Source organism: Salmo trutta, chromosome 17, assembly GCF_901001165.1.
Source record: "Salmo trutta chromosome 17, fSalTru1.1, whole genome shotgun sequence".
In the NCBI taxonomy this organism is placed as follows: Eukaryota; Metazoa; Chordata; class Actinopteri; order Salmoniformes; family Salmonidae; genus Salmo; species Salmo trutta.
Window position 1 is genome coordinate 16,792,446 of NC_042973.1, and position 112,433 is coordinate 16,904,878.

Sequence of the window (112,433 nt, forward strand, 5' to 3'; positions counted from 1 at the left end):
ATCTCCTCCTCATGCACTTCACAAGATTTGCCAGTTCTTGCTGTGAGATGTTACCCCACTCCTCCACCAAGGCACCTGCAAGTTCCCGGACATTTCTGGGGGGAATGGCCCTAGCCCTCACCCTCCAATCCAACAGGTCCCAGACGTGCTCAATGGGATTGAGATCTGGGCTCTTCGCTGGCCGTGGCAGAACACTGACATTCCTGTCTTGCAGGAAATCACGCACAGAACGAGCAGTATGGCTGGTGGCATTGTCATGCTGGAGGGTCATGTCAGGATGAGCCTGCAGGAAGGGTACCACATGAGGAAGGAGGATGTCTTCCTTGTAACGCACAGCGTTGAGATTGCCTGCAATGACAACAAGCTCAGTCTGATGATGCTGTGACACACCGCCCCAGACCATGACGGACCCTCCACCTCCAAATCGATCCCGCTCCAGAGTACAGGCCTCAGTGTAACGCTCCTTCCTTCGACGATAAACGCGAATCCAACCATCACCCCTGGTGAGACAAAACCACGACTCGTCAGTGAAGAGCACTTTTTGCTCTTCACTTCACCGGTCCAGCGACGGTGGGTTTGTGCACATAGGCGACGTTGTTGCCAGTGATGTCTGGTGAGGACCTGCTTTACAACAGGCCTACAAACCCTCAGTCCAGCCTCTCTCAGCCTATTGTGGACAGTCTGAGCACTGATGGAGGGATTGTGCGTTCCTGGTGTAACTCGGGCAGTTGTTGTTGCCATCCTGTACCTGTCCCGCAGGTGTGATGTTCGGATGTACCGATCCTGTTCAGGTGTTGTTACACATGGTCTGCCACTGTGAGAACGATCAGCTGTCCATCCTGTCTCCCTGTAGCGCTGTCTTAGGCGTCTCACAGTACGGACATTGGAATTTATTGCCCTGGCCACATCATGCCTCCTTGCAGCATGCCTAAGGCACGTTCACGCAGATGAGCAAGGACCCTGGGCATCTTTCTTTTGGTGTTTTTCAGAGTCAGTAGAAAGGCCTCTTTAGTGTCCTAAGTTTTAATAACTGTGACATGAATTGCCTACCATCTGTAAGCTGTTAGTGGCTTAACTACCGTTCCACATGTGCATGTTCATTAATTAATTGTTTATGGTACATTGAACAAGCATGGGAAACAGTGTTTGAACCCGTTACAATGAAGATCTGTGAAGTAATTTGGATTTTTACGAATTATCTTTGAAAGACAGGGTCCTGAAAAAGGGCAGTTTTTTTGTTGTTGCTGAATTTAGTTCCTTCAGATTACACAGATCCACAAATAATTTAAAAACAAATCCTATTTTGATAAACTCCCATATCTACTGGGTGAAATACCACAGTGGGCCACCACAGCAGCAAGATTTGTGACCTGTTGCCACAAGAAAAGGGCAACCAGTGAAGAACAAACACAATTGTAAATACAACCCATAGTTATGTTAATTTATTTTCCCTTTTGTACTTTGACCATTTGCACACCGGTACAACACTGTATGTATACATAATATGACATCTGTTATGTCTTTATTATCTTGGAACTTCTGTGAGTGTAATGTTAACTGTTCATTTTTATTGTTTATTTTTCACTTTTGTATATTATCTACTTCACTTGCTTTGGCAATGTTAACATATGTTTCCCATGCCAATAAAGCCGACTGGAATTGAATTGAATTGAGAGAGAGAGAGAGATGACATGACATAATTACATCTCCTCCTCCTTCCTTGGCTTTCAGCACAGTCAGACATTAAAACCTCTTTTTGATACCTTCTTAATGGTGATGTTTGTATTCATGTATTAAGGAATGACAAGTGGTTTGTTTGATGATGGATATACACTTTTAAATCAGATTATTTGGTTTATTTTCATGTTTTGCTATAAATCAGATATATATGAGGATTAGTGTGGTGGGCCACAAGACAGAGGAGAATGCTACAGTGATGTATAGGATATTGAAAGAAACTTGGTATTTTATAGTCTACAGAATATATAATTAATTATTCTAGCATTCTCTTGAGTGCCTTTTTTTGCTGACTTGCACATCAAGGATATGCCTTCACCCCCCTGTGTAGGCTATTGTCCTCCTTGGGACATGTTGTCTATTATAATGAATGAGTTAGATGTAGGCTACAAGTCAAGGGCTAATCATACAACAATAGCATTACTGCCAGTCAAAAAGATCCTAAAAAGTCAAACATTTCTTAGCACATACTTCACCTGTCAGAAACAATCTCTGTCACTTGCAGAAGCAGACGTTGACGATCCTCCCCCGTTACTCTTTCTGGGTTTAACATCGGTCTACACTGACCCCTGTCGTTGAATTCATCAACTGCACAGCCTACCCTGAAATTCATGAAGCTGTCTCTGAGAGTCCCTGTAGGACCCTCAACGGCAGAGAATATTGTCGTTAAATAAATCAATGAATGACAGAATTATTTTATAATAAATAATATACATTACAGTTCTGAAACATTTTACAATAATGTGTACATGCCAATCAAAATGTAAGCTCGTGCGTGCTTACTTTAGGTGGCCAAGCTTTTTGCCATATTAAAATTAAGTTGTGTCGGTTGCTGCTGCGCTCTGTGCATAGACTAGAATCGTTCCAGAAACTGCCCAGATTACAATTGTCTCTTGTTTAGACCTCAATACTAAGGTCAATATGTTTGAGGAGGCTAGTGAGGTGTTCGATAACATGTTTAAGTCCTCTTTCCCCTTGACTTTCATTGTGTTTATCCCTGCGGTGCTGATTCTCGTCTCACCCCTTCCAACCGAAGCGGCACATGAATTCACCGTGTACCGCATGCAGCAGTATGACCTGCAGGGACAACCGTACGGTGAGCATTTAAAATAGCTAGCTAACTATGTATGTTGTGCAAGTATTACATTGTAATGCTGTCCTGTGGTTAGCGATCCTGATATAAGGTATATATTTCGTTAAGTAAACGCTGTCTGTCACTGCAAAATTCTAGCTAGCCAACGTTAGCGTGCTAGCCAGGGACTGTTGGCTATCTAAAAAGCTAGCTATAACGGCTGTTAGCTAGCTAAGTTAGCTGTCATCCCATGTCCTCCTTCATTCATGCGGCAGAGCACTCTCTCTCATTCCTCCTATTCATATGTATATCCACTGGACTAGTTAGTGTTATGGTTGTTATTCACTGGCAATACCACGTTATCTTAACTAATCTTAACTACCAAACGTTACCATTTCAATGATAAGTTGTCCTAAAAGCTAACGCGAGCAGCTACAAACCCTCAGAGCCCTAGGGAGTGCCACTCACCACAACCATAAACACGCGACCCCCATCAGGTTATAACCATGTCGTATTTAGTTCAAACCATAGAATTTGAATACGATGTGCTGTGTGATAGCTAACGTTAGTAGACTACAGCATTGCATCAAGCATGTCAGCTAGCTAGTCATTGAAGGTGTTTCCATTTATCTCTCCCCGACTGATCTGATCCCACTTGTGATTCCAGGTACCAGGAATGCCATATTGAACACAGAGGCCCGCACAGTGGAGGCGGAGGTGCTAAGCCGCCGCTGTGTCATCATGCGGCTGGTGGACTTCTCCTATGAGAGGTATCAGAAAGCCCTACGCCAGTCCGCTGGGGCTGTGGTCATAATTCTCCCCAAGAATATGTCCACCATGCCACAGGACATAGTACAGGTAATAAGCATTATAATGCCATATGAGTGGGTTTATAACTGTACAGCAAACAACCCTGGAAGTCAAATCAAGAGGCAAGGCCCTGTGTTTCCTTGAAAGCCAGAGCTGTTTGTGTCCATGTAAAGTATGTTTATGTTACACTTAGAGAAAACGGCGGTCACAACACGCTCTCCTTATCAGTTGTGACCCACTCAAAGAAAAACTTGAAAAACCAGACTTGCTGGAGTGAAGTAGGTGAAAGATGAAAATGTTATGCTGTTTCACGTTCACATTCTGATGGTGTAATAGTCTTGTGAATGATAACCAGTCATTCAGTATTCCTCCACATTGTAGCAGTTCATGGAGCTGGAGCCAGAGATGCTGGCCACAGAGACCATCGTTCCAGTGTACTTTGCCCTGGAGGATGATGAGCTGCTCTCCATCTACACACAGACCCTCACCACCTCCTCCTCCCAGGGGTCCTCCTCTGCAGCCGAAGGTACAGGAGATTTTTTACATTTAATTTGTATAAAGCAGGGTTATTCAACTTAAAGCCCACGGGCCAGATCCGGCCCATTTGTCAATTTAGAATGTCCTTTTGATAAATTCTGAACATTAAAAAAAATAATTATTTAAAAAAAATCCCTGCAAAAATCCGATATTTAGTGCCAAAAGGAGCCCTCGTTCAATATTCTCCAATGGGAGAATCTGTTTTCCTGTCGTCCCGCCCATTAAGTGCTGTCAATCAATATCATCCAACACCAGTTACAGCCAATCAGAGCTGCTAAGAGGGGTACAGGGTGTTTTTGCCCACCTATCAGCTCTTTCACCGTAGATGACATCACTACACTGCCTGATACAGCAGAGCGTGCTTTGCGGTGAGTTAAAAAAATACCATGGACTCGCTTCTGGCTATCATAAACTTTATCCGATTGACATACAACCTGCAACATGGCTTGTTTCGTAGGCTGCTGAGCATCATCTACCACAATGATTTTCGGTGGCTAAGCAAGGGTAATAATGCTCTCGAGAGAGCAGCATAGGGAGGAAATAGTTGCTTTTCTCCACGATTGCCAACACATATCTAGCGAAAATGCTTGATAAGGAGTTTGTATCAGATGTTTGTTTTTCAATCAATTGAATGGACTTAATTTGGGACTACAGGGGATGGATAAAGCAGTTGTTGACATGATTATAAAATATTTTCAAAATAAATGTATTTTCTCCTCTGATTTGAGCCCAAACCAAACGCTCCATCTGTCAACACTGTGCAACTATATTCAATAATCATCAGTACAGATCACTCCCACGATCACTCTACCAAGTTTTTAGATAAACTGAAATCTAACAGAGGTAGTGCAATTTGTTATAGGGACCCGTTCTCTACTAATGCTGGGGGAGCGAGATAATTCTCTGCAAAAACTAGTCAAGTGAGATATACCATGTATAAAAGGTTTCTTATGTGTAAATGAAAACAAAAGATGAGGCTATGTAAAACGGACAGAAAAGTAAAAATGTATGTGATGCAGGTCAACTGTTAAGTACAAATATGTTCCATTATAACATAAATAAATACTTTTGCTAATCTTAAACCACTTAACATATACTTTTAGTGACATTTCATTTTAATAAAAGGGCTTCATTGGATTAATTGTGTTTGCATATATTTTTTTTTTTATACCTGTTTTAGGAAGAGTAATCCCATGTAAAAAATGTATTTTTCACATCTGGCCCCCATAAGAATACAGTGAGGGAAAAAAGTATTTGATCCCCTGCTGATTTTGTACGTTTGCCACTGACAAAGAAATTATCAGTCTATAATTTTAATGGTAGGTTTATTTGAACAGTGAGAGACAGAATAACAACAAAAAATCCAGAAAAACGCATGTCAAAAATGTTATAAATTGATTTGCATTTTAATAAGGGAAATAAGTATTTGACCCCTCTGCAAAACATGACTTAGTACTTGGTGGCAAAACCCTTGTTGGCAATCACAGAGGTCAGACGTTTCTTGTAGTTGGCCACCAGGTTTGCACACATCTCAGGAGGGATTTTGTCCCACTCCTCTTTGCAGATCTTCTCCTAGTCATTAAGGTTTCGAGGCTGAAGTTTGGCAACTCGAACCTTCAGCTCCCTCCACATATTTTCTATGGGGTTAAGGTCTGGAGACTGGCTAGGTCACTCCAGGACCTTAATGTGCTTCTTCTTGAGCCACTCCTTTGTTGCCTTGGCCGTGTGTTTTGGGTCATTGTCATGCTGGAATACCCATCCACGACCCATTTTCAATGCCCTGTCTGAGAGAAGGAGGTTATCACCCAAGATCTGACGGTACATGGCCCCGTCCATCGTCCCTTTGATGCGGGGAAGTTGTCTTGTCCCCTTAGCAGAAAATCACCCCTTAGCATAATGTTTCCACCTCCATGTTTGACGGTGGAGATGGTGTTCTTGGGGTCATAGGCAGCATTCCTCCTCCTCCAAACACGGCGAGTTGAGTTGATGCCAAAGAGCTCCATTTTGGTCTCATCTGACCACAACACTTTCACCCAGTTGTCCTCTGAATCATTCAGATGTTCATTGGCAAACTTCAGACGGGCATGTATATGTGCTTTCTTGAGCAGGGGGACCTTGTGGGCGCTGCAGGATTTCAGTCCTCCACGGCGTAGTGTTACCAATTGTTTTCTTGGTGACTATGGTCCCAGCTGCCTTGATCATTGACAAGATCCTCCAGTCTAGTTTTGGGCTGATTCCTCACCGTTCTCATGATCATTGCAACTCCACGAGGTGAGATCTTGCATGGAGCCCCAGGCTGAGGGAGATTGACAGTTCTTTTGTGCTTCTTCCATTTGCGAATAATCGCAGCAACTGTTGTCACCTTCTCACCAAGCTGCTTGGCGATGGTCTTTTAGCCCATTCCAGCCTTGTGTAGGTCTACAATCTTGTCCCTGACATCCTTGGAGAGCTCTTTGGTCTTGGCCATGGTGGAGAGTTTGGAATCTGATTGATTGCTTCTGTGGACAGGTGTCTTTTATACAGGTAACAAGCTGAGATTAGGAGCACTCCCTTTAAGAGTGTGCTCCTAATCTCAGCTCGTTACCTGTATAAAAGACACCTGGGAGCCAGAAATCTTTCTGATTGAGAGGGGGTCAAATACTTATTTCCCTCATTAAAATGCAAATCAGTTTATAACATTTTTGACATGTGTTTTTCTGAATTTTTTTTTTGTTGTTCTGTCTCTCACTGTTCAAAACCTACCATTAAAATGATAGATTGATCATTTCTTTGTCAGTGGGCAAATGTACAAAATCAGCAGGGGATCAAATACTTTTTTCCCTCACTGTATAGTTGAATAGCCCTGGTGTAAACCATGTTAAATATAATTATTTCTAGTGAATTTCTTTTTAGAGCTCTAATGCATTTTCTCTTCTGTCTTTTCAGTGCTGATACACACAGCCACGGCCAATGGCTTTCAGATGGTGACGAGTGGGGCTCAGAGCAAGGCAGTGAGTGACTGGGCCATCACCAGTCTAGAGGTAAGAATCCTTATGGTTAAACCACTGTTCTGTAGCCGTTTAATGATTATGTAGCAAGTTTCTGTTAATTGGTGACATTTTAAAATATAGACGGGTTAAATAAAATTGTATTTGTCTCATGCTCCGTAAACAACAAGTGTAGACTAACAGTGAAATGCTTACTTACGGGTCAATACAGAATGACTTGTATACATCTCTTAATAAAATAGTGACACAAGGAATAAATACACAGTGAATAACGAGTAAAAGTAGCATGGCTTATATACAGGGAGTACCAGTACTGAGTCTGTACAGGGGTACGAGGTAATTGAGGTAGCTATGTACTTATAAGTAGGGGTAAAGTGACTAGGCTACAGGATAGATAATATGACAGTAGCAGCAGCGTATGTGGTGACTGTGAAAGTTTGTGTGGAGTCAGTATGCATGTGTGGGCGTGTTATGTGTGTGTGTGTATGTAGTGTGTGTGGGTAGAGTCCAGTGTGTGCATATTCAGTCCAGGAGAGTTGGTGCAAAAAAAGGCTAAATGCAGGTAGTTCGGGTAGCCATTTGATTAGTTATTTAGCAGTCTTATGGCTTGGGGATAGAACCTGTTCAGGGTCCTGTTGGTTCTAGACTTGGTCCACTGGTACCGCTTGCCGTGCGGTAGCAGAGAGAACAGTTTATGGCTTGGGTGGCTGGAGGATTGACATTTTTTGTGGCCTTCTTCTAACACTGCTTGGAATAGAGATCCTGGATGGCAGGGCGCTCGGCCCCAGTGTTGTACATCACCCTCTGTAGCGCCTTGCAGTCGGGTGCCTTGCAGTTGCTGTACCAAGCGGTCATTTAGCTGTAGGAATTTTTGAGGATCTGAGGCCCCATGCCATATCTTTTTAGCCTCCTGAGGGGAAGAGGCGTTGTCGTGCAATCTTCACAACTCCTGATCTGGACACCGAGGAACTCGAAGCTCTCGACCCGCTCAACTACAGCCCCATCGATGTGGATGGGGGTGTGCTCGCTCCCTCCGTTTCCTGTAGTCCACGATCAGCTCCTTTGACTTTCTGACGTTGAGGGAGAGATTGTTGTCTTGGCACCACACTGCCAGGTCTCTGACCTCCTCCCTATAAGGCTGCCTTGTCGTCGGTGATCAGTCTTACCACCGTTGTGTCATCAACAAACTTGATGATGGTGTTGGAGTCGTGCGTGGCCACGAAGTCGTGGGTGATCAGGGAGTACAGGAGTGTGGAGTGCAATAGAGATTGCGTCATCTGTGGATCTTTTGGGGCGGTATGCAAATTGGAGTGGGTCCAGGGTGCCTGGGATGATGGTTTCAGCTCGATTGAGGTTCTTGATACCATGTCTTGTTTTGAGGTGTTTTGAATGTCACGTCTATGTTAATATGGCAACAATGACCAGACTTTCAAAGCATTTCATGGCTATAGATGTGAGTTCTACAGGGCGATAGTCATTTAGGCAGGTTACCTTGGCGTTCTTGGGTGCAATGACTATGGTGGTCTGCTTGAAACAAGTTGGTATTACAGACCGGGTTAGGGATAGGTTGAAAGATGTCAGTGAAGACACTTTCCAGCTGGTCAGCACATGCTCTGGCTATGTGTCCTGGATTAGTGTCGATGCACTTATTAATGAAGCCGGTAACTGATGTGATGATCTCTTCAGTGTTATTGGATGAATCCCGAAACAAATTCCAGTTTGTGCTAGCGAAACAGTCCTGTACCTTAGCATCTGCTTTATCGAACCACTTCCTGTTTGAGTTTTTGTTTGTAACCAGGGGGATAAAGTTTTGGTCTAATTTGCCTTGTATGCGTTTCTGTGTATGGAGTAAAGGAGATCTAGAATTTTGTCGCCTCCTAGTTTTTTCAGTTTCGGCATTAAAATCACAAACCATGAGAAACGCTGGCTCTGGATGTGCATTTTTGTTGTTAGCTTATGGCCCTATACAGTTTGTTGAGTCAGTCTTAGTGCCAGCATCGGTTAGTGATGGTAAATAGACAGCTATGAAAAACTGTAGAGAACACTATTTACCAAGAGTTATCATAGGTTAGCTGACAACTTCACCAAAATGATGCGCACGCTTCAAAAGGGCAGAAGGCTGTGTGGTGTTGTGATTCTAGATGGCCAGATAGCTAGCAACAATGACAAACAGCCCTGTGGTCAATATTAAGTGGCACGCTTCAGCTTGTTTGATCTTGTTCTTGATACCATGTCTTGTTTTGAGGTGTTTTGACTGTCACGTCTATGCTAATATGGCAAAAATTGACCAACTGTAACAATGGATTTGAGAGACAAGTGCTTATTGTGCAACTTTATTTATGTTTTCAATAAACATTGGCAAATAAATATAGAGTACATGTTATGAACAATCTTAGCCAGCCCCATCTGTTTTGCCACATACTTGCTCAAGCATCCAGTTTTGTTGCTAAACAACCAACCTGTCTATTAGGCTACCAGTAGACCAGTACTCTAATTAGCACACTGCCTCACACTTTGGGTGTAAAGGTATTAATAAGCAGATAACTTGTTCGTTTTCTTAACCTTATGTAATTCTCGAGTCTATAGTACATTCAGAAAGTAATCAGACCCCTTGACTTTTTCCACATTTTGTTACGTTACAGCATTATTCTAAAATGTATAACATTTCCTCATCTACACACACTACCCCATTATGACAAAGCAAAAACAGGTTTTTAGAAACTTGCAAATGTATTAAAAATAAAAAACATATCACATTTACATAAGTATTCAGACCCTTTACTAAGTACTGTTAGGTTCTTATTTTTCTGAGTAAAAACTCACGGACACTAGAGAAGCTTAACCAAGTTTAGGTCTCCCCAAAGGGTCGACACAGCTGTATTCAGACAAAAACATGTTCCTGTTCCTGGAAGCACTTTGAATACTCCTCCTTCTCTCCAATCCCTTATTATTCCCTTCAGGGGATCTGATCTGACCTCAACCCCTCCTTCACCTAATCCATAGATGTCCTCCCGTATCACCTATCGTACTCCCATGACTCCCAGCACATTCCACAGTCACTCTTTCTACAGAGAACCATTACCTTCTGATATATAACCCAGTCTATCTCACTCCTTTATATACTGCTTCGGATTTATCATGTCTTTAGTTTCTCAATGTTCAAGGTTTACCCTAAATCCAACAGTACTTTGTTGAAGCACTTTTGGCAGCGATTACAGTCTCAAGTCTTCTTGGGTATGACGCTACAAGCTTGGCACACCTGTATTTGGGGAGTTTCTCCCATTCTTCTCAGCAGATCCTCTCAGCTCTCGGGTTGGATGGGGAGCGTCGCTGCACAGCTTTTTTCAGGTCTCTCCAGAGAGATTCGATCGGGTTCAAGTCCGGACTCTGGCTGGGCCACTCAAGGACATTCAGAGACTTGTCCCGAAGCCACTCCTGTGTTGTCTTGGTCATTGTCCTGTTGGAAGGTGAACCTTTGCCCCAGTCTGAGGTCCTGAGCACTCTGGAGCAGGTTTTCATCAAAGATCTCTCTGTACTTTGCTCCGTTCATCTTCCCTCGAGCCTGACTAGTCTCCCAGTTCCTGCTGCTGAAAAACATCCCCACAGCATGATGCTGCCACCACCATGCTTCACCGTAGGGATGGTGCCAGGTTTCCTCCAGATGTGACACTTGGCATTCAGGCCAATGAGTTCAATCTTGGTTTCATCAGACCAGAGAATGTTTCTCATGGTCTGAGAGTCATGGTCTGCCTTTTACTGAGGAGGGGCTTCTGTCTGGCCACTCTAACATAAAGGCCTGATTTGGTGGAGTGCTGGAGAGATGGTTGTCCTTCTGGAAGGTTCTCCCATCTCCACAGAGGAACTCTGGAGCTCTGTCAGAGTGACCATCGGTTTCTCGGTCACCTCCCTGACCAAGACCCTTCTGCCCCGATTGCTCAGTTTGGCCGGGTGGCCATCTCTAGAAAGAATCTTGGTGGTTCCAAACTTCTTCCATTTAGGAATGATGGAGGCCACTGTGTTCTTGGGGACCTTCAATGCTGCAGAAATGTTTTGGTATCCTTACCCAGATCTGTGCTTTGACACAATCCTGTCTCGGAGCACTACGGACATTTCCTTGGACCTCACGGCTTGGTTTTTGCTCTGACATGCACTGTCAACTGTGGGATCTTATATAGACAGGTGTGTGCCTTTCCATATCATATCAAATCAATTGAATCAACCACAGGTGGACTCCAATCAAGTAGTAGAAACATCTCAAGGAAGATCAATGGAAACAGGATGCACCTGATCTCAATTTCGGGTCTCATAGCAAAGAGTCTGAATAGTTATGTAAATTAGGTATTTTTGTTTTTAATACATTGCAAGCATTTCTAAAAATCTATTCACTTTGACAATATTGGGTATTGTGTGTAGATTTTAGTTTTTTTTACATTTATTTAATCAATTTTAGAATAAGGCTGTAACGTAATAACATGTGGAAAAGGGGAAGGGGTCTGAATACTTTCTGAATGCACTGTATGATATTTTATAGATAGAAAGTGTTTGTGTGTGCATGTATGTTTTTAACTAAGCTAGGTGTCAAACCCAGGGGAATAATGGGCTTAGCCATGCAGTAGAGTATCAGGGGACTCCTGACTCTGAGATGGATCAAGTGTTCAGCTCTACATAATGCACACCAGGGTTGGGCTCAATTCTAAATTAAGACAGTCCATTCAGGAAGTAAACTAAAGTTGCAATTCAATAAAAAATTACATTTTATTTTTCATGTCTTCTCAATAAACTGAAAAGTAGAATACATTTATTTGAAAAGTTTTTATATTTCTGAATGTTAAATTCAAATCACTTCCTGAATGCGTTAAATTCAAATTAAGCCCAACCTTAATGCATACGGCCACTACCAGTCAATGGCCTTGTTTCACATACAGTACCAGTCAAACGTTTGGACACACCTACTCATTAAAAAAAAATCTTTATTTTTTTTATATTTTCTACATTGTAGAAACAATGAAACTATGAAATAACACATGGAATCATGTACTATGCCAAGGGTGTGCAAAGCTGTCATCAATGCAAAGGGTGGCTATGTTGAATAAATCTAAAATATATTTTGGTTACTACATGATTTCATGTGTTATTTCATAGTTTTGATGTCTTCACTATTATTCTACAATGTACAAATAAAGGAAAAACCCTTGAATGAGTAGGTTTGTCCAAACTTTTGACTGGGACTGTATAATGGTGTTTAGTTGAAGTCATTGTGAGAGGCCTCCCGTGCCAGACTTCATTGATATGTCTTAAGTTTCAACATACCCTTAGGTACATTCTTTACTTTCATACAAGATGACAGCGAATGTACTAGTGTGTTTTGAGATGTTTTAGGACTGATATATAAAATGTAAATCCCAATGCAATATACTGTTGTCTAATCATTGTAGCCCCATCCTCTCCTAGGGGCGACTGGCTGGAACTGGAGGAGAGGACCTGCCCACCATCGTCCTGGTGGCTCACTATGACTCTTTTGGTGTGGCTCCGGTACGCCCAGCTCTCCCTTCATGCACCTCAATATACTCTTTATTACAGTGCCTTCAGAAAGTATTCATACCCCTGGACTTATTCCAAATTTTGTTAGCCTGAATTCGAAATGGATGTATCTTATTTTCTTCTCACCTATCTATACACAATGCCCTATAATGACAACGTGAACATGGTTTTAGACATTTTTGCAAATGTTTTCAAAATGAAATACAGATATCATATTTACATATGTATTCACACCCCTTAGTCAATACTTTGTAGAATCACCTCTGATTCTTTCTGAATAAGTCTAGAGCTTTCCACACCTTGATTGTGCAACATTTGCCCATTATACTTTTCAAAATTCTTCAAGCTCTGTCAAATTGGTTGTTGATCATTGCTAGACAACATTTTCAGGTCTTCCCATTATATTTCAAGTAGATTTAACTCAAAACTGTAACTCTGCCACTCAGGAACATTCACGGTCTTCTTGGTACCAACTCCAGTATGGATTTGGCCTTGTTTTGGGTTATTGTCCTGCTGAAAGGTGTATTCATCTCCCAGTGTCTGGTGGAAAGCAGATTGAACCTGGGTTTCCTTTAGGATTTTGCCTGTGCTTAGCTCCATTCCATTTCTTTTTTATCCTGGAAAACTTCCCTGTCCTTAGCGATTACAAGCATACCCATAACATGATGCAGCCACCGCTATGCTTGAGAATATGGAGAGTGGTATTCACTAATTTGTTGTATTGGATTTGCCCCAAACAACACTTTGTATTCAGCACAAAAGCCATTTATTTTGCAGTAATACTTTAATGCCTTGTTTCAAACAGGATGCATGTTTTTTTAATTTAAAAAAATTCTGTACAGGCTTCCTTCTTTTCACTCTGTCAATTAGGTTAGTATTGTGGAGTAACTACTATATTGTTGATCCATCCTCAGTTTTCTCCTATCACAGCCATTAAACTCTGTAACTGTTTATAGTCACCATTGGCCTCAAGGTTGGCCATTGGCTATAAGATGGCGCCGAAGAGAATGGCTGACGTTTTACATGCTCCTAACCTACTGTGCTATTTTATTTTTTGCGTTGTTTGTAACTTATTTTTTTAAATCTTATTTTGTACATAATGTTGCTGCTACTGTCTTATGACCGAAAATAACTTCTGGTCATCAGAACAGTGATTACTCACCACGAACTGGAAGAAGCTTTTTCCTTTAATGAGTCCGACCAGAAGGATATATTGCTTTCCCGGGAACAGGCCCAAATCCCCGTCATCTGCGTGAGGAAAAGGGGGCGCAGGTCGGGCTGCCTTCTGAAAATCCTTAGATGAGTGAGTAAACTCCCACTGCCATCCGTTCTACTGGCTAACATGCGATCATTGGAAAATAAAATTGATGACCTACGATTATTCTACCAACGGGACATTAAAAACTGTAATATCTTATATTTCACCGAGTCGTGGCTGAAGGACGACACTGACAATATAGAGCTGGCGGGATTTTCCATGCACCGGCAGAACAGAGAAGCTACGTCTGGTGAGACGAGGGGTGTGGGGGGGGTGTCTATTTGTCAATAACAGCTGGTGCGCAATGTCTAATAGTAAAGAAGTTTCGAGGTATTGCTCCCCTGAGGTAGAGTACCTTATAATAAGCTGTAGACCACACTATCTACCAAGAGAGTTCTCATCTTTATTATTCGAGGTCGTCTATTTACCACCACAGACCGATGCTGGCACTAAGACTGCACTCAACCAACTCTATAAGGCCATGAGCAAACAAGATGCTCATCCAGAAATGGCGCTCCTAGTGGCCGGGGACTTCAATGCAGGCAAACTTAAATCAGTTTTACCAAATTTTTACCAGCATGTTAAATGTGCAACCAGAGGGGAAAAAACTCTAGACCACCTTTACTCCACACACAGAGATGCATACAAAGCTCTCCCCAACCCTCCATCTGGCAAATCTGACCATAGTTATATCCTCCTGCTTCTATCCTCCTGATTCCTGCAAAAACTAAAGCAGGAAGTACCAGTGACTCGCTCAATACGGAAGTGGTCAGATGACGCAGATGCTATGCTACAGGACTGTTTTGCTAGCACAGACTGGAATATATTCTGGGATTCATCCAATGGCATTGAGGAGTATACCACCTCAGTCATCGGCTTCATCAATAAGTGCTTTGACGACGTCGTCCCCACAGTGACCGTACGTACATATCCCAACCAGAAGCCATGGATTACAGGCAACATCCGCATCAAGCTAAAGGCTAGAGCTGCCGCTTTCAAGCAGCGGGACACTCATTCGGTTTGCTGACGACACATCAGTGGATGCCTAATCACCGACAACGATGAGACAGCGTATAGTGAGGAGGTCAGAGAACTGGCAGTGTGGTGCCAGGACAACAACCTCTCCCTCAATGTGTGCAAGACAAAGGAGCTGATCGTGGACTACAGGAAAAGGCCCCCAATAACATCGGCGGAGCTGTAGTGGAGTGGGTCGAGAGTTTCAAGTTCCTTGGTGTCCACATCACCAACGAACTATCATGGTCCAAACACACAAAGACAGTCATGAAGAGGGCACAACAAAACCTTTTCTCCCTCAGGAGACTGAAAAGATTTGGCATGGGTCGCCAGATCCTCAAAAAGTTCTACAGCTGCACCATCGAGAGCATCTTGACCAGTTGCATCACCACCTGGTATGGCAATTGCTCAGCATCTGACGCTACAGAGGGTAATGCGTACGGCCCAGTACATCACTGAGCGCAAGCTTCCTGCCATCCAGGACCTATATAATAGGCGGTGTCAGAGGAAAGCCCATAAAATTGTCAGACTCCCCAGTCACCCAAGTCATAGACTGTTTTCTCTGCTACCGCACGGCAAGCGGTGCTGTAGCGCCAAGTCTAGGACCAAAAGGCTCCTTAACAGCTTCTACCCCAAGCCATAAGACTGCTGAACAATTAATCAAATGGCCACCGGACTATTTACATTGACACCCCCCCTCCCTCCCCCTCTATTTGTTTTGTACACTGTTGCTACTCGCTGTTTAATATCTATGCGAAGTCACTTCACCCCTACCTACATGTACAAATTACCTCAACTAACCTTTACCCCCGCACACTGACTCAGTACCGGTACCCCCTATATATAGCCTCGTTATTTTGTTACTTTTTATAATTTTTTTACTTCAGTTTATTTGGTAAATATTTTCTTAACTGCACTGTTGGTTAAGGGCTTGTATGTAAGCATTTCACGGTAAGGTCTACACTTGTTGTATTCGGCGCATGTGACAAATAAAGTTTGATTTGAAGGGGAAATCCCTGAGCGGTTCCCTTTCTCTTCAGCAACTGAGTTAGGAAGGACACCTGTATCTTTGTTGTGACCGGGTTTATTGATACACACTCTAAAGTTTAATTAATAACTTCACCATGCTCAAAGGGATATTCAATGTCTGCTTTGTTTTAAAAAAAAACATTTATCCATCAACCAATAGGGGACCACCTTTGCAAGGCATTGGAAAACTTCCTTAGTCGTGGTGGTTAAATCTGTATTTGAAGTTCGTTTCTTGACTGAGGGACCTTACAATTATCTGTATGTGTGGGGTACAGAGATACAATTGAAATCGGAAGTTCACATACACTTAGGTTGGAGTCATTAAAACTCATTTTTCAATCACTCCACAAATTTCTTGTGAACAAACTATAGTTTTGGCAAGTCGGTTAGGACATCTACTTTGTGCATGACACAAGTAATTTTTACAACAATTGTTTACAGACAGATTATTTAACTTATAATTCACTATCACTATTCCAGTGGGTCAGAAGTTTACATACACTAAGTTGTGCCTTTAAACAGCTTGGAAAAATCCATAAAATGTCATGGCTTTGGAAGCTTCTGATAGGCTAATTGACATAATTTGAGTCAATTGGAGGTGTACCTGTGGATGTATTTCAAGGCCTACCTTCAAACTCAGTGCCTCTTTGCTTGACATCATGGTGAAATCAGCCAAGACCTCAAACAAATTGTAGACCACAAGTCTGGTTCATCCTTGGGAGCAATTTCCAAGCGCCTGAAGATACCACGTTCATCAGTACAAACAATAGTATGCAAGTATAAACACCATGGGACCACGCAGCCGTTTGCAACTGGACATGGGGACAATGATTGTACTTTTTGGCGAAATGTCCTCAGGTCTGATGAAACAAAAATAGAACTGTTTGGCTATAATGACCATCGTTATGTTTGGAGGAAAAAGGGGTAAGCTTGCAAGCCAAAGAACACCATCCCAACCGTGAAGCCCGGGGGTGGCAGCATCATGTTGTGGGGGTGCTTTGCTGCAGGAGGGACTGGTACACTTCACCAAGTAGGTGGCATCATGAGGAAGGAAAATGATGTGCATATATTGAAGCAACATCTCAAGACATCAGTCAGGAAGTTGCAGCTTGGTCGCAAATGGGTCTTCCAAATGAACAATGACCCCAAGCATACTTCCAAAGTTGTGGCAAAATGGCTTAAGGACAACAAAGCCCTGACCTCAATCCTATAGAAAATTTGTTGGCAGAACTGAAAAGGCTTGCAAAGAGGCCTACAAACCTGACTGTTACACCAGCTCTGTCAGGAGGAATGGGCCAAAATTCACCCAACTTATTGTGGGAAGCTTGTGGAAGGCAACACGAAACGTTTTGACATAAGTTAAACAATTTAAAGGCAATGCTACCAAATACTAATTGACTGTATGTAAACTTCTGACCCACTGGGAATGTGATGAAAGAAATAAAAGCTGAAATAAATCAATCTCTCTACTATTATTCTGACATTTCACATTTTTAAAATAAAGTGGTGATCCTAACTGACCTAAGGGAATTTTTACTAGGTTTAAATGTCAGGAATGGTGAAAAAACAAGTTTTAAATGTATTTGGCTAAGGTGTATGTAAACTTCCGACTTCAACTGTAAGTAATCCAAAAATCATGTTCGACACTGTTATTGCACACACACAGTCCATGCAACTTATTATGTGACTTGCTAAGCAAATTTTTCCTCAATTTATTTAGCCTTGCCGTAGCAAAGGGGTTGAATACTTATTGACTCAAGACATCTCTGCTTTTCATTTTTAATGAATTTAACATTTCTAAAAACATCATTCCACTTTGATTATTATGCGGTATTGTGTGTAGGCCAGTAACAAAACATCTCCATGTCGTCTATTTCAAATTCAGGCTGTAACAACAAAATATGGAAAACGTCAAGGGATGCTTCTGAAGGCACTGTATTTATTGATTGATTTATATAGCGGCATTGTGGTGTTAGCAGTTGATGTTACTCTTCAATAATGCAAATCAGGGGGAGAAAAATAGGTTTATTCAAAGAGGACAAATCATAGATGTTATGCTGAGAGGTAGATGTTCATTTTTCCCTGTCTTCAGTGATTTCTTTTCACAGAACAAAGGGACAGGATGTAGTTTTATAACCCAACCCTAGCAGAGTGGTTGACCAATTAGAATTCCTTGCAATAAAACTGGGCCAATAGTCAAATAACAAGTATCCTATTTCAGGCTCAATGTATAGACAAATTCCTCTCATGTCTCTGACCCATTGCTCATTAATTCCCTATTATGGAAAAAACACTATATCCATTGATCGTTAGTACTCTATTGACTTGTAGTCCTCTTGACCTTTTAGTCTTCTGCGTTGTGTATTAATCTTAAAATATTCTTATAGTAGTCCACTAGAAGTGAAGATGCTAAGTAAATGTGTTCTCTGTATGACTGTGGCGTTGTCCTTTCCAGTGGCTGTCCTATGGAGCAGACTCTAACGGCAGTGGGGTGTCTATGCTGCTGGAGTTAGCCAGGCTCTTCTCCAGACTCTACACCTACAAGAGGACACACGCTGGGTGAGCAACCACACATCCCCAGCCCCTCTGAGAAATCAGGCTTCTTACAAAGTTATAACCATCCACGCCTTTCCTTCCGGCATCTAGGCACCCACAGCCGAGGAAAATGTGTAAAACGTACAAATGTAAGAATAAACCTCTTACAATATTCAGAAGATGGAGACCTTGTGTTTTAAAATGCTTTTCAGTAGTACTTGTAATAATAAAGTAGAACGGATGTGGTTCTTAGAAGGTATTTGTCAATTTCTAGAAGTGTACTCTAAACACCCAGGAGTGAGAGCTGTTTGAGATGAGGAACCAGATCTCCAGATGCTGCTGGAAGAGATGGCTGCTGTTTTTACAGGCTCCTAACCAATTGTGCTATTGTCTGTGTGTTTTCGCTTTATTTGTAACTTATTTTGTACATAATGTTTCTGCCATTGTCTCTTATGACCGAAAAGAGCTTCTGGATATCAGGACAGCGATTATTCACCTCGTACTGGACGAAGATTTTTTCTTTAATGAGTTGGACGTGAAGGATTTACTTCAGACACCCGACAAGGCCCAAATCCCCGTCATTCGCATGAAGAAGAGACGGAGATATCGGGGACGTAGGTCGGGGTGCCTTGTAAGGATCCACCGGCGAGTGAGTAATCCGCCTCTACCATCAGTCCTATTAGCCAACGTGCATTCATTGGATAATAAAATGGATGAGCTCCGATCAAGACTATCCTACCAACGGGACATTCAACTGTAATATCTTATGTTTCACTGAGTCAAGGCTGACAGCTGGCTGGGTTTTTGGTGCATCGGCAAGATAAAACTGCTGCCTCCGGTAAGACGGGGTGGCAGTCTGTGTCTATTTGTAAATAACAGCTGGTGCATGAAATCTAATATTAAGGAAATCTTGAGGTTTTGCTCGCCTGAGGTAGAGTATCTCATGATAAGCTGTAGACCACATATTTACCAAGAGTTTATCTATATTTCTTGTAGCTGTCTATTTACCACCACAAACCGATGCTGGCACTAAGACCGCACTCAACGAGCTGTATAAGGCCATAAGCAAATAAGAAAATGCTCATCGAGAAGCGACGCTCCTAGTAGCCGGGGACATTAATGCAGGGAACTTAAATCCGTTTTACCTCATTTCTACCAGCATGTCACATGTGCAAACAGAGGGGGAGAAAAACTCTAGACCACCTTTACTCCACACACAGACGCGTACAAAGCTCGCCCTCCATTTGGCAAATCTGGCCATAACTCTATCCTCCTGATTCCTGCTTACAAGCAAAAACTAAAGCAGAAAGTACCAGTGACTCGCTCAATATGGAAGTGGTCAGATGACGCAAATGCTAAGCTGCAGGACTGTTTTGCTAGCACAGACTGGAAGATGTTCCGGGATTCTTCTGATGGCATTGAGGAGTACACCATATCAGTCACTGGCTTCTTCAATAAGTGCATCAATGACATCATCCCCACAGTGTGACCATAAGTACATACCCCAACCAGAAGACATGGGTTATAGGCAACATCCACACTAAGCTAAAAGGTAGAGCTGCCGCTTTCAAGGAGCGGGACTCAAACCCGGACGCTTATAAGAAGTCACGCAATGCCCTTCGACGAACCATCAAACAGGCAAAGCGTCAATACAGGATTAAGATTGAATCCTAATACACCGGCTCGGATGCTTGTCGGATGTGGCAGGGCTTGCAAACTATTACAGACTACAAAGGGAAGCACTGCCTCGAGCTGCCCAGTGACACGAGCCTACCAGATGGGCTAAAATACTTCTATGCTCGCTTCGAAGGCAACCAACACCGAAGCATGCATGAGAGCATCAGCTGTTCCAGACGACTGTGTGATCACGCTCTCCGTAGCCGACGTGAGTAAGACCTTTAAATAGGTCAACATTCACAAGGCCGCAGGGCCAGACGGATTACCAGGACGTGTACTCCGAGCATGCACTGATCAACTGGCAAGTGTCTTCACTGGCATGTTTAACCTGTCCCTGACCGGGTCTGTAATACCAACATGTTTCAAGCAGACCACCATAGTCCCTGTGCCAAAGAACACCAAGGCAACCAGCCTAAATGACTACCGATCCGTAGCACTCACGTGTGTAGCCATGAAGTGCTTTGAAAGGCTGGTCATGGCTCACATCAACACCATTATCCCAGAAACCCTAGACCCACTCCAATTTGCATACCGTCCCAACAGATCCACAGATGATGCGATCTCAATCGCACGCCACACTGCTCTTTCCCAAATGGAAAAAAGGAACACCTACAATTGAAGTCAGAAGTTTACATACACTTAGGTTGGAGTCATTGAAACTAGTTTTTCAACCACTCCACAAATTTGTGAACAAACTATAGTTTTGGCAAGCTGGTTAGGACATCTCCTTTGTGCATGACACAAGTAATTGTTCCAACAATTGTTTACAGACAGATTATTTCACTTATAATTCACTGTATTACAATTCCAGTGGGTCAGAAGATTACATACACTAAGTTGACTGTGCCTTTAAACAGCTTGGAAAATTCCAGAAAATGTCATGGCTTTGGAAGCTTCTGATAGGCTAATTGACATAATTTGTGTCAATTGGTGGTGTACCTGTGGACACTGCTCAAAAAAATATACACTGCTCAAAAAAATAAAGGGAACACTAAAATAACACATCCTAGATCTGAATGAATGAAATAATCTTATTAAATACTTTTTTCTTTACATAGTTGAATGTGCTGACAACAAAATCACACAAAAATAATCAATGGAAATCCAATTTATCAACCCATGGAGGTCTGGATTTGGAGTCACACTCAAAATTAAAATGGAAAACCACACTACAGGCTGATCCAACTTTGATGTAATGTCCTTAAAACAAGTCAAAATGAGGCTCAGTAGTGTGTGTGGCCTCCACGTGCCTGTATGACCTCCCTACAACGCCTGGGCATGCTCCTGATGAGGTGGCGGATGGTCTCCTGAGGGATCTCCTCCCAGACCTGGACTAAAGCATCCGCCAACTCCTGGACAGTCTGTGGTGCAACGTGGCGTTGGTGGATGGAGCGAGACATGATGTCCCAGATGTGCTCAATTGGATTCAGGTCTGGGGAACGGGCGGGCCAGTCCATAGCATCAATGCCTTCCTCCTGCAGGAACTGCTGACACATTCCAGCCACATGAGGTCTAGCATTGTCTTGCATTAGGAGGAACCCAGGGCCAACGGCACCAGCATATGGTCTCACAAGGGGTCTGAGGATCTCATCTCGGTACCTAATGGCAGCCAGGCTACCTCTGGCTGTGCGGCCCCCCAATGAAATGCCACCCCACACCATGACTGACCCACTGCCAAACCGGTCATGCTGGAGGATGTTGCAGGCAGCAGAACGTTCTCCACGGCGTCTCCAGACTCTGTCACGTCTGTCACATGTGCTCAGTGTGAACCTGCTTTCATCTGTGAAGAGCACAGGGCGCCAGTGGCAAATTTGCCAATCTTGGTGTTCTCTGGCAAATGCCAAACGTCCTGCACGGTGTTGGGCTGTAAGCACAACCCCCACCTGTGGACGTCGGGCCCTCATACCACCCTCATGGAGTCGGTTTCTGACCGTTTGAGCAGACACATGCACATTTGTGGCCTGCTGGAGGTCATTTTGCAGGGCTCTGGCAGTGCTCCTCCTGCTCCTCCTTGCACAAAGGTGGAGGTAGCGGTCCTGCTGCTGGGTTGTTGCCCTCCTACGGCCTCCTCCACATCTCCTGATGTACTGGCCTGTCTCCTGGTAGTGCCTCTATGCTCTGGACACTACGCTGACAGACACAGCAAACCTTCTTGCCACAGCTCGCATTGATGTGCCATCCTGGATGAGCTGCACTACCTGAGCCACTTGTGTGGGTTGTAGACTCCGTCTCATGCTACCACTAGAGTGAAAGCACCGCCAGCATTCAAAAGTGACCAAAACATCAGCCAGGAAGCATAGGAACTGAGAAGTGGTCTGTGGTCACCACCTGCAGAACCACTCCTTTATTGGGGGTGTCTTGCTAATTGCCTATAATTTCTACCTGTTGTCTATTCCATTTGCACAACAGCATGTGAAATTTATTGTCAATCAGTGTTGCTTCCTAAGTGGACAGTTTGATTTCACAGAAGTGTGATTGACTTGGAGTGACATTGTGTTGTTTAAGTGTTCCCTTTATTTTTTTGATCAGTGTATTTCAAGGCCTACCTTCAAACTCAGTGCCTCTTTGCTTGACATCATGATGAAATCAGCCAAGACCTCAGAAACAAATTGTAGACCACAAGTCTGGTTCATTCTTGGGAGCAATTTCCAAGCGCCTGAAGGTACCACGTTCATCAGTACAAACAATAGTACGCAAGTATAAACACCATGGGACCACGCAGCTGTCATACCGCTCAGGAAGGAGACGCGTTCTGTCTCCTAGAGATGAATGTACTTTGGTGCGAAAAGTGCAAATCAATCCCAGAACAACAGCAAAGGACCATGTAAAGATGCTGGAGGTAACAGGTACAAAAGTATCTATATCCACAGTAAAACAAGTCCTATAACGACATAACCTGAAAGGCCGCTCAGCAAGGAAGAAGCCACTGCTCCAAAACCGCCATTAAAAAAAGCCAGACAACGGTTTGCAACTGCACATGGGGACAAAGATCGTACTTCTTGGAGAAATGTCCTCTGGTCTGATGAAACAAAAATAGAACTGTTTGGCCATAATTACCGTTGTTTTGTTTGGAGAATAAAGGGGGAGGCTTGCCAGCCGACGAACACCCTCCCAACAGGGAAGCACGGAGGTGGCAGTATCATGTTGTGGGGGTGCTTTGCTGCAGGAGGGACTGGTGCACTTCACAAAATAGATGGCATCATCAGGAAGGAAAATTATGTGCATATATTGAAGCAACATCTCAAGAAATCAGTCAGGAAGTTAAAGCTTGGTGGCAAATGGGTCTTCCAAATGGACAATGACCCCCAAGCATACTTCCAAAGTTGTGGCAAAATGGCTTAAGGACAACAAAGTCAAGGTATTGGAGGGGCCATCAGAAAGCCCTGACCTCAATCCTATAGAAAATGTGTTGGCAGAACTGAAAAAGCGTGTGTGAGCAAAGAGGCCCACAAACCTGACTCAGTTACACCAGCTTTGTCAGGAGGAATGGGCCAAATTTCACACAACTTATTGTGGGAAGCTTGTGGAAGGCTACCCGTAACGTTTTACCCGAGTTAAACAATTTAAAGGCAATGCTACCAAATACTAATTGAGTGTATGTAAACTTCTGACCCACTGGGAATGTAATGAAAGAAATGAATGCTGAAATAAATCACTGTACTATTATTCTGACATTTCACATTCTTAAAATAAAGTGGTGATCCTAACTGACCTAAGACAGGGAATTTTTTACTAGGATTAAATCTAAGGAATTGTGAAAAACTGAGTTTAAATGTACTTGGCTAAGGTGTATGTAAACTTCCGACTTCAACTGTATGTGTGAATGCTGCTCATTGACTACAGCTCAGCGTTCAACACCATAGTGTCCACGACGCTCATCACTAAGCTAAGGACCCTGGGACTAAACACCTTTCTCTGCAACTGGATCCTGAACTTCCTGACGGGCCGCCCCCAGGTGGTAAGAGTAGGCAACAATACGTCTGCCACGCTGATCCTCAACACTGGGTACCCTGAGGGGTGTGTACTTAGTCCCGTCCTGTACTCCCTGTTCACCCACGACTGCAAAAGTACAGGACTGGTAAAGACAAGTCAGCTACGTGTTGCAGATTTCATGACCTCTGAATTCAGAAACACTATTGCAACTGACTAGCCTTTTCTCCTCTGATATTCTATGTTTCGAATTCCCAACATGCAGCTACCAGCCTGTACAAGTCTGTTGATCTAATGGAGGCCAGTGAACATCTCCATTGATAAGAATGTATTCTCCTGTCATTTCTAACACACCTGCTGTCTTCGTAGATACAACCTCCTGTTTTTTGTCTCTGGAGGAGGGAAATTCAACTACCAAGGCACCAAGAGATGGCTGGAGGACAACCTGGATCATACAGGTACACTAAGCTCAGAAGACTATAGACTCAGTAACTGGACAGGTATTATGACTGCCACAGTGGGACACTGTAGAGAACACCTGTAGAGTACACACTGCAAATGAATGGAAATGAAACGTGATACTGGCAACAATTCTTGTTAAATTGTGGTCCTGCATGCAAAACAATGGGCATACATGAGTCATGGAAATTGATATTGCCGTTTAAACAGTTTCTATTTTCCTCTATCCTTTCCTCCCTCTCTCTCTGCAGACTCCAGTCTGCTTCAGGACAACGTGGCGTTTGTGCTGTGTCTGGACACCCTGGGGAACGGGGACAGTCTGCACCTCCATGTGTCCAAACCCCCTAAAGAAGGCACCACCCAGTACGCCCTGCTCAAAGAGCTGGAGACTGTAAGGACCACCACGGAATACTCACCACACACAGTTTTTTAGTATTGAAGTTCATATGATACACACAGCTGATACAAACTAACATGTATTGACCACATATAACACATTACACTGAAAGATCCCTACTGTTCTCATTAGGTGAAGTTCTGCTGACCTCTAACCTCCTTTGTGTTCTTCCCAGGTGGCATCCAGCCAGTACCCAGAGGTCAAGTTCTCCATGGTGCACAAGAAGATCAACCTGGCAGACGACACGCTGGCGTGGGAGCACGAGCGCTTCGGGATCCGCCGGCTGCCGGCCTTCACCCTGTCCCACCTCAACAGCCACCGTGAGGCGCAGCGCTCCAGCATCATGGACGTGCGGTCAGTGTCCCCCTCTTCTCGCCACGGAGTGGGAGAGCCCCCTGCTGGGTGGGTTTATTACTGCAGTCCGACCAAGCATCCAACCAACCGCAACTGTCTAGCTACGCCCCCCCTCCCCCATTGTGCCCTGCCGATCCCAAACCACACCACAAGCCCCAACCCCTGCCTAGGCCCAGCTCACCTAACACACCTTATTCAAATAATAATCAACTGCTCAATAGGATCAATTGAATCAGGTGTGTAAGTGCTGGGCTAGAACAAAAGCCTGCACACTTTAGCCTGCACACATTGCTGCCCTCCAGGACCGTATTGCCCACACCCCTGCCTTTGGGACTGTAGATGTGGGACTTGTAGAGATCTGATTTCACAGCAAGGTGGAGCTATTACCATGTTGCTTCAATCTGATGAAGGGCTGTTTCTGGCTGGTCTCTGAGATGCTTAACTGACACGAATACTGTGTTAGTTTTACTGTTCGCGGTACCTCCAGGAGGATGGAACATAGCTTGTCAGTCTGGAATAGAAAAGGTTAAGAAACACTGGGCTACTGGGTTGATTTTGGATTGGACACCTTCATCCCGCTGTAGGGCACCGTCTGTCCTCCCAACCTCATCACTGCCTTCATCCCAGCCCAGTGGACTGTCTGTGCTCCCTTTCCATTCTCCTCCATTAGTTGTTTTTCTTAGTTGAGCTGCTCCTGATTGCTGGTTCATTTAACTGTGAATTACTGTTACAGACCATATGTGGATCTGAGAAAGCTCAGCAGGAACACAAAGCTGATTGCAGAGTCACTGGCGAGAGTAATTTACAACCTCACAGAGAAGGTAAACATATGTACAATGTGTCGTCACCATAGGACGTTTCATTATTCAAAGCCATATAATGAAAGTCAATATTTTTCATGTTGCTTTTGATATTTAAGTTGACCTTTTGAACTGTACAGCAGGTTTGACCTCTCTCTCTCTCTCTCTCTCTCTTTCTCTTTCTCTTTCTCTTTCTCTCTCTCTCTCTCTCTCTCTCTCTCTCTCTCGTGTCCAGGGTGCTCCAGGAGACCTGCAGATCTTCACTGAACAAATGGTGAGTGGTTGAATGTGACTGTACCCTGCTGTTTCCTCCCTCTCAGGCTGTCTCTGACTTGACCTTTACCAAGCCTCTTTGAAGGCTGCTCTACACACCAGGACTCTTAGGCTAGTTTGTGTGGTTAGTTTTGTCATAGCATGAACCTTTAAAGTCAGGATCACGATGTGTGTGTCTTAACGAGACAAGTGTGTATCAAGGTGTGTACTATAAGACCACTGATGATGAGTGTGCGTTTGTGTCCATGTGTGTCCAGCAGGTGCAGGAGGAACAGCTGTCGTCAGTGGTGGACTGGCTAACAGCCCAGCCGCGGGCTGCCCAGCTGGTGGACAAAGACAGCAGCGTGGTCAGCACCCTGGAGTACCACCTGGGACACTACCTGAAGGATGTCCGCAGGCACTACGTCAAGGCTGACAAGAGGTGACCAGTCACTGACCACAGTGCTACGGCTAATACAAGGTGTCGCTGGTCCTCTAGACTGGTCACCGTTAGTGGTTCTGCTGTGTTTGCATTGGGAGGAATCACAAAGCCACTAAGACCACTCGTAGTGGTCAGAACTGTGACAGAACCACTCCTTTATTTGTGTTGTAGAAGATGGTTGTATGGATCAAATTGTCTGGGACAGATGGGATTTTAATGAGAATTGTACACTTTCTATTTACTGTTGTTTATTGATCCAATGATCTTATGAAAGTTAATGGATGAAGTTTCAGTGACAGATGTCATCTGTTTTCTCCCCCTCAGAGACCCAGAGTTTGTCTTCTATGATCAGCTCAAACAGACCATGAATGCTTACAGGTAGGTGATAGCTGGCCACTCTATTTAGCCCTCACAGTGCTGGGCTTTAGTGCAATAGAGCGATAGCTTATTGATTTTTCACTTCAAACCTCTTCAGCTTGCTTTTGTCACATTTTGCTTTCCTAACAGGGTGAAACCAGCCATCTTTGACCTGCTTCTGGCGGTCTGCATTGCAGCTTACCTCGGCGTGATATATCTGGCCATTCAGGTATGTATTGATCCAACATCGCCATTCTGATGGGCACTAATGTTATTTTGATGTATGGTCATTTGTTTATTGACCTAGCCTCCCCCTGTAACTCCTACCCAGGTCATTGCTGTAAATCAGATGACTGCTGTCTTCTCAGTCGGCTTACCTTGTTATTTAGGGGTTAATGTTTCTCGCTTTTCTCTCTCTTCAGCACTTTGGAGTTCTCTACAGTGTGGTGCGCAGAATCACAGCGTCCAAGACCAAGCAGCATTAAGCCCCTCCCCTTACTATCCTCCAGACTCCTCCTCACAGCGACAACGAGCTCTAGCCAATAACAAAACGGGGGCGGACCAAGCAGCTCTTATGATATAAAAACATTTTACCACCCAATATATCGCCTTTTTCCCTCTTTGGAAATGAAACATGTTGAATCATTTCTCTCTGCCAAGTTTAGCCATTTAGTCGGTTCCTTTAGTCTTCCTGTCCTCCTGAAAACAGATGTCAAACGTTACCACCTCGTACGCCCAGTCCCACATTAACCCCTATTTCCCCCATGATCTGAGATAATTCGATAGGTGTCAGCAATATGATAATAGCGTCACCTAACTCTGATCGGCTAAGTGCGATTTTCACCAGTTTGCTTACACCCAACCAATCCTCTCCGTTCTACACAAATGCATAAGAAGTAGGGAGGGACTAGGGGTTAATGTGGGATTGGGCATTTCTAAATCCACGGCTCACTCAGTGCCCTATAGTGTGAATTTTGCCAAACATCAGTGGGTCATCTTCTTGGGCAGCTATGGAGTAGCAGCAGTGAGACTTGGTAATATTTGTTTGGATGGTCAATGTATTTGGTCATCATGACTACATTTCTTTTTGTTTTCTCTCTAACCCAAATTAGTTTTCTTGTTTTAAATTAAATGTTGAATAGTGTGTCGATAACATGATTCATGGCCTTGACTGAACTAAATGTATGAATAAGAAGTGTCCCCCATACTTCCTATTGCCATAAGAGTAAGTACGGTTATAGAATGGAAATGTATCATTTTTGGGTTTCACCCCTTTGAGACATTTGTTTACTAGTGTTACTATGTGACAGTTTTGATTTTAAAATGTGAAAAAAGAGGCCCACCCCTCACAAATGTTAATGATGTATGCAGTGTTGGTCTACCAACACGATTCTGCCTCCATCTATCTGGACATGTCTATTGCAACATGGTTAGTTCCACATCGATGTGCAAATCCCCCCTTGCTCTGCTTATCAACAACTAAAGTGTTAAAAGCAAGACGTGTTGGTAGATCGAATTGGACCTTCGAAAGGAGTCTGGTAATGTCAATGTGTTGATCTGTGTCTTCGTCTATATCCCTGACAGTCTTTGATCTTGAGATGAGACAGTGCTGTATTTGGTATAATTACATACTGCATGCCATGTCACTCCTGCAGTCAGTGAGGGCAAATGGACTGGCGAGATTCACCCATCTACACAATGGAAAAAGCTGTGTGGGACATATCTTAGAATTTGTATTTATTGAAGCAGACTATGCTTAACTGTGCACTGAATTGAACTCTCCCATTTCTGAGACTCTTTGTCCAACACCTTTGTTTTACCTTTCTTAACTGTTTTACCTGATCGACAACTTGATTCTTGCAACAATGACATCAAAAATAAATGAATTTGTTGAAACAGGTCAGTTTTTTTTTTCCAAATGAACACATTTTATTTTATGGGAAAACATAATACAATAACACTGGTTGAATGAAATTATTGTTTCAGTACCTGTCATACCCAAGTGGTCAAATTGAAACTTGGGGCTGATGGTAGAGACCTTGCAGTGTCAGTGGTCCAAGAAATATTTACCTAAAACCAATTAACTATTTCATACCTCATTTGATTCTTAACGTCCAGAAATGTGTAAAAAATCCCAAATCTACCTGCATTCCTATTTTCTGACAATCAAAAAAACAGCGATAAATGACAGTGCAATTTGTAAGAAACACCTGTGAGGCATACACCCTTCATATCCATTATAACATCTCTTTCTAGCCACCCAGGTCCAGGCATCTCATCAGAACACTTGTGATAAAGATCAACATTTTTGGCACATTCTTAAAGCATTAATGCAACGCATAGAATCATTATTCTTCCACATTTTCATTCTGCACTGTGGATGGACTTCTATATATTTAATGCTAGTCACAAACTGCCAGAACTGCCTCAAAATACAACTTACTCAAGTGATTAGTCTTTGACACTAATGTAATTTCTTTGGGGGGAAAGGGGAGTATACTGTTTCTTGAACAGAGGGAATTTGCTGTGAGTAATTTCACCTCAAAGCCAATCTGGTTGTTGGTGGTTGTCTGTGGTGGAGAGGACAGACCAGGAGAGAGCTGGACAGAAATGGTGGGAAAGTGCACACACCTTTGTGGACAGTACCATGGTAGATATAAACCATTAACCGACGCATACACAGGAAAAGGGACACACGACTGGATTACAGTGTTTTCAGAAACAGCAGCAATTTAAAAAAATCTATCATGATAATTGCATGTAATATCAAAATCTAGGTAATCCCGGTCACTGGCACTAGTGGTAGCTAGTGCTGGGGACTGGAAGACATCCACAACTATGGACACTTCTACCTGCCGACATCTGTGGCCTGTTCCAGCACAAACATACTGTTCATCAAAACGAAAGAGGTTGAATTTGATCGAAAAGGACAGCACCCCTTATGCCACAGGCACAGCAAAGAAAAAAACTGGAGAGTTGCGGAACACAGGCACACACAACCAGTGGCACATTCAAATGTAAGGACAGAACCATTTGGAGTGTGTGACGGTCTGCTCTAATTACTTTACTTTTTTAAAGTCAGTTCTGCACATTGATAAAAGGTTAAGATTACATAGTTTGTAGTTTTCTTATGACTTCATAGAATCTTCCAAAACCATTGCAATGTCATGCATTCCTGAATACCATATCTGGATGTTTTTCATATTTGATTTGTATCTTCTTTTACACAAGTAAAGGCCATTTGCTTACATTTTTCTGTGAACCTGACAACCACCACCATATTGGTTATGATTCAAATCCATCTCTTTACCAAAATCATAAGGATGATACTCAACCCAGTCAATCAAGTTCAGCTACATCGGCTATCATTAACCAGCTATCGGCTTGTATGCCTTCATTTCAGTGCGACAACAGAAGCTAAAAAAACAGAAAATGTGACAATGCATTTTCCATACAGGAATGCAAACAATATTTCGAATGCCTATCAAACGACAGCAAAAAAAAATGTAATTGGTTCACAAGTCATTCACATTTAAAAGACATCAATACTACACCGATGTGGCTCTTCAAATATTGCAGGTCAGGCTGAAGAAATATATACGTGGTCACTATCGACCTGTGCGATGATAAGAAAATGAATACATGTTTGGAAAACAAAACCAGCACCTTACATGCACCCTCTCACCCACAATGGTGACATGATGCAATAGTTCCCTTTAGTATTTTAGCCTTCACTCCTGAAATAAGAGAGGGTATAAACTTAAAAAAGCCACTAGGCTTTTAGAGGAAGGATCTTTAAAAATGCAGATCCAGTTCTCTCTATATGTCACGCACTGATCTGTTTCACCTGTCCTTGTGCTTGTCGCCACCCTCCTCCAGGTGTCACCCATCTTCCCCACTTATCCCCTGGGTATTTATACTTGTGTTTTCTGTCTGTCTTATTTGTGCAAGCCTACCAGTGGTTTGGGGCTCAGCTCCTGCTGTTTCCAGTCTCTCTTTTCTTGCTCTCCTGGTTTTGACCCCTGGCTCCGAGCCTAACTGCCTGACCACTCTGCCTGCCGTCCTGTACCTTGGCCCCACTACTCTGGATTACCGACCTTCTGTCTGAGCCTGCCTGCCGTCCTATACCTTTGCCCCTACTCTGGATTACCGACCTTCTGTCTGACCCTGCCTGCCATCCTGTACCTTGGCCCCACTACTCTGGATTACCGACTTTCTGTCTGAGCCTGCCTGCCGTCCTATACCTTGGCCCCACTACTCTGGATTATCAACCCCTGCCTGCCTTGACCTGTTGTTTGCCTGCCCCTGTTACACTAAACATTGTTACTTCTACACAGTCTGCACTTGGGTCTTACCTGAAACCTGATACTATACTAGAGAGGACCTTTGACATGGTGACTGTAGTGCTTTAGGGCTCTAATCAATTCGTATTGCGGAAGTTCAGCATTACATTGTGATTAAATTTAAAGGCAAAAAAAAAAGAATTACCTTTACATTTTTATATCGCAATCTGTAACGCTTCAGCGACAGACTGATTAGAGCCCTGTCCTCCAACGTGTGCACGTTATCTTTTATAGGTCTAGACGTCTAAAAATCAATAACTCAACCTTGTCTTATGTTTGTTAGAGCTGACACGACTGCTAAATGCCCCTGTAGACTACACGAGAGGACATTCACATAACTCACACCTTTCTTTTTCTTCAAATCTAATGTTAATATAAGACAAAGGTCACGTGATATAATAACACAATGACAAAACGGAATGAAAAATTATCACTTTTCTAATTTGATGTTTTCTGATTCACTTAGACCTAAATGTAGGTTGCTTGCATTCAGAGTTAAGTGCCAGGAGATGGAGCTAGAGGCCATTATAGATGCTTCTCCTTGGTGATCCCGTTCTGCAAGTGCTTCCTGTGTGAAGGAGAGGAGAGAAGAAAAATGACCAATCGTCAGCCAGAGAAAAGGTGATCAGCTATGCACACATGGTAATATCAAAAATATATCACTGGTGTTCAAGGGCACCAGATAAGGGCAGGGTCAGGCCGTACCGCGTAAGCACACCTCAATAAGCGCAGCTCTTGGTTCCTCTCTATCTTTGCTACACAAGACAAGGCCAACACACACTGAGTGGACTGACAGAGCACAGGTTACTGGGGTTACAAGAGGGGACAGTGAACAAATCCATGTGTGTCACGCTAAAGCAGAGGCACTTCCTCCAGGGGAGAGCTCACTGGAGGTTTAACAGGGTGTGTGGATGGCAATCTTCAGATAGCAATACAACCAGATTGCAATATAATGACATAATGATGGCACCACCACCAGCTCAAAGGAATACTACGCAGAATTCCAAGAAGATTGAGGAGGACAGCTACACCCAAGGATGGAATGGAACAACACTATTCATCAATGTATGGTGGTCTTTCATTTAAAAAGTGGAAGTTTTTCCCGACTGTAGTCCGCCATATTTATCACACCTACTGTATCTGGTTATTTCAGATCTGCACACACTGAAGTGCGTAGGGGTTGTTTGGAAAGCGCACGTTATAGGCATGTGTAACGCCCTGGCCATAGAGAGGGGTTTTTTGTTCTTTATTTTGGTTAGGCCAGGGTGTTACATTGGGTGGGCGTTCTATGTTCTGTTTCTATGTGTTTGTATTTCTTTGTTTTGGGCCGTGTGTGGCTCCCAAATCAGGCACAGCTGAAGTTCGTTGCTGTTGATTGGGAGTCACACATAAGTGCATGTTTTTCCGTTGGGGTTTTGTGGGTAATTGTTTCTGTTTAGTGTGTTTCACCTGACAGGACTGTGTTGTCTGTCAGTTCCTTGTTTTGTTTGAATAGTGTTACGGCAATAATTAAATATGTTGAACACTAACTCCGCTGCATTTTGGTCTTCTTCCGACGACAGCCCTTATAGCATGAGGTTTACGGTGTGATGAATGGTTGTCTACAGCTCTACAGCACTGGTCACCAACCTTTTCTGAGTCAAGATCACTGAGTCAAATTGCAACCCGAGATATACTGCTCAGATTATTTTTTTTATATGTAAACCTATGCAACATTAACCTATTAAAAACAGTATACTGTAACAATGACATTTGTGCAATAAGCTATAGGCCCAATACATTATCAACGCATATTGGTTTTGCTTGAATATCCCTGCCAATGCATTGTTGTTAGAGCCATATTTAAAAAATATTTTTCAAAATTTGAGGTAGGCTATTTTATTAGACATTTTTATTTCACCTTTATTTAACCAGGTAGGCCAGTTGAGATGAAGTTCTCATTTACATCTGCGACCTGGCCAAGATAAAGCAAAGCAGTGCGACACAAACAACAACAGAGTTACACATGGAATAAACAAACGTACAGTCAATAACACAATGGAAAAAATCTGTATACCAGTGTGTGCAAATGAGGTAAGATTAGGGAGGTAAGGCAATAAATAGGCCGTAGTGGTGAAGTAATTACAATTTAGCAATTAAACACTGGAGTGATAGATGTGCAGAAGATGAATGTGCAAGTAGAGATACTGGGGTGCAAATGAGCAATAAATAAATAAATAACAACAATGGGGATAAGGTAGTTGGATGGGCTGTTTACAGATGGGCTATGTACAGGTGCAATGATCTGTGAGCTGCTCTGACAGCTGATGCTTAAAGTTAGTGAGGGAGATATGAGTCTCCAGCTTCAGTGATTTTTGCAATTCGTTCCAGTCATTGGCAGCAGAGAACTGGAAGGAAAGGCGGCAAAAGTAGGAATTGGCTTTGGGAGTGACCAGTAAAATATAACTTCTGGAGTGCGTGCTACGGGTGGGTGCTGCTATGGTGACCAGTGAGCTGAGATAAGGTGGGGTTTTACCTAGCAAAGACTTATAGATGACCTGGAGCCAGTGGGTTTGGTGACAAATATGAAGCGAGGGTCAGCCAACGAGAGCATTAAGGTCGCAGTGGTGGGTAGTATATGGGGCTTTGGTGACAAAACAGATGGCACTGTGATAGACTGCATCCAATTTGCTGAGGAGAGTGTTGGAGGCTATTTTGCAAATGACATTGTCGAAGTCAAGGATCGGTAGGATAGTCAGTTTACGAGGGTATGTTTGGCAGCATGAGTGAAGGAGGCTTTGTTGAGAAATAGGAAGCCGATTATAGATGTAATTTTGGATTGGAGATGCTTAATGTGAGTCTGGAAGGAGAGTTTACAGTCTAACCAGACACCTAGGTATTTGTAGTTGTCCACATATTCTAAGTCAGGACCGTCCAGAGTAGCGATGCTGGACGGGCGGGCAGGTGCGGGCAGCGATCAGTTGAAGAGCATGCATTTAGTTTTACCTGCATTTAAGAGCAGTTGGAGGCCACAGAAGGAGAGTTGTATGGTGTTGAAGTTCATCTGGAGGTTAGTTAACACAGTGTCCAAAGAAGGGCCAGAAGAATACAGAATGGTGTCGTCTGGTAGAGGTGGATCAGAGAATCACCAGCAGCAAGAACGACATCATTGATGTATACAGAGAAGAGAGTCGGCCCGAGAATTGAACCCTTTGGTGCCCCCATAGAGACTGCCAGAGGTCTGGACAACAGGCCCTCTGATTTGACACACTGAACCCTGTCTGAGAAGTAGTTGGTGAACCAGGCGAGGCAGTCATTTGAGAAACCAAGGCTGTTGCGTCTGCCGATAAGAATGTTGTGATTACCAGAGTCGAAAGCCTTGGCCAGGCCAATGAATACGGCTGCACAGTAATGTCTTTTATCGATGATGGTTATGATATCGTTTAGGACCTTGAGCGTGGCTGAGGTGCACCCATGACCAGCTCGGAAACCAGATTGCATAGCGGAGAAGGTACGGTGGGATTCTAAATGGTCGGTGATCTGTTTTTTAACTTGGCTTTTGAAGACCTTAGAAAGGCAGGGTAGGATAGATATAGGTCTGTAACTGTTTGGGTCTAGAGTGTCTCCCCCTTTGAAGAGGGGGATTTCCAGTCTTTTGGGATCTCAGACGATACGAAAGAGAGGTTGAACAGGCTAGTAATAGGGGTTGCAACAATTGCGGCGGGTACTTTTAGAAAGAGAGGGTCCAGATTGTCTAGCCCAGCTAATTTGTAGGGGTCCAGATTTTGCAACTCTTTCAGAACATCTGCTGTCTGAATTTGGGTGAAGGAGAAGTGGGGGAGGCTTGGGCAAGATGCTGTGGGGGGTGCAGGGTTGTTGACCGGGGTTGGGGTAGCCAGGTGGAAAGCATGGCCAGCCGTAGAAAAATACTTATTGAAATTCTCAATTATCGTCGATTTATCGGTAGTGACAGTGTTTCCTAGCCTCAGTGCAGTGGGCAGCTGGGAGGAGGTGCTCTTATTCTCCATGGACTTTACAGTGTCCCAGAACTTCTTGGACTTTGTGCTACAGGATGCAAATTTCTGTTTGAAAAAGCTAGCCTTTGCTTTCCTAACTGCCTGTGTATAGTAGTTCCTAACTTCCCTGAAAAATGGCATATCGCAGGGCTATTCGATGCTAATGCGGTACGCCACAGGATATTTTTTTGCTGGTCAAGGGCAGTCAGGTCTGGAGTGAACCAAGGGCTAAACCTAGGCATTGAGTGACGATGAGAGAGGTTTTGTCTCTAGAGACACCATTTAAACCAGGTGAGGTCACCGCATGTGTGGGAGGTGGAACAAAAGGGCTAGCTAAGAAAGAGTCTGTTGTAGCCCCCTCGGACAGTTACGTCGGCAGACCAGTCATGATGGATCGGCAGGGCTCCGTGTAGGCAGTAAAAAGGTCCAGGCCAATTAGCAAAATAGGTATTGTAGCCCAAGAAATTGATTGGCTGATGGATCTCTTCAGCTAACAGTCCGATATGCTCTAGACAGCTAGCGGGCCATGGCTAGCAGGCTAGCGGATGGGCCTTCAGGGGATGTCGCAACGGAGGAACCTGTTGAAGCCCCCTCTGGCGGATTACGTCGGTAGACCAGTCGTGATGGATCAGCAGGGCTCTGTGTCGGCAGTAAAAGGGGTCCAGGCCAATTGGCAAAATAGGTATTGTAGCCCAAGGAGTGGCTGATGGACCTCTTCAGCTAGCCGGGAGATGGGCCTAGTACAAGGCTAGTTCCAGGCTAACTGGTGCTTGCTTCGGGACAGAGACATTAGCCAGGAGTAGCCACTCAGATAGCAGCTAGCTAGCTGCGCTGATCCAGGTGAAAAGGTTCAGAGCTTGCGGTAGGAATCCGGAGATATGGAGATTTGGTGGAGAAAAAGCAGTCCAGTATGATCTGGGTTGAATCGCGCTGTGCAGATAGGCAGGAGTTGGACTGGGCTAAGGTTAGCTGATGACCGCTAGCAGTGGCTAACTGACTACTAGCTAGTAGCTAGTTAGCTGGCTAGCTTCTGTTGGGGGTTCCGGTTCGTGTTAATGGACAGTCCAGCAGGAGTCGGCTGTGTAGCCGAGTGATCATAGGGTGTGATGAGCAGCACTAGATGAAACGGGGAACAGTTCAGTAGTCGATTACTACATTGTGCGAGCAGGAGACACGGCGTTCAGAGAGCTAGCAGGCCGGGGCTAGCAGATTGATCATCACCAAACATTCACGACGCAGAGGCCGGTTGAGAGCACATCGACCGAGTTACGTCAGCAGACCAGTCGTGATGGATCGGCGGGGTTCCATGTCGACAAAGGGTCCAGTCCAATTGGCAAGAGAAATGTTCTAGTTGGTGTACTTCATTTGCTAGCCGGGAGATGGGCCTAGCTCGGGGCTAACTGGTGCATGCTTCTGGACAAGGGCGTTAGCCACAATAGCTCCTCGGTAGCAACTAGCTAGCTGCGAAGATCCGGTGTAATGGTCCAGAGCTTGCGGCAGGAATCCAGAGATGTAGTGGAAAAAAGCAGTCTGATATGCTCAGGGCTGGTATCGCGCTGTGCAGACTGGCAGGTATTATCCGGGCTATCCAGGCTAAAGCGGCAGGAGTCAGAGCTAAAGGTAAAGACCGCTAGCAATGACTAAATAAGGCAAACGAGGCTAACAATGACTAAATAACTAGTAGCCAATTAGCTGGCTAGCACCTGATGGAGGTTCCAGTTATAAGGTAAAAAAAAAATTGCTGATCCGTACCACATTGGGTCAGGCGGGTTGCAGCAATGTATATTTATTTTAAAAATGGAAAAAAGAGATTGAGATGTATACAACACAAAAAACAAAAAAGACAATATTTACATGGGATGAAAACAAACACGTCTTACTGCTGCGCCATCTTGGACACACTATATGATCACATCGGTAATAGATCCGTTGTTGTATTACTTGTGAGGCACAGCTGAGTGAGCATACATTTAAATTATTTATTTTACTGGGCTGATGGTGCTTGCATCTGATGGTCAGTCTCAGCGTCCCTCCCCTCTCCCTTTCCTTCACTGACCAAAAAAGGACACCTTCTTCCAGCTGATGGCAGCTGATGGCACCGCATTATTTCTGACTCCTATGAACAGAGAAAGGGAAATATTCCTCGATATTAAAAAAGACCCTAATAATAACAATGCAAAGCCTATCCTTCCCTTAGCCTAGCCTCTAGCTCTTCTTTGTTGTAGAATCCAGATATGAAGGGACAGGGAGAGTGGACAGGGACATAAGTTCAATGAATTGAGACACATCCAGCTAAGATACCCCAGGATGAAAATCAGGTTTACCAGAGTTTACTGAGTCATCTGAGGCCAAGGGGTCATTCTCTCTCTTAAGGTTTGCCTGACAAAAACCTTCTCTCTGGATGTTTTGGAAAGCATTTGTCACCTGGAGATGCAGTGCCTGTATGGTGATGGCATTACTTCAGTACAGTAAAACATTCAAGGTAATATTCGTGGCATATGGTTTATGAACTGGTACAAAAAACTACACTTGATTTAACACTAACTTTTTCAATTTAAATTATTATAGAACATTTTTTCCACCAACAGAATTAGATTATATATATATATATATAATCTAATTATGTTGTTGCATGCCCCATATATATATATATATATATATATATATATATATATATATATGGGGCATGCAACAATCTCAGCTCTGTAGATTTTGCTGCGAAGAGACAGAATCAACAGATCAATTATTCTGGTATTGCCCCTATGTAGCTTGTTTCTGGTTACAGGTTCAGGAATGGTTAAAAAATCACAACATGCACTTAAAATTAACCTTCCAAATAGCAGTGTTGGGCGATTTGGAAAGCCATAGTCAGTCAATAAATAATATAATAATACTCGTAGGAAAGGTTTTCATCTTTAGCTCACAATATACGATTAGAAAGGTTAACATTTTTTGTCAAACATCACAGCACAATTGAAAAATATATGGCACATGGAAACCAAATGAGGGTGGTCTATGGTGATAGGTGTGATGGGCTGAAAGTGGCTGAGGGTTGGGATTAAAGAGCTGATGTGTCACGTCCTGGCCAGTATAAGGGTTAATTGGTATTGTAGTTTGGTCAGGACGTGGCAGAGCTGCCAGAGTGGCCAGACTGCTTCGAGCTGCCAGAGTGGCCAGACTGCCCCGAGCTGCCAGAGTGGCCAGACTGCCCCGAGCTGCCAGAGTGGCCAGACTGCCCCGAGCTGCCAGACTGCCCCGAGCTGCCAGACTGCCCCGAGCTGCCAGACTGCCCCGAGCTGCCAGACTGGCCAGACTGCCCTGAGCTGCCAGAGTGGCCCGACTGCCCGGAACGGCCAGAACCGGAGCCACCTCCAGATATAGGTGGGTTGGGGAGGGGGGGGTGTAGCACAGTGCCGTCGTTGACGGCAGCCACCCCCCCTTCCCTCCCTTTAGTAGGGGGGAATTTTTGTGTTGTTGTTTGGGGTTGTTGTTTTTTTTGTTTTTCTTAAGGTGCTTCCGGGGTTAGCACCTTTAAGGGGGGGTACTGTCACGTCCTGGCCAGTATAAGGGTTAATTGGTATTGTAGTTTGGTCAGGACGTGGCAGAGGGTATTTGTTTTATGGTATTCGGGGTGGTGTGTTTGTTGTAGGGATTTGATTTGTGTATTCCGGGGTTTTTGGGCACTGTTCCTTGTTTTGTATGTCTATGATTGATCTAGCTGTTGTATGTCTATGTGTGGTTAATTGGGGTTGGGACTCTCAATTGAAGGCAGGTGTTGTCCATTTGCCTTTGATTGAGAGTCCCATATATTAGGGTGTGTTTGTATGTGTCTTTTGTGGGAGATTGTTTTTGCACTGCGTTAGGATAGCCTGCAAAACTGTTGCACTGTCATTGTTTATTGTTTTTTTTTGTATAGTGTTCACGTGAGCAATTTATTAAATTCAAAAATGAACACGACATCCGCTGCGTATTGGTCTACATTTTCAGATGACGATTTCGCTATATCGTCAGAAGACGAAGACAGTCGTGACAGAATCTCCCACCAAACCAAGACCAAGCAGCGAATAGAGGAGCAGCACGCTCAGGATACGGACTATGGGGAGAGATGGACATGGGAGCAGGTTATGGCCGGAGAAGGCCCATGGAGTAAGGCTGGTATGGACCGGGAACGTTTCCGAGGGACACGACTGGCGTTGAAGCACGAGAGGCACCCCCAATAATTTTTTTGGGGGGGGCACACGGGTAGTTTGGCTAGGCCTAGGAAGAGCTGGAAGCCAGCTACCCGTGGTTTTATGGAGGAGCGTATGAGGTGGAGAGCGCCATGTTTCGCTGAGGAGCGCACTATCTCACCCATACGCACGCACAGGCCGGTGCGAGTTATTCCAGCCCCTCGCAGGTGCCGTGCTAGAGCGGGCATCCAGCCTGGTAGGAGGATGCCTGCGCAGCGCATCTGGTCGCCGGTACGCCTCCGAGGACCAGGCTACCCAACTCCCGCTCTACGCACGGCTACCATCAGGCCCCTGCACAACCCAGTCCGCCCTGTACAAGCACCCCGCTCGTGCAGGGCTACTAGTTCCATCCAGCCAGGACGGGTTGTGCAGGAGGTAAGATCAAGACCGCCTGTGCGCCTCCATAGCCCTGGGTTTCCAGCTCCTGTCTCTCGTGCGGACCCGGAAATGCGTCAGCCCAGTCCAACTCGTCCTGTTCCTGCTCCCCGCACTAGCCTGGAGGTGCGTGTTCCCAATCTGGTACGCCCAGTACCAGCACCACGCACCAGGCTTCAAGTGCGTAAACCCAGCCTCGCCAGTCAACAGTCACCAGAGCTGCCCGTCAGTCAACAGTCACCAGAGCTGCCCGCCAGTCAACAGTCACCAGAGCTGCCCGCCAGTCAACAGTCACCAGAGCTGCCCGCCAGTCAACAGTCACCAGAGCTGCCCGCCAGTCAACAGTCACCAGAGCTGCCCGCCAGTCAAGTCACCAGAGCTGCCCGCCAGTCAACAGTCACCAGAGCTGTCCGCCAGTCAACAGTCACCAGAGCTGCCCGCCAGTCAACAGTCACCAGAGCTGCCCGCCAGTCAACAGTCACCAGAGCTGCCCGCCAGTCAACAGTCACCAGAGCTGCCCGCCAGTCAACAGTCACCAGAGCTGCCCGCCAGTCAACAGTCTCCAGAGCTGCCCGCCAGTCAACAGTCACCAGAGCCGCCCGTCAGTGAGGAATCGCCAGAGCCGCCCGTCAGTGAAGAGTCACCAGAGCCACCCACTATTCAGGAGCTGCCAGAGTGGCCAGACTGCCCCGAGCTGCCAGAGTGGCCAGACTGCCCCGAGCTGCCAGAGTGGCCAGACTGCCCCGAGCTGCCAGAGTGGCCAGACTGCCCCGAGCTGCCAGAGCTGCCAGACTGCCCCGAGCTGCCAGACTGCCCCGAGCTGCCAGACTGGCCAGACTGCCCCGAGCTACCAGAGTGGCCCGACTGCCCGGAACGGCCAGAACCGGAGCCACCTCCAGATATAGGTGGGTTGGGGAGGGGGGGTGTAGCACAGTGCCGTCGTTGACGGCAGCCACCCCCCCTTCCCTCCCTTTAGTAGGGGGGAATTTTTGTGTTGTTGTTTGGGGTTGTTGTTTTTTTTGTTTTTCTTAAGGTGCTTCCGGGGTTAGCACCTTTAAGGGGGGGGGTACTGTCACGTCCTGGCCAGTATAAGGGTTAATTGGTATTGTAGTTTGGTCAGGACGTGGCAGAGGGTATTTGTTTTATGGTATTCGGGGTGGTGTGTTTGTTGTAGGGATTTGATTTGTGTATTCCGGGGTTTTTGGGCACTGTTCCTTGTTTTGTATGTCTATGATTGATCTAGCTGTTGTATGTCTATGTGTGGTTAATTGGGGTTGGGACTCTCAATTGAAGGCAGGTGTTGTCCATTTGCCTTTGATTGAGAGTCCCATATATTAGGGTGTGTTTGTATGTGTCTTTTGTGGGAGATTGTATTTGCACTGCGTTAGGATAGCCTGCAAAACTGTTGCACTGTCATTGTTTATTGTTTTTTTTGTATAGTGTTCACGTGAGCAATTTATTAAATTCAAAAATGAACACGACATCCGCTGCGTATTGGTCTACATTTTCAGATGACGATTTCGCTATATCGTCAGAAGACGAAGACAGTCGTGACATGATGTTTGGTAATGTATTATTGTTATAAGACTGCTTTATATAACAGTACCATGTATGTAAAATGTGTACGTAAAATGTATACATAAAATGTATGTATATTTAGCGAAAAAGCTGTAAAAAAACTATGAATCTTTTCCCTCAGAAGAGTGGGGGTTATATTTGTGAATTTATATTTTAGTAATTTAGCAGACCTAATACATACATATGATTTGGTGATTCATATACACATGTTGAATCAGCATGGTGAAGTAGTGTGTTTCCTCACCCTTCAGTAGAGTTGTTGAGTTGAGTTTCAGCAGAATTGTTGAGATGTCCTGCATCTTTACTCTGCTGCTGGGCCTTAAGCAGGGTTGCGGCCCTCTGGGCTCCCTCCTCACCCTCGTACTCCCTCAGGTCTTTTACATCCTTCATCTGCCCCGTCAGGACTTTCGCCACAAATGCCACAATATACTGTAGGGAGAGAGAGGGGGGATGGGGATCAAGGGTTAGAGGGGAGAGAGGTTTGATGTCACATATTCAGTCCAGTTTATTTTGAATGTATCAACCCCTGACAGAGGGATTAGACATATTAGGCTAATACGAATGGAGAAGACCAGGTAATAGTCATAAAACTGTCAAGACATGTTATTTACTTATTGGGAACACATATCTGTGAGTGGTTGCCCTCTCTGAATTAGATTAGTCTTGTTTTACCTAAAGTCTGACTAATGAGGTAGCTACCGTATGTGTGCACACCACTGTGAGATTTGTGACCTGCTGCAGACGGAGGTCCAACACTCACCAAAAACCAGTAGATATTCATGCAGAGGAGTGTCAAGAGGAGTGAGTTGAAGAAGAAGTAGAAGGGTATGTTTGGGACGGACTGGAGGCTGGACACACAGGTGGCGTACAGAACCTTCAGAGGAAACCAGTAGAGACGAAACCAAAACCTGCACAGCGGAACAGTGTTATTCAGACGCTTTAGGGTAGAAAGATTACCATTGTCTAGGGTTTCAAACACCCTTGTTATCTCTCAGGACGTGTGTGTGCGCGTGTGTGCGTGCCTGCCTGCGTGTGCACGTGTGTGTGTGTACCCAGGCATGCAGGCGTGTGTGCTTGTTAGTATTGGGGAAGCTACTCTGAACGTATAGTTACCAAGTAAGGGCTCTACAGTGCAACCATTTTACTCGCATATGCGACTAAATATTTTGCTGTGCGACCTGGATTTCTTTATTTAGGAGTAGCAGTGAACCTAGAGAAAAATTACACAGATGGTAATTATTGCAATGATTACTTCATTGTACAACAGCCCCTGAGTGTCATGGAGAATACACTGAACGCAGATTCATGATTTCATGCTTGTACCATTACTACAAAGAAAACGTCTTGTTACTGCAAATAGAGAGCCCTGCAATCTACCAATTAATTCCCACTGGAAGAAGTTACATTACGCTAAAGTTACCCTTAAGGAAAATATAGTTTACTATACTAAACTATTTTGAAAAAGTAATTCTGTGAAGGAAATTTTACTTTGCACATCTTGTCTTTGGTGTCATAAACAATCCTTTGTTCCTGCCTGTGCATGGTAAAGATATGAGGGGGGGGGGGGGGCGTCATGACCTCCTCCTTTAGACTATTTGGCAGAACACCCAGAATATGTTCTTTAAGTTACGATAGGAGACGGTGCCAGACACATGCCGGAACCAACCCTATGAACTATGCTTATGTAACGTGTCTGTAACCAGAATATTAGGGAACTAAATGGGACTGCCCTGTTTGAGCTCTTGACAGACATTCACTATGGTGCATCAAGTTTGTTGGAATCTCTCCAGTTAACTGTTAATAAACAATGATTCACTTAAGATTGACTTCGACTGTCCCTGATGCCAACTTGGCATCTCGAAAAAGATGATTGATTCTGCCTGTGGAGCTTTCCAGTGGTGGTCTGCAAGGAAAACCATGACGCATGAGGGAAATTCCCGACTGACCAAAAGACGACAAGACCCGCCCAGACCAGACCCTTACTGTGAGGTCCCCAGGAGGAGACACATATTCTGTTAACAAATGAGGGACGGCAACTGATTTTAGTAAGTACATTTAAATGAATCTGTATAAAAACTAAATAAAGGAAAAATCAAGGCGAGTAACGGATAAAAAGGTTCCCGTAGTCTTATAGAGAGAAGGCTATTTAGTAGTCTTATGAGAAGACTAGAGTGAGGGCGTAACGGTACCATGGAAAACCCCGCTGACAGCTGTCTTTATTTTATTTTATTTCACCTTTATTTAACCAGGTAAGCCAGTTGAGTACAAGTTCTCATTTACAACTGCGACCTGGCCAAAATAAAGTAAAGCAGTGCGACATAAACAACAACAGAGTTACACATAAACAAACGTACACAATTGAAAAAATAGAAAAATCTATGTACAGTGTGTGCAAATGTAGAAGAGTAGGGAGGTAGGCAATAAATAGGCCATAGAGACGAAATAATTACAATTTAGCATTAACACTGGAGTGATAGATGTGCAGATGATGATGTGCAAGTAGAGATACTGGGGTGCAAAAGAGCAAGAGTGTAAGTAATAATATGTGGATGAGTTAGTTGGGTGTGCTATTTACAGATTGGATGTGTACAGTGATCAGTAAGCTGCTCTGACAGCTGATGCTTAAAGTTAGAGAGAAAGATATAAGACTCCAGCTTCAGTGATTTTTGCAATTTGTTCCAGTCATTGGCAGCAGAGAACTGGAAGGAAAGGCAGCCAAAGGAAGTGTTGGCTTTGGGGGTGACCAGTGAAATATACCTTCTGGAGTGCGTGCTACGGGTGGGTGTTGCTATGGTGACCAGTGAGCTGAGATAAGGTGGGGCTTTACCTAGCAAAGACTTATAGATGACCTGGAGCCAGTGGGTTTCGCAACGAATATGTAGTGAGGGCTAGCCAACAAGAGCATACTGATCGCAGTGGTGGGTAGTATATGGGGCTTTGGTGACAAAATGGATGGCACTGTGATAGACAACATCCAGTTTGCTGAGTAGAGTGTTGGGGGCTATAATGTAAATGACATCGCCGAAGTCAAGGATCGGTAGGATGGTCAGTTTACGAGGGTATGTTTGGCAGCATGAGTGAAGGAGGCTTTGTTGCGAAATAGGAATCCGATTCTATATTTAATTTTGTATTGGAGATACTTAATGTGAGTCTGGAAGGAGAGTTTACAGTCTAACCAGACACCTAGGGATTTGTAGTTGTCCACATATTCTAGGTCAGAGCCGTCCAGAGTAGTGATGCTGGACGGGCGGGAGGGTGCGGGCAGCAATTGGTTGAAGAGCATGCATTTAGTTTTACTAGCATTTAAAAGCAGTTGGAGGCCACGGAAGGAGTGTTGTATGGAGTTGAAGTTCGTTTGGAGAATACCAGCACAGAGTCGTTTGTTAGCACAGTGTCCAAAGAAGGGCCAGATGTATACAGAATGGTGTTGTCTGCGCAGAGGTGGATCAGAGAATCACCAGCAGCAAGAGCGACATCATTGATATATACAGAGAAAAGAGTCGGCCCGTGAATTGAACCCTGTGGCACCCCCATAGAGACTATAAACTATTAAAATAAAGTCGCACACTCCATGTATAATCTCCCAGCAATTGAATGGGTATTTACCAACGTTTCGGCATCACTGAGCCTTCCTCAGGGTAATGTCATGAATACTTGAACCAGGTTATGTAGACACACAGTGCAATTAGTGTAACCAATGACAGTAGTGAGGGGTGTGTCATTATGATTAATTAAGTTCATTAAAATTAATTAGTGAAACTGTTAAAAAATAATATATGGCATATTAAATATATTACGCTATTGTTATCATATAGAAACATTATGGAATATTGTACATCGTATTAGCATCAACATTTCATTCAATTTCACATAATAATTTCGTATTTCATAAAATTTTTGTTACATGTAATCTTTTGGTTCAACCTTAATATATAATGAGCATCATCAACAGGGCGAACATATTAGGTGTACGCTAATAAGCTGTAAAAATAATTGTTACATTTATAACACTTGTTCATAAAGGAACATTTGTTCATAAGAAGGGCCTGAGAGCAAAGTCAATACTCAGACCACTAGGGGTCAATGTTTTTAGATATGATATCCAGTAAGCCTCCCTTTGTAGTAGCAGAATCTTGATGTTACCTCCTCTCCTTGGTAGAGCAACATGCTCAATGCCTGTGTATTTAAGGGAGGAAATGGGAGGGTTAGCTTCAACAACGTGAGCTGCTACTGGATAGTAAATGGATAGTCAATGTTCTTACACCTGATTGAGCTGCGGTGTTCTGCGTTGTCTTTCGTTTGTCCTACGTAGCCTTTTCCACATGAACAGGTGATGAGATAGATTACACCCCAAATTTGAAGAACAATATCAGAGATAGTTTGGTGAGATCTGACATGCCCCCTGAGCCCACTCAGACACTCTTGACACCTGTCCCAAATGGGAACTACAAATGTGGCTCATGCACACAGTGCAATAGCGCTATAAAAATGTATTTCTTCAGACACCCACATACAGGTCGAAAGATCCCTGTTAGGGGTATCATCTCATGCAAGACCAAGGGAGTAATCTATCTCATCACCTGATCACTGATAAACAGTGCCAGCTCAGTTAATCCATATTGATCCCTCCAAAGCATTACATATTAATCTTAAAATAATAAGTGGAAGCAGAAAGTGAATATGCAACAGAAATTTGAATTCAATATATGGAGTAACATTGTTAGGGTAGACTATATGGAGAAAGTTATCGTGTTTGTTTTGTTTTTAACCTTGAAATAGGGGGAAAAGCAGAACATTGTTTGAGAGTGATCCATGTGTATTAGTAGTAGTAGATTGAGAAGGTCTTCCTATTGGGAAGAAGGGAGTCCTAGTTGAAGGAAACAGATATGGAGACTAGTGAAAGTAACAAAGTGAATGGTGATTGGCTTTCCAATAGCACTCCAATAATGCAATTGTTTCAACTGTGTGTTGTTATTCTCTTTGACATTTGTCTTATACATTTGTATTCATAATATTAGTAGTAGTAATAATTTGTCATACAGTGAATAATTTGTCATACAGTGAATAATTTGTCTGGATTTCCTGAATCAGAAATGCCCTAAACTAAACTGTTGTTCTGGTCTGTCCTCTCTCGAGGTTATGGCGAAGGTGACCACAGATGGTTTCTAGATGCATGGAAGGGATAATTTGACTGAGAACAGTGTGAACCTCAACCACCCCTAACCAGCTGAAGCAATGACGACAATTGCGTTAAGTATGGTAATTCACCACTTCTACCGTGAGACCTGAGTCCGAGCCAGCAACCTTTACACAGCATCCAGTCGAAGCTATCAACTGCGTTTTCTCTCATGCCTTTTCTCTTAGGAGTGAGACATGAGTCCACGTGGAGTGAGCATGGAGAGAGATCCTGTCCAAACTTTGGTGTACTGGTAGGAAAATGGGCAAGACATAATGGACTGTAAAGGACAGTGGCGGCTCAGGAGAGAGACATTATCAAGGACCATCCACTTTGAACATGTGCCATTGGGAGGATGAACTGAAACACCATCTGAAGAAGCACATAAAGAAACGCCAGAAGGATGAGTACCGGGAGGGAGGGGGTGGTCAACCATGCCTGTAATTGATTTAGGCATATCCAAAATTGTTTATTTAGGGTATCAGGTTGATTGTGGAGGTCTGCACACTGCGAAATTTATATTAATTTAGGCTAAGAATGCATTGAGATACCAATCTGTCATTACCACAAATGGGGGCCGGAATGAGAAAAGTTAATGCTAGAACTATAAAATGAAGATACTCTATGTCAATGTAAATATACTGTCTACAAGTATCGGTGTGTACTAAATTGAGGGTCTAAAATTAAAGTGATAGAACCAACGTAAAAGCTGTTCATTGACTACAGCTCAGCATTCAACACCATAGAGCCCAAAAAGCTCATCACTAAGCTAAGGACCCTGTGACTAAACACCTCCCTCTGCAATTGGATCCTGGACTTCCTGACGGGCCGCCCCCAGGTGGTAAGGGTAGGCAACAACACATCTGCCACGCTGATCCTCAACACTGGGGCCCCTCAGGGATGCGTGCTTAGTCCCCTCCTGTACACTCTGTTCACCCACGACTGCGTGGCCAAGCATGACTCCAACACCATCATTAAGTCTGCTGATGACACAACAGTGGTAGGCCTGATCACTGACAACGATGAGACAGCCTATAGGGAGGAGGTCAGAGACCTGGCAGTGTGGTGCCTGGACAACAATCTCTCTCTCTCTCTCTCTCTCTCAATGTGAGCAAGACAAAGGAGCTGATCGTGGACTATAGGAAAAGTAGGGCCAAACAGGCCCCCATTAACATCGATGGGACTGAAGTGGAGTGGGTAGAGAGTTAAGTTCCTTGGTGTCCAGATCACCAACAAACTACCATGGTCCAAACACACCAAGACAGTTGTGAAGAGGGCACGGAAACACCTTTTCCCCCTCAGGAGACTGAAAAGATTTGGAATGGGTCCCTAGATCCTCAAAAGGTTGTACAACTGCACCATCGAGAGCGTCCTAACCGGTTGCTTTACTGCCTGGTATGGCAACTGCTCGGCATCTGACCGTAAGGCGCTACAGAGGGTAGTGCGTATGGCCCAGTACATCACTGGGGCCAAGCTTCCTGACATCCAGGACCTATATACTAGGCGGTGTCAGAGGAAGGTCCCAAAAATTGTCAAAGACTCCAGTCACACGTCGTAGACTGTTCTCTCTGCTACCGCACGGCAAGTGGTACCGGTGAAACTGTTGTGAAACTGTTATAACATGTGTTCTCTCTCTTCCCTGTGAAAGTCAATATGTATGTGCCCAAGACCAAATTTGGGAGATCTCAGGAGATGTACAGAAAATTGGAAATGCTAAAAGAATTGCGTAAATTGTCTCTTCGTAACAAAGAGGCTCTTGATTAACTTTTGGCAGGTCAAGGGGGCACCTGTGCAATCATTGGCATTGAATGTTGTACTTTTGTCCCAGATCACTCTTCTAACATGACTGATCTCGCCAAATACACTACCACTGTTGCCAAGAATAATTCCCCACAACCAGAGTGGACGTCTGCAACTTGGTTGTAATCCCTGTTTGGAAGTTGCGGATCCCAAATTGGCTGCAGCGTGTTTTTTTTCTTAGTTTGTCTAAATTGTGTATGTGTGTGTATTTTTGATAAATTCACTCCCGTTAATAGAAGTATAACCTTTATTATGATGATCTACTAATACCAATTGGATTGTACAACCCAGAATAAAGGGCTTGAAATTATGAAGTGTCTGGTTTTATGTGTTGATTTCCTTTACTTCAATAGAAATATGATATAGAAATTAAACAATGCTTACCTTAAAATGTACTGATTTACTATCACACAAGTGATAAAAGGGTGGAATGTGAAGAAAATTTTACTTTGTGCATCTTGTCTTTGGTGTCAAACAATCCTTGGTTCCTGCCTGTGCCTGGTAAAGATATGGGGGGAGGATGGGTGTCATTGAGCCAACTCCCCATGCTTACCGTGGGGAGCGAGTGACGAAGCAAGCACCGTGTTATGCGGTGATGCGCACTGTGTCGCCAGTGCGCGTTCATAGCCCAGTGCGATCTGTGCCCGCGCCCTGCATTTGTCGAGCTAGGTTGAGCATCCAGCCAGGACGGGTTGTGCCAGCTCTACGCTCGAGATCTCCAGTGCACCTCCACGGCCCAGTATATCCTGTGCCTTCCCCACATACCCGGCCTCCAGTGAGTCTATTCAGCCTGGTACGCCCTGTGCCTGCTCCTCGCACTTGCCCTGAGGTGCGTGTTACCAGTCTGGCGCCACCTGTGCCAGCCCCACGAATCAGGCCTCTAGTGCGCCTGCCCAGTCCGGTGTGTCCTGTTCCTGCTCCCCGCACTTGCCCTGAGGTGCGTGTCACCAGTCTGGCGCCACCTGTGCCAGCCCCATGCATCAGGCCTTCAGCGCGCCTGCCCAGTCCGGGGTGTCCTGTTCCTGCTCCCCGCACTCGCCCTGAGGTGCGTGTCACCAGTCTGGCACCACCTGTGCCAGCCCCACGCATCAGGCCTCCACTGCGCATTCCCAGTCCAGAGCTTCCGGCGACAGTTCCCAGTCCGGAGCTTCCGGCGACAGTTCCCAGTCTGGAGCTTCTGGCGACAGTTCCCAGTCCGGAGCTTCCGGCGACGTTTTACAGTCCGGAACCTCCTGAGACGGCCTACAGTCCGGAACCTCCTGAGACGGCCTACAGTCCGGAACCTCCTGAGACAGCCTACAGTCCGGAACCTCCTGAGACGGCCTACAGTCCGGAACCTCCTGAGACGGCCTACAGTCCGGAACCTCCTGAGACGGCCTACAGTCCGGAACCTCCTGAGACAGCCTACAGTCCGGAACCTCCTGAGACGGCCTACAGTCTGGAACCTCCTGAGACGGGCGGCAGTCCGGAACCTCCAGCGGCGGTCGGCAGCCCGGAACCTCCAGCGGCGGTCGGCAGCCCGGAACCTCCAGCGGCGGTCGGCAGCCCGGAACCTCCAGCGGCGGACTGCAGCCCGGAACCTCCGGCGGCGGACTGCAGTACAGAGCCTCCTGGCGATGATCTACGATCCACGGTTCGGTGGCACAAAAGCAGAGGGATAAGCGGGCGGAGCGGTGGTTACGCCCCGAACCGGAGCCGCCTCCTCTGTTGGAGGATCCGCGGGATGAGAAGGTTCTGTTTACTGCACCAGAGCCGCCATAGACATTTGTCACCCTCCCTAGCCCTCCTTTTGTTGGTGGGGGTTCTTTTGTTGTTTTGGTGCGTTCGGAGTTCGCACCTTTGGGGGGGTACTGTCACGTCCTGACCTTAGAAAGCTGTTATTTCTATGGTAGAGTAGGTCAGGGTGTGACAGGGGGGGTTTCTAATTTAGTTTTTCTATGTTGTCAGGTTCTAGTTTTGTATTTCTATGTTGGGTTTTGTTTGGGATGATCTCCAATTAGAGGCAGCTGGTCCTCGTTGTCTCTAATTGGAGATCATACTTAAGTAGGGTTTTTTTCCACCTGGGTTTGTGGGAGATTGTTTTTGAGTACGTGTATGTTAACTCTGCATCACGGTTTGTTGTTTTTGTTATTCAGTTTATTTATATGTATTGCATAGTTTCACAGTGTAAATAAAATGTTGAACAACACACACGCTGCACTTTGGTCCGCTCCTCCTTTCGACAACCGTGAGAGTCATGACCTCCTCCTTTTAGACTATTTGGCAGAACACCCAGAATATGTTCTTTAAAGTAGGAGACGGTGCCAGACACATCCCGGAACAAACGCCTATGTAACGTGTCTGTAACCAGTATATTAGGGAACTAAACGGGACTGCCCCGTTAGAGCTCCTGACAGACGTTCACTATGGTGCATCGAGTTTGTTGGAATCTCTCCAGTTAACTGAAAATAAACAATGATTCATTTAAGATTGGCTTCGACTGTCGCCGTGTAAGAATTTTCACTACAATTCACTACATCCAACCTACTCTGTGATAATTTATCATATCTAAATTTGAAATGTCCTAGACTACAAATTGCAAGGTCAGATCACTCTGGAGTAAGTGTCACGACTTCCGCCGAAGTCGGCTCCTCTCCTTGTTCGGGCGGCGTTCGGCGATCGACGTCACCGGCTTTCTAGCCAACGCCACTCCATTTCTCATATGTCCATTTGTTTTGTCTTGTTCCATACACACCTGGTTTTCATTCCCCAATCAATCTACATGTATTTAGTCCTCTCTTCCCCATCATGTCTTTGTGTGTAATTGTTTATTGTTACGGGATTATTTTGTCAGGCGCTGCACTTTTGTATTAGACCGTGTTTGTGGCACTAGTATGTTTTATGTGCTGTCGTTGTTGACCGGTATTAAAGTGCGCCTGTTTAATATACTCCGCTCTCCTGCACTTGACTTCGCCTCCCATATACCCGTCTAACAGTAAGATGTTAACAGAATGTGTAGTTTAGCATATTAAACACAAAAACTGTTTCAAGTTTAAATTAGAAAGGGGTTATGCTGAAAAAGAAAGGAAATTCTTTCCTACTTACATTTTAGTCATTTAGCAGACGCTCTTATCCAGAGCGACTTACAGTAGTGAATGCATACATTTCATACTTTTTTTTCTTCCGTACTGGTCCCCCGTGGGAATAGAACCCACAACCCTGGCGTTGCAAACACATTGCAAACACCATGCTCTACCAAATGAGCCACACCCTCCCCCCACTTCACCTGTATTTTATTTTCCATTTGTAAAGAAAGTTGTGTAGTTCCAGTAGTTAGCTACACCACTAAATGGCAAAACAAGTAATTAACTACTGAAACACTACTTAGATTTGAATTTAGTTCAACTACCACCAAGCTACTGAAACGTAGTTAAATCACTAGTTGAACTACATGTAGTTCACTACTCCCCAACACTAGTGCTTGTCTGTGTGTGTCTTCTCTCTCCTCACCAGGTGATGCTGAAGCTTACAGAGCCCATGTTGGACAGGATGTCGTTGATGAGGTAGTAGCCCCCTCCACGGGTCTTGAAGTATACATTGAGCTTGGTGAACTCCAGCTGGATGTCATTGATGTCATGGAGGAACAACACCAGCAACCCAATGTTGTGGAATCTGAGAGGAGAGAGCAGTGGGGAGCACAGTGACAGTACACAAACAATATTAGCCGAGGACATAGCTGTGCTGTTATCTGGATGGTGCAATATGAAAGCCAAATGGTTAGTCTTAGTCAATGACACGGATTGACTTTGAAACAAATATTGTTTAAAGCAAGGGAATAGTCTTACAGTCATCAAATAACACCAGGTTTTTTTTCAACATCAAATAACCTAGAGCCTTTTTACACTACGATAAATCAGCATTCTGCATTCTTAGAAAAAAGGGTTAAAAAAAAGTTTTTCACCTGTCCCCATAGGAGAACCCTTTTTGGTTCCATTTAAAAACCCTTTTTGGTTCTAGGTAGAACCATTTCCTCTGTGGAAAGGGTTCTACATGGAACCCAAAACTGTTCCTCTTGTAACCAAAAGGGTTCTACTTAGAACCAACAAGGGTTCTTCAAAGGGTTCTTCTATGGGGCCCAATATTGTTTTCTAAGAGTGTGATTCGACAACTCGACAAAAGCATCTACAACTATCGTTTACAACTATTGCTAAGAGGATATGTTGCCAATATTTCATCAATGTTCCTGAAAGGCAGTAGATTACAAAGCATCACATTTCGGCAGTGTTTCCCAAACCTGGGGCCACCAGGCAGGCAGGGAGTGGTCAGTTACCTGAAAGCGTAGGAGAAGGTGATGAGGGCCAGGGTGATGACGTGGTGCACCACCATGACGGTAGAATCCTTCCTCCAGGCATCCATGTAGACCGTGGCATAGATGGAGTGTCCGTAGAAGCTGCCCTGGATCAGGTAGGCGATGGCGATGTCCGTGGGGACCGTCATGCCACGCTTCCATTCTGGGAGAGGGAGAAGACAGAGAGAGAGGCTAAGGGTTAGAGGAGCAGCCTGGGGGAACTTCACAGGAGAAAGGCAAGCACGTGCTGGCACACACACACACACGCACGCACGTACACACAAACATGCCTACTGGAACATACACACATGCAAACACATATGCACACTGGCATAGACACAACATGCTCGCTGACACACACGTACGCACGCACATACAGTACCAGTCAAAGGTTTGGACACAGGCTGTAGCGTTAAGATTTCCCTTCACTGGAACCAAGGGGCCTAGCCCAAACCAATGCAAAACAGCCCCAGACCTTTATTCCTCCTCCTCCAAACTTTACAGTTGGCACTATGGATTGGGGCAGGTAGCTTTCACCTGGCCAAACCCAAATTCGTCCGTCGGACTGCCAGATGAAGTGTGATTCATCACTCCAGAGAACGTGTTTCCACTGCTCCAGAGTCCAATGGCGGTGAGCTTTACACCACTCCAGCCGACGCTTGGCATTGCGCATGGTAATCTTAGGCTTGTGTACCCATTTCATGAAGCTCCCGACAAACAGTTATTGTGCTGACGTTGCTTCCAGAGACTTTATTGTCCGCATGGGGAAATTTTGTTGCAGTGTAATGTACACGTTTAAAGTGGCGTTTAAATACAAAACAAAATTGACAATACAACTGTCATAACAGTTACATACCAATAATAAAAAAATATATAAAAAAGACTAACCTGCTGGCCTTACTGAGTCGATAGGAACATTAGCCCGAACAATTTAGGAGGGATATCCCACCTGGCACAAATGATTGTCTAGTTCTGTTTTTCCTGCTGCGCCCAGAGGGGAGTAGTTCAAAGTCCGGGTACAGGACTAAAATGATTTTGTGAGCCTTGCGGAGGTCCCTGACCTTAAAGATCTCATTCAGGCCTGTCTGTTTGACTCCAAGTACCTTGCTTGCTGTGGTGATAATCCTTCTCAGCATATTTCTCTAGCTGACAGTGGCACTGCCAACCCAACAAACAATACAACAAGTTAAAATACTCTCAGTGAAAGATTTGTAAAACAGAGTCAGTATAGTACAGTCTACATTAAAAGATCCCAGCTTTTTGAGAAAGTGCAGTCTCTGTTGGCTCTTTTTGTAGATCAGGTCTGTACATTTACTCCACTGAAGCTTATTGTCCAAGAGGACACCCAGGTATTTGTATTCCTCTTCGATCTCTATATTCTGACCTCTGATAGATATTGCAGAGGTAGGTGTTGTACACTTCCTGAAGTCTATGCAAGGCAGTTCCTAGGCACTGTTCCTAGGCCGTCATTGTAAGTAAGAATTTGCTGGTCCTAATATTTATACATTTCTTAATTTCATTCTTTAATATTAGATTTGTGTGGATTGTTGTGAATTGTTAGATACTACTGCACTGTTGGAGCTAGGAACACAAGCATTTCGCTATACCAGCAATAACATCTGCTAAATATGTATGGTTTCCATGGTGACATAGCCGCACACAAGCCTAAGATCACCATGCGCAATGCCAAGCTTTGGCTGGAGTGGTGTAAAGCTTGCCGCCATTGGACTCTGGAGCAGTGGAAGCATGGTCTCTGGAGTGATGAATCATGCTTCACCATCTGGTAATCCGAAGGAAAAATCTGGGTTTGGCGGATGCCAGGAGAACGCTACCTGTCCCAATGCATAGTGCCAACTGTAAAGTTTGGTGGAGGAGGAATAATGGTCTGGGGCTGTTTTTCATGGTTTGGTTTCATGGTTTTTCATGGTTTGAGTTCCAGTGAAGGGAAATCTTAACGCTACAGCATACAATGACATTCTAGACGATTCTGTGCTTCCAACTTTGTGGCAACAGTTTGGGGAAGGCCCTTTCCTGTTTCAGCATGACAATACCCCCGTGCACAAAGCGAGGTCCATACAGAAATGGTTTGTCGAGATCGGTGTGGAAGAACTTGACTGGCCTGCACAGAGCCATGACCTCAACCCCATCAAACACCTTTGGGATGAATTGGAACACCAACTGCGAGCCAGGCCTAATCACCCAACATCAGTGCCCGACCTCACTAACACTCTTGTGGCTGAATGGAAGAAAGTATCCGCAGCAATGTTCCAACATCTAGTGGAAAGTCTTCGCAGAAGAGTGGAGGCTGTTATAGCAGCAAAGGGGGATAAAATCTATTAATGCCCATGATTTTGGAATGAGATGTTCGATGAGGAGGTGTCCACATACTTTTGGTCATGTAGTGTAGCACTCTAAGGTCTGTCGTTGAATGACATACCAAGAGAAAAACTGCCCATTTACTACCACATTTTGAAAATTGCAACTTGTGCATTATTCAATTACAACTCTCAACAGCAGTTGAATGCCCGACTGAGTTCCACTGCTGACTATTTTAGGTCTACGTATCGCTTGACAATAATTGTGCAGCGTTTAAAAAATGTCTATGGCTTACCATAGAATACGGAGGGCGGGTCGTGGAAGAAGGTGTAGTTGGTGAAGAAAAGCAGGTAGGTGCTGTATGACCAGGACATGGTGTAGAAGACCAGCTTCCACGAGCTCTCTGGCATCTTGGCAGAATCTTTGGGCTGGAGACTACACCATTGTGCAAACGGCTGCAACACAAATCACAGGATACTTGGTTATTGTTCAAAACTCAGCTGGGGAAACTCTGCTTTCAGATTGTTTTGAAACTCAATGGAATGTTAAGTATGCAATGATCCAAGATGGCGTAGCAGTCAGACGTCTTTGTATTTGTCTTGTCTCGTTCCTAAACCTCAACTTCAAAATACTCTCCTGCAACCCGCCTCACACAGTGTGGTGTGGATCTGTTTTTTTTCTAAAGTATTTCTATTTACCTCCGAACTGGAAAACCTCAACTGAAGCTAGCTAGCTATCTAGCTTCCAGCTATCAGCTATCAGTCAGCTAACCACTGCTAGCGGTCATCAGCTAACCTTTAGCTCGGAAAGCTCTCGCCAGTTCGTACAACGCGTTTCAAACCAGAGCATACCGGACCTATTTTTCTCTCCATATCCCCGGATTCCTACCGCAAACTCTGAACCTTTTCATCTGTGTCATCACAGCTAGCTAACCGCAACCCGGGTTGACTACTCCTGGCTAATGTTTCCGTTCCGGAGCTAGCACCAACTAGCCTGGAGCTAGCCCATGCTAGACCCATCTCCCGGCTAGGGCTCCTGGGCTACTCCTGAATCCCACTCCTCGGCTACAATATCCGAAACCCCTTCTACAGCCGGTACGGGGCACGGAACCCCGCCGATCCTTCACGACTGGAATACCGACATAATCTGCCCGAGGATCCCAACAGGCCCCTCAGGCGCGACGTCCACTGAAGGCCCATTCTGCTAACCGTGGCCTGCAAGCTATCTAGAGCATATTGGACTGTTAGCTGATCCATCGGCCAGTTTCTTGAACCACTATACCCATTTTGCCAATTGGACTTGGACCCGTCTGCTACTTGGAACCCTACTAATTCCACGACTGGTCTATCGACGTCACCGCACGAGGAGGCAAAAACAGACTTTCCCCCATCGCGACGTCCATCTAAGGCCCTTATGCTAGCTTGCTAGCCCCGGCCTGCTAACTGCTAGCTTGCTATCCCCGGCCTGCTAACAGTCTGAATCGCCGTGTCCCCAGCCAGCCCAACCACTCACCGGACCCATACGATCACTTGGCTACGCATGCCTCTCCCTAATATCAATATGCCTTGTCCATTACTGTCTTGGTTAGTGATTACTGTCTTATTTCACTGTAGTCTCTAGCCCTGCTCAATATGCCTTAACCAACCATGTTGTTCCACCTCCCACATATGCGATGACATCACCTGGTTTAAACGTCTCTAGAGACTATATCTCTCTCATCATTACTCAATGCCTAGGTTTACCTCCAATGTACTCTCTTCCTACCATACATTTGGCTGTACATTATGCCTTGAATCTATGCAATCGTGCCCAGAAACCTGCTCCCTTTACTCTCTGTTCCGAACGTGCAAGACGGCCAGTTCTTATAGCCTTTAGCCGTACCCTTATCCTACTTCTCCTCTGTTCCTCTGGTGATGTAGAGGTTAATCCAGGACCTGCAGTGCCTAGCTCCACTCCTACTCCCCAGGTGCTCTCATTTGTTGACTTCTGTAACCGTAAAAGCCTTGGTTTCATTCATGTTAACATTAAAAGCCTACTCCCTAAGTTTGCTTTATTCACTGCTTTAGCACATTCTGCCGACCCGGATGTCTTAGCCGTGTCTGAATCCTGGCTTAGGAAAACCACCAAAAACTCTGAAATTTCCATCCCTAACTATAACATTTTCCGCCAAGATAGAACTGCCAAAGTGTTGCAATCAACTGCAGAGATATCCTGCAGAGTTCTATCTTACTATCCAGGTCTGTACCAAAATAATTCGAGCTTCTACTTCTAAAAATTCACCTTTCCAGAAACAAGTCTCTCACCGTTGCCGCTTGCTATAGACCACCCTCTGCCCCCAGCTGTGGCCTGGACACCATATGTGAATTGATTGCCCCCCATCTATCTTCTGAGCTCGTGCTGCTAGGTGACCTAAACTGGGACATGCTTAACACCCCGGCCATCCTACAATCTAAGCTTGATGCCCTCAATCTCACACAAATTATCTATGAACCTACCAGGTACCACCCCAAATCCCCAAATGACATTGACCTCATCCCGTCAGTAGAGGATGCCTGTTATTCTTGAAAAGTACCTTCCTCACCATCTTAAATAAGCATGCTCCATTCAAAAAATGTAGAACCAGGAATAGATATAGCCCTTGGTTCACTCCAGACCTGTCTGCCCGTGACCGGCACAAAGATATCCTGTGGCGTTCTGCATTAGCATCGAATAGCCCCCGTGATATGCAACTTTTCAGGGAAGTTAGGAACCAATATACACAGGCAGTTAGGAAAGGTAAGGCTAGCTTGTAAGGCTAGCTTTTTCAAACAGAAATTTGCATCCTATAGTACAAACTCAAAAAAGTTATTGGACACTGTAAAGTCCATGGATAATAAGAGCACCTCCTCCCAGCTGCCCACTGCACTGAGGATAGGAAACACTGTCACTACCGATAAATCCACAATAATTGAGAATTTCAATAAGCATTTTTCTATGGCTGGCCATGCTTTCCACCTGGCTACCACTACCCCAGTCAACAGCCCTGCGCTCCTCACAGCAACTCGCCCAAACCTCCCCCACTTCTCCTTCACCCAAATCCAGATAGCTGATGTTCTGAAAGAGCTGCAAAATCTGGACATCTACAAATCACCTGGGCTAGACAATCTGGACCCTCTCTTTCTAAAATTATCTGCCGAAATTGTTGCAACCCCTATTACTAGCCTGTTCAACCTCTCTTTCGTATCGTCTCAGATTCCCATAGATTGGAAAGCTGCCGCGGTCATCCCCCTCTTCAAAGGGGGAGACACTCTATACCCAAACTGCTACAGACCTATATCTATTCTACCCTGCCATTCTAAGGTCTTTGAAAGCCAAGTTAACAAACAGATTACCGACCATTTCGAATCTCACCGTACCTTCTCCGCTATGTAATCTGGTTTCAGAGCTGGTCATGGGTGCACCTCAGCCACGCTCAAGGTCCTAAATGATATCATAACCGCCATCGATAAGAGACATTAATGTGCAGCCGTATTCATCAACCTGGCTAAGGCTTTCGACTCTGGTAATCACAAGATTCTTATTGGCAGACTCAACAGCCTTGGTTTCTCAAATGATTGCCTCGCTTGGTTCACCAACTACTTCTCCGATCGAGTTCAGTATGTAAAATCGGAGGGCCTGTTGTCCGGACCTCTGGCAGTCTCTATGGGGGTGCCACAGGGTTCAATTCTCGGGCCGACTCTCTTCTCTGTATACATCAATGATGTCGCTCTCGCTGCTGGTGATTATTTGATCCACCTCTACGCAGACTACACCATTCTGTATACCTCTGGCCCTTCGTTGGACACTGTGTTAACTAACCTCCAGATGAGCTTCAATGCCATACAACTCTCCTTCCGTGGCCTCCAACTGCTCTTAAATGCAAGTAAAACTAAATGCATGCTCTTCAATCGATCGCTGCCCGAACCTGCCCACCCGTCCAGCATCACTACTCTGGACGGTTCTGATTTAGAATATGTGGACAACTACAAATACCTAGGTGTCTGGTTAGACTGTAAACTCTCCTTCCAGACTCACATTAAACATCTCCAAACCAAAATTAAATCTAGAATCGGCTTCCTATTTCGCAACAAAGCATCCTTCACTCATGCTGCCAAACATACCCTCGTAAAACTGACCATCCTACCGATCCTCGATTTCGGCGATGTCATTTACAAAATAGCCTCCAACACTCTACTCAACAAATTACATGCTGTCTATCACAGTGCCATTCGTTTTGTCACCAAAGCCCCATATACTACCCACCACTGCGACCTGTATGCTCTCGTTGGCTGGCCCTCGCTTCATACTCGCCGCCAAACCCACTGGCTTCAGGTTATCTACAAGTCTCTGCTAGGTAAAGCCCCGCCTTATCTCAGCTCACTGGTCACCATAGCAGCACCCACCCGTAGCACACGCTCCAGCAGGTATATCTCACTGGTCACCCCCAAAGCCAATTCTTCCTTTGGCCGCCTCTTCTTCCAGTTCTCTGCTGCCAATTACTGGAACGAACTGCAAAAATCTCTGAAGCTGGAGACTCTTACCTCCCTCACTAGCTTTAAGCACCAGCTGTCAGAGCAGCTCACAGATCACTACACCTGTACATAGCTCATCTGTAAATAGCCCATCCAATCTACCTCATCCCCATACTGTATTTATTTATTTATCTTGCTCCTTTGCACCCCAGTACCTCAACTTGCACATTCATCCTCTGCGCATCCTACCATTCCAGTGTTTAATTGCTATATTGTAATTACTTTGTCACCATGGCCTATTTATTGCCTTCTCTTATCCTACCTCATTTGCACATGTTGTATATAGATTTTCCTACTGTATTATTGACTGTATGTTTGTTTATTCCATGTGTAAATGTGTTGTTGTATGTGTCGAACTACTTTGCTTTATCTTGGCCAGGTCGCAGCTGCAAATGAGAACTTGTTCTCAACTAGCCTACCTGGTTAAATAAAGGTGAAATAAAATAAATTAAAACATGCATTAGTGTTGTAGTGTTGCACATTGATAAGTAATGGGACTGCTTAGCTGACGCGAAACACATGGTAGGTGCACTACTACAAACACGTGATTTCAAACGTCTGGCAAGTATGGGAAAATATTTGTATAACTAACTCAAGATAGACCACAGCATGTTGTTTCCAATGGAAGCAAATTATTCATAGTGGGCAGCACAAGCAAGGAGGTGGGCATAGCCAAGCACGAGTTAGCATAATCTTATTGGAGCATTCTAGCCTGTAGGTTGCGTTAGGGAAAGCCTACTCTGTGAAGTGCGCGTGTACAATAAATACATTTGCCTTTGCGCTCCTTCTAAACAACAACAAAAAACGTAAACTTTGGCAAAGGGTAATGTCTACAAAACTTAGTCCACTTAGTCCAGATTTTAGTTTTGGGAACAGAAAACTGTATGGAGATCAAAATTAGCAGAATGTCGGCCAAAATCCATCTCGTCCCATCTTCTGCCACTGCCGGCCACTGGGCTTCCTCTCATCACCATATTTGGTGGTGAGTGGAAATGCCAATCGGATGCTTCAGATTTATACATCCGGTAAAACATCTGGCTCATTGTTCTATCTCTGGTATGGGTAGCTGCAGCCCAAAATGGCGACCGGAGTATGGGCAAGCAGGTGTGTCGAAAGGAGTGGGTGTATGGAAAGCGAATCAGCTGGTTGGGCTGCACGAGTCGATAAGCCGGCGACCAGTACACCGCTGCCAATATCAGGGTCACAGTCACAGTAAGCACACGCACATAAGGCATGAAGCAACAGTACACCCATCATGAGTTGGCCAATTTTTTATAAAAATTAAACAATCGTCAGTTTTATAACTGAAAATGTATAATTATTTGTGTTAAACTAACAGTGAAATACAACTCACACTCATCCTCTGGCTTCAACAGAAGTACAGACTCTCGGGGTACGGTAGCTCAATGTATGGTAGTTGTGTGTTAAGAAAGAGAAGAAAAAAACACAGCTCAATCAAAACTGTCTAACCTATAGCAGAGAGCTTTTGACACACCACTCCTTCACACACGCCCACAACTTTCCTTTTGACACACCACTCCTACACACACGCCCACTACTTTCCTTTTGACACACCACTCCTTCACACACGCCCACAACTTTCCTTTTGACACACCACTCCTTCACACACGCCCACTACTTTCCTTTTGACACACCACTCCTACACACACGCCCACAACTTTCCTTTTGACACACCACTCCTACACACACGCCCACTACTTTCCTTTTGACACACCACTCCTACACACACGCCCACTACTTTCCTTTTGACACACCACTCCTACACACACGTCGACTACATTGCTTTCAACACACCCACTCCTTTCCACACGCCCGCTACTTTCCTTTTGACACACCCACTCGCCCATACTCCTGTCGCCATATTGGGATGCAGATACCACCTTTTCATGTTTAGCAGAAACGTGTCTTCTCATGCAAATCTCCCCATGTCCATGGTAGTCACTAGTTACCACAGCCACAAAGTCAGAAGGCCTGCCTACTCGACCAATCAGATGAGGGAGTGTGATGATGTGTATACTGGCTCAGAAGGCCCGCGTACCCGAACCAATCAGATGAGGGACTGTTCTTTGTTCGCTGGAAGCTCTACATTCTCAAAATGGCATATCTCGAGTTCAACTTTGAGGACCAAATAGCTAAGTACATTTGGGAACAAGAATTGGCAACGTCACTCAAATTCATTACATTGAGAATGGACAAAAGTTTTGGGTAAAAGAGTAAGTTGGTTGTTTTCTTTTTTACATAACTAGTAGCTAACTTTTGCTACATTAATCTAAAATTAGCTAGCTAGCTAGCATGAGGGATTCCATTCCAAGCACAGAGGAGTCACAGGCGGTCGGTGGCACCTTAATTGGGGAGAATGGGCTCATACTAATGGCTGGAACGGAATTAATGGAATGGTATCGAACACATCAAACACACGGTTTCCATGTGTTTGATACCATTTCATTCACTCCATTCCAACCATTAGTATAGCCGTCCTCCCCTCAGCTCCTGTTAGAGGAGTAATTATATTTGCTAGATTAACGTGTAGTTTCCTTATAAGCCTTTCATTCTAATACTAATATATCATATTCTTGACATTCAACAGATGCACATCTTTTGACAAGAAAAAAACTCAGTTGGGAGAGTACAAGTCTCCCATTCAGTGGTGTTCCCTTTCAAGTTGTCGGCACGAAGAGATATGACAGACAAACAAAAGCAAGAGAAATACAGTGCATTCGGAAAGTGTTCAGACTCCTTGAATTATTTTCACATTTTGTTACGTTACATCCTTATTCTAAAATGGATTACATTAAAAAAAAATCCTCATCAATCTACACACAACACCCCATAATTTTTGCAAATTTGATAATTTTTTTTAAACAGAAATACCTTATTTACATAAGTATTCAGTCCCTTTGCTATGACTCTCAAAATTCAGCTCAGGTACATCTTGTTTCCATTGATCACCATTGAGACGTTTCTATAACTTGATTGGAATCCACATGTGGTGAATTCAATTGATTGGACATGATTTGGAAAGGCACACACCTGTCTATATAAAAGGTCCCACAGTTGACAGTGTATGTCAGAGCAAAAACCAAACCATGAGGTCGTAGGAATTGTCTGTAGAGCTCCAAGACAGGATTGTGTTGAGGCACAGATCTGGCGAAGGGTACCAAAACATTTCTGCATCATTAAAGGTCCCCAAGAACACAGTGGCCTCCATCGTTCATACATTTAAAAAAATAAATCATAAATGGAAGAAGTTTGGAACCACCAAGACTCTTCCTAGAGCTGGCCGCCCGGCAAACTGAGTAATCGGGGGAGAAGGGCCTTGGTCAGAAAGGTGACCAAGAACCTGATGATCACTATGAGAGCTCCAGAATTCCTCTATGGAGATGGGACAACCTTCCAGAAGGACAAACATCTCTGCAGCACTCCACCAATCAGGCCTTTATGGTCGAGTGGCCAGACGGAAGCCACTCCTCAGTAGAAGGCACATGACAGCCCGCTTGGAGTTTGCCAAAGGTGCCTAAAGAACTCTCAGACCATGAGAAACAAGATTCTCTGGTCTGATGAAACCAAGATTGAACTCTTTGGCCTGAAGGTTCACCTTCCAACAGGACAACGACCCTAAGCACACAGCCAAGACAATGCAGGAGTGGCTTCGGGACAAGTCTCTGAATGTCCTTGTGTGGCCCAGCCAGAGCCGGGACTTGAACCCGATCAAACATCTCTGAAGACCTGAAAATAGCTGTGCAGCAACGCTCCCCATCCAACCTGACAGAGCTTGAGAGGATCTGCATCTAAGAATGGGAGAAACTCCCCAAATACAGGTGTGCCAAGCTTGTAGCGTCATACCCAAGAAGACTCGACCCTGTAATCGATGTCAAAGGTGCTTCAATAATATACTGAGTAAAGGATCTGAATACTTATTTAAATGTGATATTTCAGTTTTTTTTTAATACATTTGCAAAAATAAAAAATAAAAGTTTTTTGTTTCGTGATTATGGGGTATTGTGTGCTGATTGATGATGGAAAAAAAAACATTGTAATTAATTTTAGAATAAGGCTGTAATGTAACAAAACGTGGAAAAAGTCAAGGGGTCTGAATACTTTCAGAATGATTTATTTTTTACATAAATGTTTTATTCAAGAGCACGTAAAGAACATGTACCATACACAACTTATCTTTGCTGTCTTTACTAAAGAGCGAAATTACATTCACATGTTAAGGGTACATTTTGGCTGTATAGAGCAAATATTTTAAGAGTCTGAATAAGTATACAATTTGGATTAAGCCACAGAAAAATAACAGAAATAAATGACAGAATAAGACCAGTACGATATGTCAGGAACTCTGACCAGACACCTTCATACCTCTGCTGTCTATGTTGCAAGATTGATGTAATTCTCTCCACATCAGCAAGTTCCCCACATAGACCTAACCACATATCTTTTGAGGGTGCGTGTTCATTTTTCCAGCATTTTGTTACACATTTATTTCCTTGCTGCTGCTAAAAGATAATCTATTTTTATTTTTTATTTTTTTATTTCACCTTTATTTAACCAGGTAAGCTAGTTGAGAGCAAGTTCTCATTTACAACTGCGACCTGGCCAAGATAAAGCAAAGCAGTGCAACACAAACAACAACACAGAGTTACACATGGAATAAACAAGCGTACAGTCAATAACACAATAGAAAAAAAGAAAGTCTATATACAGTGTGTGCAAATGGCGTGAGGAGGTAAGGCAATAAATAGGCCAAAGTAGGGAAGAAATTACAATTTAGCAGATTAACACTGGAGTGATAGATGACCAGATGATGATGTGCAAGTAGAAATACTGGTGTGCAAAAGAGCAGAAAAGTAAATAAAAGCAATATGGGGATGAGGTAGGTAGATTGGGTGGGCTATTTACAGATGGGCTATGTACAGTTGCAGCGATCGGTTAGCTGCTCAGATAGCTGATGTTTAAAGTTAGTGAGGGAAATGTAAGTCTCCAGCTGAAGACTATCAATTTAAGTGGAGAGGATTGGAGAGTATCCACAGGAATAATACCTAAAAGGAGATGACATGGGTCTGGTTGCATAATAATACCTGTTATGTCCTGAATAAAATGGAGAATTTCAGACCAAAAAAAATGGATTTGCAACATTGCCAAAATATCTGTGATAAAGTACTTATTTGTCCACACTGCCTCCAACACGTAGCTGCTATTCCTTTTTTCAATTTATTAAGTTCATCAGGGCTCATAAATAAACGATGTAGTACCTTGAACTGAAAGTCCCTTGTTTAGTTACATGTAGTGGCTTTATATAGTGTTTTCAATATGTTCCCCCAGCTCTCCTCTGATATCTGTGTGACAGGTTAAAGGAAATACTCATAGCCTGTTATACATTAAAAAGTATTAGTAAGTGCATAGTATGTGAGGATCTTAAAACATCTAAGGTTAAAAAGATCATGCATTCTGTATTAGTTGATAGAGATGGATAACATTCATATAATTGTGTTAAAAAGTTAAAAATCCATCAAGCGTACAAAAGGTAAGAATTGTAAAAGGAATGTGTAAACGTTATATTGATTACTTTATTTTGTGGTGCCTAATTGAAGGGGAAAAGTGATCTGTGATCTACTAAATGCTCTTTAATCTATGAGCCTGAGATCGATTGCTCTGGTCTCCACCCAAGTTCGCGGGGAAATCGCGGTCTTTTCCTTATTGCAGTAAAAGTTCTCAGTGAGGAAACAATACCGTATCACTCTCGTGATTATTTCTCCCCTTTTTCAGGGGCGTAACATCTGCACCTGTCATTCAACCTGCCATGACTTCCTTACATTATCTAAAGATCATATTTGCATGTTAAAGATATTGTGATAAACATTTGAACCAGTTCTGTTTTCCCCATGATAAAGTGATTCAATCATCTCGCCAATAGGCAAAATTCACTCCGTCATTTTTTGTAACAATCCCTTTTTTAACAATGAATTGCCTTACTTGAAGGTACCTATAAAAATGTGTTTGGGATATAATGAATTCCTTCTGGATTTCTTGAAATTATAAAAAAATTGAGCCTTTGAATAGTTGATAGACTACAAAGCCCTTCTCTTCCCATTCCCTAAATCCTTGTGACATAGCAGCAGGGAGAAAGGATGGGTTGTGAAATATAGGCGAGTGTCTAGAAATGTAATTTCTCAGCTTATATTGGTGTTGAACCTCCCTCTATGTCTTCAATGTAAGAGTAATAATTGTGGTTTGTTGAATCCTGTCAATAGAAATAGGGCCTGCTATAAAGAGAAGACAATGTAAAGGCATATCACAATATTGACTCTCAATTTCAAGCCATGACAAATCCTTCAGTTGTTGAATCCATGATGCTATGTGATTAAGTTGCATTGCCCAGTAATATGATTAAAGGTTAGGGAGGCCAAGCCCACCCAATTCTTTGAACAGCTGCAGTTTTTATAACTAATACGAGTCTTTTTATTTTGCCATATATATGTGCCTAAGGCTGCATTTAGGTGATTAAAGGTTTTAGCAGGGATTTTAATAGGAAACATTGAAAACAGAGCAGTCTTGGTAAGACATGAATTTTCACTGAAGCAACCCGACCTGCTAGAGATATAGGGAGGGGCATCCAACAGGCTGGATCTTCAGTGATTTTACTAATCACAGGGGGGAGTTCAAAGCATATAGTTTCCCATAGTCTGATGTAATATTAACACCCGAGGAACGCATGCTTGTATCAGTCCACTTAAATGCGTAGTTGTCTTTGATACTTGAGGGTGCATCACCAAATGTCACCATAGTAATAGTTTTACCAACGTTCATTTTATAGCCGGATGTAGCACCATATTCACCTATCAACTTGAATATTTTTGGAATCATTGTCTCAGAATCTGTTATGTACAGGATGACATAGTCTGCATAGATATATATAGAGAGATGTTAACATATGTTTCCCATGCTAATAAAGCCCCTTGAATTGAATCGATATCTTGTGTTCATTTTACCCCACCTGCAGACCATGAATGTTTATCGCACTTCGAATAGCTTCTGCCAGAGGTTCTATACTAAGGGCAAATAACAGTGGCGAGAGACAATCTCCTTGACGATTTCCTCGTTGTAGCGAAAAGGAATGCGGCATATTCCCATTAGTTCTAACAGATGATTTGGGACTAGAATATATCAGCTCTATCCATTTCAAAAAGCGCTCCCCAAAATCAAATGTGGTCAAATGCCTTTTCAGCATCAAGAGATAGTATAACTGTTTGTTTGAGTTGAGTCTTAGAGTAATTGATAATATTCAAAAGTCGTCTTATATTCAACGTTGTGTGACATCCTTTAATGAACCCGGTTTGATCTGGATTGATACATTTTGATACTACAGTACATCCTCAATTCTTCATGTTAAAATCTTAGTAAGGATTTTAGAGTCACAATTTAGTACATTTACTGGTCTATGGGAACCACAGTCTAGTGGGTCTTTACCTGGCTTCTTTAACAGGGTGATGATTGCTTCACACCAAGTATCTGGATATTTATTGCGCTCTATAACCTGATGAAGAACCCCTCTGATTAGCGGTATTAGTTCTTTACTGAAAGTTTTATAGAACTCACAGGGGGACCCGGACAATTAACATTTTGTATGCTTCTGACGGCTGTTATTTCCTTATCATCACGCGATAGCTCAGGCAGCTTCAAATGTGTGAGAAAGTCCTCCGGAGAGGAAACATCTTTAGGTTTCTTATATAGGGTCTCATGGTACTCAGCAAATGTATTATTTATTTCTTTGGGACAAGAAGTAACTTTGCCCTGCACAGTTCTGATATTGGGAGTACATCGTTCAGCTGCATCCTTTTTAAGTTGCAGTGCAAGAAGTTTCCCTGAGTATAGAACCCTCAGATCGTATAGAACCCTCAGATCGTATAGAACCCTCAGCTTTATAAGTAAGAAGCGTACTATGGGGCAGTGGGTTCAGCTCAAACAAACCTGGTAGCGTCTGCTCAGCTGCCCTTGTGTTTGGGCTAACAGAGTAATACCTAGGCTGTCACTGTAAAACAGACACTAATAGCTGCCAGATGTGTAGCTCATGTAGGGCTAACCGACAGGTTCTGGCTGAGGCTGGTCTGACAGCGGAGCGAGAGATGGAGGAGACAAACAACAACACTGGATGGCAATTACAGAAACATTTGCTATTTTCCTATGATTCTAAATGTGTTGATGTACACCAGCCCTTCAACTGCCTAACGAGAGACTTCCATGGAGGCCTACATCCTGTTATAAAAACACTGAAAAGTATTCAACTACAGTCCTACCTTTGAAAACCATGGAAAGTGGGGAACTCCTTGTCAACAGGCTTGATATATTCTTCATTTTATTTTATTTAACCTTTATTTAAAAGACAAGTCAGTTAAGAACAAATTCGTATTTACAATGACGGCCTACCAAGAGGCAAAAGGCCTCCTGCGGGGACGGGGGCTGGGATTAAAAATACTAATTAATTAAATAAAAATATAGAACAAAACACACATCACGACAAGAGAGACAACACAACACTACATAAAGAGAGACTAAGACAACAACATAGCAAGGCAGCAACACATGTCAACACAGCATGGTAGCAACACAACATAACAACAACATGGTAGCAACACAACATGACAACAACATGGTAGCAGCACAAAACATGGTACAAACATTAATGGGCACAGACAACAAAACAAAGTGAAAGAAGCTAGAGACAACAATACATCACGCAAAGCAGCCACAACTGTCAGTAAGAATGTCCATGATTGAGTCTTTGAATGAAGAGATTGAGATAAAACTGTCCAGTTTGAGTATTTGTTGCAGCTCGTTCCAGTCGCTAGCTGCAGCGAACTGAAAATACGAGCGACCCAGGGATGTGTGTGCTTTGGGGACCTTTAACAGAATGTGACTGGCAGAACGGGTGTTGTATGTGGAGGATGAGGGCTGCAGTAGATATCTCAGAAAGGGGGGAGTGAGACCTCAGAGGGTTTTCCAACAGGTATACAGAGATGACCAGTTTACAGAGGAGTATAGAGTGCAGTGATGTGTCATATAAGGAGCATTGGTGACAAATCTGTGGCCGAATGGTAAAGAACACCTAGCCGCTCGTGAGCACCCTTACCTGCCAATCTATAAATTACGTCTCCATAATCTAGCATGGGTATGATGGTAATCTGAATCAGGGTTAGTTTGGCAGCTGGGGTGAAAGAGAAGCGATTACGATAGAGGAAACCAAGTCTAGATTTAACTTTAGCCTGCAGCTTTGATATGTGCTGAGAGAAGGACAGTGTACTGTCTAGCCATACTCCCAAGTACTTGTATGATTGACTACCTCGAGCTCTCAACCCTCAGAGGTAGTAATCACACCTGTCGGAAGAGGGGCATTCTTCTTACCAAACCACATGACCTTTGTTTTGGAGGTGTTCAGGGCAGAGAAAGCTTGTTGGACACTAAGAAAGCTTTGTTGTAGAGCGTTTAACACAAAATCCGGGGAGGGACCAGCTGAGTATAAGACTGTATCATCTGCATATACATGGATGAGAGAGCTTCCTACTGCCTGAGCTATGTTGTTGGTGTAAATTGAGAAGAGTGTGGGGCCTAGGATTGAGCCTTGGAGTGCTCCCTTGGTGATAGGCAGTGGCTGAGACAGCAGATGTTCTGACTTTATACACTCCACTCTTTGAGAGAGGTAGTTAGCAAACCAGGCCAAAGACCCCTCAGAGACACCAATACCCCTTAGAATGGAATGGTCTATCGTATCAAAAGTTTTGGCCAAGTCAAAAAAAATAGCAGCACAACATTGCTTATAATCAAGGGCAATGGTGACATCACTGAGGACTTTTAAGGTTGCAGTGACACATCTGTAACCTAAGCGGAAACCAGATTGCATACCAGAGATAATACTATAGGCATCAAGAAAGCCAGTCAGTTGATTATTGACAAGTTTTTCCAACACTTTTGATAAACAGGGCAACATAGAAATAGGCCTATAACAGTTAGGATTAGCTTGATCTCCCCCTTTAAATAAAGGACGAACCGTTGCTGCCTTCCAAGCAATGGGAACATTGGGGCTAGTTGCATTAGAAGGGGTGGGAGATGAGGAAATGTTGGATGGGCAAGGAGGCATGGCTGAGTCAAATAGGAAACCTGACTTAATGAAGTGGTGATTAAAATGCTTAGCCATGTGTTTCTTGCATACTACTAATGAAGGTTCACTTCCACCACAACTCTTTCAGACTCTGGCCTTTGCAGAGCTACAGTGTCCTGAGGAGACAATGAGCTCACATTTCCTTTGCCCTCTCAATCATATTGTCATAGAGTAGCTTTGTTGTTGGGGTTACAGAGCTCTGCCAAGTTGAACAGCCACAATGTGTTTTTGTCTACGCACCAAGGGGTTGCCATGAGAAGGGAAGAGAGAGGGAAAAAACGCTGTTGTGGTCAAGGCTGTGTATTCCAGCTTGCCAGGGGAAAGACAGGAGGCAAACACAAGTGATTTCTAGGATTTGGTTAGTGAATCATTATAAAGGACTGCCTGTCTGCTTTGGTAATGATTTGAGTGTTGTCTAAAGAGGTTTCGGAGCTGCTTCTTCATGCACTATTTGGTTGAAGCCAGTTATATATCAACACTTAATCAAGCTTTATATGAGGACATGTAAGGATCATCTCTTCAATTCAGGGCTGTTGGGACTTTGAATTAAGACAAAATTAGTTGTACTATACTAATACAGCTCACTACTACAGTTACCTGTTAACAGGGATCTAAAGTGCAACCAATTTGGTTGCATATGTGACAAAACATTTTGCTGTGCGACCAGAGTTATATTTTGGGAGCACTGTGCGACTAGGAAAAACATCTCCCAGATAATAATTTATGTAACGATAAGGCTTCGCTGTACCATTGTTTCCGAGTGCCCTGGAGAAAACAAGAGTGCAGATTCAATAGCATCATGGGTGCATGACTATACAGCAAAAACGGCTTGCTTCTAGCACAAACAGGTCAAACGATCTTGGCTAGCTAGCTAACTATACCAATATATCCAAACATTTGGTGGCACAGAAAGAAAAAGGATAGATTCTTCTTCTTCAAACTTGCTTTGCAGGACCACAACCAACTGAAGGTGCATACACCACCACCTACTGTACTAGAGTGTGAGGCTGGTCACGGCCTCCCTATTCTTTGTAACATAAAAAGGAAGGGGAAAAAGGAAATAAAATTGCCTTACCAACTAACCCTACACCTCACCACCGTTACACTACTTGGTCCTATCTGATCCTAAACCAGGTCGGCAGCCTGGGAGGAGAGGGCGCTATCGTTCAATACCTTGTAACACTTCTGCAGTAAAATCTGTTACACCCAAGTACTTCTCTGCAGCTGCCACAACATCTGTTTTCAGCAATTTATGTTCCATGTCTGCGGTATAGTTGATAACCATGGCTATGAACGCTAAGAAACCAACCTTACTGAAGCACGTTATTCCTATCACTCTCTATTGCTCTCTGCCTACTCACAGTGACCCTCTTAGGATCCCTCGCCCTGGACCTTCCTCTACTACTCTCTTCACTGCCTCAGCATACCTGCACTACTCTGATCCTGGCAACCTCAACCTGCCTTCCTCTCACCAGATACTTCTGATCTCCAGCACCATAGGTAATCCTACAGTAAACACACACAACTTTTCCCACCACTACACATTCCTTTGTCTCATGCCCTCCTGCGTACTTCTCACATCTAGGAATCTCCCTCCTGCACACTGCTGCAACATGACCATAAGCTTGGCACCTAAAACACCATAATGGGTTCGGGACAAAAGCTCTCACGGGATAACTGACATATCCTAACTTGAACTTTGTCGGGTAAAGACTCAAAATTGTTGAATCAAAATTCAACAGGACAGACAGTGTCTTCTGTTTCACCAGGTCTCCACTGGCTCTGCATCGCACCAAACGGTGGGCGTCACAGACTTCGGGAATAATCAATTTCAGTTGACCCTCCTCAACAGTTAAAGCCACCCCAGTTATCAGTCCTTTCAGCGGCACCCTGCTCCAGAGAGCAAATTAAGTCACAGTTCTTGTCCATCTCACTGTGGATGGAAGAAATGCAAAAAAATCACTATAAGTCCCCTTTGAGTTACTTTCACAGACTCAACAGTCCCCAACCTCATCTCCACCAACCTGACACCATATATGGATCTGCAAGTCAAGGATACATTCTCCAAAAATCTCACTCCCACTGGGCCAGAATCATCTTTGTCATCATCGGGATGAGGAACGATGTAGAAACCTAATGTCTTTACAGTGTTACATATTGGTTTCTAGGGCACAACATGGGCTTCAAAAGTAGCTGCACCTTAAGATTAGGATCATGGGGTAGGGTAATCTGATTCCAGACCTGCGGTTGAGGGCACCTTCTTCCTCCAGTGGTTTTGACACAGCCTGACGCTGATAAGCCCTCAAACCAGGTTAATGCTTCACCTACATGTATCAGCTGTGAGTGGCAGTTGGAGGGAAGGGAGTGAGGAATTCATAATAGGGGTTATAAACTGCTGCTGAGTGCATTTCACTTTGGTCTGGCGCATTTGGCTGGGCCCTGAGATGCTGTGACTGTAGGGCCCTGCCATGTATCAGGGCCCTATTGACCCGGATAATAGGAGCTGGGTGTGCTGAGCCAGCATGGCTGAGCCTTGTCCCCAGTTGCAGCCCAAGTCTCCTCCCCCTGAGCGGCAACTGAGGCACCGCACAGCAGCAGGAAGTGAACGTGAAAGTCACGCACACACACAGTCACACTGTCACGTTGTATAAATGATTGGAGACAGGAATACGTAATAGGGGGTTTTAATACTACACCCAAAAATACAACATGCCATGAAAGGCACGTGGACGAAGCCCAAATCAAACACGTATACAAAACCACAGGGATGTAACCCAAACAATAGAGCGAGGTAAAACCTCTAATAAATACAAGGGACAAGACCCATAATAACAAGTGCACAACAATACCCGCGGCGAGGCCCGTAATCACAAGTGCACAATACACGCAGCACGAAAGCCGAAACAACAAAACACAGGTACTCACAAGACCAACGGACAAGGGAACAATAACTGACCAAGACAATGGTGAACAGAGGGCACATATATACAATTACTAATCAGGGGAAGTGGGAACCAGGTGTGTGTAATGAAACAGTTCAGTGACGCCTAGAGGCCGGTGACGTAGACCTCCGGAATTGGTTCACGGAATGAGCAACAGTATCGGAGGGATCCGTGACAGTAACCCCCCCACCCCACAGGGACGCGGTGCAGGTCGGTCAGGGACAGTTGCAGCTGCCGAAGTTGCGTCGTCGTCGGATGGGCCAGTTGCAGCTGCCGAAGTTGTGGTGGTGTCGGATGGGCCAGTTGCAGCTGCCGAAGTTGCAGCGGACAGGCCAGTTGCAGCGGTGTCGGACGGGCCAGTTACAGTGGCGTCGGACGAGCCAGTTGCAGCTGCCGAGGTTGCGGCGGACAGGCCAGTTGCAGCGGTGTCGGACGGGCCAGTTGCAGCTGCCGAAGTTGCGGTGGCTTCGGACAGGCCATTCCCACTGTCTCCATTTAGAACGGTTATTCTGTCACGTTGTATAAGGATAGGAGACAGGCGCAGGCAGGAATACGCAATAGGAGGTTTTAATACTTCACCCAACAATACAACATGCCATGAAAAGGCACGGGACGAAGCAAAAAACAAACACGTATACAAAAACACAGGGATGTAACCCAAACAAAAGAGCGAGGTTAAACCTCTAATAAATACACGGGACGAGACCCGTAATAACAAATACACGGGACGAGTCCCGTAATAACAATACATGCAGCACAAAAGCCGAAACAACAAAGCACAGGTAATCACAAGACCAACGGACAAGGGAACAATAACTGACCAAGACAATGGTGAACAGAGGGCACAATTATACAATTACTAATCAAGGGAAATGGGAACCAGGTGTGTGTAATTAAACAGTTCAGTGACGCCTAGAGGCCGTGTGACGTAGACCTCCAGAACTGGTGCACAGAATGAGCAACAGTACCGGGAGGATCCGTGACACATACACTATAAATATACATTGACACATCTGTAAACTAGTACATAATACACACTAACACCATTTGCAGTCACAGATGGATGACATAAAATGAACACCCATATGCGCTACTCCAGATACGCACTCGCATGGATGGGCACAAACTTAAACACATATTCACTCAAACTTCACACATACCATAACATTTGCCTGTAAAATGGCAAACATCCATGTAGTCACACTCACCAGATGCACAGACACACTACACATTCTCACACCAGTGGAGGCTGCTAAGGGTAGAGCGGCTCATAATAATGGCTGGAATGGAGTGTAATGGATGGAATGGAGTGAACGGAATGTTATCAAACCCATGTTTTTGATACCATTCCATTTACTCCATTATTATGAACCGTTCTCCCCTCAGCAGCCTCCACTGTCCCACACACAGGAGCACAGGCTGGTTCCTTTCTGTTGTGTAACCAAAAAACAGCAAGGCCAACCGTTAGCCTACAAGTGGTTTGGGAACTATCTGTCAGATGGGACACAAAGTGTTCTTTCTGATTGTGTCAGGTCAAGTTACCTCAATATTTATTACTAAAGGTGTCTCGCAGGGATCGATTTTGGGACCTGTCCACTATTTAACCCCCCTCCCCCCATGCTGGCCCATGTTGACTCCAATGCCTTCCATAGTTGGCTTGATGTCCTTTGGGTGGTAGACCATTCTTGATACATATGGAAAACTGTTGAGCATGAAAAACCCAACAATGTTGCAATTCTTGACACACCTCTTACCATACCCCGTTCAAAGGCACTTACATATTTTGTCTTGCCCATTCACCCTCTGAATTGCACACATACACAATCAATGTCTTAATTGTCTCAAGGGTTAAACATCATTCTTTAACCTGTCTTCACTGATTGAAGTGGATTTAACAAGTGACATCAATAAGGGATCATAGCTTTCACCCGGATTCACCTTGTCAGTCTGTCATGGAAAGAGCAGGTGTTCTTAATGTTTGTATACTCAGTGTAAATAATATTGGTCTATCTGTAAAAACCTGTAACATGTATTTGTATGCAGATGACACTGTTATGGACACTATTGCCCCTACAGCTGAACAGGCTATGTTGGAGCTGCAATCTGATTTTGTCGCCTTGCAGAAAGTCCTTGTTGATTAAAAATTGGAACGTCATGCGGGAAAAACTAAATATATGCAGTTTTTTAATTCTTGTATAAATATTTCAGATGGATTAAAAATGTATGCATTGGATGGTTATTTCATCTAGCAGGTTCCTGCCTATAAATATCTAGGCTTTTGGATTGACAATAATTTGACGTTTAAAAAACATATGTATGCGCTACTGTAGTTAAGAAGCTGAGATTTAAAGTAGGCGTCTTTTATGGAAATAGATGCCTCTCCCTAAACAGCAGGAAGCAGATAGTACAGTCAACTTTCCTGACAGTTCTTGACTTTGGTGACACTGTTTATGGGAATGCAGCAGCCACTACTCTTAAAACTGTGGATGCTGTCTACCATAGCGCCCAGTTTTAATACGCACCACTGCATCCTCTATCAAAATGTTGGCTGGTCCTCATTAAAGTCGCGTAGATCACTTCATTACTCCCCTTTTGGTTACAAAGCTCTACCACACAAGCTTCCGATCTAACTCAGTTCACTATAATAAAACATAATAATGAGACCCCCAACCTGTTCACAGGTATGGTTAACTCTTGAGGTTCCATTAAAGTATATACAGATCTAGGTAAATCTGCCATCAGTTTTAGTGCCCCCCCTTTTTGGAATAGCTTACAAAACTCATCTTGACTCTCTGTTGCCTCTAGGGCAGTTCAGGACTTTAATGTTGAATGAATTTAATGAGAATTTCAACTGTTTGGATTTGAATTGTCTTTGTAGTGTTTGAAACTGTAGTGTTGATTCTGTAATTTGTAGTTTATAAAAATGTTATGTATCATTTTGAATTTGTTTTATTGTTTTCCTGATGGCACCATTGTAAGTAAATGAGACCCTGGTCTCAAATGAGTTTCCCTGAAAACATAAAACGAAAAAAATAGAAATATTTATCTCAATTAGATGATTTGACGGCCCTACAGGCCCCAGGTTCATTCACACTTGACCTATTGCCCATTCCTGGTCGTATAAGCAAGTAGTATGGCAATGAAATGTCAGATACACTTACACTTGGTAGTACTGTCAACCATAAACAGCATCCCCATGCTTTACACGTGGCAAACACTGACCGAGAGAGCCTTTTAGGCCCTACAGTATATTGTCTAAGCCCAAGTCTTCTTAGGTAACACCTCTGCCCTCGGTGCACTGCAGTGACCGAGTTAAGACGGTGTAATAATATCAGTAACTAAAAAACCTGAAGCAGCTCTGAGCCTTCTGCACATCAGAGCTCAACAATGTGCGTATCTGTCCTCTAAATAGAAAGTCCTTAAAAGGAGTTTTTCACAGTAAAATCTGAGGCCATCTTATGTGAAGACATGAGCCACAATGTCAGACTCAATATCACATGTTCAGGGATAGGAGTATGTGTTCTAGTTATAGCTCACTAGTGCCAAGAGTTTTTCCTGCGTGGTCGGGGGGTTTGTAGGGGTAGAGAGAGACTACTGTAACTGCATGAGAGTCAGTCAGTCAGTAGGTTCACTGTGGGTCCTATCGCTGTAACACCATCTCTCTCTCTCTTCTCCCCTTCCATCTCAGATGCTCCTTTATAAGCCCCTGCTGCCACAGAGACAGAGGTCGTGGGCATTGTTCGCTGACAGCTTCAAATATTTAAGGAGTAGTGGAGCAGGAACACCCAGGAGCTTTAATCATATGCCTCGTGTTTTATTTATGGTGTACCTTAATTCTACAAGAGGCTGTAGTTGTTCTGATATATTGAAGTCCACAGTGACCCATTCGTCTCAGATGAAAGCTAGCTAAGGCGGCAGGTTAACCTCAATGCATCACTGGATACTCATTTTCATTAACATGGTTTACCTGACACTGAACCCAATTCTCGATCATTGTTTGGTGTATTTTATGCAATACACACAAAAACACGTAATTGGAGAAATACCCCCATAGCATTGCATCAATTTGTAATAGTTTAGTGACTCATGAGTGGGAATCATTTGAACGTTCAATCCTCAAACCATTTCTCGTCCATAGTAATGGTGACTAAGAGGAAAAACAGCCCATTCCCTGTATTCTCTGACCACATCTGTGCCAACAAAACCTGTACGTGTGCAACTATGGGGCAAAACAGATGCGTTTGGCTTATATTGTTGACAATATGTAACTATATTTTGTCTCCAAATGTTTATTGAAAACATAAATACATTTGCACAATAAGCACTTGTTATCTCTCAAATACATCTTTACAGTTGTTGGTTAGCTAGCTAGCGATTTTTTTTCCATATTAGCATTGTCATGAAATCAGTCAAAACACCAAAAATCAAGACATTGCATCAAGAACATGATTAAACTAGCTGAAACGAGCCACTTCCGATTCCCAACATGGCAGATTCTTGTCATTGTTGCTAGCTATCTGCATGTTCAAAATCACAATTTTTTCTTTACCTTTATTTATCCAGGCAAGTCAATTATGAACAAATTCTTATTTACAATGATGCAACAACACACGGCAACAACGCACAGCTTCTGGCCACATCGATACGCGCGCATCACTTTCGCGACCTTGTCAGACAATCCGTCTACACTGAGTATACAAAATATTAGGAACATCTTACTAATATTGAGTTGTACCCCTTTTCCCTTCAGAACAGCCTCGATTTATCGGGGAATGGACTCAAAATTTCGAAAAACTCCACAGGAATGCTGGCCAATGTTGACTCCAATACTTCCCACAGTTGTGTCAAGTTGGCTAGATGTCCTTAGGGTGGTGGACCATTCTAGACCACACAAGGGAAACTGTTGAGCGTGCAAAACTCAGCAGCGTTGCAGTTCTTGACACTCAAACTGGTGCGCCTGGCACCTACTACCATACCCCGTTCAAAGGTACATAAATATTTTGTCTTGCACATTCACCCTCTGAAAGGCACACATACACAATCCATGTCTTAGTTGTCTCAAGGCATAAAAATCCTTCTTTAACCCGTCTCCTCTTCATCTACACTGATTGAAGTGGATTTAACAGCTGACATCAATAAGGGATCATAGCTTTCACCTCGATTCACCTGGCAGTCTATGTCATGGAGCAAATGGAGCAAATGGAATGGCATCAAACACCTTGATACCATTCCACCTATTCCGCTCCAGTCCTTACCACAAGCCCATTCTCCCTAACTAAGGTGCCACCAAACTCCTGTGGTACACACAGTGTATTAGCACTACATACCCCAACTCCTCCCCTACCCAGCCAAATGTCAGAATAATGAGCTGCGAGCCACATCTATCTGTGAGGACTAGATGTTAGGGCCCTCCCAGTCAACCCCAACAGAGCGGGAGAGTCAGAGTCTGTGTATCTCAGCAGAGCCTTGAGAGAGTACCCTTCCTGTCATGGAGCCCAAAACTGGGAGGATTATTAATGTGCTCATTCATTGATAGGCCAAGATATGCAAACGGTAATGTAATAAATTGATTGACTGGCCGAATGTGTGTAAGAGAAAAATAAAAGAGATGCTACTACTACTCTAAAAGAAATGACAAAACAACCTAGAATTGTTGAATATTGCTTTACCCGGTTGGCAGGTAGCCTAGCGGTTAAGAGCATTGGGGTAGTAACCGAAAGGTTGCTGGTTCGAATCATCGAGCTGACTAGGTAAAAAATCTGTCCTTGAGCAAGGCACTTAATCCTAGTCGCTCTGGATAAGAGCATCTGCTATATGACTAACATGTAAATTTACTAGTACACCATTTGACGATACAGTGTAATAACAAAGAAACAACAAAATAATCTAGAAATATTGTTTTATTGAGGGTAGCCGATCTTTCAAGATCGAGCACAATCGATCTTGAAAGATCGAGCAAAATCGATTGAGCACAATCGAATCAAATTAAATGTTATTGGTCGCATACACACACACTACCGGTCAAAGGTTTTAGAACACCTACTCATCCAAGGGTTTTTCTTTATTTCTACTATTTTCCACATCGTAGAATAATAGTGAAGACATCAAAACTATGAAATAGCACATACTGTAACTGCATGAGAGTCAGTCAGTCAGTCAGTAGGTTCACTGTGGGTCCTATCGCTGTAACACCATCTCTCTCTCTCTTCTCCCCTTCCATCTCAGTTCACAATGTCCACCGCCTTTAAATGTTCTTCTATTTTTCTGTCTTATTGGATCATGGTGTCAGGCATGGTTTGTCTGAAAGATGTTATTTCTATGTAAAATATTCTGTAACAAGTGTTGTTTTTGTGCTCAATGGTGGATGTACACCAAAAAGGTGTTAAACAAATCAAAATATATTTTATATTTGAAATTCTTCAAATAGCCACCCTTTGCCTTGATGACAGCTTTGCACACTCTTGGCATTCTCTCAACCAGCTTCACCTGGAAGGCTTTTCCAACAGTCTTGAAGGAGTTCCCACATACACTGAGCACTTGTTGGCTGCTTTTCCTTCACTCTGCGGTCCGACTCATCCCAAACCATCTCAATGTAGTTGAGGTTGGGGGATTGTGGAGGCCAGGTCATCTGATGCAGCACTCCATCACTCTCCTTCTTGGTAAAATATCCCTTACACAGCCTGGAGGTGTGTTGGGTCATTGTCCTGTTGAAAAACAAATGATAGTCCCACTAAGCCCACACCAGATAGGATGGCGTATCGCTGCAGAATGCTGTGTTGGCCATGCTAGTTAAGTGTGCCTTGAACTCTAAATAAATCACTGACAGTGTTACCAGCAAAGCACCCCCACACCATAACACCTCCTCCTCCATGCTTTACAGTGGGAAATACACATGCGGAGATCATCCGTTCACCCACACCACATCTCACAAAGACACAGTGGTAGGAACTAAAAATCGCCAATTTGGACTCCACACCAAAGGACAAATTTCCACCGGTCTAATGTCCATTGCTCGTGTTTCTTGGCCCAAGCAAGTCTCTTCTTCTTATTGGTGTCCTTTAATCAAATCAAATCAAAATGTATTTGTCATATGCGTCGAATACAACAGGTATTCACCTTACAGTGAAATTCTTACTTATAAGCCCTTAACCAACAATGCTGTTTTAAGAAAATACCTAAAAAAATAATAATTATGAGACAAGAATAACAAATGATTAAAGAGCAGCAGCAAATAACAATAGCGGGGCTATATACAGGGGGTACCGGTATAGAGTCAATGTGCGGGGGTACCAGTGTTGAGGTAATATGTACATGTAGGTAGATTTATTAAAGTGACTATGCATAGATAATAACAGAGAGTAGCAGCAGCGTAGAAGGATGGGGGGGGGGGGGTCAATGCAAATAGTATGGGTAGCCATTTGATTAGCTGTTCAGGAGTCATATGGCTTAGGGGTAGAAGCTGTTTAGAAGCCTCTTGGACCTAGACTTGGCACTCCGGTAGCACTTGCCGTGCGGTAGCAGAGAGAACAGTCTATGACTTGGGTGGCTGGAGTCTTTGACAATTTTCAGGGCCTTCCTCTGACACTGCCTGGTATAGAGGTCCTGGATGGCAGGAAGCTTGGCCCTGTGATGTACTGGGCCGTACGCACTACCCTCTGTAGTGCCTTGCGGTCGGAGGCCGAGCAGTTAACATACCAGGCAGTGATGCAACCCGTCAGGATGCTCTCGATGGTGCAGCTGTAAAACCTTTTGAGGATCTGAGGACCCATGCCAAATCTTTTCAGTCTCCTGAGGGGGAATAGGTTTTGTTGTGCCCTCTTCACGACTGTCTTGGTGTGCTTGGACCATGTTAGTTTGTTGGTGATGTGGACGCCAAGGAACTTGAAGCTCTCAACCTGCTCCACTACAGCCTCATCGATGAGAATGGGGGCGTGCACGGTCCTCCTTTTCCTGTAGTCCACAATCAACTCCTTTGTCTTGATCACGTTGAGGGAGAGGTTGTTGTCCTTGCACCACACGGTCAGGTCTCTGACCTCCTCCCTATAGGCTGTCTCATCGTTGTCGGTGATCAGGCCTACCACTGTTGTGTCATCAGCAAACTTAATGATGGTGTTGGAGTCGTGCCTGGCTGTGCAGTCATGAGTGAACAGGGAGTACAGGAGGAGACTGAGCACGCACCCCTGAGGGGCCCCCATGTTGAGGATCAGCGTGGCGGATGTGTTGTTACCTACCCTTACCACCTGGGGGCGGCCCGTCAGTAGTGGTTTCTTTGCAGCAATTTGACCATGAATGTGGAAGCCAGATGACCTGGCCTCCACAATTCCCCAACCTCAACCAAATTGAGATGGTTTGGGATGAGTCGGACCGCAGAGTGTAGGAAAAGCAGCCAACAAGGGCTCAGCATATGTGGGAACTCCTTCAAGACTGTTGGAAAAGCATTCCAGGTGAAGCTGGTTGAGAGAATGCCAAGAGTGTGCAAAGCTGTCATCAAGGCAAAGGGTGGCTATTTGAAGAATCTCAAATATAAAAAATATATATATTTAGATTTTTTGGTTACTACATGATTCCATATGTGTTATTTCACTATTATTCTACAATGTAGAAAATAGTAAAAATAAAGAAAAACCCTTGAATGAGTAGGTGTTCTAAAACTTTTGACCGGTAGTGTAGATAGCAGATGTTACTGTGGGTGTAGCGAAATGATTGTGTTCCGAGCTCCAACAGTGCAGTTATATCTAAACATTCACAACAATACACACAAATCTAAAAGTAAAAGAATTGAATTAAGAAACAGCCCACGTGTGTTAGTACTGTGACAGCAGTTCGTGAGACAATATTGTAGTAGACTAGATCTCACATGCATTGATTTCCTCATCAGTCTACTGTCATAAGTCAATCGCCAGTGATGAGGGAGGTCTGTGGTTTCCGTGTATGGGTCCTTAATCCCCTCTGCAAAGCTTGCTTTCTCCATCTCTGCTCTGGTCTTTGTAACCTGGGAGGTTATTCTATAGCAGCCTCGTTAGCTGGGGTAAAGGGATTTTGTAATCTGACTGAATCAGTTACCTTAAACCTGGTATCTGATCTTCATCTTGGCCACATGACACACACAGAGACTCAAGGTATCTGAACGTAGTATATAGGCCTTATGCATTGCCTTCCTCAGAATGAAGGTCTTCCTAATATGCTTCAATTTGATGGGCATCATGATGAGCTTGTCAAGAGGACAAGTCCCAGTAACAATTGTTGAATTCAGCAAGAGAATAATGTATGTTTTTATACCAGAGAAAGAGACCAGTGTTTCATATCCTGTGGTGGGCTTCACAAGTCAAATGTGATTAATCATAATTTAAATCAAATTATTCTTATTCCACTAATACTGCAAGGTACATGAAACATGGGACATTAACAGCACCCTTATAGTGAGCCATGAAGACTGCACTCTGATAGAAGGCCCGTATAGTTAGGGAACGAGAACAAGGCTCATAGTCCTTGAAGAAGGAATGTATGTATTTGTGGGGAAATGTGTATATGTGGATGTATAGTATTCAAAAATGAGTGGAAGGCTGAGAATGCTTCTGTATCTACCTGGAACAGACATTCTGTTAGTCCCCGTCGTATCTGCGTCCACATAACCGCGCAGATGAAGAAAAGGCCGATTTCGGTCCAGGTAATATAAGCGTTATCCAGGAGCGTCCTTTTGGAGAGCTCTAGACCGCAAGTGCTACAGCCTCTCAAGGCACTGGGCATCACTGTTGATGCTCTCGTTATTAGATCCGCATAGCCAGGCATGGGTTCCACCTCCCCGACACTCATGTCGTCCCCGGTATGACTGTCCATTGTGGCGGCAATGAAAATGTCGATTTAGAAAACTGACCCTGGTTTAGGAACACAGAGCGGCAAGCTCCTACACTTCCAAACTAGCTAGCCAGCAGCTATCCTAAAAACGCGGAAAAACTGTAATCAGCTTAACCTCTCAAGTAGCCTGCCTAATTCTTTGTTTTCTAATTTAAGACGTGGGCCCATTTCGCATAGGTGACAATTTATATCAGATTGGAATATAGGCCCATAAAAACCAAAGGTAATAGCCAGGTCGATATATTTAATAGCCAACGTAATTAGCTATCTATATTGTAATATTACATATATTCTATGATCCAGTAAACATTGTTCAGAATGTTGGGCATTATTTTACGCATACTACCTCATCATTTTAGCTAGCTTGTCAGCCGTCTACGGTTAGCTAAATTAAATGCACACTACTGGATAGACCAGCATTTACAACAGCTACCAAACTAGCTAGTTGAATCTTTCTGAGATTAGATATAGCTGTAAAATCACCTTTAAATTACAAGAAAAAAATCCAGCAAGTATTATCTGGCTACCTAATGTGCCATAAAGATCGGTACAGTCTAAGCATCACATGTGATTCTAGTGAACCTAACGTTATATTCTGTATACACTCATCTCCGTTATTCGCTTTATATAACATCTCGCCGTCATTTCACTAGAATAACCTAGTCCTTTCTAATACTGTTTTTTTTAATTAACGCCGACAAAAATCTAGACTATATATCCTCAATGTTCGGCTTCCTGTGCCGTGCCACTGCTGGTGATCAACGTCGTGTCCTGGCTGTCTGCGCTCTCTGTCTCTTGACAAGTGACAGAGAAATGCGCGCTGTTTTAATGGGAATCAATGTAGAACATAATTCCATACGGCACTCACTTGAAACCTATCCGGTTATAATAATACAAGTATAGGAAACGTTTTTACCGGCACGACTAGCGGGTGTTCACCACCCTCTCCGAATGCCACTTTAATTTAAAATTGGAGTTTAATGTAGAAAAAGCAGCGTCGCCGTGACGTAATTATGTCCAGCTATCTTCTTCAACTGCTGGGATTAAAGCCGAAGATCATTTAAAGCGACAATGCAACAGCAGCACGATGCACATCACGATGCACATCAAGTACAGGATGTCGACTTTTCCAGAAAACACGTTGATACTGTAGAGGAATTTCTACATGAATTGAATGGCCCACTCATTTACAAAATAGATAATTTCACATGCAAAATAAAAGTTAATCTGTGAATTGGAGGAGACATAAGGGGGAAAAGATGGTCTACCTCCAGCAAGTATCATCGGGACACGTTCAAGAATTTCAATAGAAAGTGTCACACTGACACACACTGGGTGTAAACAGGGTCATAAAACATGTATTGTCAATTCAGAGGAATGTTTATAGAAAACAGTTACACAGGAGGCATTTTACAATTTAGAGAAATGCAAATGTTACAAACAGAGACATTATCAAAAGGGACATTTCATGTACTACAACTACTTCAGAGTATAAATAAAATCTGTGTCCACCACATAAAAGGTCATATTATTATGATAAAGTTTAGCAAAAAAATAGACATTTTTATATATAAAATGTCTAAATGTGCATGTCAATGTTAATCCATACAATTTAGAGTTTGCCGTATTGATAGACAAAAAAAGATATGTAGCATTCAGTTGTGTGTCCAGTATTCATAATGTTTTGTAGTCCAAAAAGATGACTCCATTGTGTCAAACAGTCGCAGTGGGAACATACTGCATCGGCAGTCTGTCAAATTCATTCTCCTGAGACAAGAAAAAATAAACATTTAACACACAGTAGAACATGTTTAACTAGTAAAACTGTTGTGCACTGCAATAACCTGGTCCGTTGAGTGAAACAAACGGACATTTCAATGTTTATTTACACTTCTTTATTGGGTAATTATGTGTAGTGAAGTCTGAGTCAAAATCAGACCGTTTTTAAATGATCTCATTGGACTAGATATCCTACAGTGCTACCAATCAAATCATTTGATTTAGTTCCAAGAGAGCAAAGACTGACCAACAGCTGAAGAATGCATTGATTGAAGATGTTTCAGAACTGTGTACGGGCAAATGTAATCAACATACCTTGGCCAGGTAATCTTTAAGGAAGCGGTGAGCTCTATGGGCATCTTTCAGCTGAGAGAGATACCGGTTGGTTACCTGTGAACAGATGCATAACAGATTGATGTTAAAGACAGGCTCCTGAACTTCGGCAACTAATTCGTATTTTTTTTATACCTTCCGCTTTGGGCTGGATGTGTCAATGAGTACAGTTACATGCACACAATCATGTGATTATTGAGAAGTCAGATTAATATAATATTCCAATAAAACGTTTACATGCTTTGCAAGAAGAACGATTTCCCTAACAACCCTGTTTACGTGAACACTTCTGAAATCAGGCTACCTGATGGGACTGATAAATCGAGAAAATCCCAGATCAAAATAAATGTTCTACCACAACGAACATGTTATTTTTGGGAAGTCTATTTGATTCTGAGTTTGTATGCGAAAACTACTTTAAGACATACATTGTTGTTTCGAACTCCCTTCACTCGCGCTAAAAAGGGAGGCTCGCTCAGATGGTGCTGGCATATTCGCAAATCAAATACACAGCTGGAATGCCAATTAAGGTGTTTACATGTCCTAATAATTTGAAAGACTGCTCAGAAAACCAGGTGTTTTAATCGGCGTATGCTTACTTAAAATTTGGACCTTACGCTGGTTAAGACGTGTTTACATGACTATTACACAATCGGCCTACTGCCATGAATCAGTTCAACATTGAATTATTAGTGTACATGTAAACACTCACTGTGTAGTTCATACATGCATAATCTAAGTGCAGAATTACTGTCTTACCTCAATAACTCAGGAAATCCCTAGTTTGAAGGCAACTATTTTTCTGGAAGTTGTGCTACATTTTCCCAAACGTGGGCCAGCCCCCTAGCAGCGAACAAGATGCACCCACAGCTGAGTGAGAACAATCACGTGGTGCACATACAGTGTAATCGGAAAGTATTCAGACCCCTTCCCTTTTTCCATATTACAGCCTTATTCTAAAATGGATTAAATTTAATAATACCCCATAATGACAGAACAAAAACATTTTTTAGAAATGTTAGAAAATGTATAAGAAATAAAAAAACAGAAATACCTTATTTACATAAGCTATGAGACTAGTAATTGAGCTCAGGTGCATCCTGTTTCTACTGATCATCCTTGAGATGTTTCTACAACTTTCGGTGTTCCTCAAGGTTCCGTTCTAGGACCACTATTGTTTTCACTATATATTTTACCTCTTGGGGATGTCATTCGAAAACATAATGTTAAATTTCACTGCTATGCGGACGACACACAGCTGTACATTTCAATGAAACATGGTGAAGCCCCAAAATTGCCCTCGCTAGAAGCCTGTGTTTCAGACATAAGGAAGTGGATGGCTGCAAATTTTCTACTTTTAAACTCGGACAAAACAGAGATGCTTGTCCTAGGTCCCAAGAAACAAAGAGATCTTCTGTTGAATCTGACAATTAATCTGGATGGTTGTACAGTCGTCTCAAATAAAACTGTGAAGGACCTCGGCGTTACTCTGGACCCTGATCTCTCTTTTGAAGAACATATCAAGACTGCTTCAAGGACAGCTTTTTTCCATCTACGTAACATTGCAAAAATCAGAAACTTTCTGTCCAAAAATGACGCAGAAAAATTAATCCATGCTTTTGTTACTTCTAGGCTCGACTACTGCAATGCTCTACTTTCCGGCTACCCGGATAAAGCACTAAACAAACTTCAGTTAGTGCTAAATACGGCTGCTAGAATCCTGACTAGAACCAAAAAATTTGATCATATTACTCCAGTGCTAGCTTCCCTACACTGGCTTCCTGTTAAGGCAAGGGCTGATTTCAAGGTTTTACTGCTAACCTACAAAGCATTACATGGGCTTGCTCCTACCTATCTTTCCGATTTGGTCCTGCCGTACATACCTACACGTACGCTACGGTCACAAGACGCAGGCCTCCTAATTGTCCCTAGAATTTCTAAGCAAACCGGCTGGAGGTAGGGCTTTCTCCTATAGAGCTCCATTTTTATGGAATGGTCTGCCTACCCATGTGAGAGACGCAGACTCAGTCTCAACCTTTAAGTCTTTACTGAAGACTTATCTCTTCAGTAGGTCCTATGATTAAGTATAGTCTGGCCCAGGAGTGTGAAGGTGAACGGAAAGGCTGGAGCAACGAACCGCCCTTGCTGTCTCTGCCTTGTCGGTTCCCCTCTTCCCACTGGGATTCTCTGCCTCTAACCCTTTTACAGGGGCTGAGTCACTGACTTACTGGTGTTCTTCCATGCCGTCCATGGGAGGGGTGCGTCACTTGAGTATGTTGAGCCACTGACGTGGTCTTCCTGTCTGGGTTGGCGCCCCCCCCTTGGGTTGTGCCGTGGCAGACATCTTTGTGGGCTATACTCGGCCTTGTCTTCGGACGGTAAGTTGGTGGTTGTAGATATCCCTCTAGTGGTGTGGGGGCTGTGCTTTGGCAAAGTGGGTGGGGTTATATCCTGCCTGTTTGGCCCTGTCCGGGGGTATCATCGGATGGGGCCACAGTGTCTTCTGATCCCTCCTGTCTCAGCCTCCAGTATTTATGCTGCAGTAGTTTATGTGTCGGGGGGCTAGGGTCAGTCTGTTACATCTGGAGTATTCTCTTGTCTTATCCAGTGTCCTGTGTGAATGTAAATATGCTCTCTCTAATTCTCTCTTTCTTTCTTTCTTTCTCTCGGAGGACCTGAGCCCTAGGACTACCTGGCATGATGACTCCTTGCTGTCCCCAGTCCACCTGGCCATGCTGCTGCTCCAGTTTCAACTGTTCTGCCTGCGGCTACGGAACGCTGACCTGTTCACCGGACGTGCTTGTTGCACCCTCGACAATTACTATGATTATTATTATTTGACCATGCTGGTCATTTACGAACATTTTAACATCTTGACCATGTTCTGTTATAATATCCACCCGGCACAGCCAGAAGAGGACTGGCCACCCCTCATAGCCTGGTTCCTCTCTAGGTTTCTTCCTAGGTTTTTGGCCTTTCTCAGGAGTTTTTCCTAGGGAGTTTTTCCCAGCCACCGTGCTTCTTTCACATGCATTGCTTGCTGTTTGGGGTTTTAGGCTGGGTTTCTGTACAGCACTTTGAGATTTCAGCTGATGTACGAAGGGCTATATAAATAAATTTGATTTGATTTGATTTGATTGGAGTCCACCTGTAGTAAAATCAATTGATTGGACATGATTTGGAAAGGCACACACCTGTCTATATAAGGTCCCACAGTTGACAGTGCATGTCAGAGCAAAAACCAAGCCATGGGGTCGAAGGAATTGTCCATAGAGCTCAGAGACAGGAGTTTGCAAAAAGGCACCTAAGGACTCAGGCTATGAGAAACAAGATTCTCTGGTCTGATGAAACCAAGATTTAACTCTTTGGCCTGAATGCCAAGCGTCACATCTGGAGGAAACAGGATGCACCATCCCTACGGTGAAACATGGTGGTGGCAGCATCATGCTGTGGGGATGTTTTTCAGGGGCAGGGACTGGGAGACTAGTCAGGATCGAGAGAAAGATGAACGAAGCAAACTACAGAGAGATCCTTGATGAAAACCTGCTCCAGAGCACTCAGGACCTCAGACTGGGGAAAAGATTCACCTTCCAACAGGACAATGACCCTAAGCACACAGCCAAAACAACACAGGAGTGGCTTCGGGACAAGTCTCTGAAGGTCCGTGAGTGGCCCAGCCAGAGCCCGGACTTGAACCCGATTAAACATCTCTGGAGACCTGAAAATAGCAACGCAGCGACACTCCCCATCCAACCTGACAGAGCTTGAGAGGATATGCTGAGAATGGGAGTAACTCCCCAAATGCAGGTGTGCCAAGCTCGTAGCGTCATACCCAAGACTCGAGGCTGTAATCACTGCCAAATGTGCTTCAACAAAGCACTGAGTAAAGGGTCTGAATACTTATGTAAATGTGATTGTTTTTTGTTTTTTATTTTTAATGCATTTGCACAAAAAAAGGTGTAGATTGATGAAAAAACCGATTTAATACATTTTAGAATTAGGCTGTAATGCAACAAAATGTGGAAAAAGTCAAGGGCTCTGAACACTTCCCGAATGCACTGTATGTGATGCAATTTTCGGGGACAACTTTTTACTCGTGATTGCTACTTTCAGAACTACTGGCTAAAAAGTATAGAAAAGTACCAGAGAATCCCTTTAAGAAAGTTAAGGCCCAAAATAATTTATCAAAAATCATTAGAACAAGGTCTACTTGTTCTAATACACCAGTTGTAGATATCCTTGATTGGGTAATTATCAGTAATTAGATTGAATCCATTGAAGACAGCATTCTGTAGACAATAACAATCCTATTGATCATTTACTCACTATCACCTCAATCTGGCACAGAGAAGATTTTTTTAAAGCTTTATCGCTACAATAGTGTTCTTGAGTTTTACTTGCTGTTTAAAAAGAGCACAATATATCGGCAAACCTTTCAGCCAAACAGATAAAAAACAAACGTAAATTGAGACAAACATTTCTCCGTATCTGTGACAAAACCTGATGCACCCTGAGGAATCCCCATAAACTGATATAGGTCCAAAGTCTCACCTCAGGAGCTTTGCCCAAGTGCTGGGTCAGCACAATCAGGTTGATCAGAGTCTCAGGGTGGCTGCTGTCCTGTTAGGGGGGAAAATCAGAGTTTGGAAAACACACAGTTTCTCACAGCAGTGCCTCAATGCACTATGACCTTACTCACTACCCTGCTTCCTTCATACATTTTCAATGACACGTTCTTAAATGTGTATACGACAACTGTAATACTAGTGTATTCACATAAATCACTGGTCCTATTCTAAACAAGAGCGTAAAATGTGGGAGATTATCTTTTTGTGTAATTATTTAACCAAGGATCAGTCTTCCATGACACCCCAACAAGGTACTGGTTAAACTCTGGCCAATTAATTTTTTCTCATCTCAGATTAAATGCAGGCCATGGGGACAAAAATATAGCATTTGGCACCACCTACAGTTCAATTGAAAAAGTTGCAAGTACTTCCCTTAAAATTACACTAAACTTGTATTGCTCTGTGGTTGGATGAGACAACAGACATCACCAATTGGTTAAACTAATTCAAATGGTACTATTCAATAGTCACTAACGTCCTATAATGTTATGCTATCAGTTAGTGTTCATCTTTATTTAAAAACAACCCTTTACACATCTCTACAGATTCCTCTGTAGAATAAGATATTAGAGTGCATTTAAAGCAAGTAATGACCTTGTCTTGTGCCTCCTGGAGAACCCCCTCTGCCTCCTCCCACTTGTTGTGGGCCATATGGCAGGCAGCCTGGCCATTAAGCAGAAGCAGAGTAGGGGAATACTTATCCGACAGCTCCTGGAAGATGTAGTAAGCATCCTGCAGCTTCTCTCTTCCCTTTAAAAAAGGGAAAAAAAGCAAGAGTCCAGTTTTCTTTTCTGTTCAGAAAAACTGAAATTGAGTTTTATTCTTAATGACTGCACAAAAAGCTGAATTTAATCCTAAAGTGATGACTACTTTTAGAGTGAGAGTGGTGCTCTGTCAATAAAAGCCCATTTATTTCAGGTGGAGGGCAAATGGGGCCGGCTGCACTGAAGTATTCTAGCATGTAGGGGGCTCCACCAGGGCCTAAAAATTACCTTCTTGGACCACCAGCCACTGTGGCAGGTAGATTGAAAAATCTACCAGCCACTCTGAATTTTTTTATACCAGCCAAAAAACATTTTCCACCATACAAAAACAAAAAACAGATGACCATTCTTTGTAATCTTGCTAAAACAAAAACATTTATTAGTAAGAAGTAATGTGATATACTGCTACATTTCAGGGTGGGAGGTTACCGTGGTAACAGGGCCACTTGAGTCGTGTCAGGTGCGTCTGTGTGTGAGATTTAAAATCGCACTAGTAGTAGACGGCATCTCTTCGCTATCAGTTGAAGCAGCAGACTCAAACTAACATTAAAAAAAACAACCAAGCTTGTGAACAAAACAATGTAAATATGCAAGAAACACAAGGACAAAGTCTCACGTTGTACACTTTCAAGTAAATTAGACAAACTTATGCCTGTGCGCAGCACCTCCAAAAATGAATCGATCAGCACAGTGCAAAGCCAGGCTGTGTTGCTGTGAGAGGTGGGATATAGACTTGTATTTCTTTATGCGATTAGCAGCTATGAAACAAAATGGCATAAATATTTTGAAAACAGATACTGCAGCATTTGTCTGCTATAAATCACAACTCGCACATGTGCTCACTTTTTATTTGCATATGCGAATTGGATGACCACCCTGAAAATTGACCACCCACCTATGTGGCTTGTGAAATAAACATTATTGCCTGCCAATACCTAAATATACCAGCATTTGGCAGGTGGCTGGTGTTAATTTTATGCCCTGGTCTTCACTATGGGCTGACACTCACAACAGCGATGTTGACCCAAGCCGTGGATAGTTGGGTCAGTGTGGCATCCTCGTCCTGCTCCTGCATTTTCTTCAGCTCTTTCCTTTGAATGACAGGTGTTAAAATAAGTAAACAATGCCATATATGATCAACACATGAATTTGCTGAATCCTTTTAGCTCAATTTACTTAAAGTATTTAAAAGGAATTTAAATCAGATGCCGTGTTGAGCGGACATACCTTGCCAAATCAACACGTTCTAAACTCAGCAGCACCTGAATGGTCATCGCCATGCTGAAAAGAAAAAAAGAGGGACATAAACGTACTGAATCACCCATAACAGAGGCTACAAACATTAATAGTATCTTGTGATTGTCTTTACCATTCCAGACTTTCTCCCTGGTGCAGGGACCGCAGGGCAGCGTCAGAGTTCATCTCATGGTAGTAAATGGACGCAGCCATGACCAGGAAGGTTGTGTTGGCCGCATCTACACTCTTGGCCATCTTCTTGTCAAGTTCAGCCACAACGTCATCCCTGCACAAAAAAACAACAATATTGTAACGCCAGCTAAGGAGTCAACAAAGAGCATTTCATCTTGAGTTGTGTATTGACAGTTTACAATAACAATTCTGAACACTAATGGGTTCAGACCGTTTGCCCTCGTTGGAGCAATACTCAGGCACTGGCCTTGATGTCATCCATCACCACAGCATACTTCCTCTGAAACAAGACAGAATGAGGCGTGTTCGCTAATTGTACATGCTGATAGGTGGTGGAACAAAAATGTACACTCATATAAACTGACTGTCCCGGCTATGTTACCTGTGCAATGTAGGCTCTGTATAGAAACATGTCTCTCTCAACCTCCTTCTCAGGTGTTGATGGCTGCAAAGAGGAAAATAAGTAGTTGACTTTTTCGTTTTAACGTTAGCTAGTTCATTACTATAGAGATGTTAGCTAGTTGATTTGTGTCATACAGCGACACTTGAAAAAGATATAGGCTTAGCCACATTGTACAAACGGTTTACCGTCAGATAATTACCTTAACTTTCTGGGCTTCGTTTATACATTGTTGATAACTGCCGATATAATAAGCATTTTTCACATCGAAGAGCTCATCAACATCTCCTTGTTGCGCCGCCATGTTGACTGGATCACTTCCTGGGGGCGGCCCATCAGGAAGTCCAGGATCCAGTTGCAGAGGGAGGTGTTTAGTCCCAGGATCCTTAGCGGCGTATTTACTAAGGTACATGGGCGATGTTCTTCTTCTGTCAGTTATGTTTTTATTTAACTAGGCAAGTCAGTTAAGAACAAATTCTTATTTGCAACGGACGGCCAAACCCTAACGACGCTGGGCCAATTGTGCGCCGCCCTATGGGACTTCCATTCACGGCCGGTTGTGAATCGAACCAGGGTCCGTAGTGATGCCTCTAGCACTGAGATGCGGTGCCTTAGACCGCTGCGCCACTTGGGAGCCCCCCAAAAGGTGTATTGCCCCCACCAACTGTACGGTTTAAAAAAAAAAAATCCAACTTCTTCCTTCTTTTAGTTCTCCATATCTCCCTTCTCAGGCTCTAGGACCCGAGAGGGTGGTATGGCTGGTGCCAATATTCCATGTAACTCCATCACTGAGAAATCTTTTATGATTTCTATCTTCCTGGACCTTCTCTCCGCCTTGGCAGTCCCATTAAATCAAATCAAAGTTTATTTGTCACGTGCGCCGAATACAACAGGTGTAGAACTTACAGTGAAATGCTTACTTACAGGCTCTAACCAATAGTGCAAAAAAGGTATTAGGTGAACAATAGGTAAGTAAAGAAATAAAAACAACAGTAAAAAGACAGCGAAAAACAGTAGCGAGGCTATAAAAGTAGCAAGGCTACATACAGACACCGGTTAGTCAGGCTGATTGAGGTAGTATGTACATGTAGATATGGTTAAAGTGACTATGCATATATGATGAACAGAGAGTAGCAGTAGCGTAAAGAGGGGTTGGCGGGTGGTGGGACACAATGCAGATAGCCCGGTTAGCTAATGTACGGGAGCACTGGTTGGTTGGGCCAATTGAGGTAGTATGTACATATGTACATGAATGCATAGTTAAAGTGACTGTGCATATATGATAGACAGAGAGTAGCAGCAGCGTAAAAGAGGGTTGGGGGGGGGCACACAATGCAAATAGTCCAGGTAGCCATTTGATTACATGTTCAGGAGTCTTATGGCTTGGGGGTAAAAACCGTTGAGAAGCCTTTTTGTCCTAGACTTGGCACTCCGGTACCGCTTGCCATGCGGTAGTAGAGAGAACAGTCTATGACTGGGGTGGCTGGGGTCTTTGACCATTTTTAGGGCCTTCCTCTGACACCGCCTGGTGTAGAGGTCCTTGGATGGCAGGCAGCTTAGCCCCAGTGATGTACTGGGCCGTACGCCCTACCTTGCGGTCAGAGGCCGAGCAATTGCCGTACCAGGCAGTGATGCAACCCGTCAGGATGCTCTCGATGTTGCAGCTGTAGAATCTTTTGAGGATCTCAGGACCCATGCCAAATCTTTTTAGTTTCCTGAGGGGGAATAGGCTTTGTCGTGCCCTCTTCACGACTGTCTTGGTGTGTTTGGACCATTCTAGTTTGTTGATGTGGACACCAAGGAACTTGAAGCTCTCAACCTGCTCCACTACAGCCCCGTCGATGAGAGTACTCGGTCCTCCTTTTCCTGTAGTCCACAATCATCTCCTTAGTCTTGGTTACGTTGAGGGATAGGTTGTTATTCTGGCACCACCCGGCCAGGACTCTGACCTCCTCCCTATAGGATGTCTCGTCGTTGTCGGTAATCAGGCCTACCACTGTTGTGTCGTCTGCAAACTTAATGATGGTGTTGGAGTCGTGCCTGGCCATGCAGTCATGGGTGAACAGGGGGTACAGGAGGGGACTGAGCACGCACCCCTGGGGGCTCCAGTGTTGAGTATCAGCGTAGCATTTGTGTTGCTACCTACCCTCACCACCTGGGGGCGGCCCATCAGGAAGTCCAGTTGCAGAGGGAGGTGTTTAGTCCCAGGATCCTTAGCTTAGTGATGAGCTTTGAGGGTACTATGTTGTTGAACACTAAGCTGTAGTCAATGAATAGCATTCTCACATAAGTGTTCCTTTTGTCCAGGTGGGAAAGGTCAGTGTGGAGTGCAATAGAGATTACATCATCTGTGGATCTGTTTGGGCGGTATGCAAATTGGAGTGGGTCTAGGGTTTCTGGGATAATGGTGTTGATGTGAGCAATTGCCAGCCTTTCAAAGCACTTCATGGCTACAGACGTGAGTGCTACGGGTCTGTAGTCATTTAGGCAGGTTGCCTTTGTGTTCTTGGGCACAGGGACTACGGTGGTCTGCTTGGAACATGTTGGTATTACAGACTCAATCAGGGACATGTTCAAAACGTCAGTGAAGACACCTGCCAGTTGGTCAGCACATGCCCGGAGCACACGTCCTGGTAATCCGTCTGGCCCCGCAGCCTTGTGTATGTTGACCTGTTTAAAGGTCTTACTCGTGTTGGCTACAGAGAGCGTATATCACACAGTCGTCCAGAACAGCAGATGCTCTCATGCATGGCTCAGTAATTACCATAGCTATACATGCCACAAAGTCCACCTATTTAACCTTTAAAATGTCAGGATCCTGCTGGTGAAAGGCAACCCCTGCATCGTAGGCCTATCCACTACCATAAACTCTTCTGGGGCACCATTCAAACCCTCAACCCTTTTCCCTGCTGCTGCATGTGAAATGCTCTGTAAAACCCTGACTTTGGCCACCTCATTCTCTTTCACCCTTGTGGGGCATTCGGAAGACTTGGCTTCATGGTTCCCACCATTGTTCTAAACTGACTTGCCTAGTTAAAATAAAAATAGCAACATGTCATATTTATCACTTTTATAACACATAATATGATCCTTTCCACATCTTGGACAAATCGGCTTCTCCCTTCTGCAAACACTTGCTACATGACCAAAAGCTTTACAATGATCGCAGTGCATAGGTCTTTGGATAAATATTCTGAATCTGTAGTTAATGTCCTATATAAAATAAAAAAAGAACAGATACACTTCACTTTTTCACCATTCACAACACGATTCATCCGACGTGCTTCAACCACTCCAAGAATATTTATTTATTTATTCAAAATCGACTTTCCACGAGACGCCAGATAAAAAAATAAAAAACCTTGAGGGGTGCCCTGTTTCGAGGAGACACACGACACTTCGGTTAAGACAACAACGCACCTTCCTTCTGATCCGCAGAAGCACAAAAAAACGAAACAAACCCACCTCGGGATCCTCACAGCCTTCCCTCCACCAGCTTGGATAACTGAAATGGTTTCTTCAAGACTGGTTCTCTGCTCAGCTGCTCCTCATTAACAAACCGTACTCCTACTAGATACGAAGGGTCATTCTCATCACTGTATACCACTTTGCTCCGTTTTCCGTTATTTTGGACATACTCGAATTATCCTTGACTCTACCGCTATTGTATCATCTTTCCCGACATCTTTTGTTCGTCGTCCGGTCGCCTCGACCTCTCACTCGTCCATTCGATCCCCAATGGGCTATGTTGTTGAAATGTTGTCTTGTTACCATGTTTGATTACATTCGTTTATTTATATACAAATCCAGTTAATACACAACATTACATAACTTATGCCCATGTGTGTCCATTGGTTTCTGTTTACACGAAAATATTTGTTTGTCTTTTGCCTACTAATCACAGAGAATATGGAAAGTAAATCGTTATTCGGTCAGCTTTCTATGGGTGTTAAAATGATTTATATAGTATACTTATTAGAAAAATGATCGTGTATATTGAAGCTAAATAGAGTGTCTATCTCGATAGTTATAGTGTGGCTCAGAGATTAGCTAATGTGTCACTGCTTGCTACAGTATCTCTCATTGGTTACAAAATTGCAATATCCAAACGCTCCATTGAACAGCGCTTCTTAACAAGCTTTCTCACTAAATGGCCTACTATTTGCAGGTTGCGGGTGAAGGTAAACTACCTTGTGATAAGGATGACAGTATGCTAAGCATAAAATGCAATAATATTGACGACTGGATTGCAGAGTACTATGAACTAACTAGGCTATGTAAATGTGGTGCTATTCTATAATATTATGTATTTTAATTTACAATATATGTTTAAAATAGCCCTATCAAATCTGGCTTGAGTTGGGCCTATTTATATCCATTTACATCCAGACCATAATAGAAAAATAGCTTGTTGATTGTTTAAAACACATGTGATTCACAATGAACATCATAACCCTCCGGAATTCCTGCTAAACCCATTCATTCATAGACCGGGAAAAACGGTGCTGTCCGGTCCAGAAAACATCCGCTGTAAAACACCTAGATGTCTGGTTTACTATATCTCGCTCTCTCTCTCTGTTGTGTGTCCTATATAAATCCGTTTTGATCAATAACGTTGCCGAAATCATCTACTGAGGCAATATTTTCCATTAATTAGGTCAAATAATTAATCTTCATGACTTCTGTTTAAATAATTGTGTCGTGTGCTAGCCTTTTTGTTTATAACAAACAACTCATAGTTCCTGCTCATTGTTCACATAATGCCATTTCCTTTGGGAAATTTTCAACCTTGGATTTGGGAACTAGATGAGACTAATTACTGGAAACCGAATGGGGGCAGGGAATGTTGAAGTTATAACAGGAATTTCCCACAGTATGATTGGTTTGATACATTTTTACTGGGCTCTTCCATTGGTCCAGAGTAACATCAATCTCGAATTTTCGAAATCCCTCAAATTTGAAACTTTTTGTGAGGAGGTGTCGGGTTACAAACTCCTGTAACCGAGCTCAGCAGGGAGAGAAGAAACAGTCTTTCAATTATTTACACACCAGTACCTGATACAACATACAGTTACATGGAAGACAAAGAACCGCAAGTAAAGACGAAGAACCGACTCATGGTGATGTACATGGATTTGCTATGGGTTGCCATAATGAAGATTTGAGATTTTGCCTAGATTAAATTGTCAAATTGTAGCAGCGTAATCCACGGTCCCTTTACTCACCCTCCGCATCCGGTTTGATTTGAACGAAAGGTAAGCTCAACATAGATGGTATTTTAGCCTATGCTTGACCAGTCTTTGAGAAACATTTAACAAATAATAGGTTACATAGTCCTTTGAAACTATACAATGGAGGATGGGAGGTGGCAGAATGGGCTTCAGCCTTCCTTTAGACAAATTTGCCCACAGCATTCACATTAGTCATAACTAGAATAGGCAGTGTAATGTCATTCGACCTTAAATGCGATAATAAATCCACGATATTGTAGAATATAAACCTAGTTTGCCAACACAAGATTTATAATTATATTTTTATTTCCTTATGTTTGGTCAGTATTTTGGTTTGACGTATTCGTTTTGAATGACAACTGTCATTTCTGATGTGAATGATTTTAATCCTTACCAATCGAAATAAATGTAAAAGAAATGCTTTACAAATCAATAGTTTTTCATGGAATTCCCCACAAAAGGTGAAGCATAGTGTTACCATGTTCCTTTCTTGCGTTTCAAACGCCACTGTCACATTGCAAGCCTTCTTTCCTCCACAAGCCATTTATTTATTTTCTGTATGAAGTGTATATCAAGCGATTTGTTGAAGATGTGCCTGCTTGAGGCCTACTCCGCATCTTTCCCCATATAACATACAACATGTAGCAACAAAAAAAGTATGTTTTTATATGTGACTTTGTTATTATTGAGATACTCCTAGAAAAGCTTTCATCTCGATTATGTGTATGAATACCCTCTCTGTGTATTCTGTAGTACAATTTATTATACAGCACTAACTGCTTATGTCACTAGTAAAAGGAGAATCAACGTTTTTAGTTTGCATGAATTGCGGTCTTGAATGAGTTGCCTCTTGCAGCTTTAACCAACTGTGTCTGAAGAAATGATTTATCCAATTGTATTGGGCGCATACACGTATTTAGCAGATGTTATTGCGGGTGTAGCGAAATGCTTGTGATATTTATTTATATTGTTTTATTTATTGATTTTGTTTTTCTAAACAATTGTTGCTACCCCACTGTGTATGTGTGTCTACATTGCTACCCTTGCTCGTATCACCTCCACCCTACCTGATACCCTAGACCCACTCCAATTTGCCTACCGCCCAAATAGGTCCACAGACGAGGCAATCACACTGAACACTGCCCTAACCCATCTGGACAAGTGGAATACCTATAAGAATGCTGTTCATTGACTACAGCTCAGCATTTAACACCATAGTACCCTCCAAACTCGTCATTAAGCTTGAGATCCTGGGTCTCGACCCCACCCTGTGGTGGTAGGAAACATCTCCACCCCGCTGATCCTCAACACTGGGGCCCATTCTCAGCCCTCTCCTGTACTTCCTGTTCACCCATGACTGCGTGGCCATGCACGCCTCCAACTCAATCAAGTTTGCAGACAACTATACAGTGGTAGGCTTGATTACCAACAACGACGAGACGACCTACAGGGAGGAGGTGAGGGCCCTCGGAGTGTGGCGTCAGGAAAATAACCTCACACTCAATGTCAACAAAACAAAAGAGATGATCGTGGACTTCAGGAAAAAGCAAAGAGAGCACCCCCCTATCCACATCGATGGGACAGCAGTGGAGAAGGTGGAACGTTTTAAGTTCCTTGGCGTACACATCACGGACAAACTAAAATGTTCCACCCACACAGACAGCTTGGTGAAGAAGTTGCAACAGTGACTCTTCAACCTCAGGAGGCTGAAGAAATTTGGCTTGAAAACACTCACAAACTTTAAGATGCACAATCGAGAGCATCCTGTCGGGCTGTATCATTGCCTGGTATGGCAACTTCTCCGCCCACAACCGCAGAGCTCTCCAGAGGGTAGTGAGGTCTGCACAACGCATCACCGGGGGCAAACTACCTGTCCTCCAGGACAGCTACAGCACCCGATGTCACAGGAAGGCAAAAAAGATCATCAAGGACAACAACCACCCGAGCCACTGCCTGTTCACCCCGCTATCACCCAGAAGGCGAGGTCAGTACAGGTGCATCAAAGCTGGGACCGAGAGACTGGAAAAACAGCTTCCATCTCAAGGCCATCAGACTGTTAAAAAGCCATCACTAACATTGAGTGGCTGCTGCCAACATACTGACTCATCTCTAGCCACTTTAGTAATTGGATGTAATAAATGTATCACTAGTCACTTTAAACAATGACACTATATATAATGTTTACATACCCTACATTACTCATCTCATATGTATATACTGTACTCTATACCATCTACTGCATCTTGCCTATGCCGCACGGCCATCGCTCATCCATATATTTATATGTATATATTCTTATTCATTCCTTTACACTTGTGTGTATAAGGTAGTTGTTGTGAATTTGTTAGATTACTTGTTAGATACTACTGCACTGTCGGAACTAGAAGCACAAGCATTTCACTACACTTGCATTAACATTTGCTAACCATGTGTATGTGACCAATAAGATTTGATTTGATTTGGCTATGGCTGACAAACAAGTGGGTCAGCTACAGTTTGGTTGCTCGACAAACTGAGGTCCACTTTGGCCACGAAGCCAGCTCCAAAATCCCAAACATTAATTGATGTCAAACCTGTTTGTCATGATTTCTGACACTCAAGCACTGCTGGAAATGTATGATTATCCCTGTGGAGATGAAAGGTAACTCATTGACAAGAGCAGTACAGCGGTGTTTGACCTGATTTACAAGACTGCAAAGTTCAGTTGGCCAGCAGCCTCAATTGGTACCTAGGAAATATGAAACAGTCTGTGCATGGAAGGGCAGTGAAACCTTCCTAGAAAGAAGACTATATGTGACAGACTAGGGACAAATGACAGAGTATGCCTTTGGGATATTTGTTTCTCTCTCTGTGTGTGTGAATTGTAGGTCCCACAAGGGTTGAACAAAACGTGTGTGTGTGTGCCAGGGTTGGGCTCAATAGATAAACATGGCGAGGCATAGTGTAACATGACCACGCCCCCGAGTAGGGTACAGGCGTGGGGTACTCCCTTTACGCCAATGTTTAATTGTCTGCTTTACTCAGAACCTGACTTGCTGTATTATTATTTTTTTATCATTACAAACTCAACAAATAAAGAAACGTCCTCTCACTGTCAACTGCGTGTATTTTCAGCAAACTTAACATCTGTAAATATTTGTATGAACATAAGATTCAACAACTGACACACACACTGAGCAAGTTCCACAGCGATGTCACTAACAGAAATGGAATTTGGAAAATGGAAAAATAACAGTCAGTAGCTGGTGTGGCCACCAGCTGCATTAAGTACTGCAGTGCATCTCCTCCTCTTGGACTGCACCAGATTTTCCAGTTCTTGCTGTGAGATGTTACCCCACTCTTCCACCAAGGCACCTGCAAGTTCCCGGACATTTCTGGGGGGAATGGCCCTAGCCCTCACCCTCTGATCCAACAGGTCCCAGACGTGCTCAATGGGATTGAGATCCGGGCTCTTCGCTGGCCATGGCAGAACACTTACATTCTTGTCTTCCAGGAAATCACTCACAGAACGAGCAGTATGGCTGGTGGCATTGTCATGCTGGAGGATCATGTCAGGATGAGCAGGAAGGGTACCACATGAGGCAGGAGGATGTCTTCCCTGTAACGCACAGCGTTGAGATTGCCTGCAATGACAACAAGCTCAGTCCAATGATGCTGTGACGCACCGCCCCAGACCATGACGGAACCCTCCACCTCCAAATTGATCCCGCTCCAGAGTACAGGTCTCGGTGTAATGCTCATTCCTTTGACGATAAACTTGAATCCGACCATCACTGCTGGTGAGACAAAACGGTGACTCGTCAGTCAAGAGCACTTTTTGCCAGTCCTGTCTGGTCCAGCGACAGTGGGTTTGTGCCCATAGGTGATGTTGTTGCCGGTGATGTCTGGTGAGGACCTGCCTTACAACAGGCCTACAAGCCCTCAGTCCAGCCTCTCTCAGCCTATTGCGGACAGGTGTTACATGTGGTCTGCCACTGCGTGGATGATCAGCTGTCCGTCCTGTCTTTGGCGTCTCACAGTACGAACATTGCAATTTATTGCCCTGGCCACATCTGCAGTCCTCATGCCTCCTTGCAGCATGCCTAAAGCAGGGTCACCCAGATGAGCAGGGACCCTGGGCATCTTTCTTTTGGTCTTTTTCAGAGTCAGTAGAAAGGCCTCTTTAGTGTCCTAAGTTTTCATAACTGTGACCTTAATTGCCTACCGTCTGTAAGCTGTTAGTGTCTTAATGACCGTTCCACAGGTGCATGTTCATTAATTGTTTATGGTTCATTGAACAAGCATGGGTAACAGCGTTTAAACCTTTTACAATGAAGATCTGTGAAGTTATTTGGATTTTTACGAATTATCTTTGAAAGACCTGGTCCTGAAAAGGGGACGTTTTCTTTTTTTGCTGAGTTTTGGATATGCTTGGTTGGTTGTTTTTAACATACTTCCATGTCATCTTCATCAACAAACTACATCATACCTAAAAACACTTTGATGCGAATGTAAAAAATGTTAGCATGAACAGAAACTGTAGCGTTGACTGTATGTCACCATTATCAGCCAAAGAGCCGATTTCCAATGGACTTTCTTCAACTAGCTAACTTACCCTGATTTTATAACTAGGATGCCGAAAAGTTCTTGCACACCGTTTTGTTTGAACAATAGTAGGAGAAAAGACCACCAAATCAAGCCTTACAAAAAAAATATAGCCTTTTTGTAACTGCAGTCGACTGGGGTATTTTGGATGCAGTAATTGCAGAATAACTGCAGTTATACTGCACTCTAAGTGCAAAATTACTGCAGTAAAAAATGCCACACTCTGGCTGCAATCTTTTTTCGTAAGAAAGGTTTCAACTGCCCAAGGACTAGGTTAAACAAACCTCTTGGTTTCAGGCTATATGCTATGATGATGGAAATATGTGGGCTCTGGTTACGCAATACATTTGTGTGTTCGAAGCACTTAATTCACGGTAAATCGCTAGCTAACACTTCTTTGTAGCTATGTGTATTGCCTGTGTAAACCTGGAAATTACACCAAGTAGGTCTAGATTTTGCCATAGGCTACTTTGGGCCATTTGGTAGGGTTGTCTGCACAGCTGGTCTCAGGCAAGTGGAAAGTACATATAGGAAGTCCTAAATACCTAAACCGTTCAAGGGCAGGCAAAGACTGGAAGTAGTTATGCGGCATATGTAAGACTAGCGATTTTAGGCGGCATATGTAAGACTAGCGGTATAGATCGAGATTAACTTATTTCGCAAGCCAGCCAGTTAACGTCAATTAACCTGAGGAAAAAGCTAGATTTAAACAAACTTTGACGTACAGTACCAGTCAAAGGTTTGGACACACCTACTCATTCAAGGGTTTTTCTTTATTTTTACTATTGTACAATAATAGTGAAGACATCAAAACTATGAAATAACACACAGAATCACGTAGTAACCCACAGTGTTAAATCAAAAATATATTTGAAATTCTTCAGAATAGCCACCCTTTGCCTTGATGACAGCTTTGCACACTCTTGGCATTCTCTCAACCAGCCTCAGGAGATAGTTACCTGAAATGCATTTAAATTAACAGGTGCCTTAAGTTCATTTGGGGAATTCCTTTCTTTCTTAATGCGTTTGAGACAAGTAGTTGTGTTGTGACAAGGTAGGGGTGGTATACAGAAGATATCCCTATTTGGTAAAAGACCAAGTCCATATTATGGCAAGAACAGCTCAAATAAGCAAAGAGAAATGACAGTCCATCATTACTTTAAGTCAAGAACTTTGAAAGTTTCTTCAAGTGCAGTCACAAAAACCATCAAGCGCTATGATAACTGTCTGTCATGAGGACCGCCACAGGGAAGGAAGACCCAGCGTTACCTCTGCTGCAGAGAAGTTCATTAGAGTTACCAGCCTCAGAAATTGCAGCCCAAATAAATGCTTAAAAACTGTTCAGAGGAGACTGCGTGAATCAGGCCTTCATGGTCGAATTGAAGGACAACAATAATAAGATTTGCTTGGCCCAAGAAACACGAGCAATAGACATTAGACCGGTGGAAGTCTGTCCTTTGGTCTGATTAGTCCAAATTTTACGATTTTTGGTTCCAACCGCTGTGTCTTTGAGACACAAGAGTAGGTGAATGGATGATCTTCGCATGTGTAGTTCCCACCGTGAAGCATGGAGGAAGAGGTGTGATGCGTGGGGCTGGTGACACTGTGATTTATTTAGAATTCAAGGCACACTTAACCAGCATGGCCAACACAGCATTCTGCAGCGATACGCCATCCCATCTGGTTTGGCCTTAGTCCCACTATCATTTGTTTTTCAACAGGAGGTGTGTTAAAGGCTATTTGACCAAAAAGGAGAGTGATGGAGTGCTGCATCGGATGACCTGGCCTCCACAATCACCCAACCTCAACCCATTGAGAAGGTTTGGGATGAGTTGGACCGCAGAGTGAAGGAAAATCATCCAGCAAGTGCTCAGTATATGTGGGAACTCCTTCAAGACTGTTGGAAAAGCCTTCCAGGTGAAGCTGGTTGAGAGAATGCCAAGAGTGTGCAAAGCTGTCATCAAGGCAAAGGTGCCTGCTTTTGAATCTAAAACTTATTTTGATTTGTTTTACACTTTTTGGGTTACTACATGTTTCCATATGTGTTATTTCATAGTTTTGATATCTTCACTATTATTCTACAATTTAGAAAATAGTAAAAAGAAAAACCCTTGAATGAGAAGGTGTCAACTTTTGACTGGTACTGTAAGTATAATGCAACAGCTTTACTAGGTTTACTGTCCGTGTTAGCAGGACGGGTAACACATTAGAGTGGCAGAATACATATCATGCAAATAATTTGTTGCGACAGCCAAGTATGCTAATAACAACACGTGAAAACGTTTATTGAAATGACAAAGTGTCCGTTAGTTTACGATGACGCTAACTACATGGGAGTAATGGGAGGACCCTATGTCTGTACACTACTCGGGGGTGTGGTCATGTTAATCCACACCTCGCCATGTGTCTATTCCGAATTTTGGAATTTACTCCCATTCAACCATAGATACTCATGAGTTAAAATTTGAATTGACCACACCCACAGGATTTTGTGTTTGAGTGGTAGGAAATAAAATGTAGTGCTATTCAAAGAAATTCCACTCAATCATAGATGGGTTAGCTGTCAACGTCACCAAAGCAATGCTTCCATGGGGCAGAAGTCCATTAGTTGTGATGCTGGATGGCCGGATGGCTAACAACAATGACAAACTGCCATGTGGGGAATCATAAGTTGCTCGTTTCAGCGAGTTTTCTTGTTCTTGATAATATGTCCTGTTTTGACTGATTTCATGCTAAAATTCACTAGCTAACCAACAACTGTAACGAACAATGTATTTGAGACAACAAGGCCTCATTTTGAAAATGTATTTATTATTTCAATATACATTGGAGACAAAATCTAGTTTACATGTTCTTAAGTCTAAGCCAACCCTGTCTGTTTTGCCCCATAGTTGCGCACACGTCGGTTTTGTTGCTAAACAACCAACCCCGTCTATAGAACGAGTTTCATTGAATCTAACAGGTCACACTTCCAAAGAATATATAACTTTTCTCAGGAAGCAATGTTCATATACTTTTAACCTTAGTGCTTAGAATAGCCAATTAGATTTCCACTGTCCATTTGATTTGTTTAGCTTCTTTTTGAAGGCTTCAAGGTCAACTTGAGGGTTAAACTAATGCATTCTGAGATGTAGTATGTTTCCCATATTTAATAATATAGCTTAGAATATTCACATAAGGTTTTGTTTTCGTTGATCATTCATTTTAAGTTTCAACAATATTTTCTATGCATGTATATGTGTTTTATGTACAGTATATTTGTATAGACTGCACCTAATATAGAATATGAGGCATTTCACTATATTCCATTTCCTTTTTATTTTGAATTGCAATTCTGGATTCTGTTTACTACTTAAATTGGAATTTTATTGGAATTTGAGGCATTTTCAATTCTGAATTGAGCCCACACTGGGGGGGGGGGTGTGTGTGTGTGTGTGTGTGTGTGTCTTTTGATCGCTTATCTGTCGGTCAATAAAACATTTTTTTGATGTAAAAGTCATTTGTAGGCATGCCATGTTTCCTCAAAGTCCATGTGGTGGTGCCATTGTCAAGAACTGATAACAGGCGAGTTAGTCATCCACAAGTAATCTGCCTTTATCTATGGGTCTATTGTTTTAAACTGGTTTTAGCTTGTATTTACTTCCAACCTACTCAATATTATGTTAATGTGATGTCATGTCTATGACAAGGATACCATTGCTGCATCACACCTGCACATTTAATTTTATATTTGTCATAATATTTTCCACCATTTGTCCCTGATGTTGTTTGACCCCTCAGCCAGGTCCCACATTTCCTGGTTCACCTGTGGCATCAAGGCAGACTTCTCTTACCCTGGTCTATTTTTTTCAAATTGGTCATATTAATTATTAATCTGTGATCCATTTAATGCTGCCACGTTAATTATTAATCCCGCAGCAGGCTCTTTCAGATCTGAGAAGACTGTAAAAAAGGGACGGTCTCCCCCTTAGGCACTGTGCACAACCCCTGATACTGTGTGGGAGGATGATGGAGCGACACACTGACACACACACACTGACACACACACTGACACACACACTGACACACACACTGATACACACACTGATACACACATCACAGCCATACAAACCTGAGTTCCCAGCACTCATCAGCGCCTCCACTGTTATGCAACAGCTCAAGAGTAGGAGAGATTAGAGGACAGTAGGAGAGTGAGAGAGAGGAGTAAAAACTACACTTGATGTAATTGTAGCAGGCAGTAATCCTAACTGATCCTGTTCATTACCAGACAGAAGAAATGTTTCATGTGAAGAGCTGATTGTGAGGTGATCAGTTCAGACCCAACACAAAGCACGGATACATTTTACATAACCATTGTTCATTGTCTCTTATTGTAGATAAGGGTGATGTCATACATTTCTGTAAATCTAAGTTCCTGAGACACGTTACAGTACTAAAGAAGTGTGGGGATTTCCCCCTATTTTGAATTAATGTTATACATGTAGGGTAGGCTATACAATCGGAATTATAAGCAAGCCACACAGCCTAAAACATATTATTCACTCTTGAATAATATAAACTCTTGTTCAAAGTTATATAGTTACAGTATTTCCAGACATGCTTGCTTAGTTATTCCACCTTGATCTTTTGAAGTAGTTTAACAGAAATGTCTATACAGGTTTCTGCCAGCCAGTCTAGTTTTGAGTTGGGGGAGCAGTATTGAGAATGGGTGGGGATTCATATCATCTTCCCTGAGGCTTAGGAGAGGGGTGGGGCCTGAGGCAGAGTGGACAGGAAAGGGAGCTCCAGGGGTATCCAATCATAGGTCCTCTCTCACCTGACCCAGTCATACTAGCCTGACAGACTTTGACACATGCTTGGCCATCAAACCTCCACAGACCCTTTCTGAGCCACTCGGCACACCCAGCATTTAGCCTCTGGAGGCCACTTTTCACCTGCAGGAGGGTAAGTGCTTCTGGGGACGCTGGCCAGGCCGAGTCCCTGGCTGCCAAAGAGGCCCAGGGTCGTGTTTCATTTCCATGAGTCATGTTTACCTACCTGTTCTACTTTGACTGAGGTCTTGTTTTTTTTTAAACTATATAGTTTAAGCACTCTCTGGATTACACTGCACTGATGTTGGTTTAAGTAAATCCAGTTGATACGCCAGCACTTTGTCTCTCATTCCAGAGTGCCTGCCCAGCTCAAAGAAAATCAGTATTAATTGCTCTGTTGTATGTGGGAGATATATATTGCCTGAACACACAGTAATGTTGTCACTGTCATGTCTCGTTCTGTTTTCAATCCATTCCAGCAGTGCCAGTATAAATAGTGCTGAGATGGGATCCAAGCTTGGCCAAGCTTTCCCTGGCTGGGCCCAGTTCACACAGCAGCTTATATTTGGCCATAACTCCCACTGCACAGTTACAAGGCAGGAGTCCTTGATAGAAAAGTGTTTCATCATTCTAAGAGCTTGTCCTTTCATGAAGCCTCCCATCTCGTGAGAGAGACAGTAAGAGAGAGAGAGAAGATCTCCCTACATTTGTGATTGCCAGCTCCAGGAAGAATTTGTCTTTCTTTGGCTTTGAGTAAAACTACAGACGCTCCAAAGTATCCATCACATCTGAAGTTAAGTGTTTGGATTCACTGTGGTGAAAGACAAATACAGGCTTTTTTCTTTTTACTTCTTCACGGCAGTATTAGTCATCACAGCCACTGACTCCTTTAAAGTTATTCTCTTTGACAGGAGAGAAATTTAATGAGCCCCCTGAAAATCACTTCTCTCCAGGCTCTGAAATGTTTCTTTTTAATCCACTGAATCTGTTTTTTCATGCTTACAGCAGAGAGAGGCTTGTGAACTTTGATTTCTTTGCGCAGTGTCGCAAGCTGTACTTGTCTCTATCCTCAAAGCATCTCTGTTCAGATTGTCATTGACACATTGTGATTGAATGTAGCAGGCAAAGTGGTGTTTTTTTACATCCCTCTGACAATGTTGCAGGGAGAGCTTGTCTTTGGTTTCTGACGTGGGTACTCCCTTGGAAGAAAAAGCGTCCTGCTGACACTTGAAGGAGACCAATTGGTATTCTTGGAGAGACAATGCGGATTGGAGTGGAATCACATGAGTCACATAGCAGGCACATTTTCATTCTGCAGTCGGTCAGCTGCTTTACAGTAATAATACTTAGCAGATATTACTGTTGGTAAATATGAGCATTTGGATTAGCATCCGGTCACATTTAGGATTTTAATAAAGGTTTTATGTTTTAATCTTGGAGGGAGTAATGATTGCTAGGATATGCTAGAGATGGGCACAGATCTAGGCTCAGCTTACCTTCCCTAACTTGTAGCCTTTGGGGGGGTAAAATGAGCCGCTGACCTTGGATCCGTCTCTAGAGGTAACCTCATCCTACTTCCTTAGGGATTAAGACGGGCTAAACCTGAACCTGTCATCCCTGGGTTCTTGTTGCGGAGCTACTGCAGTACTGTCGGGCCCGGGACTGGGCTCATCTGGCTGAGGAAATGCAGAAGATATGAAAACCTGTGGCCCCCTGACCCATTGTTTATGAGCTGCCACAATGTGTTGAGGCTTCCTCTGAGTCATTGTGCTTTGGCAGGCAACACCCACAGCTCGGAGCTAGCCTCCACAAATGTGCACACGTACGCTATACCCCATCCTCACACACAAACCTCGTTTTCTAAATGTGGATTCAGCCGGTAGCTGCAGAGACAGTCCTATCATTGGCTGCTTTGCAGAACTGCAGTGAGTCTAATCACTCCTACATGATGTCTTTCTTGCATCTTAGATTCTATTTTAATTGGTGACTGGGTCTTTATGTCCAATGACATCACAGTTATACTAAGGGATTGCACACCGGTAGCAAGACTCTTCAATGCCTTCATTCAGATGAGAAAATGAAATAATTAAATGTGATAATTTGCATAGAACTGTTCATTGTCTGTCTGCAGTATGTTTACTCAAATTTTTGTATTATTTCTGCATGAAATGCAAAAGGCAAATATGGGTTTCCCATATGTTGTCAGGAATGCATCCAAATAAACATCTGTTATTTCCTCTCTGTACAGTATATAATTAAGAAGGAAGAAAATCCACCATCGGGTTTCAGTGAGTGTGCATCTGTATGACCCAAATCTCTTTTCTTCCTCCCTCTCTCTCGCCCTCCAGACGTCATTATGGACTCCTTCAGTACTAAGAGCCTGGCCCTTCAGGCCCAGAAGAAGCTGATGAGCAAGATGGCCACCAAGAGCATGGCTAACCTCTTCATTGACGACACCAGCAGTGAGGTGCTGGACGAGCTCTACCGCGTCACGAAGGAGTACATGCGCAACCGCAAGGAGGCCCAGAAGATCATCAAGAACCTTATCAAGATGGTGGTGAAGCTGGGAGTCCTCTACCGCAACAACCAATTCAGCGGGGAGGAGCTGGTGCTGGTTGAGAGCTTCAGGTTGATTATGCTATATGATTATATTATGGCTGTAGAGAGCATTAACAGGGTTATAATGTTCTTTGATTAAGGGTTGCCAGACATGGTTGTTGAGGGCTAATTTGCACAGGTTTTTATTCCAGCCCTGATAAAAAATAATTATTGTGTTGGGCTTGAACAAAAGCTCAGAGAAATGGCATGTGGTTTGCCAGCTACTGTAGTTAAGCCATCATGCATAACAACTCTACTGCGTCTCCTTTCCAGGAAGAAGGTCCACACACTGGCTATGACGGCTGTCAGCTTTCACCAGATCGAGTTCACGTTCGACCGGCGCGTGATGAGCGCCATCCTGAACGAGTGCCGTGAGCTGCTGCACCAGGCCATCAACCGCCACCTGACGGCCAAGAGCCACTCGCGGGTCAACCACGTGTTCAACCACTTTGCCGACTGTGACTTCCTCGCGGCGCTCTACGGGCCGTCTGAGGTGTACCGCGGCCACCTGCAGAGGATATGTGACGGCGTCAACAAGATGCTGGACGAGGGCAACCTTTGACCTCTCCCCAGGACCTTTTGACCCCTCCCCCTTTAACCTTTTGAGGCATTACCTGGTGGTGTGAAATTACCACGGGGTTGCCTTATTGGCTTGCATTGTTTTGTTTTTTTAAAGAGACTGACGTTATGCATATTGTATGTGGACATTTACAGTTGATGTTGGAAGTTTACATACACTTAGGTTGGAGTCATTAAAACTTGTTTTTCAACCACAAATTTCTTGTTAACAAATTATAGTTTTGGCAAGTCGGTTAGGACATCTAAGTAATTTTTCCAACAATTGTTTACCGACAGATTATTTCACTTATAATTCACTGTATCACAATTTCTGTGGGTCAGAAGTTTACATACACTAAGTTGACTGTGCCTTTAAACAGCTTGGACAATTCCAGAAAATGATGTTATGGCTTTAGAAGCTTCTGAATGGCTAAATGACATCATTTGAGTCAATTGGAGGTGCACCTGTGGCTGTATTTCAAGGCCTACCTTCAAACTCAGTGCCTCTTTGCTTGACATCATGGGAAGATGATGAAGGTTAAATGTAAATGTAATGTAAATGTAATGTAAATGGAAGATCAAAAGAAATCAGCCAAGACCTCAGGAAAAAAGTTGTAGACTGCCATAAGTCTGGTTCATCCTTGGGAGCAATTTCCAAACGCCTGAATGTACCACGTTCATCTGTACAAACAATAGTATGCAAGTATAAACACTATGGGACGACACAGCCGTCATACCGCTCAGGAAGGAGACTTGTTCTGTCTCCTAGAAATGAACGTACTTTGGTGCGAAAAGTGCTGTTTGGCCATAATGACCATCGTTATGTTTGGAGGAAAAATGGGGAGCTTGCAAGCCGAAGAACACCATCCCAACCGTGAAGCAAGGGGGTGGCAGCATCATGTTGTGGGGGTGCTTTGCTGCAGGAGGGACTGGTGCACTTCACAAAATAGAAGGCATAATGAGGGAGGAAAATGATGTGCATATATTGATATTCAACATCTCAAGACCTCAGTCAGGAAGTTTAAAGCTTGGTCGCAAATGGGTCTTCCAAATGGACAATGACCCCAAGCATACTTCCAAAGTTGTGGCAAAATGGCTTAAGGACAACGAAGTCAAGGTATTGGAGTGGCTATCACAAAGCCCTGACCTCAATCCTATAGAGAATTTGTGTGCAGAACTGAAAAGGCGTGTGCGAGCAAAGAGGCCTACAAACCTGACTCAATTGCACCAGCTCTGTCAGGAGGAATGGGCCAAAATTCACAACTTATTGTGGGAAGCTTGTGGAAGGCTACCTGTAACGTTTGACCCAAGTTAAACAATATAAAGGCAATACTACCAAATACTAATTGAGTGTATGTAAACTTCTGACCCACTGGGAATGTGATGAAAGAAATAAAAACTGAAATAAATCACTTTCTCTACTATTATTCTGACATTTCACATTCTTAAAATAAAGTTGTGATCTTACCTGACCTAAGACAGGGATTTTTTTACTAGGATTAAATGTCAGGAATTGTGAAAAACTGAGTTTAAATGTATTTGGCTAAGGTGTATGTAAACTTCTGACTTCAACTGTACTTACTTTTGTGTGTTTTCTTGTGTGTCCTTTTGACATTACTGTACAACACTGAAGGATGCTCTAGTTAGTCCGAAGTTTCTTCTAGCTTCTTTATTTAAAGGAAAAACATGGACCTCTCCAGTGAATGTAGAACACAAGCTCTTGTCAATCATTTCTGGACCGAGGACTTCAACAGTGCCTTGGCAATGTATTTTTTTCCTATATAGACAAAGGGGTGTCTGTCCCCCTGGCAACAAGGCATGATTCCAACCACAGCGTAAAGGTCGCATGTGTGAGTGGTGAATTGAATGGGCTAAAATGCTTTTAGAGCAAAAGAAAGAGGACAATTATAGATTTTAACCTACTTCAGGACAACTATAAGGGACTCTGTATTTAGAAACAGGAGTGATACTTGAGGTTAAACAAGCACTGTAGATCGTTTTGTAATAATAAACATTCTAGTAAAAATCATGAGCTGACGCACACCCAAAAATATTTGCAGAGGTGTTACTTATTTTTATGTAACAGTTAACATAACAGACCAATAATCCAGATTCAGCATCACTTTAACACTCATACCACCATCCACATGGCCTCCATATCCTAAGGAAGTCTGTACTGTGTTTGGATCAAAATACCTGTATTGCCTGCTTTGGCCCCAATGACCTGTGCTTTTTTTTATTGCAGCCACACCAAAGCGTGGGTCATGGGGCTATAAACATGGAGGGAGTTGATTTATGCTGTGAGTCCTTATTGTCACTGAGCTGCTGACTCATCAGCTCTTTAACCTCATCTGAGCTGTACTGAACCCACCGCCCAGCAAACACTTTTGATTTCTGTAAATGATGTCTCTGCACAGGTGAGAGACTCCATGTACAGTCATGTTAATGACTGGACGATATGGGAAAGG

General features: G+C 43.6%; 3 protein-coding genes, 1 long non-coding RNA gene and 1 pseudogene across 10 annotated transcripts; 3 read left to right on the forward strand and 2 right to left on the reverse strand.

Moving 5' to 3' along the window:
* The first annotated feature begins 2,543 nt into the window (after window positions 1–2,543).
* On the forward strand, window positions 2,544–29,086 carry LOC115151726 (nicalin-1). 5 transcript variants are annotated; one of them, XM_029695902.1, is made up of 15 exons: window positions 2,544–2,833; window positions 3,477–3,667; window positions 4,001–4,145; window positions 7,082–7,176; window positions 12,595–12,675; window positions 18,441–18,544; window positions 24,497–24,585; window positions 24,838–24,977; window positions 25,159–25,385; window positions 26,071–26,158; window positions 26,373–26,411; window positions 26,668–26,831; window positions 27,156–27,209; window positions 27,339–27,417; window positions 27,611–29,086. In XM_029695902.1, the coding sequence occupies exons 1-15, from the start codon at window positions 2,659–2,661 to the stop codon at window positions 27,671–27,673; spliced, it is 1,734 nt and encodes a 577-aa protein (XP_029551762.1). In that variant the 5' UTR covers window positions 2,544–2,658; the 3' UTR covers window positions 27,674–29,086. The 5 variants fall into 5 exon arrangements, with proteins under 5 accessions (XP_029551762.1, XP_029551763.1, XP_029551765.1 ...); XM_029695903.1 differs by having other exon boundaries at window positions 26,671–26,831; XM_029695905.1 differs by having other exon boundaries at window positions 25,159–25,337.
* Window positions 29,087–31,453: 2,367 nt separating this feature from the next.
* LOC115151727 (ceramide synthase 1-like) lies at window positions 31,454–84,131 on the reverse strand. 2 transcript variants are annotated; one of them, XM_029695909.1, is made up of 8 exons: window positions 82,582–84,131; window positions 55,623–55,782; window positions 52,994–53,174; window positions 52,174–52,335; window positions 42,469–42,616; window positions 41,953–42,137; window positions 33,432–33,485; window positions 31,454–32,099 (listed from the first exon to the last, which is right to left on the reverse strand). In XM_029695909.1, the coding sequence occupies exons 1-7, from the start codon at window positions 82,831–82,833 to the stop codon at window positions 33,473–33,475; spliced, it is 1,101 nt and encodes a 366-aa protein (XP_029551769.1). In that variant the 5' UTR covers window positions 82,834–84,131; the 3' UTR covers window positions 31,454–32,099; window positions 33,432–33,472. The 2 variants fall into 2 exon arrangements, with proteins under 2 accessions (XP_029551769.1, XP_029551768.1); XM_029695908.1 differs by lacking the exon at window positions 33,432–33,485.
* On the forward strand, window positions 43,680–47,357 carry LOC115151729 (uncharacterized). The gene is made up of 3 exons (XR_003867350.1): window positions 43,680–43,753; window positions 46,845–46,967; window positions 47,073–47,357. It is a non-coding gene; the product is annotated as an uncharacterized LOC115151729 (long non-coding RNA).
* Window positions 84,132–84,212: 81 nt separating the features above from the next.
* Window positions 84,213–92,640, reverse strand: LOC115151728 (coatomer subunit epsilon-like; annotated as a pseudogene).
* Window positions 92,641–97,116: 4,476 nt separating this feature from the next.
* On the forward strand, window positions 97,117–110,184 carry tnfaip8l1 (tumor necrosis factor, alpha-induced protein 8-like 1). 2 transcript variants are annotated; one of them, XM_029695910.1, is made up of 3 exons: window positions 97,117–97,438; window positions 109,158–109,437; window positions 109,681–110,184. In XM_029695910.1, exons 2-3 carry the CDS (start codon window positions 109,166–109,168, stop codon window positions 109,967–109,969), a joined length of 561 nt encoding a protein of 186 aa, XP_029551770.1. In that variant the 5' UTR covers window positions 97,117–97,438; window positions 109,158–109,165; the 3' UTR covers window positions 109,970–110,184. The 2 variants fall into 2 exon arrangements, with proteins under 2 accessions (XP_029551770.1, XP_029551771.1); XM_029695911.1 differs by lacking the exon at window positions 97,117–97,438 and adding an exon at window positions 106,729–106,942.
* Window positions 110,185–112,433: the final 2,249 nt, after the last annotated feature.

What these genes read in the sequence shown, in the direction of transcription:
- LOC115151727 (XM_029695908.1), bottom strand. Translation starts at nt 82,833, where the DNA reads ATGGACAGTCATACCGGGGACGACATGAGTGTCGGGGAGGTGGAACCC. An exon ending in TAACAGAATGTCTGTTCCAG is followed by an intron (nt 55,783 to 82,581) that starts GTAGATACAGAA and finishes TTTGTGTTGCAG; the next exon opens with CCGTTTGCACAATGGTGTAG. An exon ending in TGAATATCTACTGGTTTTTG is followed by an intron (nt 42,138 to 42,468) that starts GTGAGTGTTGGA and finishes CTCTCCCTACAG; the next exon opens with TATATTGTGGCATTTGTGGC.
- tnfaip8l1 (XM_029695910.1), top strand. Translation starts at nt 109,166, where the DNA reads ATGGACTCCTTCAGTACTAAGAGCCTGGCCCTTCAGGCCCAGAAGAAG. An exon ending in GTGCTGGTTGAGAGCTTCAG is followed by an intron (nt 109,438 to 109,680) that starts GTTGATTATGCT and finishes TCTCCTTTCCAG; the next exon opens with GAAGAAGGTCCACACACTGG.
- LOC115151726 (XM_029695902.1), top strand. Translation starts at nt 2,659, where the DNA reads ATGTTTGAGGAGGCTAGTGAGGTGTTCGATAACATGTTTAAGTCCTCT. An exon ending in CCTGCAGGGACAACCGTACG is followed by an intron (nt 2,834 to 3,476) that starts GTGAGCATTTAA and finishes TTGTGATTCCAG; the next exon opens with GTACCAGGAATGCCATATTG. An exon ending in AGATCTTCACTGAACAAATG is followed by an intron (nt 26,412 to 26,667) that starts GTGAGTGGTTGA and finishes ATGTGTGTCCAG; the next exon opens with CAGGTGCAGGAGGAACAGCT.